Source organism: Juglans regia, chromosome 1, assembly GCF_001411555.2.
Source record: "Juglans regia cultivar Chandler chromosome 1, Walnut 2.0, whole genome shotgun sequence".
NCBI lineage: Eukaryota > Viridiplantae > Streptophyta > Magnoliopsida > Fagales > Juglandaceae > Juglans > Juglans regia.
The window spans coordinates 40604501-40748679 of record NC_049901.1 but is presented as its reverse complement, the minus strand read 5'-3'; the positions used below and the strand labels follow the sequence as shown (position 1 = coordinate 40748679).

At 35.6% G+C, this 144179-nt stretch overlaps 9 protein-coding genes across 15 annotated transcripts; 4 read left to right on the top strand and 5 right to left on the bottom strand.

Moving 5' to 3' along the window:
* Positions 1-2821: 2821 nt before the first annotated feature.
* LOC108995607 lies at positions 2822-3787 on the bottom strand. The gene is made up of 2 exons (XM_018971196.2): positions 3486-3787; positions 2822-3353 (listed from the first exon to the last, which is right to left on the bottom strand). The coding sequence occupies exons 1-2, from the start codon at positions 3661-3663 to the stop codon at positions 3091-3093; spliced, it is 441 nt and encodes a 146-aa protein (XP_018826741.1). The 5' UTR covers positions 3664-3787; the 3' UTR covers positions 2822-3090.
* A 4117-nt stretch (positions 3788-7904) lies between these two features.
* Positions 7905-11606, bottom strand: LOC108995583 (phospholipase D alpha 1-like). Of its 2 annotated transcripts, none has more exons than XM_035688064.1 (3): positions 11415-11606; positions 8756-10649; positions 7905-8487 (listed from the first exon to the last, which is right to left on the bottom strand). In XM_035688064.1, exons 1-3 carry the CDS (start codon positions 11505-11507, stop codon positions 8054-8056), a joined length of 2421 nt encoding a protein of 806 aa, XP_035543957.1. In that variant the 5' UTR covers positions 11508-11606; the 3' UTR covers positions 7905-8053. The 2 variants fall into 2 exon arrangements, with proteins under 2 accessions (XP_035543957.1, XP_035543960.1); XM_035688067.1 differs by having other exon boundaries at positions 8756-10688; positions 11415-11454.
* Positions 11607-12717: 1111 nt separating this feature from the next.
* On the bottom strand, positions 12718-17758 carry LOC108995666 (TBC1 domain family member 13-like). 2 transcript variants are annotated; one of them, XM_018971269.2, is made up of 9 exons: positions 17298-17758; positions 16790-16882; positions 15669-15773; positions 15400-15552; positions 15167-15265; positions 14947-15075; positions 13523-13702; positions 13200-13316; positions 12718-13022 (listed from the first exon to the last, which is right to left on the bottom strand). In XM_018971269.2, exons 1-9 carry the CDS (start codon positions 17616-17618, stop codon positions 12843-12845), a joined length of 1377 nt encoding a protein of 458 aa, XP_018826814.2. In that variant the 5' UTR covers positions 17619-17758; the 3' UTR covers positions 12718-12842. The 2 variants fall into 2 exon arrangements, with proteins under 2 accessions (XP_018826814.2, XP_018826815.1); XM_018971270.2 differs by lacking the exon at positions 15167-15265 and having other exon boundaries at positions 17298-17734.
* A 23957-nt stretch (positions 17759-41715) lies between these two features.
* LOC108995608 (ethylene-responsive transcription factor WIN1-like) lies at positions 41716-42937 on the top strand. Its single transcript, XM_018971197.2, has 2 exons — positions 41716-41949; positions 42122-42937. Exons 1-2 carry the CDS (start codon positions 41870-41872, stop codon positions 42675-42677), a joined length of 636 nt encoding a protein of 211 aa, XP_018826742.1. The 5' UTR covers positions 41716-41869; the 3' UTR covers positions 42678-42937.
* A 15995-nt stretch (positions 42938-58932) lies between these two features.
* Positions 58933-62500, top strand: LOC109006234 (SPX domain-containing protein 2-like). The gene is made up of 3 exons (XM_018985442.2): positions 58933-59356; positions 60292-60418; positions 61841-62500. The coding sequence occupies exons 1-3, from the start codon at positions 59066-59068 to the stop codon at positions 62281-62283; spliced, it is 861 nt and encodes a 286-aa protein (XP_018840987.1). The 5' UTR covers positions 58933-59065; the 3' UTR covers positions 62284-62500.
* A 1709-nt stretch (positions 62501-64209) lies between these two features.
* LOC109006235 (peroxidase 25-like) lies at positions 64210-67692 on the top strand. The gene is made up of 4 exons (XM_018985443.2): positions 64210-64490; positions 64617-64796; positions 66798-66960; positions 67064-67692. Exons 1-4 carry the CDS (start codon positions 64287-64289, stop codon positions 67483-67485), a joined length of 969 nt encoding a protein of 322 aa, XP_018840988.1. The 5' UTR covers positions 64210-64286; the 3' UTR covers positions 67486-67692.
* An 8880-nt stretch (positions 67693-76572) lies between these two features.
* LOC109006240 (heme oxygenase 1, chloroplastic) lies at positions 76573-79921 on the top strand. Its single transcript, XM_018985455.2, has 4 exons — positions 76573-77304; positions 77863-78086; positions 78914-79021; positions 79636-79921. The coding sequence occupies exons 1-4, from the start codon at positions 76878-76880 to the stop codon at positions 79726-79728; spliced, it is 852 nt and encodes a 283-aa protein (XP_018841000.1). The 5' UTR covers positions 76573-76877; the 3' UTR covers positions 79729-79921.
* Positions 79922-80941: 1020 nt separating this feature from the next.
* Positions 80942-87715, bottom strand: LOC109006239. The gene is made up of 2 exons (XM_018985454.2): positions 86911-87715; positions 80942-81777 (listed from the first exon to the last, which is right to left on the bottom strand). The coding sequence occupies exons 1-2, from the start codon at positions 87508-87510 to the stop codon at positions 81415-81417; spliced, it is 963 nt and encodes a 320-aa protein (XP_018840999.2). The 5' UTR covers positions 87511-87715; the 3' UTR covers positions 80942-81414.
* On the bottom strand, positions 81705-143476 carry LOC109006236 (nuclear pore complex protein NUP205). Of its 5 annotated transcripts, none has more exons than XM_018985448.2 (46): positions 143169-143476; positions 142763-142858; positions 142309-142383; positions 142119-142223; positions 141938-142048; positions 138892-139051; positions 127121-127206; positions 125646-125768; positions 125334-125561; positions 123100-123189; positions 121279-121440; positions 116777-116893; positions 116471-116677; positions 115975-116076; positions 115703-115834; positions 115132-115262; positions 114914-115033; positions 113546-113669; positions 112746-112943; positions 108933-109051; positions 108602-108752; positions 102582-102694; positions 102410-102491; positions 101976-102062; positions 101767-101844; positions 98325-98528; positions 97629-97721; positions 97445-97558; positions 97147-97317; positions 96937-96992; positions 96786-96858; positions 96502-96692; positions 96281-96407; positions 96077-96154; positions 95390-95554; positions 94129-94293; positions 93914-94051; positions 93178-93321; positions 92801-92923; positions 92576-92671; positions 92340-92477; positions 92126-92226; positions 90189-90308; positions 89943-90075; positions 89752-89852; positions 81705-81777 (listed from the first exon to the last, which is right to left on the bottom strand). In XM_018985448.2, exons 1-45 carry the CDS (start codon positions 143307-143309, stop codon positions 89769-89771), a joined length of 5652 nt encoding a protein of 1883 aa, XP_018840993.2. In that variant the 5' UTR covers positions 143310-143476; the 3' UTR covers positions 81705-81777; positions 89752-89768. The 5 variants fall into 5 exon arrangements, 4 of the variants coding, with proteins under 4 accessions (XP_018840993.2, XP_018840991.2, XP_018840990.2 ...); XM_018985446.2 differs by lacking the exon at positions 81705-81777 and adding an exon at positions 89188-89460; XM_018985445.2 differs by lacking the exon at positions 81705-81777 and having other exon boundaries at positions 89575-89852.
* Positions 143477-144179: the final 703 nt, after the last annotated feature.

The following is a 144179-nucleotide window of genomic DNA, read 5'->3' as shown; positions in this document are numbered from 1 at the left end:
AATATGAGATATGATGAGTTGAGATGCTTCTTATATCCGAACAAACCCTAATATAAAATAAGGAATATTTTGATAATTTCATATGTTGTTAACATGTGAAATGACTAAAATATCTTATATTTTACATGAAATGAATATTATCAGTTTCATTTGAAATGGAGAAGGCTTTGTCAGTGATTACAATATAGAACGAGAAATAAAAAAGTAAAAATAGAAGATCAATAATGTCAAATTTTCATAGTCTTGGGAGTTATTATAAGGTGGTGTTAGGTCAATGGAGAAGGCGTCTTTATTTATTTTTGTTGGGTGGTTGGAAGAAGAGCTTTGGGTTTGGGATGAGAAAGAGAAGCATCTAAAGCCAAGAGCTATGTTCGCACATGATGCTTCGTATGCATTTACAAAGGCATGGGCATGTGATAAGGTCTATATATCAAAAGGAGTAGAGACTGTTCATAGGTCCACATGACAACTTAAAATTCTCTTCCTCCTTGTGTGGAAGTTGCCGAGAAGAGAAGAGAGAGAGTAAACAAATGCCTCTACAGCACATGGGTGCTTTTATTTTTATTAATATATTATACATACATTTGATTTTTTTTATTTATTATTATTTGAGTGGAGGAGGGGAGATTTCGATCTCTAGACCTTATAGACATTTTTAATATATAAGTTTTTAGATCATTTATTTGACATTTTAAAAAATGTTTAAAACTTCTTACTCTCACATTTGTTTTATCTAATTCCATTTGATAATTCAAATAAAGATGTTTGGAAGTATTCCATATAACTTTTGCAAAGTTGAACTCAATTTATATTTTCATGAAATTAAAAGAAATTCCTCAAATTTATAACAGGTAATTTTAAACCAGACACGGACAATTTCTCTTCGCATCATTATTTTATATTTTTAGACATGATGTCAAAATATCACAAAAATCACATCAAATTAGGACTAAAGATTTTACCCAAGAACATGACCAGAATCAGGCCTGCAACCCGTCCATGTTTTTGGACCAACCTGACTCGACCCGACCCGTATATTGACAGTTTCTAGTCGGGTTTGACTTTTTTATTTTTAATTTTTAATTTGGCAGTTGGTTTGAACTTTGGGTATGTATTGACTCGCCTATAAGTATCGGCATCTTCGAGGCAAACAAGCACACGTATTTACTTTCCACTAGTGTCGAAAAAAAGCTTATACCCAGAATCGAGTACTTTGAAAATATCGGATTTTCGCACAGAAACACGGTATCATTTGGAGATTCCCATAGAATACAATTATTCAAAAGGAAAAAAGAAACAAACTTTATCCTTGTTAAACGGTATCAAGACAAAATGTTCAGATTAAGCGTGTGTAACAAAGCAGGAAGACCCATCAACGTATCATCGTCTTATTCGAAACGTAAGGCAAGGTGATGATATTAGTAATCACAAGCCACTGAATACCATAGCCAATAAGGCCCACCGCCCATGAAAGCAGAGAAAGGAAACGAGGTAAAAAATAAATGAAAAGCAAAGACGAAAATACCAAAACTTGAACATTGGAAGGAGAATAAGAGAAGAGAAGTCGATGTAAACCGAACGAAGCAAACAAAACAATCCATTGATTCTCTCCTAGTAAAACTTGTAGCTTTCGTCACGCATCGTCCGTCGCTCCAAGTAAATCATTTCAGACTCTCGAGTTGTGGATGATAGCGTCGTGACGAAGAGAAGTGGGGAAGTGGGATGTGGGTGGATAGGGTTTCATGTTTTAAGAGGTGGGTTGTACGAGTCGAACTCGATATGTAATTTAAACCGATTTTTTGGTTTGGTTCGGATCGGTGCGGTTCGGGTCGGGTCGGGTCGGGTTTTGCACAACCCTAACCAGAATTATCTAAACTGGTGAAGGTTCCACTCCAACCAAGATCATATATAATTTCTTGATCGACTTATAAACAATTTGGATGGGACACAAGAGAGGGGGATTGGAGGGCCCTTACCCGAGTATGTGCTTGGGGTGCTGGGGCAAGGAGCCCCGCACCCCTAATAGCTTGCCCCCTACTCAGATTACTTACAATTGGTGGCTCCTAAAATATAAAAGCTTTCTTGATGAAAATAGGCATCACAAGATAATTGTCTATGCATGTATGTGTGTCTGTATGTATATTTGGTGGAACCATTTCAAGGAATATCATGAGCATTATGCATATAGACAAAAAAATAAAATAAGGTTTATGGGGTGGACCTAAAATTGTTGTTTTCACATCCCCTCTCATGAATACCCACTGGTCAGGAAAGTGGTCTAAAGGAACCCTCTTTGGGCGGAAATAAAAGGGTGCAACATTCAGTAATTTCCTGATGTTTTCAGGCTACAAAACACGATGCTCCCTCTTTATGGTAACTGTACAAACCCAGTGGTTTTTTTTTTTTTCCTCTCTCTCTCTTCTTTTCTTTGTGTTTGCACCTCCAAACCATCAGTCCCCCTTACCTTATCATGTTTTATGGGCTTAAATAGATGTAATCAAGTATCATAACTTGTGAACACAGGTATCTTCACCCTGCAGTAAATAGAAAAGAACCAAATACTGTGAAATAGAAACTACTGCATGTCAGACCAAGAAAAAATTACAATAAATATTTGCTGTTTTAGCAGTCTCTGCATTTTACATGTCAGACAAAGAAAAAGAAAAGAAAAGAAATTGCATGTGATTTGTTTTGAGTACTTCTGTGAAAGTGAAACAGTCTAGCAGAGAGCTCAAAAAAAAAAAAAAAACAGTCCAGCAGAGAAGAAAACTAGAAAAAGAAGGAGGACTCACTCTCCAACAAAAACAAAAAAAAAACAAAAAAGAAAAAGAAAATACAAAAGAAAAGAAAAAACAAAAGTTCTTTATGCCAACTATGAACAAAACCCAAGAAATTACTCTTTGGAGTTTGGATTATTAACAAAATCCACTTCCAGGTTCCAAGAGGATCCAACCCCTGTACCCAATCAGTTTATTAGAACGGGAACCGCAGGCTTCCTTCCTAACATTTATGACATATCCCCTGAGAGAGAGAGAGAGAGAGAGACTACATTTACAGACAAAAAAACAGGAGTTTTATACAGAAGGTCAATCAATACGAGTAGGCCAATCGCTGAACTCCACGATCCCTGAGAATTCCATTGTAGAGAGCCACCCTATTGGCTGGCATTCCTCTGGTTTCACCTCTGCTGCTCTTTCCTAACTTTGTTGGTGTTGCTGATGAAGAAGAAGAATAAGAAGAACAACTGTTAATTGCATCATGCTGCCTCCTATACTCCTTCCCATCCCCACTTGGATCCACCACATCTTCTGCAAATTGCACTCTCTTCTTCTTCTTCTCTCTCTTCTTTCCCTCTATACAGCCACCAAACACAAAAGAAAAACAAAAAACAAAAAATAAAAAAAAAGAACCCCCATTAGCATAGACAACAAGAATTGAATGTATGCGAGAGAGTCAATGCAGAGAGGACTTTTTTTTTTGTGTACCAGTACTACTGAAGATACAAGGACGTAGAATTGGTGGCGAGGACCGGGGAACTTGATCGACGGGGAATTGGGTTGTTGGGAGAGACTTTTGGAGACGAAGCACGAGGAGGACGGCGGTGCCGGAGACAGCCATGGCCGTGGCCAGGACCACACCTTGTGGGCTTATCATTGAGGACATGGATGCAAGAAACAAGAAGCAAGCAAGCCAGACTCAGAAAAAAAATAATAATAAGTACATATGAATGTGATGATGTAAAAAGCACGGGGGGGACTAGGGAGGGGGTGTTATATCTGTTGTTTACATGGTGGTGGTGAGTAGGGCCAGATGTGAAAATATATTATATTTTGAAATAAATGGGTTTTATTCGTATACAGATTGAAAACCAAGGGTTGGTTAAGGTTTGGGTTTATTTTATTCTGCTTTATTTAATATTGTATAATAAAAATGGAGGAGTAAATTAAATAATAAGTCAAGGTGAATGTGCATGTAGGGAGGCATGTGTGATTGGGCTTTGAAGGAAAGGTGCGTCTGTCAGGTAACGTTTGCTCGTGCAACGCACGGCAGTGTCAAAAGACAAAGTGACATCATGCAGTTGCTTCTTCTGTGTGGACAGAGGCTTAAGAAATTCATTAATCACCACCATTGTCATGCCTTCTAATAATTGCGTTTGTTGTCTCCATTCCATGCTTTCTTGGGGTGTAGCTCTTTCATATGCTGTGTCTCAGCAGCAGTGCTAGGATGAAGAATGCTTTGTTTATCATGTAGGGGAAGTCCTTGACTTGTTCAAGCATAATTTTGAACACAACTCCTTAGTTAGTAGTCTGTAGATGATCTTCATTGGAAGTGATGAAAAGAACTAGCAGGGACGGGACTCATGCATTCTACTGATGGATTTCTTTTTAATGGACTCATGCATTCTACTTTGGAGTTACGTACACTTGTAAGGATGACTTCTGAACCTTCAGTTGTATTGAAAATTCACCTCAATTTATCTCAAATATTTATAAAGATGCCTTCTAATTCTCATACATAATATAATAAATAATATTTTATTTAAGTCATCTAAAACTATCTTAACTCATCTTTGAACCTAAACGGATAAATTAGAATGTATTTATAAATATTGATCATTATAACTGTTTTAAAATAAAAAATAATATCTTGAGTGTATCTTCCCTAACATAAATTAGATGTTAGAGGTGGATTGGCAACTCAAGTTTTAGGAGATAGAAGTCATGAGTTCTAAGTTGTAGATCAGCCTCATCGTAAAGAAGGGATTGTTGCCGGTGTGTACACAATGCCGGCCCTGTCAGCCCTCATGATATCCCTCCTATATCATATGATTTTATGCCTTTCTGTGAATGTAAGAGAGTTGAAATAAAATGATTTTCCACATTCCTTCTTAGGCTTCTTTGTTATTTTTTGGGATTTTTTTTTTTTTGGTGTCTTTTATTTTCATTTTCTTTTCCCTTCTTTGTTTTATGTGTTTGGATTTTCTTGGAGACGCAAAAAAAAAAAAAAAATGATTGATAAGACTGATGCAATTGGATAAGTAAGTGAAAGGCTTGCTGAAAAGTTGGACAGAAGGAAGTATTTGGCATCTTAATTCTTACGATGCTTTACCGACAAAATATTGAATATTTGGATACCGATTTAGTAACAAAAAAATGGGGTACGTTTAAACAATTATCCTAAAAGGAAATTTGAATTGAATCAAAATGGGTATAATGAAGTTGCCGATTGAATAGTGAATTAAGATAAAAGTCGAATAAAATATTATTATAATATTATTTTTTAATATTATTATTATTTTAAGATTTGAAAAAATTAAATTATTTATTATATTTTTTATAAAAATTTAAAAAAATTGTAATGAAGAAACAATTTTTCATTTTTTGTATCCAAACAGGATGGTGTAAATCGAGAGCCCACAAGTTGGGATGGTGTATTTTATATGGTTTTTTATTTAAATATATAATATAATAAATCACTCAAACAACGTGACATTAATTTATATGACTAGAAATGATAAATTCAAGATGAATAAGGTGTGCTTAACTTAATTAGATTGAAAAAAAAAAAAGTCAAGCAATAATATAATATCTCCATTCCATCTTTATAAACAAAATTACATATGGGTTTTCATCATATTTTGGAAGATATGACTCTATTTTTTTTTTTAGATTCTTTTTGGGTTACAATATCATTTTTCTTAATAATAATAATAATAAAAGAAAAGATATATGATTGGACAAGTTAGTAGGAGAAAAAGTACTTTAGGACCAATTATTTAGGGTAATATTCCAAACAAGATTCCATTTTCATCAATGTTTCAATGACCGATCATGCAAGCAAAGTAGTTGTGCAGTATCCTCCCTTTGCTGTGTTGAAACTTTGAAACCCTGTTAAAGCTTTGGTACAGTCCCAACTTTTTCAAGATATTCCAAGTCTTGTATTAAATGCCCACCAAAAGATATATAAATTTTTTTTTTTTTATTATTTGGATTTAGAATGCATTTCATCTCATTATTATAATTTTTTTAAATTTTTATATAAAATATAATAAATAATTTAATTTTTTTAAATTTTTAAATAATAATAATATTAAAAAATAATATTTTATTTAATTCGTCAAACTATCTTATCTTACTCTCCTAACCACCTCTTAAAAAAAGGTTAATCGTTCTGTCACAGGATGCTTAAAAAACTGATAAACTCCTCTCATCCTCTGGTTTTTGTAGCGTGTAGACTTGAAAAGTTTGGAGAATCTGCAAACATTTGGATAAGTGAAACGAGTACATGTTTCATGATTGTTGATAGAAAATAAAATATAAGGAAAATGCTACTGCTTATTTATTATTTTTATTGTATTTAATTTTTATTTTATTTAATAGTTAAAAAAGTTGATTATTAATAAAATTATATATTTTTTTAATTTTTTTTAATAATTCAGTATGTTAAAAAAATACTTAAAAAATGATAAAAAAATACATACACTATAAGTAATAAATAGATAGTAAAATAATAGTAATCCTATCACTACTTAAATTATTAAATAAAAGAAGATGGAAAAGAGAGAAAAAAGAAATTTTTTTTTGAAAATTACATTTTTACTTTTTGAATTATTAAATACAAAAAATACATTCATATTTATAAAAAAAAGTATATTAAAATAAGATAATATAAATATCTTTTTTTTTTTTTTTTGAAGAAATAATATAAATATCTTAAACATTGTAAAAGTAAAATCAAAATAATATCAAATCACTTCATAATTATGAAAGGTGCTCGAAAGTCGAACCTACCCAAAAAAGAAAATAAAAAGGAAAGAAAGGAAAGGAAAACTGTGAGGAATATGGTTTTTGTGTTAAGAGCCCCCGATTGCTAGCATTAGAATATTGGCATGAGAGAGAGGAATCTAGTTGAAAAAGAATCCACGTAATTTAATATCGTCATCTATATGGATAAGGGTTTAGATCAAGTCAAATTTGCCAAAACCAAAGTTTTGGGTACATCAATTAGTTAACAAAAATTTTATCTGTAATCACTTTTACGTATTTTTTAATGTATTTTATTAATGTGATCGACTGTATTATTTTTTTTAATATAAAATAATTATTTTGACTAATTATATAAAATACATAAAAAAATACGTAAAAATAATTATACGTAACAGAATTCGACTTACTATATGATTTTGACAGGTCCCAATGTATTAACAAGGACTTCACTTGGTAGTCTTTTAGTAATTAATGAAAATTAATCACAAAGTAGCGTGATGCGCAAAAATAGCTATAATAATTTAACGAAAGTTAGAATGCGAAAATGGTTCTTGCTTCCAAGTTGAGACATAGTCATAGTTAAATAGTTTTTTTTATTGGCACCAGATGTTCGGGAACAAAATCCAAATTAATATGGAGTGCATAGCTCATCAACAAATAGTTTCTCGTAAGTACGTTCCGAATAATTTCAACAAAGATTGTTTTTTATTTGATTATCCCTAAAATATGTTTGCACCCAATAATTCGAATCTAAAGAGTGGTTTGGTTAAGCTTGCATTTCAAAAAAAAAAAAAAATTTAAAATCTTTCTATAATTATTATGCATTAGAAGCCGAATTACCCAATAAGAATCTCAGTCATAGACCAAGCTAAGAGACTTTCCTACTCAAAATCAACTCAGGCAGAGAGAGCAGAGCAGATCAGAGCATGCAACTCTGGCTGCTTTTTAAAAACAGCTTTGAGTGTTCTAAAGACTATCACTTTCAAGTTGCTTGGTGTGGAATTTAACTCTGGCAATGAGAAGTTGAAGAGTAAAACGATTCTGGTTACATGGGTTGAACAATGTAAATATAATGAGCAAATAATCAAAATCAAGTTGTAGTGATTACCTTAGTAAGTAAATAAAATGGTGGTTGTGTACAAATTATTATATACTTTGTTTTTATCTATAAGTTTCAAGCAACTAGCCTGCCAGCTTATACTTCGTGTATCATCCATGGTACCGTGAACTCTAACATGAAGAAAGAATGAGCTCATTTCTTAAATCAGATCAGAACAAGGTGGTAATTAGGTAGTGAGAATTGGAGGAAGGAACTTAGACATGGATCCAAGAATTTTAGCCCTGGTGTCTGGGAAGAATTCTGTCCCCGGAAGCTCTGTGACCTCCCCGTTTTCGGCAATATTGATGGGATAACTAAGCAAATGGCCAGGCAAGTCATGGTCCAGTGTCTCACTGGAGTAGTAGTCCCAGTACTTCCTGGCAATTTGGTTCACTTTTTGGATACATTCCACACTCTCTGGTTGGAGGAAGAAGTCGTCTAGCATGCCCAAGTGCTCGTACCACAATGCCATTCGGAAGCCGTGGATCTGGCCCCTGGCTGGCTGACTAGTGGCTAGGTGAAATGGTTGATAGGCTCCCATGGCAATCTCTGAATCCCTGGCACCATCCATTGACCTTTGATTGATGTTGGCAGATCCAATGATTATGTATTCATCGTCAACTGCAAAAGCAGACATCGTCCAAACCTAGTTCAAGTCCTCAAGATGTGTTTGAGTTGACATAATTATAATTGAAGCACATTTGATTTTCATAAGACTATTTTCAGTTTACCATATATGTCGTGAGTATCTGGACTTCTACATAAAGGTTTGAGTTGACATTTATATGCACGTAGGTTATGGGAACTAAGGAATTCCAAGATTTTCAAGCAAACAACATAAAAGTAGGCACCTCAACCTATCAAGAAAAACAATGATGAACCAATTTACCTATCATCATCTTGGCATGAACGTATATCATGAACCGCCTGGCTTTCTGAGCTCTGCTGTAGTCTGTATCATTTTCTGGTTTCTCTGAAGGTTCATATTCTCCGCTTTTCATCCTCTCTCGATTGCCAAGGCAAAAGAATGTCAAATAGTCCTTCGGGTTTGCCTCAATTCCCTTGGTTTGAAGGGCCTGAACAATGTCTTTGTACATCATCTCCATTGTCCTCTTTTGCCAATTCAATATTTCCTCCACAGCTGCACTCTCGGGGATACCCTCTGGCCACATTGGAATGACGACATAGACACTAAATCTTTCTCCTGCCTCAATTTTACTAACAATCTTTAGTGACAGCTCTTTTGGAATTAGTTGTACAGCACCAATCTGCTCAACCTTAAGGTCTTGTGAATTCCAGCAAAATGAGCTTCCGAGAAAATACTGGTTTTCAATGTAAATGAAACTCTTTGCTCGTCTAATGGCATTGATGTAAGCATCCTGTATGCTTCTTTCAATTACATTATCCTTCCAAGTGACAAGACCTACCCTGACTGCGTCCTCAGGACTATCAGGGAAGCCAAAGGCAGCTCCTCCATCAATTGATCGGAACAATTGAACATCCCATGTGTCATAGTCTTCAGGATACATAACTGGAGATGGACCAATGAATATTTTATCTAAATCTTTTAATCGAATAAGCAAGCCCTTTATGCCTTGCTTCATCCATCTCTGCTCAAAATTGAATAAAACATCCCAGGCAATTTGTCCTTCTAACCTGCAGTGAATGTCATGCCAAGGCTCCCTAGGTCCACCTTTCTTGATTGAGGCACCAGCAAAGTTGGGCTGATGAAAGTCATCATGGTGGGCTGTATATAGAGTCCTGAAAATGGAATGAAGGGGAGTGTCATATCTCCCATCACAAAGATCAATGCCACCAATGAAGCTCACTATCCTCCTCTTTCCAGAATTTCCAATGGGCATCCCACTATCGACAACCACAATCTTCTGGTGATGAGTGAACATGGTGGAAACCTCCATGTCTTGAACAATGCTTTCGCTGTTGTCAGGATTTCGAGGGCATAAAATACAGTGTACTCCAGTGTTATGGAAATAGCTTTCCGTATCTTCATCATGGGTAGCCATTACTCCATCCTTCTTTAGCAATTTTACAGAAGTTCTGTCATCCCAAACAAGCATCAAGACCCTTACCCCTTCACTTGCCTTGTTTTTAAGAAGCTCCCCAAAGGTCAGCTCTCCTTCAGGCTTTTGTCTCCTCAAGTCCCTCACCAACTTGATCTTAGTATATACAGACCATCCAGCAATGTATATCAAATGCTTTGCTTTGGAAATGGCATCAAAGATATCTTCCCAGCATCGTTGTGGCTCATAGTACTTACCCCCAGCAAGAGGGATTTTCGGGATAAATTTGTCTGGGATGTGAGCATCTTGGTAAAGAGTAACTCTACAACCATGTCTCTGTGGAAAGAATGTGAAAGGGACTCCTGGAAATTTATTCCTTCTAATTCCCCGAGACCAGTTACATTCTCGAGTGACATCAAAAAATTGTAACTTCACGTGGATTTTGGGACCTCCATGGAGAGGTTTATGGTTTTTATTCAAGATCCTAAGCCATCCATTCACTTCTTCACCACTTACTATGTCCCCAACAGGCATATAAGCTTTACCGATTACTCTTGCCCCAATAGGATCATCTTCTTTGATAGAGAACGCAATATGAGAATCCTTGTGAGCACAGTAGATGTGGAAAGATTCGGACCATTGGAGATTAGAGTGTTCATTTTTCAGTAGTCTAGTACGGGCAACTGTAGTATTCTCTACGTCAATTGTTGCATAGATTTTGGATTTACCTTTTCCAAACCCCAGCTCTACGTTTTCCATCAGCTGCATTAAAAGTCATTGACAATTTGAGTCAGCCACAATCTGTTCTTGATGAAAAGAATCAGTGTGAGAAAAACTGAAACATAAACAAACAATACACAGAAAAAGTGATAATTATTCTACTGCACCATCAACTAAAGACATCTCATCAGCAAATATTAGTTTTATTATTTTGATTAAAAGGTATAGTTTCCGAACATTCAAATATGAAATAACCAAACTCTTTGTTTTAATGTATGAAACTTCATGTATGCATATGGTTTCCTGGACATTGGAGGAATGTTTTAGTTATTTAACATTTCTCATCGTTTGGATATACAAAACATCTCATCTCATCTTATCATTATAACTTTTCCAAATTTTCATACAAAAATATAATAAATAATTCAACTTTTTCAAATTCTAAAATAAAAATAATACTAAAAAATTATATTTTAATAATATTTTATTAACTTTCAACAAAATATTTCATCTCATCTCATCTCATATCATCTCAACTGACTATCCAAACCAACTCGAGCTCTTTTCAACAGTATATTTTCTTTCATCGGATGACTTGCTGTCTTGAGCACGGCATTGCATGTGAAGCAGAGAGGAAGCAGAGCTTAGTTTTTTTGTTTTTCCAGATGAATAACCCTTTTCATTTCCTTCTTCTTTAGAACGTAACTCAGGTAGGACAAATACCCAAAAAAGAGAAAGGTCGATACAAATCTACACGACTCGGAAAGAAGATCGTGGGATATAATTTTCAGAATAAAATGACTGTACCTTGCAGAGGCCCATGCAGCAACCTTTGCCAGAAACCCTATCAATCTCATAGACTGTAGCGTGAAGGATCCCATGCAGCAGCAGTTGCGCCATTGGTCGATCTGCTAACTTCCTCACCAGAAAGACCGACCTCAGATTTCAATCTTGAGAATAAAGTTATCAAAAGAAAAACACCACAATGGACCACCGGTAAGGATCCGAAACACCCACAAAATCGAATAGCAAAGAAAGAGGAGATGAAGCAGAAGAGCTGACCAAAAACTTTGACTTGATGAGGAGAAAGTCAGCTCACGTTAGAAAGTTCTTGCGGAAGAAGCAATGTAAATCCGAGAGTTAAGAGTTGAAAGGAAGTTGATTCAAAACAATGTTGTCTACAAGAATTAGTGGTTTAGGTGAACTATGTTTAATTCTGTTAAAAATAAAAAAAAAGCTGATTGTAGAGAGATTATAAAACGAGTCCTTCAAGCCATTAATACAATAACGACCAGTTGGTGGCGTGAAAGACGGTCAGTTTCAGAATAAAACTGCAAGTGGCAATACAGGGAGAACAAAAATAATGGTAATGATAAGGTGGTAAACCCCGGATCTCGGTGCACCCTTTGTCTTTTTCAATAGGTTTGCTCATGATTCTTAAAGACAAACTCATCAGCCTTATTCCTTTAAGGATCCATGCAGAGCCAATATGTTTTCGAAAAAGGTACTTCGATTAGGCATCATCTTGCAGAAGTATGCGGTCCGATTTATATTGGTTCTCCAATGAGCAGTTAAACTTGATTACTTATGTTTGCTGAACTTTTGAGTTGCAAGTTGGTTCATTTGTTGCTGGAGCTGCTGGCATTCAGGGGTCGATTGAATGCTGATTCTGAGTTTAAAGATTTTAGTTTTGTGGAGGTTATCTCTTCAATGGATACTTCATCAAAAGGAAAAATGATGAAATAGTACTATTTATATTTTGTTTGTTTGGCACGACAGGTCAAAATCAAGGGTCCAAAGCCAGAATTTTGTGCCTAATTTTGAGCATTTTTTTTGCTCTTTCACCTCAAAAAGACTTGCGCAATTGGCTAATCAAGATAAAGAGTAGAGCATAAGAATTCGAGCATGAGTCCATGACTGTGGTGCCAAATGAACACCCCCCCGAACCTATCTACTCATTTTGTAAAAGCCACCACTGCTCGACAGCACCCTGACAATGTGCTCTAGCTTGAATAAAGTTGTATACAAGAATATTTCATGTATGTAATCCTGCACAAAGATCTTAGTAATCATGCTTATATGACTTGGAGTTGAATGCCGTTGGCTATCAACGAGATCGATCCTTTGAAAAAGTGATTATGCATTAGAAATAACTCAACTGATAGTGTAGATCCGGTATGTTGTTACAAAATTATGTCAAAGATACATTCTATACAGAAGCACAATTGCAATGATCTATGGAGATAAGCGAAAAGAAGATGTGTCTGGACTGAGATCCTGAGCTACCTGGAGAAGATATTCAATGTTTATATCAGGGTAGTGCTGTAAAAGCTTCAAGTTAGCCACAAAATCACCGCTCAGTAGCCTGCTCTTAACACATAGCAGCATTGCACAACAAACTCGTAGGAGCATGTCCTGCAGTCAATGAAGTTTACCTCCAACAAATTAGCATTCAGATAGATTGGTAAACCATTATGTTCCAGGAAATGGCCAAAGAAACTAGATTAACTATAAAATATTGGAGTAAAGACGTTAAGGCCAGTAACAACTAGGGTGAGTAAGGGAGAGACAGGAAGAGGAAAAGAGATGGACCTGAACACCAAAAGGATTACCCAAAAGAGAATCCCAAATTCTTAAAATGACTTGAAAATTGAATTCTTGAGTGAGTAGCAATGTAATCCACCTGAATGCATAGAATTGTGGCCTCACCTGCTCAAAAAAACAAATAATATAAGCCTGCACATTTTAGTGTAATATAAGCAAGCTGCCCTGAGATAAGTGATTCCTAATTGACTAAGCTGGCCTCCAGAAGAGCTTAAAACCAAAATTATATGTGTTTGGTTAAAATACTGATGAGACATATTAGGATAAAATCCTAAAAAGCATCAATTATAATGCATTTTGATTTATTTTACCTTGGATGTGAACTCAAGATGCCACCACAATTCCTCATCGTTGGCTTTTAATAACTCTGATAAGCGGGAAAGAGTGGAAAGTATACCAACTGCACTATTATCCAATTGTTGACAAAAGTGATCCACTGAGTCGCTTAATAGCCTGACAAAGCAAGAAAAACTATCTGCTTCTACATTTCCCTGTGGGGAATAACAAACATGATGTAGACTGACATCATTAGTCTATCAGTTCAGCAACATGAAAGCAGAAATAGAAACCAACTTATATCAGAATTTTTTATTTAGTTTTGTCTAAGAAAAATCTGTCTCTGATGCATCATGAATTTCATATAAGGTTTGAAGAATAATAAGATTTAAAGAAGTTTGCATGAAAAATCTAATACATATTAGGTGGTGAAAACATCCTGTGTAAGGGTATAGAGTCAGCTGTGAGCATAAAAAATTATTCTGCAAGTAGGGCTGTAATCGAGCCGAGCCGAGCTGAGCCGAGCAGAGCTTTGGCTTGCCGAGCTCGGCTTGACTCAAAATACTCGAGCCCGAGCTCGTCCCACAAACGAGTTCAAGTCGAGCCAAGCTCGACCTCGACCTCGACCTCGAATTGTTTATTTTTTTAATAAGATTTAATAATTAATAAATTAAATAAATAAATAAATAAAAAATCTAATATTGAATTTATACAACTAACAAGTAGAACTTTCATTGAATTATAAAATTTAAAAAAAATTATAAGTAATTAATATCCAACTAGTTGATATTTATTCAAAATAACAATATATTATATGCGTGTATATATTATTAATATATACACTTAATATGATAGCATATATCTATTTCATATATGGTTCCCACATACTAGTATATGAAATTATTAAATTTTATCGACTAATTATTATACAAATTATAAAATATACCTATGAAATATATTCACTATATAGACATAAGTAATTAGATTACATATTATATATTTAGTTATAAAAGTGGTATGCTTATATTATTAGCTAATACATATATATATATGTATATATACATAGGTGTATATATATATTTATCAATATATGAATGAGTTTTAATCGAGTCAAGCTAACGAGTCGACTCGAGCATAAACGAGCGGGCCTTAACAAGCCTTAACTGGGTCGAGTCGAGTTTTGTTGGGTATGTGTCATTTACAAATCGAGCGGGTAACTGCTTTCACGAACGAGCTTTTTTTTTTCACGAGTCGAGTTCGATTTGAGTTTAACAGAGCGGGCTATCAAACAGACTGGTTCATTTACAGCCCAGACTGCAAGTCCATTAGTTTTTTCCAGATATACGCAAGACTGGCAATCCACAACAGTCTGAAGCCATAGTGAACTAGATTTTGAATATATACTAAATCAAATTAATGAGTAGATAAATAAGGATAAGAAACTGCAGAAAGTCCTTACAGCATTTTGCTCATCAGTGTCAGTAGTACACACAAAGTATATCGGTGCCAAGACCTCATTCATGCCTTGCACATAACGAATTGCTGGATTTAGTTTTGCAAACAGGATAAGAATATTTCTCATTGCTTCCTGTGAATGAGAATTCGCCTCTGCATGTCAGTAGGAAATCTCACAAATAAGTAAAAACTAAAGAAAGGCTAGGGATGAGGCAATGAGATACTTTATTTTTCCTACTAAATGATGAGTCCCCTGAGAAGAATTTCATATCTGGGTGTGTGCGTTGCAAATCACGATCAATCTGTTCTACAATCTCTGTATGCTAGAAACAAATGGATCTTTACTGACAAACATCAACTCAATATATGCATCCAGAAAGGGAAAACAAAAAGAGACATCAACTCAATTATGGCAGAAGGCATTCAAAAGAAACCTTAGAATGGAGAAGACATGTACCTGAAAGTATTCATGCCAGACGCTTGCTTTACCAAGGCTTAAAGGATGGTCTTCTGGAGAAATTCCTTGTCGCTGTAGAGGCCCATCCATATCACTGTCAACATGCTGTTCGTCAGAACTAAAGGTTCCATCTTTTCTTTTTGTGAATTCTGACTGTCTAGATTCAAGATTTCCATTAGCCAGAAATCATGCATTTTGATGTAGGTCATTTTTAAGATATTTATCTGAAGCTAAACTAGATGTGAAGTGGTCGGTGAGCAGCATCTTACAGGACTTTGGAGAAGCTCCTCTTTTAGATTAGCATACTTCTTTCGATTTTCAGTCAACTCCTTTTCCCATAGGTCACGAGAAGGAGGTAAGTAGCCTAGGAGCAGCTGGTAGAAACCATATTCAGACTATCAGTATCAATGCTCATACTCAAACAATCACAAGTATCAAAGAATGGTATTCAAGAATCATCTTGACATCTAGACTAGAAGTGAAACTTCTAATTCTCCAATTTTGAAACAATCCACTATTATTTGTTGTCTTATGGCTTTTGTAATATATAGAGACACGTATACATACATATTATGCACACAGGGCAAGACCCATATAGCATTTTTTTCTTGGTGAAAAAAATTAAAGATCTTCTGTTGTTGAAATACTTTGAAAAGCCTATGAGCCAAGGGATAACTCTGTTGGTTGTAAGACGGCACATTTATTCATCTTACCACCTGCTACCATAAATCTTTTATCATTTATAAAGGGGCATTCTTTACAATTGATGTGAGGCTGATGTTGATTTTTAAAGAAGTCCGCTGAGCAAAGGTGAATTACGATGAAGAAAAAAAAGAAGAAAGAAAGATGACAGACATCCTAGTTGGGATACAAAGCTTCGATCGCGATTCCTAACGATCCAATGATTGCAGCTCTAGTATCATGTTCAATCAGAAGTCAGAACTTATATTTTCACAAATGATATTTTCAATGCCTATTAGACGATTACAACCTCATATGACAATGATATGATTGTGCTGTAGTGAAACTAGAAAACAGCAGCACCAATATCCGAGCTTTCATCAGCTATCAGCAAATTTGTATATTAGCATAAATACGCCATCAGCTAAAACTGTTCCTCATCAACTTTGAAAATCTATAGCTAAACATCAGTTGGGTTCACTATATCATCTAAGACACTCGGCAGAGTCTATTTCTTTCTGCACAAAATTTTATACCCAAATATTTTTGGAAACCAAAACTACAAGTCCATTTGATGTCTATGCTTAGCCAATTTAGTCTGTTAAAAGCACAGACAATTATTGCATATAACGAGAACTTTTCTTTTTGTAAATTTCAATTCTTATTGAATAATTTAAACATGGCTAACCAATGCATAGAACTCTCTTACCTTCCAAGCCATTGCGCGCAAACGTCCTCCATCAGGAAGCCCTGTACTAGCAATTCGTTGTAACTTTTCCAAATTTATCTCCGGCCGAGAAAGCTAATTGATTAAAAAGGAAAAAAATCAAAGGTTTTTTTACCAAAAAGAAAAAGCACAAATAAATGTTCCATTTGGGTGCTTTAAAAGATGAAGGGAAAATGGAAAAAAACTTAAAACCTTATCCACATGCACGGGTGTTATCCTCTGTTGAATGGTATTTTCCATCTTATTAGCTAAATCGACATCTTCACAAACACATTTTTTGGTAATTATTTTATTTTCATTCGTCTTCCATAATTTTCCCGGCAACCAAAGGGAGAGAGACCAAACGTATAAACTAGACCTCAACTAAACCAATAAACTACCCAAATTTAGAATGTGAAAGAAACCTACAAATCCCAACCCGTACAAAAGCTCTCTCACTACAATCAAAGTGGTTGTCTTGTATAAAAGATTAAACGCTTAAATCCCACACCTCATATTCAAGATCTGATCTTTTCTCGTCGGCCGCAATGACTCGTGACACCGATGCCGGGCCCGCCCCATCTTTATCGGGCCTTGGCCGGACTTTTACTTCTAATTCTTCTTGAAATTTCTTGTCATCATCGCTCGCTCTATCAGATCCAAAGCCGTTGGGTTGAAAGGTCTCGAGCTCTTCTCCAGGCTCAAATGCTATATCGGAGCCCCCATTATCTTCTTCTTTGTCATCGAAGCCAGCGACCAAGCTGCCAAGCCGGTCAGGGAAGACCCGGCGGGCTTTCTCTGGGAGCGGAAGCTTGAGCTTGCCTTTGAGCATGACAGGCGAGTCGGGACCGATTCAAGGGTGGTGAGCCGGGCGAGTTGAGTTGGTGGGTATGTTTGGTTCCATAGAGAGGTGAAGAGAGAAAGAGGGTGTTTGAGTTCATGACTCGGGAAATGAACTCGGTCACTCTGTATCTGTCTCTCGCGCGGGAAGAATGGTAGTTAAATCGGTTGAATGGTAGGTTGGCCCACTATTTCGTATCAACGGCCCATATTGGTTGGGCCGAAGATATTTGAATTCTACTATGGCCCAATCAGGGCATGATGCTATGTGCAGCCGGATCCTGTGGATCCCCCTTCCTTCAATTGCTTCAAGTTGCCGGGTTAAATCGATGATAGGTGGGTGCGTACGTAGAAGATATGGGCGGTCCAGTACAGTGAGGGGACCCATGCTTGGCAATGATTAATGAATCAGAGGTGGCAAATCTAATGAACTGCACGTAAAGGATTGGTTTGGATATTTAAAATATTTTAATAAAATATTTTATAAATAATATTAAAATGTTTTAAATTAAAATATTTTATTAAATTTTAAAAAATGATACAGAAAAATTAATTGAAAATATTATAAAGTTAAAAAATTGTTTAAATATAACTTTTTAATATTATTTTTGTTTTAAAGTTCGAATAAGTTGTATTGATTTTTGTGTTCTATTTTAAATTTTGTAATAATTAGATGAATTCTTTGAAATTTGAAATTAAAAATTAAAAATTGTTTTGTACTTGAAAGATGTTTAAGAAGAAAATTATGCGAAGTTTTGATAATTTTTCATTTCATCTCATTATCTAAACATACTCTAATTAATTGATATCAGAATAATGATATATATAATATCAATGATCTTGCAGTACTCGATAAAAATAATTTAAACATGAGCATTCTCCGAAAAAGAAAAGAAAAGAAAAAAATATATATATGAGACCTTCAATATTAGTAGACCTTCAAAAGAAAATATGAGGATTCTCTAAAAAATTAAAAACGTTTGGATAGTGAAAGTTTTTGAGAATATTTATGAATAGGAATAAAAAAATATTAATTAATAGTGAAAAGTAATAAAAAGTAATAAAAAGTATATGAAAAGTAATAATAAAATAAAGAATAACAGTGAGATCAATGTTTGGTACTCTCAGCTAATTGATGCTAACCTAGAAGACATTTCCTAGGAAAGTAATCACTACAAGGGTAAACACTTTTCCCAGCGATTAATAATCGCAGGCTATACACACAAAATCGCTGGCACAGACCTAACCCAGCGATTTTTAAATCACTGCAAGTTCACCGGTATTAAAGCCTCACTTTAGATCTACTTCAACGGAACCCAAAACTCACCCCTATATATTTTTATTCCCGGCGAAAAATATTCGCCGCTTATATTGTATTTAATCGCCGCAAATTTAATATAGGATTCAGCTGTTAAATGCTGGGAAAGATTAGTTGCAACGATTAATTTTTGTCGCAAAAAAGAGAATATCGCTGGCAATTATATTTGCCAGCAATGTTTTCAAATCGCTGTAATATAATTAACAATATTGGAATTGCATTTGGCGGCGATTAATATTCGTCGGGCTGCAATAATACTCGCGATTTTATTATCGCTGCAATTGAGTTGTACTTTTTTGCAGCGAACATAAGATCGTTGGGTTAGCTATTTTACAGCGATTTTTTAATCGCCGTTAATTAACGTTTCAATTCGATAAGTTTTTAGCAGCGATCGCAACATCGCCGCTATTGTATTATAGACAGCGATTTTTAGTATCGCCGTAATTTGAGTTTTGTTATGTAAATTTACTTGCGGCGAATTTTAAATCGCTGGGATTGATGTTTTAGTAGCGATTTGTACATCGCTGGTATTGGACAAATAACCTTTTAGTTTTTAGCGGTGATAATTTTCTCGCCGATAAAGACCTTAAATTCGCCGCTAAAACTTAATTCGCTTGTAAAGGTTGAGGACCCAATTTTCTCTCTAGTCCTGATTTTTTGTTGTTCCTAAATGTAACATTCATAATCAATGACTGCTTCATTCATTCAAGTTGAACATCGATATAACATGCAAAATGAAATCCAGAGACAACACATGCAAAATAAAATCCATCAAAAAACATCCAAAATCATATGTATTACAATGGGGTGGTGTATTATATTCTCATATACAAACTGAGCTAAATCTGAAATAATAAATAACCATCACGATCATTTCTCATTTTGTAATCAACTCTACTATCCAATGAAATAACACTACCAAGTTCCACAAAGCCCTAAGCGTCGTCTCTGTAAAGTAATAGGGAAGCCCCCCCACAAAAATGCGGTCAGGCCCCTCAAGCCCATGTACAGATCCCGCAATTAACCCAACAGAGGCCAGGTTCAGTACTGGATTGGGCTGGCTTGGACCAAGTGTTGCAGCACGGGATGGGTTGTAATCACTAGGTCTCCTCACCTTAATAGGGGCACCTTGGAAAAAGTAGAAAGAATGAAAGAGGTCAGTCCCATGTCATGTACTAACCCATCCAACTAAAAGGGCTGGTAGCTTATGAAGACAAATCGAACTCAAGCACCAAAATACCTGGACCAGCAGTGTTTCCTCCAATTGCAGCCATAACATGACCGAAATATGTTGCAACAGACTGCAGTAGAACATTTGAGATAATTATGATCATTGGGTTTTCCCAAAGAGCATGGCTAACAAGAATAAATAGTAAACTAAGCTTACAACTAAGACCAGTTTTTGCACTCCAAAGGGGGCGGCTTTTTGTGTTATTTACTTATGTTTTATGGAAGTAAATTTGTACAAATAAATTAGATGCAACTGGATCTGGCCTGAACTCATGCATACCGGTGATATCATGAGAATAGACAGTTCCCGGTCAAGGTGCCCACATATTCCTCCCTGTAAAAGTTGATTATCCCAGTCTTTCATGTTGAATATTGAAAGTGAAAATCTAAAAAACTAGAAATAATGGTGCAACACAGCAGTTACTGTTTTCAAGGGAAGCAAATGTTATTGGATTGGTTTGCACAAATCAAGACCAAACAATAGAGGTGTTCAGTTAGACACATTGGCTATGAGTTTGAATAAGCAGTGACAAAGTGAAAATTCAACTATCTGACATAACTGTGATTGTATAGCAAGTTAATTTAGATGTCTTCTTCACTGTCCTCCATAATAGTCGCACCTTAGCTTACTATGACCAAATATTAGTAGGTTTTGAACATTTTCTTCTTGATTAGGTTCCTATTTGATCATTAGAGTTCTATACAATGTAGTGTCTTGTTAAAGATATTGTGCCTTGCAGTTCTAGCGGCATTTGCTCTTTATTCATTCTCAACAATGTATGATCAGATCTATATGACCACTCATTTTACACTTCAAGGAAGACTTTGTTGCAAGTCAAGCCTGTGTATCAACCATCAGTAACAAAGGTTTGGTTATGGTTATGGTTATGGTTACATCTTCCAAACATTTTATTGTGTGGGTAAGGGTGAGGAAATGCTTGAATGCTAAATATTTTCTTCATTTCTTTTTTTTTTTCTTTTTTGGCAATCTATGACCGAATGGAATTTGTACAACTGTGATTTTCTCAATGGTCGGATGCCACTTCAAGATGTGATAGTTGAGGGAATGGCAAGATCTGGAATATAAAGAAACAAGGTCAGTGGCCAAAGACATTGCTGGAAGGTGGATCAGAACCAACTATGCATACAAGAAAAAAGGGAAAATGGACAAAAAATATGGTGGAAAAGTGTGGGGAATTCGGAGTTGTGGATACTGGTATGTATCCTATGTATCCTGGATATACCTTCACAACTTTTGCTAAAATATTAAAAACTTTTAGTGGGATAAATATTTTGCTTCTATAAAATTTCTGCCTACACAATAGACATGCCTATTCCATTTAATCTAATCTGTTTGGTGAATATTAAATTGCAGACTGGTTCTGGCTGTTCCAAGGGAGTTTTTTGAAAGGAGAAGATGAAATAATATAATAAAAGAGGAGTCAGTAACATAATGATCTCATGTATTACAACACTATCACGTGGATACAATACTAGTTTACCAAATTAATTCAACAAAACATGCTAAACTATGACCCTCAAAAGCCCAACAGCTTCCAATCCGTTCTTTTCAAATCCTGTAGGAACTAATACTAACTTAACCCATCAGGAACGGTGAAAATGCATGGTATGCCATTCGAGTAAAGACAAGAGGAAGAGAGTCTATGTATGTATCTACATGAAAGTTGGCAGCAAAACCATAAAGATCATAAAAAATCCATCGGAAGCTCCCAATCATCCTGAGTTGCTCTACTATTTTCTTGGAATCTCTGGTAACTATGATTTCTTTTTATACCCTGACTGTCTTCAGATCTAGGAGGTCTTTCAAACGGATATTCTCCAAGGTCATCTATGGAAGTCCCCACGCTTTGGGTGCCCAAGAAACCCTGCTTTTGCACTCCAAGGATTTAGTTCTTGAAAATTAGACACAGAAATTTATAACCATCTACAGGGGAAGTTCCCCATCCACCAAAACACATAATCTGGGTAGGGGAACTTCATGAAAAGCTTTTGGTTATAGAAGATAATATGTGATCCTCTCTTTAAATCATTACTACAATGATTTCAAAAGGAAAAAAGCAGAAAGTATAGGCCGTGCAAAGGCATATTAGGCTGGACAGGTGCACTCCATAAGTTTCCCAAGCAACTCATAGAAACAAGACGCGATTCTCATTGTGGCAAAAGGAAAGTGATATATTCATATTCAGTGATTAGAAGGAAATTAATGTGATAAGATCATGGATGAGGTTGACAATTTTTGTGCTTCAATGAATGTCTTTACATGTGTGTATGCAGTGATTAAAAGGATGCCAATCACTTTGGTGGGATGCAAGATTTTAATCATCTTGTAAGTATCCAATCACAAATAAAGCTTATCAGAGAGCAAGACTGGCAGATTTTTTATGCATGAAAAATTACCTTTATTAGTCTCTGTATGCGTGAGGCTGCAGCTTCATGCACAACAACTCCATCCGTCATAACTTCCAGCACATCCTCAACAAAGAGAGCATAGGTACTAACCTGGAATTACAAGCAAATTGCATTTGCATTTGATTGTGAGTTTTACAGAGAATCTTCAATGGTCAAGACTCAAAACATGAGCTGTTGAGAAGTGAAGAGGCTGAATTTTCAGAAACTATCCTAACATGACTAGTTATATCTTTAATTATCAAAATTATTATTTGAAAATATAAAAGATATGATGAAAAAAGGACATACACAGCGAAGAAGGGCCAGACAAAGATGTCTTTGAATTTGACGACGGAGGTCCAAGGGCAAAGAGCGCAAAATGAATTCTTCATCTACACCTCTCGTGGCAAGCCATTTGTACTAAACAAACCGACGAACTTGTCCATCAATTGAACCTCTGATGAAGTACTTATCATCCACGGGATTAAAATCATATCATTGTCATTGCACCAATCATAGCACTATAACACTGGGACTATGAGAGGGCTAAGAAAAAATATGGGAAGAACAGACTGAGATCATACCAATTTACAAACCAGTTATATGGCAACCCCATATTGCACCAATGTAAAAAATGGTCCCTATTTGGCAAGTGTGTGGTATTTTAAGGGAAATTAATTAGAGACATTAGAAGACTCGCAAGCAACACTGGAGACTTTACTCTTTTGTGTAACTACTATAGATTGTAATGGGTTGAGTTTTCATGATTTTCTCATCTCTTTTCCTGTTCCTAATCAAGAGCTCCTCTTGTATACTACTCATGTGCTTGGGCTATGCCTTTTGGGATTTTAATAGAATCTCTGTTTGGTTATTTATTTAATTCTTGGAAATAAATAACCACAAAATCAAAATATTGAACTAGTACACGTAAAAGATACAAGCAAACAATCAGCAAGAGGCTCACCAAAATATATTATGAGAAAAGATCCTTAGGCATCTGTCACATCCCACTTGCCAACGACTGTAGATATTCTTCTCGACAGAGGACGACAGGAGCAACTATGGCAAACACCAAAAATAGCATTAATATTCATCGGGTTTGGGAAACCAATATGCTAGAAATATATTGAACAATTCAATTGTACAAGTACATTTTAAGGTGCATAACTCCAAATGATACTAACCCCATTTGCAGATCATGAGAGATCCAAGAGATCCCCGGTGTAGACATAGATCCCAGATTTATATAAATATATATATAGTACTATATATATATAGCCCAGTGTCGTATAGACTAAGTACAAAAACCACCCAAAAGCACAACACGTCGACACCCTAACTTCATATCTCCTCGGTGTCACAAAAAACCACCCAAAAAATGAACATATATGATAAGCCCCTTATGGGCCGGGGGAATCGTTACACTGAGTCTGTCGAACTTACTCAGTGAACGACGGAAAAGCTCTAAAGAAAGACTGCATCAGATTGTCATTTTGTATCTGATGCTCCCTCAGCTCCCGCATCTCTATCCTCATTTCATCCAGCTGACTCTTGTAAGCTTCAGCATCCTTCTTATATTGTTCAGCATCCTTCTTATATTATTCAGAATCTTTCTTGTGCTTTTCAACCTCAGACATGTATTGTTGCATTTGAAGTTTGTCACATTGTCTACTTGACTCGGGGATGACCATCTCCCCAAGTCCTCGTGCATATCCAGGTCGATGGCCAAGAACCTCCCTAAAGACAGTCGCTACTGCCTCATCACTACGTTGCTCTGGTCCTAGGCCATCCAACCTACATTGCATCTCCTTCTGCACATTAACAAAACAACGATTATTAACAAATGAACATCCAGTGCTATATTTGAATTTATCACGTATAGAAAGAAACATAGATCCCAACTTCTGTATCTGTACTACTCACATAAGTACTTTCTGTAGCATCTGTGACAAATGCATTCTTCTTCTTCGACCAACGCGTCTCTTTGTAGAAGTCGACCAAATTTCCATTCTCATTGCACTGTCATGTGTGACAAATGAGTATAAGAATATAATATAATATATATATATATATAAGAAAATGTTATTCTGTGGATGAACCATGTGGATTTGAACAACAAAAGCTATGAGTAACCACAATTAGTGATAGTAATGTAATATTGTCACTAAAATCTCCAAGTAAAGTGCATTTTCACTATTCTATTGAAATGAAAAGACTGTTTTCCCTTAGAGATACATTTTGTTCAAGTAATCGAACGAATGATTTACGTCCTGATGTGTGATTAATAGCCTACTTGTTTCGGTTCTCTCGATTTTGAGCTAAAATTTTCTGTCATACACATTATGGAACGATTACTTATGATAGACAAATATATTTGCCACAACAATATTTAGACATATTAAATTGATACATATATGGTTGTATGTGAGAAAGAGCATATGTACCTTGAAGGCATCGCTGCCCCACCTTTCACACAACTTCACCCATACAATAGGGTCCATCAGACTAGTTCCCTAAGCCAAAGCATCTACGTGGCTTCCATATGATTGATAAATTTTGTGCAAGTTGTGGTGGAAGGAGTTGAAGCGCTTACGTAAGGCCTTTGTCACTGTCAATCGGTGGTTTTCGCGATCCCAGTCAAACACAAAGTCACTCTACATAAGGTAGCATACAAATAATTATGTGTCATCTCGTTATTTAGGCGATGATTATACTACATAAACAACTTCCAAACAATCACTAGAAATAAATATATGACTTACCCGAACACGGTCGATGAGCTCCTCTTTAATCGCTTGTGGGACATCCGACCAACGCTTGTAACTCATGTCGCAATATTGTTTAACAATCCACGATACTCGTGTTGTGAACATAGAAGCGTGTTCACAACATGGGGATGTCTCACCATCGTTAACCTTCAACTGCATTTTCCTGTTCTTCCTTAACTTCTCAAAGAAAATGCATTTAGCTGGCCCACGAGTTTGTCTCCTCTGTTCCTGCGTTGCTTCGGTCTCCATTAGGGCATCTGCAGCTGTATTTTAAGGTGCAATAGATTAGTATTTTTAAGTGTAATGTGGAATATTCACACTTAATAACACATACAAACATGATAATACTTTCAAAATTAAAGTATTGGAAAAACATGCCCCAATTTATTCTCTAGGAGGTGATTGTTCCACTATATTTGGCAGGGGTTCTTGAATAGGTTCTAGCGCGTGAGTTGGCACAACGCATGGTTGGGGACTTGGGGGCTGTGTCGAGTCATCCGAGGAGGATTGATTACACTCTTCTGTGCTGTGATATGAAGATAATTTTGCACCACGTGGTCAGATGTGACGACCTGAGTATGGGATATAACGCATTCCACCTCGAAGATTGCAAAGTCTGCCTCCGCCTCTTGAACTGGGTCTCGACTGGTTACCTGCATGAGTACAAGTTAATAACATTATGATAAAATTAATACAACAATTTATACATAATAATCTCAAAGTCACAGACAGGTTCATAAATAAGGTCATTTATCTACCATTTTCAGTTACTTTTAGGTAAACTAACCCTTACACTATGAGCATAGCATAGACAGACGAATAATTGAATTGTCAATATATATACCTTGATGATGCATAGTGCTCCTCATGCAGCCTCCCGGTATTGAACGTCACCTGAAGCAAATAAAATCACATGTTAGACTTCGTTTAATTTAGGAATGGATGTTGTAAAAGCTGAATACTACTCTCAAGATTGTTTGCTACTTGCATAATAAGTAGTTCGAGCTAGGTAAAATGAAATCCTTCATGGTGGTAAGAAATAAATCAAAACATATATTTCACCCAATCTCATATTGAACTGTCTATATACACATACCAATTTCAAACAATCTCATATTGTCAGATGTCTATATACATATGGGAATTTCAAACAAGAAATCTAATATCTCAACCTTAAATGAACGAAGTTCCTGGGTTGTACTTATATGTCGCCAGACTCATCACATGTTGATAGGTCCTCCTCATCTGAATGTTCCCCCTCATTTGTTGATAGGTCCTCTTCATCTGAATATTCCCCCTCACTGGCCGCATTTTCAGAATCAGAAGTGATCATGTCATCATTAATAAAGCCTGTTAAATCTATGCATTGACCAACCGAATCCATAATTTCTCGTGCATCTACATGGCTAGGTAGTATATCAGGCCTATTCAGTTGAGTTGCCACTTGATCTGTATTATCACACTGCACTGGTTCATAATAATATGATGGCTCATTTTCTTGATCGGCATCAGGAGTACTTGATTCCCCATCAATATCTTCAAGAACCCTCGGCAGTGGCAAAATGTTGTATACATTCCTATTTGCATAGTTCTGCACAACACCCCAATTCCCTTTCGCCCTTAAATCTCTTATGTAGAAACATTGATCAGCCTGACTCGCTAACACGAATGGTTCATCCTTATACCAAGTCCTATTCATGTTGACACTAATCATATGGTCATCCACCCGCACCCCTTGTTTTCGATCACCAACGTCAAACCAATCACATTCAAACAGGTACACCGACGCCACTCCATGTAGCGTAACTCTACAATATTATTAATAACACCATAGAAGTCCAAGTTATTTGTAGCCGCATCACTAGTTACCACCACTCAAGAATTTTGTGTACGCCGGCGAAGTTCACGCTGTTTCGTATGAAACCTTTTTCCATTTATTATGCAAGCAACATATGTTGCAACCCAACGATCAGGCCCACAAGCTCACGCATACAGATCAGCGGACACATCAAGTGTATGCGAGGTACGATGTTCCTGGATCTGTATATTTAAAAAAGCAAATTTCATAACGTTTATTTTCGTGATTCCAAATCATATAAAATGAAAGCTATAGCATTTCATCTTAGATAGGGATGGATAAGAACTTACACGTTGCTTAAACCAAGTTGGAAACTCAGTTTGATGCGTGTGATTGATGCAATCTGGGTGTTGCACCTTACATTTCTTGTAGTGTTCCCTGCATTCGGTGCATCGAGGCGAAGTAACATATTGAAGTTAGATGGTATTGGGTTCATAACAACTTGTTGAATGAAAGTTGATTTTTAAGTAGACTCGTTAATGCTTACTCTATATAAGGTCCAATCTCCGCACAATTATTGAGCACATACCAGGTGGTTGCCCTAAATAGTTTATCTTCTAATTGCACGTTAAAAGGTATGCCCAAGGGACGGACTTTCTAGTTGAAAATTTTGAACCCATCTAACGTTTCCTCTTCGTCAGCATCAATGTTGCGGTCTGCTCGACTAAACCTCGTCTCAATATCTTTGAGGTACATGGAGCAGAATGTCAAGCATTCGGTGTGAATGTAGGCATCGGCTATTGAACCTTCTGGGCGGGCTTTATTCTTAACATACTGCTTGAATTTGTCGAGATACCTCTCAAATGGGTACATCCACCTATATTGTACTGGACCCCCAAGTCTGGCCTCACGAGGTAAATGGACAGCAAGGTGGACCATAACATCGAAAAATGAAGGAGGGAATATCATCTCCAGTTTGTATAGAATGGTGACAATATCAGTTTGGAGTTGGGACACGCGATTGACATCAAGTGTTCAAGCGCACAACTCTTTGAAGAAAGTACCAAGTTCAATCAAAGCCAAGCCAATGTCACTTCTTAAATACCCCCCAGCAGCAATGGGGAGTAGTCTTTGAAAGAAAACGTGACAGTTATGACTTTTCAACCCTGAGATTTTGCAATCACGTCGAGAGACGCAGTTCGAGATATTGGAAGCGAACCCATCTGAAAATTTGATATCAGACAACCACTCACAAAATTTATTCCTTTCATCAACGTGTAATGTGTACAGTGCATGTGGCATTGTTACACGATCACCATCACGCCTCAAGTGTAATTCTTTTCTATAGCCTAAAATCTCTAAGTCACGTCTTGAATTGATGTTATCCTTAGTTTTTCTTGGACTGTTCATTAAAGTGAATAAGATGTTCTCGGCAATATTCTTCTCAATATGCATAACATCTAAATTATGCCGAAGTCGAACTGTTGACCAATAAGGTAACACGAAGAATATGCTACACTTTGTCCAGTTCAGCTCTTCAGCAGTGCGTTTTTTCTTCCTATGAGATTTGCCAAACTGAACATCCTCAATCATCTGTAATTGATTTTGAATCTCTTCAGCTCCTACATCCCTTGGTGGCATGCGATGATCTTCTCTACCGTTGAACAACCATTTGCTCCTTCTCCATATGTGATCTGGTGGTAAGAAAAATCGGTGTCTCATGTAATAATGTTTTCGGCCATATTTCAACCAATTAGAGTCTGTGTCTGCATTGCAAGACGGACAAGCCAATTTTTCTTTTCTTGACCAGCCAGATAGATTCTCGTAGGCAGGGAAATCATTGATTGTCCACAATAAGGCAGCATACAACATAAACATCTCCTTAGTTGAGGCATCATATGTAGGTATCCCATCTTCCCAAAATTCAAGCAGTTCATCGATCAACGGCTGCAAGTATACATCGATCTCATTCTCTGGTGACCTTGGGCCAGGAATAATCAGAGATATCATGAAGAATTGGTCTTTCATGCATGACCACGACTACAAGTTATAGGGGACAAGGATCACTGGCCAAATGCTATGAGATTTAGCCAAGTTGTTGAATGGAGTGAAACCATCACTTGCCAGACCGAGCCTAACATTGCGAGGATTCGCAGCGAACCAACCATGATCTTCATCAAATTTCTTCCAGCACTCAGAGTCGGCCGGATGTCTCATACAAGTATCTTCAATCGCCTGTTTCTCTTTGTGCCATCGCATATCACTTGCTATCTTTGCAGACATGAAGAGACGCTGCAATCTCGGTTTCAAAGGAAAGTTACGCAACACTTTTTGAGGTACCGCGCATGGTCCGTGTGTATTTAGTATCCACCTCGAAGCCTTACATACAGGGCATTCATTAAGAGCACATTTTCCTTCCAAAATAAGATGCAGTCGTTGGGGCACGCATGGATTTTGTGATACTTGAAGCCCAAACCGTGCTCCAAAGACCTTGGCTCCTCATATGATTGTGGCAATAGGGCATTAGGAAATGCAGACCTCAACAAATCAAGGAGCATGTCAAATGACTTAATTGATCATCCACCGATTGATTTGATATGTAACAACTTCACAACGAATGACAACTTTGAAATTTCTGTACACCCATCGAAAAGGGCCGTCAGGCATCCTCTAGTAACTAGTCAAAAGATGGTGCTGGTGAATCTACATGTATTGATGGCCTATTTGGCACAGGAGTGCTATCTTGGGGCACATCAACGAAGGTGCCTGCCCGGATGTCATCCAACATATGCTGCATGTCATCTATGTAATCGTCTTCTTGGATAATATCGTCATCAATATCATCATCACTGACGTACAATGTTGTCTCCTCCTCCCCATGAAATATCTACTGGGTGTAATTTGGGTTGATCCCTTTAATAAACAAATGGGTTTCCACCTCAGGTATAGGCAGCCACAGATTGTTAAGGCATGCACGACATGGACACCGAATGTGAGACCTTCCACTTGCATGGTTTCGTGCTTGTGTGAGGAAATATTTAACACCTTCGGCGTATGCAGGTGATACAAGCCTATTAGAGTCATTCATCCAACTTTTGTCCATCTAAACAAAGACATGGTGGAGAATAAAGTTAGGTAAGCAGAGACCTTAAATATATAAGTCGATAAAAAACTCACCATAGGCCAAATGTTGGGATAGGAAAATAAATGTTTAATTTGAAGATGATTTATGAATGTGGCTAGCTAGGCATTTCAGAAGGTTTAAACTCCAAAAAATTTTCAAGGATAATTGGCTGAAAAAACTTTATTTTCGTCATTTGTTTATGACATCATATGATTCCATATGCTCCAAAAAAATTTAAAACCGGAGCGATTCATCATCTGAATTAACATGAGTCAAGTTCGATGAGGACGCTAGGTACGTAGTCCCTAGTTGTCCCCTCTTAAGCCAAAAAATGTGTATTAATATATACATATATATATATATATATATGTATTTATCAATACTGGACCAATAATGTTTGATTGTGATAGTAATAACCGTCGATGGCCAACTACATGTCCACCACCTTCACTCTCATATATATATATATATATATATATATATATATATCCATGTGTGTGTGTGTGTGTGTGTGAGAGAGAGAGAGAGAGATATACACATGATATATATAGACTTACAAATGAACAACATCACCCAAAACAAAAAACCAACTCCAAGAGAAGTTGGTAAGTAGAATACACTTGACTTAGAGTGATTATCTAATAATAAACCATAAAAATATGCAAACTCAGAAGGTCTAGCATATATAATAACACTAAGAAAAAAACATTCATCTATGTTTTGAGAATGAGCAAAATAGAAAAAATACCGATTTGAAGCTATGTATGGGTATTTGTTACCTTCAATCCCCAACTAAAAGACTTTCAGCTCACACAAGGGTGAAATGGCTCAATAACAAGCTTGTTGTCTCAGTCAAGTGTTTTTTAATCAAAAGCATAACATGTCCGTCTTACAATCTGCACCCAACAATCCAAGTAATTTTCAGATTAAATCTCAATACCAAAATATAACACAAACAAAATCAAGAAAAAAAATATATACTAATAAAAGCCAAAAAATGTAGGAGCTAGAACTTTTAATCACAATATTAACTGCATTTACCAACTATATAATTTCAAGTACAAAACACTTTCCTTACATCCTCTTAACTTAGGGAAAATCAACTACAAAACACAACATCAAACCATTTAACTTCTGTCCATACTTAGCACTAAGCCAAACTTGAAAACTCCTCATTTCAAGCATTCTAAATAAAGAGCGCAAAATTGATCCAAATTGCATGTTTGCTGTCCAATAAAGGCCATTGAGTTTTCTACATGAAATATATATGGATGGAAGCGACAGTTGGGTTAACTCATACATAGGTGGACTTTATCTTGGAAAAGGGTGTATTTTCAAGATGTTGGATCAGTTCAGACAAAAGGATACAAAGAGAGAATGCCCATTTTAAGGTTAATTTTGCCGCAACCAGATTTAAAAGCAAACTCGCAATCCGCCCCACGTTTTCACTTACAAAGTGAAACTCCAACAGTTCGAAAAAGTCCATGTCTTATCTACTAGAACATTTTGAAATAACGCCAACAGTAAACAAAATGTTCATTCATAACGTAGCCTATGCTGCAAATGTTCATAACTTCATTATTGGGCTTCCTGAAGGATATGAGACCAAGGTGGGCTATGTTATGAAAATAAGCATAATATATATGATTATTTTTGAAGTTCAAATCATTTTTAAGTACTGATTAAGAATGTATTTATTTGGCGTTTGCTATTGATATGTTTGCAGTACCTAAAATAATTAATAACAATTACAACTTTATATTTTTTGGGCGGGGGAATAAATGGTAAGATATGGTTACTAGTCATGATTTTCTCATCTCATATAGGGACTTTGAATTTGGTCTTATATATTAGATCATATACAAGGGGAAGGTTCAATCAACTGTGCTATCTGATATATACATGATAAAGCTCTGCTTAGTGCTTTTAATCTTCTAGTATAATATATATATATATATATATATATATATAAAGTATTAGGATATATGGTAGTACTCACGTATGCATTATAGTCACAAAAGAACTAGCATAAATAGGACTGCTCCCCCATATATAAGACTATTTCAATCTAGTATATTTTTCATTTGGTGACCGTTCAGTGCAGAAACTCCCAACTGGACAAAACTAGCCTCTACCATACCTCTTAACATTGATTCCTCCTTTGGCTTCTTCATTGCTAGGGCCTGAAATATTTTTCAAAACCTTAGATTTTGCACTCCATATGGAGGTACTACTTACTTTTTTTTTTTTTTTTTGCTTTTTTCCAATGTATATTATGAATTTGAATCCAATTAAGTGTAATGTTGGGTTAGAACATGCTTATAGCATCATACCTGTAGTAGCTTCACCTAGAAAAACAGCTATACAATTATCCCTTTCAAGCAGGAATAGCACAAACAATTTTCAATGATGAAGGAAACAAAAAGTCGAGGGATTTCCAGCACAAGTTTCAGTTTAGTTTATTTATTTAAATTAATTTATTTCTTTTAAGCATTTGAGAATTTTAAATTTGACCTGACATATCTCATCTCATTTCTCCATTCACTGTTTTTGTTAGTATTGATACTGTTCGGAGTTCTCCCTGCAGCCTTCCTCCTGGTCAGAAAGGTATTGTATTTAATCCCCAACTGTAAAACTACCACAGCTGGTTCCAAGAGGAAGGCTAACTCTTTCGCTCATCATTGGAGGGGCAGGATGTGTCATTTTCTCAGAAATATTTGAGAACTTTGGGCACCCCTAAGCATATGATTTTGTTTTCCATGCTTATGCAAACTAAGATCCTTGCATCATACATCCTATTGCTTTGATTATTTGTATTAACTCAACATTATGTAAGTTTTTTTTATTTAAAAAACTACTGTTTAATTTCTCCAAAAGTTCTTTGTGGACAATAACTATATGATGCAAAAGTAGTGTTTGTACTTTGTGTTATCATTATTTATTCGATCAAGTTATCTTATGGAACAAGTTCATCCCTTAGAAAGCTTGTGGTACTCTAAAACTGAAATTTTCAACTGGGAAAACCATCCTATATATACTCTGATAACAGTACTGCCTGTATAATAACTCATTACTTGTAAGGCATGATCAATGGCAGACTTTCCATTTATATCCTAATTAGCTAGTTCTATTAATAATCCTACATAACAGACAATTTATAGAGGAGTACTGCTGCATGTCTTGTCTTGTGGGATTGGACAAGACCTTCAAGCTCTTGGGCATAAGATCGATTTTATTGGCCTAGCATATGGTAGGCGGTAGCTAGATGGATATTCGTAGAAAGACGTTACTAGCTAGACTTTTCATGCATCAAACGGTACAAGAACTAATCCGAGGTTGAAAATGTGATCATTTCCTGTCATGGAACAGCCTTGGATCATGAGTAATGTGAGGATGGATTTTGTGCTGTGTTTGCCAAGAACAAATGCAACGAGAAAATGATCTTTTCGTTGCTATTGCCGACAAGCTATTTTCTGAAATGGCTCACTTTGTTACTTCTAAAGTGACTTGTGATGTTGCGAATGTCGCTCGATCAACTATATTTTTCGAGAGGCTTATATATCATTCTAACAGGCCAGTTACCATTGTCCAGTACTCTTTTGCATCGAGAAACAAGGTTTCAAGGGGGCCATATAAGGTTACAATTGAGAAGTTGGAAGAATCTTTGGCCATATAATTGTAAAAGGAAAAAATGAGAAAATATAAAAGTCATGCATGGACTATATATATATATATATATATATATATATATATATGGGTTGTGTTAATAGGGGATCAATGGGTTGCAAGGGAGATTGGACTGTTGGATTGTCCATATTGAGAAAATCTATCCAAATTCAAGCATGCAGCATATAGATTGAAGCATCCAAGTCATATTCTAATTAATTACATTATTCAATGTCATGTTCAACGTCAACCATTTATCCCATTCAGTACTGGAGATACATGATCTACTTACGATTGGATAACTAGGTTTAATTTACATGTGAGTCGGAAGAATGATTTGATCGGGGGACGCACGAAGCTAGCTGCAAGGTTCGAATGCATGTACGTCTTTTATTTTCTTAGTAGTTTTAGTGTCTTCTGCATGGACATGATGATATTATAAGTTGGGTCGACGTAGTACTTTAGGAGGATGCATGTGCATGATCAATGCATTGTTTTAATAATTAATAGACTTGATTTTAGTGTAAGTTTAATAGCTTTAAACTTCAGTCATATATATATATATATATATATATATATATATATAGTACGCTTTATATATAATCTACTTTGTTCATATATAGTTTTGGAGTTTCTTTATAATCTACGCGCGCTTACTCATCAACTCTAGACTTGAGTTAATTTTCACTTTGTTTTCCCACAAATCGATCCTTGATCAATTAATTTCTTAGTTTTGGGAAGAATTGTAGATTCTCATGTGTTTTATATTGAATTTTTGTAACATGTTTTTTTATGAAGTTTCCTATATATATATATATATAATAGCTATTAATATTCACGCATGAAATACATGAATTTAATATTCACGTAAGCCTATAAATGCTGAGTGTGTAATCTATAAACCGGCATGCATGCACCAGACCTTTGAATAATTTCCTCTAAAAACCTTTAACTCCATACCTCCATGTATATATATAATCTCTATGGATCTTTATATAGTCAAGACAAGTTCAACATACTGATCAATAGTCTATCCTTATCTTTGTTAATGAAAGATCTTTTCCCAGAAAATCGTAGAAGATTTTTACTTTAAATAAGATTTTCATTTAATTATATTTTAGTAAATTTTGACTTTAAACAAGATTTTTATTTCTGGATTGATGTATTATATTTTAGTTGATAAATTTAACTCTTTGCACTATATATTATTTAGTTTTCATTTAATTAGTAATTACAAAATTGGCCGGGTGGTGGCTTTATAGACTAAATATTAGAAGTAATAACACAAATATGTTGGTATAAAAGATTCATATACTTTAGCTTCATTCTTAAAAGTAATAACACAAATAGCCTAGTACAACTTTATTCTTAAAAGTATATGTTTATAGATCATATACAAAGATAAATGTTTGGTTGATCACAAACAGAAATTAGAAATAGTTGTCATACAAACTGAAATACATACCTACTTATATATACACCCCTACTCGCTTTTGTATATAGTTTGTTGTGATAAATTAATTAATTGATCAGCTTTTTATATTGTAAGATAAATTAATCTCTATATGCAGAAAGAACTTGAGTTCCCCAAGGGAAATAATGTTTGCCTCAATATTTAGTACATAAAACTTCAATAGCTTAAGGTATTGACAAGTATTATAGCACTTGAAACCCTAAGGGAAATTTTTGCCTCTGCTCAGCTGTTTAATTGACCGGTACTAGAAAGAACTTGAGTTCCCCCAACTAGCAAGAACATAGATATATGAATATTAACTACAAAAATTGATCATATTCGAAATACCCTATAACTAACTTTAAACTAAAGGGGTTTTTAATTGAAGTTATGATCTTGATTATGTAGTGAGATTGAGGACAGTACTGTGCTAATAGATGCAACTGAATTTTCCCCCAAAAGGGGCCATAAATGCAGAGAGAAAAAGGCTCTGTTTCAGGGTTCAACATCACCAGCGATTACATACAGAAAAGGCAGGTATACAAAAATTAAACCTCAAGGAAGAACATGGGACTAAGATCGACAGTGTAACTAAATTATTGTACAAACATAACAGTATACTAAAACGGAAGAACATGGGAATGAAGCCGAAAAATAAGTATTATGCACAAAGGTTTCTGTCATAAAAAGAGTAGACAAGAAAATATACCTGAAAGGGAATATATTCTCTGAAAATTACACTCGGTCGACAGGAAAATGAAGCCCCAAAAACTTAGCTCCAAGCCGAATATGGAGGCACTATGCGGCGACTTTCTAGGGGCAAGGAACGGCTCGAAAATGAAGCGAAAAACACACAATGAAAGCCGTGTGCAAGCTGGGTTATGAGGAACGTGCATTTGCAGGTGGGTTGTCCATGGAGAAAGAGGAACTAGGGGGGAAGGGTGTGGGAAAATGGGACTCCGAAGGTAAACGATGTAGTTACGGCAATGAAGCCTTCGAGTGGCCTTCCGTCCGTCGCAAACAGCCGTGACCATCGGCAATCAGGAGTGGAGAAATGGGTGTTCAGTTTTGGTCTGGGTTTCGTCTCAGGGGGGATTGCAGAACGAGCGTGGTGGGGGGAAAGTAAATTGGGGGAAAGTAATCAGATTAATTTGGCGCCCACGATTAGTTGCAACGAGATTTTAATCGCTGCGACCATGAAAACCTTTTATAGCGATTAATTATCGCTGCCAATACATAATAAATCGCTACAACACATAAAATAAGTTAAGTCAGGAACCAAATTCGGCATGTGGTGTTTAAAACATGCGGCGATTATAAAATCACTGTGAATAAGTACCATTCACAGTGATTTTCTTTGCGGCGACTATAAAATCTCTGAAAAAGAAAGTTTTTCTTGTAATGAATGCTAACTAGGAAATGATAACAATTAAATTAAAAGTAATTTAATAACTCGGAAATGTTTCTAGGAGTCGTAGACGACAAGCCTATATACGTGTGCATGTGTCATTTAATTAAATGGGATTAAGTAATTAGTGATGTGGACTCGTGACCATCCAATTAATATTTCCAATTGATGCTAACTAATCCTCGTTAATTTAGCAAACAAAACATGAATGAGTACTCATCATCATCATGACCATCCATTAATATTAATATTGCTATTTTATATATATATATATATATATATATATATATATATAAGCATGTGGCCAGACTAATCATGACGTCGATCGTTTGCTTTAAAGATGTGCCTAATTTAATTAATGGAATTCATGCATGTAATTAATGTGGCAGTTTGATATATAGGTTTGCATGGAAGTAGTACTACTACTACTAGTGCATGTTGATTGAGTACAATTAAAGCATATATGGTAATTCTTCTTTTAACTATATATTAATTAAAGAAAACTTTTTAATTAACATAATTACTCGTGCATGCAGGTTTAAGATCAATGATAAAATCAAGAATATTGAAAAATAGCTAGCACTAGTGCTAGATAGATGAAGGAGTTTGAATGTTCAGAAGAAGTACGTACGTACCAATCAAACCAAATTTAAAGCTGTTAATTAAAACTTCTAATGATCTGTCTCTATGGCCAGTCTACATGACAAGCTGGTATTAATGTATGATCCCCATGCAAGCAAGGTATCTTTTCTTTCTGCTGATCAAGTAGTACTTGATACCATGTGCATGCATACGAACTACCATTATTAATATTGACTCTCGAAATAGTACCTGCTACAATATTAAATATTTTTATTATAAAAAAATTATATAAAAACAATCTCATAAATTAATATAATTTAATATAATTTATCATATTATAAAATTATATTTATTATAAAATAGATCTAACAGGTCATATAAAATTACATTAATTTATAAAATTATTTTTATATAATTTTTTTTTATAGATGTACCAGTAATCTTAAATGTGGAAAGAAGTAATTTCTATCCCTTGTCCAGTCCTGTCTACTTTTTATTTTTCAGTTACTGTAGCTAACACAACGCTTAGGAAGGGGAAAAAAAATGATCATGTGAACTGATCAATTATAAAATTAGTCTAAATTAACCATCTTCGCATGCATGAGATCTTAATCAGATCAAAGGTTTTGATACAATCCAATGATCACAAAGATGTGACATTATATACATATATATACAAACTGTGACGATTTGTATTAATTATTAATTGCGTTATATATTCATGTTTTGTTATTTAATTTAGACTATCTAATTAATGGTGGAGATCAGACCCACCACCTACGTACTGATCCTATCCCTTGAGAGAAATAGAGAACTGCCGGCCCAAGCGTCGGATCATGGCCGGTCGTCGACGAAATCATATGAAGAAGTGCATGGTTGGACAAAAATGGTCTGTGACATGCAGCAACGTCACTGCATATATATATATATATATATATGTGCATGGCATATGCATGCCGTACGTACGTATATGTTATCGATCAGTTCCATGAACTTGGGAATTCATAGCTCCACGTACTGATCTGCACAAATACTACTTCTTCATCGCCTCTTTATTGATCATGATCATGATCAGCCTCTTCAGGACCCCATCATTTATTATATATCGTTAGAACAGAGGCTTAAATAATTTTTGTATGGCCGGGTGGGTCACCTTAAATTTGGACCTAATATCTAAGGCAAGTGAAGTTTCACTTTCACATTTAGCCAAGTTATGCATGTGTTGACAACTAAACGCAAGCTAGCAAGCTGATCTCTGCTAGCTTTAATTTCTTAAATCGAATATATATATAATATGCATGCTGCAGGTGATCTTTGTAACTCTTAATTTGTAACGGAAAGTACTGTATATATATTGAATTATAATTATCCTACATTAATATTAATTATGCTGATGATCATCATCACAAGTCATCTAAAATTCTTTGTTTTTTTCCCCCTTCAAGGAAGAAATGGCCGACATTAATGGCCGTGAAGTCATATTTCAGAACTCCTAGTTCTAGTAGTACTATATTGTATAGAGCAATGATCAATTTTTTATATAAAATATCTAATATTATATATATGTGGTTGCAAAAACAAATCTGAAACACATTATATATATATATATATATATATATATATATTAATTAATGCGTCTATATATACATGAGAAAACAAATAAAAGTTTATGTAACTTTATTATATATAATAGTCACACTAGTTGATGTAACTTTATAAGTTAATTATTTAAATAATTAAAAAATCTCTTAAATTTTATATATCATGAGCTAGTTAGTATGAGGAGCGATGACAAAATTCAAGAAAAACAACTCATGCATTGCATGCTCTTAATTTGTTAGCCAGATATTATCAGACGATTCAGACCCCATGCCATGCATGATAATTACATATATACGCGTAGAGCATGTATACGTGAACAGGCAATTACGACAATCAAGCAACCAATACGAAATAACGTTCCAACCACAATATGCATGTGTACGCGGTAGGCCGGCCTTGTGATGATGCATCGATGATGATGATTAGCGGCTTGTAATGGTCTACGTGACCCCAATCGATCGAACTGTTTTTGTTTTTGTTTTTTTTTTTGTTTTTTGTCATATTTTCTCAATCGATTTCCCGTTTCATGATCTGTCTGCATCTTCCCTTGCAAATCTTAAATATAAAACCAAAGTATATAGTTGAAGACTCTTAATTGGCCATTTAATGACATAAAAACGACGTCTAGAATGGGAATCACCACATATCATAAGCATTAAGCGGGACGGCCTGTTATATATATATATATATATCAGAGAGAGAGAGATGGCCTGCATAGTGCATACAGTAGTAGTACCAACTCTTTTTAACTACGTACGTATACGTGACCTAGCTAAGTAATAGCCCCTAGCTTGGACCATGTATTAATAAACCTTTACTTTATCAGAACTGCAGGCCTATTGCTCGTAATAGAAATATAAATAGATCATCACTTTATATCTATATATATATATTCGATCAATATTAATAATAAGGATTGAAACTTCAAATTGTCGTACATTGGAAATTAGTAGATCATGAGATGAGAAAAGATCAGTCAAATAATAATAGGCCGAAAAATTGAGAATAATTGCTGATATATAGTTGGAGCCAAACATATAGATCGACACTGGTCATGATGTTAAGAATTGGGTCTATGCCTTCTGTTACTGCAAGGTGCATGCATGCATGGTCTTGCAGCCTTGTAGATCAGAAAATTTATATATATACATATATATATGCTCCATGTAATTGGATTAATTGATTGGTTTTTGTTTGTGATTAGGGTACAATATCTTATGAAATGAGGAACTTGAATTGATCATGGCTCAAAAAATGGGAATCAGAGCTTGAATTCTTGAGGTTGTAGTCGTACTCAAAATTACAAACCCTGGATATGAGTACTTTGCACCAAAAAATTATACTCAGATTAGTAATGTTAGATACAATTTTAAGGTATGTAAGTGATTTTGCGCAATCTTTTTTTTAAAAAAAAAAAAAATGGGATCAACCATTAAAAAAATAATTTTTTTCCATAAGAGTCCTAAATTCTTTCAATTTTTTTTAAAAAGAGTGCGAAGAGTGAGTTTGCAGACTTTAAAACTGTAAATATCATTTCTCTTATATTAATATTCCATTGGATTGAAAATTAAACTATAGAAAATCCCATACAATAATCTACTACATTGCATTTGTGGAGTAAATTAACGTGCATGCATTTAAATATAATTCGGATAGAATAATGATAGACTTATCACTCTTTTACTACTATTCTACTATTCTTTTTAATTTTTTAAAAAAATTTCTTTTATTTAATGGTTAAAAAATTGACTATTAGTAAAATTGTATATTTTAAAATTTTTTCCTTAATAATTAAAGATATTAAAAAAATTACTTAAAAATAATAATTACGCTAAGAATAATAAAGTGGTGGTAAAATGATTCTATCATTATCCATTATGCTAAAGAACTTACAGTTTTATTATTAATGGTTTTACCACTCTTTTACTATCATTTTATTATTCTTTTTTATTTTTTTATTTCTTTTAATTTTTTTTAACCTAATAGTTATAAAAATGATTATTAATAAAATTGTATATTTAAAAAAAATTAATCATTTAGAATTTTAAAAAAAAATACTTAAAAAAATAAAAATAAAACAAATATATTAAAAATAATAAAAAAAAAGTAAAAAATCGTAAGCCTATCATCAACCATTACGCACACAAAGGTGTATCTCCAAAAACTACAGATTGTATTTTGTGCAGAAGTCGATATGCGTCAAATCGGAAACACAGACTAGACTTGACAAAACTCAGCAGAGTCCAAAGCAAGAGGACTCCAGTACTACTTTCGCATCGATTTCTCAAGAAAATTGTTTTGCCCGTACCATCCTACTTCGTCCGAATTCTGATCACGTCTCTCCATCATTTCCAATATTTAATTTGGCCAAAATGAACGTGAACGATAGCCGACAAGCAAAGAATCAAGAAATAGATAATATCCAATTATTTTTATTTTATTGTATATAAAAATTTAAAAAAATTATAATAATTAAATGATAAGAGTCGGGATAAATTGTAAAAATAAATTAAACTATTTACATTCGATGCATTTTTATGAAAAATTAGAAATTGAGAAGAAAAGTGAGAAGACCCTAGCTAATAGCTATAGGTAGGTGGATAACCTAATAATTAATTTCCATGCAATGGGACAAACTCGCAACGACCCTGAACGTGCAGGGTCATTTATTGGCAAGTCTCTATATAATGGAAGGTTTAGGTGAAAATGTTTAATATTACAGACAATTGAGAGTACGATACTCTGAAAGTTCGCCGACAATATTGTACGTGACGATTTCGCTGAAAGTTTGACAACTCCCATCTTCCTGCCTTCCCCTTTATCCTTCTGTGTTCCTTCTGTACTTTGCTGTTACTGCATCTCTCAATCTCTCTCTGAATAACATCATGGTGCAATCTAAGAAGTTCAGAGGCGTCAGGCAGCGTCACTGGGGCTCCTGGGTATCGGAAATACGCCACCCATTACTGTAAGCTTTCTCCAGTACTTTTACATGATCGATCTACCTTACTCAAAAATATCTGCAGAAACGAAACTTTCTGTGCCTTTCTCTATTCGACCCTCTCGACTTTAGTCGCTTTTTTGTACCAGTCCTCTTTTTTTTTTTTTTTTTTTCTTCCTGTAATTATGTCATGTAACAGGAAGAGAAGGGTGTGGCTAGGCACATTTGAGACAGCCGAAGAGGCAGCCCGAGCGTACGACCAAGCTGCCATTTTGATGAGTGGCCGCAATGCCAAAACCAACTTCCCAACAACTCAAACTTCGACAGGAGACCCAAAGACTAGCGAGGATTCCCCATCTTCATCGCCAAAGGATTTATCAGAAATTCTTCATGCAAAGCTTAGAAAATGCAGCAAGGCACCGTCCCCATCTATGACTTGTTTGAGGCTTGACACTGAGAGCTCCCATATAGGTGTTTGGCAAAAACGTGCTGGGCAACACTCTGATTCGAATTGGATCGTAACCGTTCCGCTTGGAAAGAAGAATATTGGCGATGATGTTCAATCTAGTTCATCGTTACCCAATTTGTCTTCTGAATCTCCGACATTAATGGAAGGGCCGAAACTGCGAGTAGAGATGGATGAAGAGGAGAGAGTTGCACTGCAAATGATAGAGGAGCTTCTTAACAGGAATATTCCCAGCCCTTCATCCTTCGGTATTCAAGAAGAAGAAGAGAAGGGAAGTTTTTACCCCTAGTCTTGTTGCTTGTGGTCATGTTATATTAGTATACATAAATATATATATACATAAATATATATATATATATAGCAGTAAAAGAAGATCAATATTCATGTCAAGGGGTTCATGTAAATAGCTAATTAAATTTCTTTATTATATATCAAACATATATAAGCCATATAATTATATCATGAGTGTGCCAAATTAAAGACCGAAATAAGTAATTAATTGAGGTCTATGCAAACAGAAATCTGATACCAAATTAATGGTACTGATCATGATGTTTTGTTACAATTATTTCCTTGTGATACTGTTTGGTGAATGCAGGTGCTGCTAATTTTGCATTGTAATATGGGATGATCATCTACTAGACTATTGATCAGCATGGGAATTATATATATATTCATCTTGTTTCTTTATTTTTTATTTTTTTATTTTCTTAGTCTCGAGCACGATTGCCCCGGCCTTGGACATGACATATATATGTGTGTTACTTAAGATTAATTTATTGGAAATAATTAATTATCTGCAATGAAGAGTCACTGAATATAAACCACAGAAAACGACAATGTCGACGAGTAGTAGATCAGCGGCTAGCCAGCTCAATGCACATTGAGGGCGCCTAAGTCGAAAAGTCAAAAATGAGATTTTTTAATTGCAATATAATAATTTAATAAATATTAAAATTAAATATAGTATATTTAAAACCGACAATGCATATAATTCTTGAGAGTGAAAACATTTTTAGAAAACTTTCAAAATTAATCAAGAAATTATTTACTCATCGGTTCACCAAATGCATATGATATATACATGCATGTACACGTAAATGCATTTGATTTTTTGTATATTAAATGTTTAGATTTTATATAATATGTATCACTTTAGCATAAATTAGCATGTTATACCAAGTAAACTTTTTTTTATAAAATATAATGCATTCATTAATAACAGACATTATAACTTTGACTTAAAACATACATAACAAACCAACTACAATATTAATAGCTTCCCAGTACATAACTGTGATTGATATGATCTAGTTCATGCTGCAAACCTTTACAGACCACTGTCTGAGAGACAACACAACTCTGTCCAAGTAAACTACTCTCCAATAAGAAGTCAAACCGTATTCATGAGATCAAAGTACTGCCATCTAATTAAAAGAAGTTATGATCTCAAGTCTTGCTTCACTCAATATTGCTCGTCCATCCCACTGAATGACAATTATTTTTAGTATGTCCCTCATTCTTACAAATGTTACAATGTCTTTTCTTTATTGTTTGTGTTTCCTTTGGGTTCTTCGATCTCAAAGACTTTAAGCACTCTTTTGTAGGCACCTGTGGAGGATTCTACACCGTTTATGAAAAGTTCAATATAACTTGACTTCTAAATATTTGATCATCGTTGGTGGGCACCATTTATGAACATTCTACATGATCTTCCATTGCAAACAACTTTTTGTGAAACTTTTTCAAAGCAAGTGTGAAGTAACTATGTTTTTCAGCTAACTGTGATGCAAGTTCAACAATGTCATAAAGTTGTATCATTGACTTTTTTTTCTCATCTTGTCATTGTCGCGCTTGGTTATCAGAACATGGTATGTTGAGAATGGGTCGACTCTTAGCATTAATAGTCTATATGTCTAGAACATAATGTTGTGGTAATATAATTAACTTTGCCTTCTTGCCAAAAACACTCAAGATGTGCCTACAAATAATTCTCATAAACTCTCACATATGTCATGTACATGTAACATGTCCTTCATCACCTAATAATGTCACATAGTAAAGAGGTGTTTATTTACTATGGGCTGTCACTCCATATGTTTTGGCCTCACCACTCATATACAATTTTTTTGCTTGGTACCGTAGACTATTGAACAGCTCATCTTAGAAGATCATGAAAGACTTTCTTATATAAACAATTGTCGCCTCCTCTTCAATTTTAAAAAGTGTCTTCATTATCGCATAAGATCATGAAAGACTTTCTTGGAAATGCATAAGTTCCCTCTAAAAATAAGACTAGAACTAGATTCTCTTCTGTCTCAAACTTTGTGCAACAAATTCGACCCAAATAAAGAAGAGCAAGTCTGGAGTGCAAGCCATCGTCAAGGTGGTTTTTTTTAAACAAAAAAAAAAAGGATGGGTGTGACGTGTGTTTAATATATGGGCATCTTTTTTTTTTTCCTTCAAACAAATCATCAACAATTCATCAATCTCTCGGCCAGACATATGGGCATCTTTAAACTAAAAGCAAAGCTAGACATACTAATGTAATGTGAAGTGAACTCTTTCAAACATTTTGTTAAACACCAGTAGTGTAAAGATTTATAAAAAGTTAATAATCCGGTATTCAGCAAAATTAAATTGCATGATAAAGAGTAGTAATTAAAGTCCTACATGGGTCGTATTAAATGAATTAGGACTAACCACCAAACACTAACAAGTAGTCCTACCTAATGCTCCCATATGCCAAGAGATTGAGGTCTAGAAATTGCAGATAAAAAGACTGGACATGCAAGGATGTTGTGGACATCCTTGTGAGCCATTAATTCCATGCATTGTTTCCTCAAAACCTTTAAAAAATATCTCAATAGTTCATCCATTTCTGGATGAAAAATTGAAACAAAACTCCTTTATTTTGTTTTTCCAAACCAACCCCACCATACATTATAAAGAGGAAATACCTGAGCAACACCAAGGTCACTAGAGTCAGCTATGAACAATTGTTAGTTGGTGACAAACTATGGTGGGGGACGGATGGACCAATGGCGGCGTAGTGGGCAAAATCGGTGTTTGCGAAATGGGCCAAGGAGGAAAACGACGGCCTTAAGGTGGTGAACTAGTGGCGGCGGATGCTAGTGGTGGTGCTTTGCTTGGCGACGCACGCGGACTTAAGATGAAGACTTCAAGTCGTGCGTAGATGAAGTTGGTTTGTTTTGTAGTGTTTTGCAATTCAATCCTGTGTGCATGAGTCTAGCCTCATTATGGTGTAATTTATGATGTGGCGCCCTATAATTGGATGGATGTTATTCTTTGAAAAACAGACGAACCACTTAGAAGTGGCTCTGTTGTTTTAAACATATGCAAGTTACCAAAATTGCAAGAAAAAAAAAATTGACGAATTTATGGCTTTTCATGTCGCTGGAAAAAAACTCTTTTTCTTATAGTAAGTAAATAAGTTTTTAATAGTAAAGCTTATTACTGGCTCCATTTGGATACAGAAACACTCTCAATCCATCTCATATCATCTTATCTTAGCATTACAATTTTTTTAATCTTTCATACAAAATATAATAAATAATTCAACTTTTTAAATCTCAAAAAAATAATAATATTAAAAAATAATATTCTAATAATATTTTATTTAATTCATCTAAAATCATCTTATCTCGTCTCATCTCACTATCCAAACAAGTCCTTAAGATCTACAATTAAAAACCACCTTAATCTAAAAGTTATATCATCTACTGCAATCTCAAACATGCACTTAGTTATCTAATAGCTAATGAAACCATTTTTACAAATGTAACTCCAACAATGTCTTCAACCGGCCGCCGTTGTGCATGTGTGTGTGTGTTTTTTTTTTTTTTTTTTTTGGTGATAGAAAAAAATCTGTATATTGTTATTGACACATCAAACAAAGACTTGTAGTAGAAACTCCTAAACCTATACAGGGTTCAAATTAAGGAAAATACACTTATGATCATCTCTACAGTACAATATCATGACGGCAACCCATCCTACCAAAACCTGCACATTTGGATCAAGAAAGAGCAGGAAGAGCATCCTTGCACATAACTTCGGGAACTCCTGAGAATATAGAAAATTACTTATTTATATTTCTTATAAAAGTGTTTATTTTTTATTAAAATAAATCTATTTTTATCGTGAATATTTTTTTTTCTTATAGTGTTTGTACATCCAACGCATGAAACAAGTATGGTACTATAGGACGACCACATTAATCATGTGAAAAGAAAAGCTTGTGGGATCAAAGGCATTTTTTACTTTCCTAGGCGCATGCACATGCCATAATTTAATTGGAGGGCCACTGAATTAAAAGCCTACCCGACTTGCTTCAATTCAAGCTGAAACAGTTCCCTGACATAAAAGCCTCCGGGAAGGAGGTTGGCTGCATGGCCCCCAAAGATATGGTATATTGAAAGATAATACCGCCAAAAAGAAAAAATCTGCACCGCCCTTCACCCTAAAGCAAAATATCTCCAGTCGCCCAAAAGACTTTTTGTTCCTCAATGAGAATATATATTTTCATACAAGATCTATAGAAGAGAAGCGCTGGGAGCCGTCGGTTTGTTTAAATTAGAAGAGCAGCCCTCCAATGAGATGGTGACACGTAGAAAAAAAATACAACACGAAAATGCAATCTTACCACACAAAATCACCGCAAGTGCTTCCTCATTCCCGTGTTTTCTCTTCCCCATGCATTTCAAACAAGCCAAACTCTTTTACGTTGTTGCCATCGTCGCCGACTCTTTGCACCACCACCTGGTTGATTCTAGAACAATTGAAAATTAAACTAATTTTCCAAACAAGGTTACAATGAAGAAATCTAATATATACTTAAAACAAAAATAGGCCAATGGACCTTCATAAATAATACAATCCTAAGTTCACTGGGTCAGTAAAAAAGGATGGACTTTCAAAACCATTTAACTATGATTCTTAGGGAATAATACCAATGCATTCTTCTTAAATGTAGCTGCAAAATACGCTCATAGTTTCAGCTTACTTAAGCAAAACTATAATTTGTCCAATACATTCAAAATAAACGTGAAAGCGTTCCAAACATAAAAGCTTATCAGTTGTAAAAGCTTCCATTTTATATAAGAACTCATATTTTTTAACTCTGTTTTCATGAAAAGCTAACACAAAAATCTCTCAAACATAAATCGATATTAGTCATGAATTGCCGAATCGACATCGTCACCATCTGGATCGAGATCTGTCACCGTCTGGGTGGAGCTTCGTCCTTGCCAACGAATGGGTCAAGCGCCATCGAGGATGAGTGTGTGGTGGGATTTCATTTGGGTTGGGATCTTCGGGAAGACAAAGGAGTGAGGATTTCGTTTGGGTTGTTGATCAGGTATATGCTAGTACAGAGTAAACATTATTAATCTTCTACGTGTCACCATATTATTGTAGGGCTGCTCTTCTAATATTAACAGCCCAACCGCTCCCTAGCTTCTCTCTATAGAATAATACATATTACTACGAAGCAAAAGTTTTAGATATCGTTTAGATAGTGATTTGAGATGAGATGAGATGAATTGAAATTAAAATTAAAAATAAAATAAAATATTATTATAATATTATTTTTTAATATTATTATTAATTTAAAGATTTGAAAAAATTAAATTATTTATTAAATTTTACATGAGAATTTAAAAAAAATATAATAATGGGATAAAATACTTATGCTATCCAAACTCAAACGAAGCCTTGTCTACAACTAACTTATATAAGGTGGTCATACGCTTGACTTAATAATTAGCTAGTTAATAGCTAGGTAGGCCGGTAGTAAGAGAGAGCAATTATATACACGAGGGAGGTACTTCAAATATTTGGCGTGAAAGTTAGGTTTATTCCATCTCCACACGTTTTGGTACGTACTCATAAACAGAAAATTATGCAGAGAAAGTGACAATAACCAACCTCGAAACCTAATCATGAATACAGGGAAGACGAAAGGCACAAGGCCTACCCGATCCCATATATATATATATATATATGGATGCATGCATGTAGGTCATATAAATTAGGACCCCCCCCCCCAATATACGATCGAGAAATTAAAGTCTCTTGGTTTTTGAGGTTTTTTCTAAGATACAAATTCACACGATCGATTAGGTTTTGAGGTTGGTTACTGTCGTTTTCGTGTGTACGTATATATCCAAGAAGAGAAGAGTCTAGACACTACTGTTCATCCAAGAGCAAACTCATGTACTACGTATATATATCCAGTCATATATATATAATCAGACTTAATTCGAAATATATATAGAAAAACCAATATCTTATATATGGTCCGATAACATGATAATGCTATTACATGATAGTCATCATATATATTTTTTGAATATTGATAAGTGAGTGAAGATACTGAAAGAAAAATAATTATAATTAGATCAGAATGTTGATAGAATGAACAGTCATAACAGTTGGAGTATAAGAGGCCGGTTGTTAGGATCCGGACACATTCGCAACTAAATCACTTTTTAGCAATAAAAATTTTGGTCCAAAAAAACAGATTCCTGTATGTTGTAGTAGTTTAAGAGTTAAACCATTTATATATAACCAAATTAATATTCGACTAGCATATATATAAGACTTTTGTAACAATAGTTAGGACCATATGACAAAGCAAGGTTAACAATACAATATATATGATTTTATATATTCTTTTATATTATGCAATTGTATTTTAAAAATATTGTGTAAATTAAATAGTCATTTAAATAGAATAAGTCTATATATATATTGCAGATTCAAATAGGGGTAATGCTATATACAATAATACAATCTTGGAGTATGCAATTTATGTTATATTCATTTTGAGAAAAATGGATAAGTTTAGGATCTACTTTTCTCAAATGGAGTACGTGGGAACTGCTCACTCTAGGATTGCAAAAGATTTCGCTTACTCCCTTCAAAAAAAGTGAGTAAGTCTAAGGATCCACAAGAAAAAATTATTTTTTTAATAATAATCCTTACTTTTAAAAAAAAAACAAATATATAGAAATTGTACATTCTAATACTATATATAACATTACTCTATGTATATATATATATATATATATATATATATACTAGCGGTAGTGTAACGTCCAATGGACGTTTGCCTAATATTTTTTTTTTTAAACCTAGTGATTAAATAAGTGTTTTTTAATAATGTTGTAAATTTTTTATTTTTTTAAAAAATGTTTATGATGATTAAAAATATACATAAAAAAAGAAAAGAAAAATAAAAAAGTGAAATACATATTCAGGACACATTTTCGGATTACTTTTTCGATAGCTGTAACAGTTCTTTTTAGTTAATTAAGAATATTATCATATTTAAATTATGTTAAAATTTTAATTATTTATATAGTTTTACTTTTTTAAAAATATTTAACAAAATTTTATCATTTATTTAATGATGAAAGATTAGTATTTTATAAATTAAATTTGATAATTTATTTATGATATGATATTTATATGTTAATTATATATTTTAAATTAATTTAAATCAGTATTTAAATTTTCATCATTGGATCTAATTTGGAGAGTTATGATGAAATGTTAGATTTAAATCCCAAAAAGTTTTCTTTTCCCCTCACTTGCAATATATGAATTGTAGAATTCAACCATACTACTCAATGACCCGGGGAGTACTAAAAAAATACAGAGTCTTTTATTTCTATATTGTTCTCATATTTTTTCATCACTAAAGTAAGTCTCTTCTATTTTGGAAATTTCAAAAATATTATAATGGTAGAAAATCATTTTATTTAAATGATTTTAATTAATTAAAAATATTATGAGATTTAAATTATATTAAAAATTCTAATTATTTATATGATTTTACTCTTTTAAAAATATTTAACAAAACTCTATCATTTATTTAATGATAAAATATTAATATTTTATAAATTAAAGTTGAATTTATATTGCAATTATCTATTTTAAATTAGTTTATTTTTAATATTTTAATCTTCATAGTTTATTTTTAATGTTTTAATCTTTACTGTTAGATCAATGAGGATTGAAAATAAATGGTTGAGATTTAAAATCTCAAAACCCTAACTTTTTATTTCATTTTCATTCTTCCCTCTCTCTCCTCCCTCCCTCCAGCCGCACGCCTTTCTCCCTCTCGATGTCTTCTCCTCGGCTCAGCCCAGCGCAACCGGCCGCCGCTACCGCGCCACCACCAAGCCCAGCGACCGGCGACCTTCCCCACGCCGATCTGGTGCCCAACGACCTCTCTCTCTGCCCCCGCAACAGGCCGAAGCTCGTAGGTCTCTCTCTTCCTCTACACGCACGGGTTTCTCCCCGTATGGCCGCCGTTAGCCACCCTTACGGCACCGTACCACCACCAGCAGCCCGCCGAGCTCGTCCCCACAGACCTCTCTCTCTCCCGCCACAACAGGTCGAAGCCCATCACCTTCTCTCTTCCTCTACACGCACGGGTTTCTCCCCGTGTGTTGATTTGTGATTTGTGTGGAAATTTATATGTTGATTTGGTGATTTGTGTGGTGATTTTTTGATTTTGTTGTATTTTTTTGGTGATTTTGTGGTGATTTGGTTTCTCCCCGTGCGTTGATTTGTGATCTGTGTGAAACTTGTGTGTTGATTTGGTGATTTGTGCAGTGATTTTTTGATTTTGTGGTATTTGTGTAGTGATTTGCCGTGAGTTTTTGTGATGATTTTACCGTAAGTTTTTGTGATGATTTTGCTGTGTTGATTTGGTGATTTGTGAGGTGATTTTTTGATTTTGTGCTATTTGTGTGGTGATTTGCTGTGAGTTTTTGTGATGATTTTGCCGTGAGTTTTTGTGGTGATTTTGCCATGGGTTTCTATGAGGATAGAGAGGGAGGCGGAGGCAGAGGCAGAGGCAGAGGCAGAGATGGACGTGATGAGGAAGATAATTACTGTTCATGGTTACTGTTCATGGTCATGGTTACTGTTCATTACTGTAGATGTTATAGATGCTTTTAAGTTATAGGCAGATATATTCTATAAGGAAGCTGCTAGGGCCACCAAAGAAAACCCACAAAGGATTTGTACCGACTGTGTAAAATTTTTTTTTTTTATTTTTAGGATTTTTTTTATGTGTTTTTTTTTTTTAAAAAAAAAAAGCAATATTAAAAATGAAGCAAACCCAAATACTAAAAAGAAAAACCATGATTAGTACAAATGATAAGACTTTCTGGTGTATCTATCATTTTCCAATCTATAAACCTGCTATGCACCAAAGAAAAAAATAATAATATTTGCCCAAAAGTCTGCTGGGGCTATCTGGGCTTGGATGTCTTAAATTAAAAGGACTCCAGTCGTGGGCTTCTGGCACTTACTGGACTTTTCATGTATAGAACATGTTTGCCTGGATAAGACAAAACGTGAATTTTATTTAGGGGTGGCAATTCTTGTTATAGTCATGTTCTTGTCGATTTAAGTCATAAATATTAGATTAAATGAATCAATTTAAACTCAACTCGTTAAGATAAATATCAAATCCTAATCTGAACCCCTTTAAATAACAGGTTGTGACTTGATTAACATAATTTTATAATAAAAATTAAAATCTATATTTATCAGTAGTCACAATATCTAAAAATAATAATAAGACTACCTATTAAAAAAAATATCAATATTTTTTAAATGTTAACTTATAATAAAACTAATATTACAAATCTTACAATAATAAATATGAGTATAGGTCCAGAATTACAATCTCAACAATAAAAATATAAGAATATTGAGAAATATCAATATTATAACTCAATAATAATGAATTTGTAATTTTGAAAAAAAATTTAAACGAGTTATTACGGATTGATTTTGAGTTAAATGGGTTGACCCGTTTATTAATTGTGTCTAAACAAGTTAACTCGTTTTGATCTAAACTCATTTATATCAAACTCAAACTTACTAATTTCATATTATGTTCATATTGAGTTTACAGATCCTATCACATATTACATCTCCTAATTTTTATTGAAGCAAGACCCATAATTAATGTGTTCCCGGAATTCTTGCGACTAGATGGTGTGTTTTTTAAAAGATAATTAGTGCCAACTCTATACACATATTTTATTTAAATAAATTTACAAGTTGATATACTTGATAACATACGTCAAATTTATTTTATAACGAAATAAGTTTTCTAATTTGACATATCAAGCGACGTATAGAGTAGCTTCTAATTTCTTTATAACTGTCTAAATAAATCCTTTATATGGCATTAAATATTTAATAAATAGTATAAAATTCACTTTACATGTCTCTCTTTCTTGCCTCCACAGTTTAATATATATGAGTTTAGGTGTTGTATGGAAAATACAATTCATTTCGATTCATTTCATTTTATTTTATAATTTTTTTCCTAATTATTTAAACATAAATATTTTTTAATTTTTCATCTAATTATTACCTAAATTTTAAATAAAACATAAAAAATAATTTAACTTTTTCAAATCTCAAAATAAAAACAATATTAAAAAATTATATTATAGTAATATTTTAATTTTATGATATTTTTTTTAACTTTTTTTTTCTCATTTTTCAAAATCCAATAAAATTTAAAGTCAAATAATTTCACTACTATTTACAAAATTCTAATTTAATCTCGTTCCTCAAACATCCCCTAAACTCCAAGATTAGTGTGACCTCTCTTCTAAGGAGAAAGTAGGATAATTTTAAAAAAATAAATAAATAAATAAACGAATTAAGTCATATATACTATATATCATCATGGCGGAATATTCTAATGTATATTTTCTATGGAATACTTTAGTTACGTAATGAGATAAATGCGAATATTAAACATGATAGCAGATATTGTTCTCTATTTTATATTATTTTCAAACATCAATTGTGAAAAAAACTAGGAAATAAATACCAAAAATTGCAATTATCAGCATAGATTCGAGGGACCAAAAGAAAAGACCGAACAAGTGCTAATTAGTATAATCTGAAATTTTTATCTTCTTTTTAATTATCATTTTTTTTTCTGGTATATGCTAATTCATTGCTCTTAAAGAACCCAAATGCATGGAGAATAAGACATTCAAAACCCTTATATATTGCTCTATGAGAATAATCCTAACTAGATATAGTTTTAACATATTTAAGTTTTGTACACTTTTTTAGAAAAAGAATATGACTATGTAATCTTAAAAATAATTTCTTTTATATGAATCACTTGGAGCGGTGCTATTCAGGCAACAGAGTAGCACCGCTTTCTATTTTTTTAGTGATATTGTGAATTTATTTTTTAAAATATTATTAAAAGTGTTTAAAAAATATATGTGAAACAAGTAAAAAAAAATATAAAATACACTAACGGGAGCTCCCAACGCTCACTCCTTCATCACCACATATCTATTGAGCAAAAGAATTCTTGTATGGGTGGCTCTACAGCCACCGCTCTCAGTCACGCTGGGAGCCACCAATAGTGTAAAATATTATATTTTTTTTATTTTACTTTTTTATACATGTATTTTTTTAACATTATAAAATATTTATAAAAAATAAAAAATTATAATATCATTAAAAAATACTTACTTAATTACTAAATAGAAAAAAAAAAAATATAACGGGATCGGGAGCGGTGAAAGTAGCTTTACTCTTCTTTTATTTATTTTTTTCTCAACCAACGTGTGTTGTAAAATTTTTCATATCTTATTTAGTTGTCAGTGATTTATTCACCAAATTAAGTCGCAGAGTCATGCCACGTGTACAGCTTACAGCATGGCTAACCATTTGTGATACTCGAGAATGGTATGATCCACAAAAGGAGGAGGATATGGGAATTATATATATGATGATCACTGCATGTTCTTCAAACAATGATCACCCTCCTGAATTTGCTAGATCAGATTTATGGATGTATTATTTGCACTAACTTATAAATTTATTTTTTATATATTTAAATTTTCACATTCTTGTATTAACAACATACCTCTAAAAGACTAAAAGTATATTTTCTTGAGTATCCCCAATCCGTATTAAACCTAAATATTATAAAATATTTTAGATTAAATATTTTCTTACTTAAATTTTCTTATTAGAATTAATGGTTTGATACAATACGTTAAATTATAAATTTATTTTTATTATAAAATAAATCTAATGTATTATATGAAATTATGTCAGTTTACAAATTTATTTTTGTGCGATCTATTTTCAATTGTAGCACTTCTCTTTCGAATTTCATTTAAATGCATCCATTCTTAGATCGGCCGGAATTCATATTCTTAGTCGTCTAGGTATATGTTAAGGGCCCGTTTAGATATTTAGAATATTTCAATATATCTGTAAATAATAGTGAAATGGTTTGAGTTAAGATATTTTATTAGATTTTGGAAAATGATATAGAAAAATTTGAATAAAAATATTATAAAGTTAAAAAATTATTTGAATATAATTTTTATTGTGAAATGTGAAAAAGTAATATTATTTTTTGTGTATTATTTGAGAGTTTGGAGAAATTGTAATAATTAGATAATGATTAGATAAAAAATTTAAAAATTTGAAATTGAAAATATTTTATATTTAAGTGATGTTTTGATAATGAAATATCTGAAAATAGTTGTATTACCAAACAAACACTACAAATCTAGTTAGTCTCCTTAGGAATTATTCTGAAAAATGTTTTTATTTTTATCTTAATTAATGGAATACAATTAACTAACTTACAACCAATGTTACAACCAGCCAATGCAAGCAGGCAACTTCATTATAAATAATTTTTAATTTTACAAAAGTATCATCCATTTAATATAAAGTTGTAAGATAATTGTAAACAGTTATAACTTATAAGTATATCATTTTCCCAACAAAACAAAACAAAACAAAACAAAATAATATAATGAATAAGAGAAGAGACAAGTAACCAAACTGCCATGCTTTTGTCTCATCTTTTTTTTCTTCTCCGCCTGCTTCCAAAATTAGAAAATCCTTCCATTATCAAAACAAATCTCTTAGGACTAATCATATATAGATATCCCGAACCCAAAGTCATGACAGAAATCTCAGACAGATCGATTTTGAATCATAAGTGTAGCTTTCACATTTTCTTTATGATTATGACTTGGATATATATATACATATATATATATATATATATATAGCTTAATAATGATACAGATGATGATAAACCGCCAGCTTTCAAGAGCAGCTACACCATCGAGGGGAGCATAAAGGAACTTTGAAGAGGAATATTCCTAACTCTCTCTCTCTCTCTATATATATAATGAAAAATTCTATTCATCATCTTAACTCTCATCATCTTCTCATCATCTCGTGATGTGGTATTAAATGATAAGTTCACAAGTAAAATATAATAAATAATTTTTAATCACCTAATGTCACATTATAAGATGATGAAAAGATGATGAAAATTAAGATGATGAGTAACATTATTCATATATAATACATATGTGTATGTATGTTTAATCTTCTTAAGTGGTTTTGGAAGTGAGAAAAAGAGAGTTAATTACTTAATTATAAGCTTTATTATATCTAAATCAAATGGGTAAAATATTTCAAACATCAAGATGGATACAAGTATCCTATGAAAATTTAAATTGTTTTCCTATTTTGAATATTAAATTGAAATAAATAAATTGATTGGTTTTGTTATACGCGCTCGGCGCTTATTTAAGCTGTGAGTGCCGCTCATGTTTAAAATAAATAATAAAAAAAGGTCAATCACGTAATTTTAACACTATTCTTATAATAATACATACCGTACAGGAAAGATCATCATCAATCACATATGAATGATATAACTTTTACATATCATTTGATCAAGAAATATATATATATATATATATATAATAAAGTGTAGTATTGCGCATTTTTAAGTTGGCCAATGTACATAATACATCAAACCCATTTTAGACACATAAAAATAAAATTCCTTTTATTACCCTAAATTAAGCAAATCATGTTTTGGTACGTAGATGAGGACAGTTGAAGAATTGGAACAAGAAGAAACGTTTCTTAAAGCTTCACACACCAAAAGCATAGAAAGAATCAAAGAAAGTAAAGAAAAAAATTGAGGAAAATAAAAAAAATTTGGGAAAGAAATAGGAGGGAACTTGAAAGCTCTATTCCGAGGGCAAGCATATCCCAAAGAGAGAATCGGAATCTTCCCCTCTCTCTCTCTCTCTCTCGGAAAGGGCCAAAACAGTCCAAAGTCCACCTGTGGACCTGCCAAGTTACATTGCGTCCTGGCATGAATCAGTTCCAGATGGCAGATAGAGATGTCAAATACCGGATTTACCCTTACCTTGGTCGGGACGAGTGGACATGTATTCAAGATGAGGATAAGGGTGAGAGAGCCAGCTTTGTTTATTTTATTTTAAAAAAAGCATTTTCGGGTTAAGAGATCGATAATGGATATTCCTAAATTCCATGGAATTATGCCATGCTTCGTAAATGAGCAAATCTGCCTGCCCCCCTCTTGGCTCGGCTAAGTCGGCTTCACGGCTCACCCATTAGAGCTCTCTTTCAAGTTCAGCCTGCAACATCTCCGGAGAGATGTAACTCGAAAGACCACCAAATTAAAAGTATTTTTTTTATTTTTTATTTCTTGTATTTTTAGTTTGTTCGACTTTTAAATAAAAGGTCGTTCAAGCGAAATTCAGAAAAAAAATTAGTTCAACACTTTTTAGATATGCCGCTTGAGCAAACATCAAGCATATAATTCGCTCAATATTCATTCAAGTGAATAATTCAAAATTATAAAATTATGATTTATGTTATACAATCATATAAATATGTAATTATAAACAATATGATTGGACGATGTATTTTCATCCAAAGTGTATTTTGTCATCACTCAAGAGAATAAGATTTTCTACAACTCTATAGATTAAGATACATTATCTAACCACATAAAATTTAAAATCATATAATTATTTTTCTTTATTTTTTTGCCATCGTTTTCACAAACATATGCCAGCTCGATCTATCCTCTTTGGTAGTAAACTAAAGCAAAAGAAGCTATTCGAGCACACAACTTGCACTCGATCGTGGTCATGGGTGGGTGGGTCTCTTGAAAACTCTTTCTTGTTTCTTTCTCTCCCTTTTTTTTTTTTCTTCTTTTTTATTTTCAGGGAATATTTGCAATCTCAAACACAGGATTCCTTCAACTCCTCTTTACGTTTGATCTATAGCACATAGGAACCCAATGCTGATCTTTTACGAGGAACAGAAGACATGTCACTCTCTAGATGTAATCCCTGCAAATTCTCAACCAATTTTCTATTAAAACCATAGGGTCAGTTTACTTACAAATTTCACTCATAAGAGTCTAGTCTTGCATTCCAGTCATGTTTATAACGAATTGGGTGCAGCTTGGGTCCTGTTACAAAAATAACTGAATCTTCTTTTAAGCAAACTGACGTCATGCAATGGTATGCTGGTCAAAATGACGTCAGTTTGTTTAATATGAGTAATGATATGTATAGTCGTAGAGTACATAAACGTCGTGCAGTTATTTTGAAAGAGAGTAAAGTCTATTATTAAAAAATTAATTTTCTTTTCATTTAGGTTCCATATTTATTTACTTTTTTTTAAAGTAATTTTATGATGTTTGCACACTTACGACTATAACTATCATTTCTCAATAGGAGATTTCCTATTAGTTTTGTGACAGGACCAAGCTGCACTCAAACGAATAAAAATGCTTCAGATTATATAACAAAAATGTCCCAAAAATTTTAATATAGAATAAATTAAGAATTGTAAAAATTAACTATTGTTTTGGAATTGGATTATGAAGATTTTATTTCTCGATATTTAACTTTAATTCAACGAAATGCCCGAACAACTTTAAATTTTCAAATTGAATGCCTTGATTGATTGATTGCCTTTTTTTTTTTTTACAATATTTTTAGTGCATCAGGTTGACAAGTCCATATGAACATTAAAGGCTTTTTTTCCAAACAAATTCGTCCAATGTTCCGGCCAGTCTCTTTGTTGGACTAATCTAATAATTATATTAAAAATTAAATACGTGTTTCTTATATATTTTATAATTTTATTTTATTTTTAAATTAGTGTGTAACACATCATTTACATCATTTACATCACTTAAATAATAAATTTTAATTTATAAGATTAAAATTTTAAAATTTATCTTTTAAATTTTAATTATACGATACAAGTATTTTATTAAATTTACTGTACATACTGACTATTTAAAACATTTTAGATTTAAAAAATGGAAGTACAAGATATATGGATAACAAAATTAAAAAAAAAGAAGAGCGAGAACAAAGTGGGAAAAACAAAGAAAATACAGAAAATATTTATCTGGTTGCCATTTATAACCCAGCTCATTGGCTCCAGCACACTGACCAATCGTCCGGCTTCACTACTCTGAGCCCTCGGAAAGAAATTATGCCACGTGTCTCTATCGCTTTCTCTTTCTTAAGAAGGAATAAAACCCGAGATATACTCTTACAAAACAAACGGATATTCCAACTATACCCCTCGAATATTCTTCCCTTGTAACGTTATATCACCCTTCTTCCCTTTCCCCATCTCTGCTACTTCGGTCCCTCTAGTCCTCACCATCCCAAGGTTTTTCCCTCTGATCAATTTTCTTTCGCATTCCCATCGTGCAGTTTTGATTTTCTTTGAAGCTAAACGCTCCTACGCCCAGACATGAAATTCGGAAAGAGTCTCAGCATCCAGATCGAGGAGACGTTACCTGAGTGGCGGGATAAGTTCTTGTCCTACAAGGAGCTCAAGAAGAAGCTGAAGCTCCTCGAGCCAAAAGGTGGCGAGAGGCCGACCAAGCGCCCGAGAGTCGAGACCGGCGACCCCACCTCCGGAGACGGGAAGGAGAGCAGGTCCAAGGAAGAGATCGATTTCGAAAGGCTGCTGGAGAACGAGCTCGAGAAATTCAACGCGTTCTTCGTCGAGAAAGAGGAGGAATACATTATCAGATTGAAGGTATTTTATTTATTTATTCTTTCAAATCTTTCTCTCTCACTCAATCTTAGAAAAGTAATGACCTGTTTGCTTGCCAAGAATATATATATATATATAGTAGCGTAAATCTCAATTCTTCTTTTCTTATTGACTAGACAGAGATTAGAAGATCTTTCTTTTGACTCATGTTATTGCCATTAATCACCTGAAACTACAGAGAAACTGCTTGATATAGAGTCCAATTTATCTGTCTAGTTCTTGTTGCCCTGTGGGAAACAATTTTCCCAGGGAAAAAAAACGCTCTGGCCACTACTGTTCAAAATGGTAGCTAAAACGTCGTCGTTTTAGCCTTAGGAAACTCAGCACGTGGACGTCTCTCCTTGTTTACTGTCAGAAGCCGTTAGGCCGTTACTCCTTGTTTGTTTCCGTCGACCGCGTTTTGCTGGTTTTTACTTTTTATGGCACCGAAAGTCTCAAATACTCGGCACCTCAATAGCATAAACTATAAAGGAACCTTGTCCGGTCTCCAGCCGCATATTCCGTTAAATGACGCTCGATTGCCGTCGTTGATTGTAGACAGTGCGCCAGCTGGCTGCTTTTGGTGGTGTCAGACCTTTGCCTTTTTCAAAGAAGTTTAAATTCATAGGCGCCTCAGAATTAATCACCCAATTAAAGTAAAAATATAAATAAATAAGAAAAATGCTAAAGAAAAATTTATAAAAAAATTTATTTCTCTATTATCAATCATAAAATTTAAATTTTAAATTTTAAAAAGAATTAACAAAATAAATAATATGATTTAAGTAATGGATAAAAAAAAAAAAAAAAAAGTAAGAAGAAACATGTAAACGCTCCTCTTTTTTTGTGTAAAAAAATAATGGAAATGAAATAAAATTATATCCGTAGGTATTGGCGTTGACAAAAATTAATTGCTTATTTTTCTGATGGGATTGCAGGAGTTGCAAGATAGGGTGGCAAAGGCAAAGGATTGCAATGAGGAGATGATGAAAATTCGCAAGGAGATAGTGGACTTCCACGGAGAGATGGTTTTGTTGGAGAATTATAGCGCCCTTAACTATACAGGTAATTCTATTCTTCTTTTTTTTAAAATAATTATTTTCTGTGAATATGGACAGCTTACGTTCATATCTTTTGGTCCATTTACGTTTTCTTGGTTTTGACTATCGTTTCGGGAATAATTTATTATGAAATATGCATTTCTTTGGATTATAGTATATGATTTCGGTAGCAGCTAGCGTCGTTGTTTCGCGGCGCCAGTTACGTGTTGTCAACTTGTCATATCACTGATCTAGTTTGAATTTAAAATCCATCTCAACTCATTTTATCATATTTCATAATTATAATTTTTTAAATTTTCATACAAAATATAATAAACAATTTAATTTTTTTCAAATTTCAAAATAATTTTTTCTAATTTCCACACAAAATATAATAACTAATTCAATTTTTATTCAACTATTTACAAACCATCTCAACTCATTTATGAATCCAAACCACTCTACAGTAATTTGGCAAAATATTTTTATACAGTAATATGTTGTCAACATGTTCTTTTAATATTTTAACCTCCAACAACTTCCAAGATGCTATTTAGGAATAAATAAATGTATTAACTTAGTTTGGTTTTGTTAATCAACAACGTGGGTAGACATCAGATTCTAATCTCTTATATTTTATAACTGCATACAATTATTTAATGTTGACTAATGCCTATTCTGTATTGAAAAGTATCATCCAGCGTGCAGCATTTGAATATTAATTTTGTGGTTCTTTAGTAATGGGTGGACATGTGTGATGATGTTAGGCTCCATTAAATTAAGAGAAATTCTATTTGCAATCCTGAGTAGGGGACTGCGTGTGCAATCTCATTGATGAATGAGATAAAATGGAAAAAAAAAATTATTTTAAAAATGATATTATTGTAATTTTTTTTTTTTAAATATAACTGCATAGGTTTGCATGAGCAATCTCTAAAATCTTCATTTGGGGACTGTATGTAACTAATTCTTAAATTAATTGTCTCATTTGGAGCTTGTATATATCATTATTCTTTATGAAGAGTTAGAAACGGTGCTTTCTAGCACAACCCGCATGCTCAATTTCATGGAAATAAAATAAGAATACACAGTCATGAAGTGGATGATCCTTTCAAGTAATTGGTTTGTTTAAAAAAGAAGTCGTTTCTTCAGCTTGATTTTGTCATATCTAAATCATTTTGTTGATTTGTTGTAATTTAAATAGCTTTCTATTTAAGTATTTGGCTTATGAAGTTAATTGAAATGTGACACATGGGTGTGATTAAAAAGTATGAAATTTAAGATGAAAAGCAGCATTATTCTGACTAAAATGTAACAATATACCAAATCTTGAAGATATGTTTACTTTTTTTTTTTCTAATAATAAGCTTGCATATTTATAAATAAGTGGTTTAAGTTACAGAACAAGGAGGGTTCTTGCCATTATCAATTAACATTCTATCCACAGGTTTGGTCAAGATACTAAAGAAGTATGACAAAAGAACTGGTGCTCTCATTCGCTTGCCCTTCATTCAAAAGGTCCTGCAAGAGCCCTTCTTCACCACTGACTTGCTCTACAAGCTTGTGAAGGAGTGTGAGGCAATGCTGGACCGACTCTTCCCCATGACTGAAACCCTGGCTTCAGCCGAGGCAGCCGACGATGGGGATGGGGAAGACGCATATGACCCTACAACTTCTGCCGCTACCAAGAACGACGGTCTGCTCAGTATGCCCAAGGAACTTGCCGAAATCGAGTATATGAAGAGCTTATACATGAAGAGCACTATTTCAGCACTGCGGATTTTGAAGGAAATTCGAAGTAAAAGCTCGACTGTCAGCGTTTTTTCATTGCCACCGCTGCAAATTAGCGGACTTGAGGAAACATGGAATACAATTCCAGTCCTGGAATAAAGTAGCCAAGTAGTTGGATTTGGAGAAAGGGATTATTGGGAAGAGTATATCCTATTTGTTTTTTATATAATTTTTTTTTTTTGGCTTTTTTTTTCCAGGTATCCCTTGTGATGCCTTAGAATACTAACACATGTAAAATGCCAAAATCAACCTGAAATGAATTCAATAGAAATCATATGTTCTGTATGATAGAATCATAGTAAAATATAGCGTTTTCAGATTTGGCTCGACAATATTGGCTTACATTTTCTGAATAAATAAAAGGAGCTTAAAAACAATCACCCCTGTCCAATGAAGCGTTGAGGCAGCTGTGAAACAGATGAAAATGAAACATTTCCTGCTGCGCCAAAATTTGCCAAACCATCAAGCTAGAATGTATAATGAAAACACACACAGCATCTTGCTTCTGTTATTGGTATTGGATTATGTAGCCACTTTATACATTTATTTAGGTTTATGTTAACCATCAAACTCCCATGGAGCAAAAAGTAAATGGATGGTGGATGAATGCTTAGAGACCACAACTAAATCGCATTTTTCATGTACGAAAATTTCAAATGCTTGTCAATTCATGAATCTTTTTGTGCCTTTTCTTTCCACCCATAATGTCAAAAAGTACACCAGAAGAATTCAATCATGGATAAAGCATTATATCAATTCGTCCTAAGCCGCGAGTATGGATGAAAACTATACTCTCACCTGCAGATAAGCTCAACATCGCACCTGCACAAGAAGGTGATTTTCATTTATATGCTGCCATGAGTATGGATTCCCTGTGGTTTGAAAGAAATACACAATGAGAACTGAAGGGAGACCATAATGGTAAACAACAAATCGAGAGAATTTTTATGCAGCGCAAACAGTCTTGATTGAATGTTAAAGTCATATCAAAGCAGTGTCGGATGCCTCCGAAGTTGGATGAACGAAAGATTAACATGGATGCTGCAATACGAGTGTAACATGGTCTGCCAAAACCTCAAATGCAAGTTCTTGGCAGCCTAGACTCGACAATTTCTTTCAAGATTTCTAGCTATTGATGAAGGTAGAGCTGCCTTTGTAGCATTATACGAGGCTCAAATGCTTCACCCCAACAAGGTGGTGTTTGACTGGGCTTCACTAATTATGTTTTGTGTTTGGTCGTTGGGATGAGAACTCATCCCAACCCAATCATTGATAGGATCCGGTACTTTTTTAACTTTTTATAAAAAAATTAAATTCATCTCAACCTATTTCGTACATTCAAATATATATATATATATATATATATATATATATCAGCTTATTTAGATTTAAACACATTTCAATAGAACTCACAATATATTACTATTCATAGATTAACTCAGATCATCTCAGCATCCAAACGCAGCCCTTCGGCATAATAGAGAACTCTAGTTTAATAACATTTCCGTTTTGCAGATTCTAGAGGAAATTAGGAATTGCGACTAGATGGCTAATGTTTTGTAAGGTTTGATGAAGAATACATTACATAGTTCGCCAAACTCATGGAATGGTACCTTCTTTGATAAGTATTGTTCATTAAGTTAGATTCTAATAATTGCATTGAAGTGATCACAAGCTGTCCATGCAAACACAATGCATAAAAGCTAATGTGAACACAAATGTAACAATTCAAAGCGGGACAAAAATAAAAAAAGCAAATAGAAATTGAGAGATCAGAAAACCGCGTGAAGGAATAAAGCTAAAGAATAAAGGGTAGAGAGAGAGAGAGCCCTGCTACTTTACAACTGCTTCATAACAAAATAATCTCCAAGCCTCTAATGAGAAAACAAAACTATGAAATGGAAACCACAATCCTTTACTGCACGCGTCTCCACTAACAAAATTCTATGACACAGACATGCAACAAAGTAGCTTTTGCAATCCCATGCCATATATATATATATATATATATAGATATTAGTAGTTATGCAAAGTTGGAAGTAAGAAGGAGAATCATCAATTAATTCTGAATTGCGATTAGCATAAGTATATCACTTGAGAAAATGGAAGCGAAATTGTTTGTTTTCCTTCTTATTTCAGTTATGATTTTTTCTGTAGCACAAAGCCAATTGAAAACTGGGTTTTACTCCAGTTCCTGCCCAAGAGCAGAGGCCACGGTGAGGTCCACTGTTGAAGCACACTTCAACAAAGATCCCACCAGTGCTGCTGGCTTGCTAAGGGTTCACTTCCATGATTGCTTTGTTCAGGTCTTCTTAATTCCTCTTCTTATGCTTGTTATGCCAATCTTCTTTTCTAAAAACTAAAAGAAATGATTAGGAATTTGACATGTTACGAGAGACAATATTATAGTAAATGACGTTGACATTGCACAGGGATGTGATGGTTCTGTGTTGATTACGGGGTCTTCTACTGAAAGGAATGCACCGCCAAACCTTGGCTTAAGAGGGTTTGAAGTAATCGATGATGCAAAATCACAACTGGAGGCCTTGTGCCCTGGGGTGGTATCGTGCGCCGATATTGTAGCTCTGGCTGCTCGTGATGCTGTGGACTTGGTATGTATATTAGTATTCTCTTCTCTTATCTTACATGCTTTACCATCTCAAATCACCACTTATTCTAAAATTTTAAGTCGGTAGGAAAAATAGATTTAATAATTTATATTTATCTTAACATTCTCCCTCACATCCCCTCATGTGTGGACTAGACTCTCTCTTAATGAGTGGATCTTATATGTAGAACATTTACGCCTTGTTTGCATTCAAAATCCACCCCAACTCATCTCAACACATCTCATCTCATCATTACAATTTTTTCAAATTTACACACAAAATATAATAAACAATTCAACTTTTTTAAATCTCAAAACAACTTTCCTAAATTCCTACACAAAATATAATAAATAATTCAACTTTTATTCTACTATTCACAAACCATCTCAACCCATCTCAACTCATCTCTGAATCCAATTAAATTGGTGAAGTGTAAAATAAGGATTTGAATTCAGAACCTTTACTTTGATACCATGTGAAATCATTACTTTGTTCCAAAAATTTAAACTGATAGGAAGAAGTAGATTTAATCATTTATATTGATCTTAATAGCCAACAAGCACATACACATTAAACTTCAAGGATCTTATTCAAACTTAATGAGAGATATAGATAAGAAAGTAGGTATTATAACATTAAGTGCATGTTTAGGATTGCGGTGGAAAATATAGTTTATAGTTTTAGGGCTTATAGCTTATAACTTTTTAATAGTAATAATAAGTTCTACTATTAAAAAGTTATTTAGGTTGCGTTTGGATGTTGAAGTGAGTTGAGTTGAGATAATAAAATATTGTTAGAATATTATTTATTATTATTATTATTATTTTGAGATTTGAAAAAGTTAAATTGTTTATTATATTTTGTATTGGAATTTGAAAAAATTGTAATGATGAGTTGAGATGAGTTGAGAGTATTTTTGGTTCCAAACGAAGCATTATTCTTTGGTAACCATATGTTTAAAACACTTTTAAATATGTTCTGTTTGTTTGGAAACAAATTAAAAAAGTTCTTTCTGAGATTGAAATGATGATTATTTGAATTTTTAAAGATTATAACCATATCATTGAAAGTTTTAAAGTTGTAATTATCTTAAAGTTGTATAGTATTTTCATCTATTGACATTTTTTAAAAATTCGAATTACGTTCTGCATTATTTAGAAAAACACGTTTGAGGAAAATTATCAAAATGATGTTTTTCCTCAAACGTACTTTTTAACTTATTTGAGATTAAAAATGTTTTAAACACTCAAACAACTTAATTTTTTCATTAAAGAGTTTTTAAGGCTATTTAAACAATTTTTAAAACTCTTACCACAACTCCAAACAAGTTCTAAGTTACCCGTATAGATATAGTTCACTTTTTATCCTTGTATCTCCAACTTAAAAGTTTGAACCCTAAATAGAAACTTGATACAAATACGCACAAGTACCCCCCACCCCCACCCCATCCCCCGACATCCACACTTGTATAGAACATTACATGCCTCGTATGTGTTGTGAAAATGATGCAAGAAAGCAAGTAAAACAAGAAATAAATTATACGACATAAAGATTTATGTGATTTGGTAACATGCCTACATCTACATAACTGTAGAGGATTTTATTTTCTTAAAAGTCGAATACACAATGCGACAATACCATATACAACTATACAACATTACAATCAATATATATGTGTGTGTGTGTGTGTGTGTGTGTGTGTGTGAGGCGAAATCCTAATTAGGGTAATTAGCACGTAAACCCTAATTAGGGGTCAGGTCGGACCGGTTTAGGAACTAAAATCGGGTAAAAAAAATTTCTCGAGAGCGAACCCCACGAGGCTTGTCCATGCTCACTCCGCTTTATGGCCCAAGCCTTATTGAAAATCCACCAAAAACTAAAAAATTTTGGTATAGTCTAGTCATCAAATCGAGCCACCATAAAAATAAATCAGACTCCACAAACCCAATTGTATGTGGCATTTAATTAGCTTTTTTCTTACCAATATTGTCACACGTATATCAGAGTGATGGTCCAAGTTGGTCAGTGCCCACCGGAAGAAGAGATGGCAGGGTTTCTTTGTCTTCTCAAACCTCAGATTTGCCTTCTCCTCTCGACTCGATCTCTGTCCAGAGGCAAAAGTTTTCTGCTAAAGGCCTCGATGATCACGATCTTGTCACATTAGTCGGTACTCTCTTTTTATCCATCTCCCTCTCTTCCTCATTATAAGACCTACAATGATTTAAATGTCACATACATATATATAGATAAAGGGGGTGATTTGTGTGCAGGTGCGCATACAATAGGCCAAACAGATTGTTTGTTCTTCAGATATCGTTTATATAACTTCACTGCCACAGGCAACCCCGACCCCACCATAAACCAAGCATTTCTGTCACAGCTCCAAGCTCTTTGCCCCAAAGATGGCGATGGCTCAAAACGTGTGGCGTTAGACAAAGATAGCCAGACCACGTTCGACGTGAGTTTCTTCAAGAATGTACGTGATGGTAATGGAGTCCTAGAGTCAGATCAGAGGCTGTGGGGAGAGGCTGCAACACGTAGCATTGTGCAAAACTATGCGGGGAGCGTAAGGGGATTACTGGGGTTGAGATTTGATGTGGAGTTTCCAAAAGCTATGATTAAAATGAGTAGCATTGAGGTGAAGATTGGCACGCAAGGGGAGATTAGAAAAGTCTGTTCAAAGATTAATTGATGATGGAACCAGCCCCCCAAAGAACTACTACTTTTGAAAAAAGTGTATTTTCTAATTAAGTCCATGCATGAAAGCTTACATGAAAATAGTTTGATGATGAACTACTAGTACTTCTTGTGATGAGACATGTTTAAAATCGTTCCATACTTGCATCCACGAGAGATTTCAACTATATAACCTATAAGCATTAATATTCTTATTCAGAAACAGTGTTGTGAACAGTAAAATGCAACAAAAGGACAGTTCCACACTCTTTCAGGGATGTAAAAAATATCGAAACATCGGTTAAACCGGCCGTTGATCTTAGGAACCGAAACCGGTCTATAATCAATTCGGTTCCAATTTCTATATTTTGAAAATCGGTTTGAAACGAACTTGACTGATATATATTTTTTATTTTTTATATTACATATAAAATATTTTTATATTATATTATATATATGCTAACTTTCTAATTAATATAACATGAAATTTTAATCGTATAACATAAAATTAATATAACAAGAATTTTAATCTTAGATATGAACATTAATATTAAGTTATTAATATAAGCTTATTTTATATATATATATATATATATATATCCAGAATAAATACATTTTTGGCATAATAAATTATAATATATATATTCTTTTTGGTAAATACATTTTTACATATTTGATCATATATACTCATAAAAAAATCTAGAACTTATATAGACTATAGTAGTATGTGTTAATTATTATAAAATAATATACTTATACTATAATATAAATATCTAATAGTTTAGTATATGTAAATATCATATTATCACTAACATACATAATCAAGTATAAAAATAAGTTAAAACACTACTATAATAACGTGAAATTAGACACTATAGTATAAATTTAGTACATAAATAAATTAAAGACTACTTACTAGTATAGAATCAAGTCTACTATACTAATTAAGTTAATATCACTAATAAGTTATATACTACTTATAATTAGACACTAATGAATTAGTAATTGTTAATAATTAAAAAGATTCTTGGAGTTTATTTGAATATTAACTCAATTTAGAATTTGGACTCTTGGAGTTCGCACATTCGGGCTGGTGCGTTTTTTGTAATTGTGTAATTTACGTGGCTTTCTATGTAATTGTATAATTTAGGCACTGTTTGGATACTAAGAGATGATATGTAAATAATAGTAAGAATAATAATAAAATAGTAGTGAATAATATAAAGTAGTTTAAGAATATCTCAGAGCAGTTGCTTTATCAAACAGACCCGAAGTCACCTTTGCTTGTTACTGTATTTTTATTTTGTAAAATTGTAATTATGTGGTTGTTTTACACTTCATGATAATTTAGAAGTAGTATTTCGAGTACATGCAAAAACTTAGAATCTATTTCTATTCCAAGGTCTGTGTACGTGCTGGATGAAATATTAGCATGCTGAATGTCTTCTCAATCTCTTCTATATTAAGTGCCGAAGAAATATATGTATTGAAATGTGTTTGGGTAGTGGGTCTACTGCCGAAAGAACAACAGTTTATGTACACATGATCCAAACAACAATACATTGTGGGTGAAAATAAAAGGGATGTGTTGCTTGTTGATGAAGATAATATTAGACATGAGTTTTGCTACTCATCATCTCCGTACACTATACATTACACTTATTTTTATTTTTTATTTTATTTTATTTTTGTTTTGTTTTTCTTAAACTAATTGAATTATTCTACTCATCGTCCATATACCATACATTAGGTAAAAGAAAAAATAAAAATAAATATGGTGTGTGGGGATGATGAATAGAATTTTTTATTAATGAAAAATTCTATTAATCATCCCACACACCACACATTACATATTTATTTATTTATTTCTCTTACCAAATGTGTGATATATAGATGATGAGTGAAAAAATTCAATTAGTTTAAGAAGAATAAAATCAAAAAATAAAAAATAAAAATAAAAAAGTGTAATGTGTGAAATGATGAATAGCAAAGCTAAGAAAACCTCTACTCATTAAAGAAAATCTATCCGATTTTTTAAGAGAAACAATCTTTTCAATCATATAGTGCACAAGCGTTGCACAATTCTTTGAAAAAAGTGAGTAAATATGGGACCTACATGAAAAAAATAAACGACAAGGCATGAATAACGTTGTCCAAAAACTTCAAGATTGTGGTTGTTGAGGCGGGGGTTACGAAAATGTGACATTCGGGGAGAAGGAGTGTCGAAATTATATTGACAAAGCACGACAACTCCGCCTCGGGGTTGGAGGAGCTACAACTCTATGTAACTATTTCCTAGATATGCAAAAAAGAAATCTAGATTTTTATTATAATATAAACGTTGACAATGAGATGCAGTTAAATAATGTGTTTTGGGCAGACGTTCGAAGTAGAACTACGTATGAATCATTCGGAGATGTGATTAAGTTTGACATAACATATCTGACTAATGCGTATAGGATGCCTTTTGCACTGTTTGTGGGTGTGAAACACCATAGGCAGTCAATTCTATTCGGATGCAGATTGATACCCAATGAAGACGCAAATACATTCGAGTGGTTGTTTGAGTCATGGTTGAAGTGTATGAATGATCAACCATCAAATGCCTAGGCATCGCTTCTACTTGTGGCATATAATGAAAAAGCTATCTGAGAAGTTTGGATCATATTATTGATATGAGAAGATCAAGAGTACTCTACATATGTGCGTTTATGACTTTTTCAGTGAGCATGAATTCGAGAAACATTGGCTTGATATGCTTGATACTTATGATCTACATGAGAATACATGGTTGGTATCACTATATAGTGATCGACGCTTTTGGGTGCCGGCCTACGTTAGAGACACATTTTGGGCAGGAATGTCAACTATACAACGGAGTGAATGCATGAATGCATTTTTCGACAACTACGTCAACTTTAGAACAATTTTGAAATAATTTGTTAACCAATACGATTCAACCCGTAGGAGAAAGGTAGAGAATTAAGCAATTACTAACTTTAATTCATTTAACACAAAAATTCTTTGCATCATTTGCTATCATCTTGAGAAGAAATTTCAAAAAACATATACAATTGCTAAATTAAAAAAAGTACAATAGAGTAGTCACGCTCCAGATGAATGAATTGTGAGCGGCACATAGCATGAGGCTCCTCAAATCCAGGTACTTTTTTCTTTTCACAATTCCTAGATTTATAATGAATATAAACACGGAAAAAATAATGTACTTTTGCTATAGGATCAACATAGTCAAGTTTGGACATATGCGCCAGATTTTTTTGCTACTCCTTCGATTGCTACAGATTATTTTGGCATTTGACGGACTACACCTCCCTCACAGGTAATTCAAACTACATTATGGTGCACACATTTTTAACACGGTTCATTTAAAATTTTTATGCCACTCACAATACACACCTCATCAAGTATACACTACGGATTATTTTTGTATTGGACAGACTACTCCTCCCTCGTAGGTAATTCAAAATACATTATTTTGGTATTATTTTTTGTTAAGTGTGTTACCACTTTTAACATTTTTTATGCCTCCTTAGGACACAAGTGATCAAGTATACACTACATGGGCTTTTCATATTGGACTGAGTGCTCCTATAATGTAGGTAGTCTCGACGTGAAATATCATATTTAGTTTTTGAAGATTTTTATTTTTTATTTTTTTTATGATAATAGTAATTTTTTGTTCATTTAGGCGCAATGGAGAGGATTGCATCTCTTGGACCAAGATAATGATCCGAGAAATTAATCATACATGATGCAGATTTGGTAATTGGAAGGCGCCATGCTTTTGGAAGATAGCTAATTGATTTTGTATATTTGCTTCATTTTTCTGGTTCATCGATATTTTGTAATGAAACTACAGTTTTCTAGGAGGGACCAATAATATATTTGCTCCATTTTTCTGGTTCTTCCATATTTTGTAATGAAACTACATGTTCGGGTTGATTAATGAAGGGAAGGACCAATGGTCTAACCTCTATCACATCAGTCTGTTGATTTTGTATATTTGCTCTGTTTGTTTGGATGAATTCACATGGTAATAATGGTAGCATGAAAATTCACATTGTAATAATGGTAGCAGTTGGCTTCTAGTTGTTTGGAATATCAACTATTCCCGCTTGACTTCCAACTGTTAATTTGAGCCAAAATTTGTGTTCCAAAATTCATACATTAACACGGATTTCACTTATGCTTTTATGCCAAAATTTGTGTTCCAAGATTCGTGCATTAACATGGATTTCACTAATACTTTTATGCCTAAATTTGTATTCCAAAATTCATGCATCAACTAATATTTCACATTTGAATCCAGTTTCTGATAGATCATTCTACGCTTCCAGCTTTGACAAAGTTCAAAGTATATGTAGAAACTAACACTCACTAATGGATTAGCCAAACAATACTGCATTGGTTCGTTTCTCATTGAAGGTAAATCGGGTCTTGCAGGTACCATTGGCTCCAACAAATTTATACATCATTTACTTTTTACTATTACAAAAAGTAACCAACTAAGCAGAGGCATATATTACATCTATCAAGCAACCAACATATTCTTTTTTCAGAATTTCTCCAAAAGCATGTCTAAACAAAGTATCCATGATATTGGAATTACTAAAACTACACTGACCCTTTCAAACTTTCTGTTGCACGAATCAGTCTTTATTTCTAGTCAATGTCGGGTTGTTTTGATATCCATTGCTAGTTGTATATTTTGAATTTCAGTTTTTAAACAATTGATTCTTTTTTTGCCATATGATGGTATTTTCGGGTCGTACTAACAAAAAAATCTGCAAGAATGCCTAGCCTACAAAATCAGCCAACACATCACATTTTGTTTGACATGTAATGCAAGTAAAAGGATCTCATGTCACAACACCAATTTTATGTTATCTAACTTGATGAGTTGGATAATTTTTATAACTATTTAAGAAAAGTCCAAGTTGCATTTGTATTCATATTTTAAAAGAATTAATCATGGTTTGAAATCATTTATATTTAATTCGGAATATTACAACCCACCACTAAAAGAAATTAAGTATTCCTAATTTTGATTTAGGATATGATTTTCCAAACACAAACCATATTTCTTATTATAAGATCTTGATAAGGGTATGAATAAGCATTATATTGCTTTTGAAAAAAGATGCAACTAAAATAGACTTGATTTCACAAAGTAAAGTAGACAAAGACAATTTAACAAACAAAGATTACCTATCACTTCTTAGCAAATAAGAGTTAAATAACATACTTCAAAGGTTCGGCAAATGAAAAATCGACGCCCCTCATTATCTTCCGTGTGTGCAGTTCGTCGACATACTTTAATACCACAAAAGCATATTAGATATTCATTTTGATAAGAATTTCTTGAGCGTGAGATATTGCTAGTGCTACTATATGCTTCAGACATTGTGTCAATATTAACAGCCTCTATTTCTAGACTACCAAATGATTAATTAGTGGTCTCATATATATGAACAACTACTAAATTTAAGAACCAACCAAATATTAAACATTATTGTATTGATTTAACAGTGGCTCTAATGAAAATCTCTATCCCCAAGTTTCTTCAACTACTAGTTCTAAAATTGCATTTATTGATTTAACAGTGACTTTCGAACTCAGGATTAGTCCAATAAGAACATCAATCCACCCTAAAGAGGGCAAAAAGTCTCCAACATAGAATGCTGACATTAGCACCATTAGCCATCTTGTTAGCTTTCCAAACTTGCTCTTACCATCTCCTCCTTCCAACACAGAGTGCTGAAAAACTAATTGACAAAATAAAAGAGAAAACAACCAATTAACCAAATTATGCAGATTAACCAAGTGCTTTATGTTGATATGAAGATCAATTTATGACAATAAGGAAGTCTTGATTGCTAACAAAGATGAGCCATAGTTTGAGTATTTAAAACTCTTTCTAGTTAAGAGCAACTAAAAGCTAAATTTACAACCAATATTACAAAGCATTTCAATTATTGCAATAAAAATACAAAAAACTTTGTTTTAGAGGGATCATTAGAAGAGGAATACCAAAAAAAATTTTAACAGATTTTTTTTTCTCTTCATTTTTCATGGGATTTAGAACCCTCTAGCTCAACAGTGAAGACTCTTGAGTCTGAGAAACTAAGAAAGGGGAAAGAAAAAATCATAGAAGAAAGGAAAGAGAGAGAAAATAGAATGTCCTTACCTCTGTCGGCGTGACAACGGTGAGTCAACTGAAAGGGCTTCAGTGGTGAGAGGCTTTGATTTCACTTGAGGGGCTTCGATTTCAGGCCTTGGGATGGAGGCGACAGAATGGTAAGGGGTTTCGGTGCTCTTAGGGTTTGGCCTTGGGATGGAGGTGATGGAAGGGTAAGGGGCTTTAGTGGTCTTAGGGTTTGGCCTTGGGATGGATGGAAACTTGAAGGTTGAGGCGACGGAAGGGTAAGGGTTCTACACAACGGAGTGTTTCGTTCTGTTCTCGAAGAAGATGAAATGAAAATGGGGTTTTAATTTTTTTTTTTTAATTTATGAAGGCATTCCATGTGGCATGCCATGTCAAGCAAGATCTCAGGGCAGGATCAAAGAGAGGTGGGCGTAGCTTTTTCTATTTTTTGTTGGATGGTGATAGGCTTGGTACCTCCTACCACACATTTACTATTCCTTTTATTTATTTATTTATTTTAATTTTTTTACTTAATGGTTAAGAAAGTGACTATTAATGAAGTTATATATATTTTTTAAAATTTTTTCTTAATAATTAAAGATGTTAGAAAAATACTTAAAAGAAAATAATAAAAAAATAAAATTTCAAATACACTATAAAGTAGTAAAAGGGTGGTAGAAGAGTAGTAAGCCATTATTATCCTTTTTATTTACTGTTTTACTGTTCGGCTATTAGGGTTGGCAAAATTTTCGATTTTTCGATTTCGGCCAAATTCCAACAAGGCTCCAGTTGGAGTTTGTGAAATTCGAAGTCGGAGTCTGAACTCCGATATTTATTTTTTAAAAACAATGCAACAAAACGACATTGTTCCACTTTAAGGGGAACAACGTCATTTCGCTCAAGTGGGTCCACAATGCGGGGGACGTTTTGGTCAAGTAACTAAAAGACGTTGTTTCGCTTCTAGCGGAATGACATTGTTTCGTGGAAATGCAGGATACCCTTCTCTCTCTCTCTCTCTCTCCCCCCTCTCACTTTCGTACGACAGACCTGCAACTCCCTAATCTCTCTTTGTCACCACACTGTGCTTCACCTCCCCCAGTCTCCCACCATCTGCTATCACCTGTGACTGCCGCAAGTTGCCTTCCGGAGATCATCACAAATTGTATGCTACTTGGTCACTCAATTTTTTTTTTTGTAGAATTTTAGGGTTCCAAAATCATTTAATTGTCACATTATGGTTTGAAATTTGTGAAATTTGTGAAATGTGTTTGATTTGTTATTCATTTCAATGATTTGTTTTTTGCATTTCAATAATTTCAATTTTTAGGCTATTAACTTTAGGAATTGAGGGATTTAGGTTTTGGAAAAATAGAGTGTTTTTGTTCCAGGTTAGATTGTCTGATCGAGTCTTTGCTCGAGTGTGGGTTGAGTGAACATCACACAGATTATTCGCTAGAGCCTTCACTCGAGTGTGGCTCGAGTGAACGTTCATTTTTTTGTATTTTATTTATTTTTAAAATCACAAACACAAATGGACACATATTTTTTTCATTTTCAATGTGTTTCCAATTTGTAGATAATTTTTATAATATGTTAAATGGCAGTTGTTTGTTAATTGTTTCATATTATTTGCTCAAATTATAGATGCTACACCATCTCGCCACGATTCTCTACAAGAGGATGATGCACAATCGTTGGCGTTATCAACAGGTACTTCGAGCCGTAGACCACCATCTAGAGCAGCTACCTCTTGTGCAATTAGTCGAGTCTCAATAGATCTAGAAAACGTTGATATGCTTGATGAGGAGGAGAATTTGATAAATGTTGAGGCCGATCCACTAACACGACCTTGTAAAAAAAAGTCGTGAACATGAGAACATTTCACCAAAGGTCATGGACCAATTGTTATTTTTTTTTCATTTTTCTATTTGAATTTGAATTAAGAATCTCAAAATATGATATTTTTGTATGATCTAAAAAAAAAAAAATTTAATCAACTAATGTAATCATGTAAATTAATTCAAAATAAATTCAATTTAATAAAAATATAACTAACTAAGAATTTCAGATTTTGGGAGAGAACAAAAAATGAAACCTGGCATGGTGTGCGGTGTAAGAGGCTTCTGTATAGAAGTACTATATCTCATCCAATCTTTTTTAGATAAAATATTTATTCATCATTTTCTACACCACATACTAATATATTTTTCTCATCATTTTTTACTTTTTTATTTAAATATACATATGTTGATGTGTAAATATGTGTGTTTAAATAAAATAACAAAAATAATAAATTACATATTAATATATGATGTAAGGATAATAAATAGTATTTCTCTTTCTTAGTTGTAGACCTCATCCGAAAAGACTAAAAAAGTTTACATGTGCACACATGCATGGCAACGGCAATAATGTCTTATATAAAAAGAGTTTTGATTCTCATCATCTTCACATATTATATTATACATTATATTTTATTTTATTATTATTTTTTTAAAATTATTTAAATTATTCTACTCATCATCTATATATCATATATTTAGTAAGAGAAAAAAAATATAATGTGTGATATATAGGGACGATATATTGAATTTTTGATATAAAAAGGACCCAGAATTCCATGCAAATTGATACAAACGGTTTGGACCGAAATTAAAAAAATCAAAAGTTTTAATTTTAACAATGAAGCGATCCGATTCTTACATTTTAAAAATCCGATTGAATTATCTTTCAAAAAAAAAAAAAAATCGGATTGAATTATAAAGTTATACCAAAATCAGACCAAATCGGCACGTTACGCCCACTAACTCTGTCCACGAAATATGAACAACAATAGACGGCGGGGAGAAAGGTACTATTACCGATATAACCCCAGGACCTTTCTCGGACGACACGACACGATACGAAGCGAAAGGAAACTCCTTCCTTCCGGATTCTATCCAGAAAACTCTTTTGTCTGCCCCTAGAAAAAGCAAAGCAAAGCAAACTGCGGTCACACACCCCAGAAGCCATTACAGCATACAGAGTCATTTTTTTCACAGTTTTCAATATTTTCTTGATAATAATTTATTGTTCCATTATACAAAAGTACATATTTTTATTATTGTTTTGTCGCTTAGTCTTCAAGATTACTTGAACCGCCATTCCAAGGCAAATCGAGATTTACGCTATAGGTGTTTCTGATATTCAACAACGTTGCCATTAGTGTTTTTCACTCCAAAGCTTCCGTGCACTCTTCCTCCATGGCTTCTCTTACCCAGATTTCCCAATCCCAGTCGTATTTCACCAAACGCCACATCCAAATACCCCCTTTTCTCGCGAACCCTGATTCCAGTTTCTCCCTCAAGAAGAGTGGCCACCTTCGGTTTCCTCGCAGAACAGCGGAGATGCCTTTGAAGGCTGTGGTTGTGTCCGCGACGACGGCCGAGAAGCCCAGCAAGCGTTACCCGGGCGAGTCCAAGGGATTTGTAGAGGAGATGAGGTTTGTGGCGATGAAGTTGCACACCAAAGACCAGGCCAAAGAGGGCGAGAAGGACGTCAAGGAGCCGGAGGAGCGGCCCGTGGCAAAGTGGGACCCCACCATCGATGGCTATTTGAGGTTCCTTGTTGACAGCAAGTTGGTCTACGACACGCTCGAAGGGATTGTCGAGAAGGCCGCTTTTCCCGCCTGTGAGTTTGTCAGTCTTGTTATGAAGATTCGTTTTTCCCTTTTATTTCCCTCCTGTGACTTTTTTGCCTTTCCTATGAATTTCATTATTTGGGGTATTAACAGAGTTGTGCAAGGATGTGGAGAGTGACGTTGATTAGCATTTCTGCGGTTGAGAGAGGGAGGGAGGGTGGGAGAGTGGAAGAGAGAGAGAACAAGAAGATGATGATGACCAACTGGTTATGAGAGAGGCTTTCACATGAGCTGGATAGATGAATTTTTTTTCTTAAAAAGGTTGATTCCTATGGCTTTGTAGTGAGATAGGTAGCGCGTCAGCTCGTCTGGCATTACTCAAAAAAATATAAATCATGGAAGTTGTTGGTTGGCAAACATGATGTTAAATTTGGAGAACCTAAAAGTCGGTTTTTCATTAGTCGGAATCGCCAACTTCCCTGTGAACTAATGTATTTGTATGGGCCTTTGTTTGTGTGCAGGTTTTTCGTTTTTTCTTTTGTGTGTGTTTTTTTTCTTCACTGATCACACAGCTAAACAATTAAAAATTGCATTCCTTTTGGTTGTAGATGCTGAATTCAGAAACACTGGATTAGAAAGATCTGAAAAACTGGCTAAAGATTTGGAGTGGTTCAAGGAGCAAGGCCATGCCATCCCAGAACCTTCTACTCCTGGTGTGACCTATGCACAATACCTGAAGGAATTATCAGAGAAAGACCCTCAAGCATTTCTCTGCCACTTCTACAATGTATATTTTGCCCATAGTGCTGGTGGTCGCATGATTGGGAAAAAGGTAAATAAATATCAGCTTGGAAAGTTTGTTTGTTATAACATACTGTTACTGTCTGTCCCATGTACTTGTGTGCTTGTCCTTTGATGCGCAATTGTAATTTAGGGATATCACCAAAATTTTCACATATCCTTGCCCCTTAAATAGAGATTCATTTAAAGGAGGTAAAAGTTGACTTTCTATAGAACTAGGAATTTGTTTTATGTTCCTTTATTTTGCAGACTCGTCCCCCTAGTTTGTGTCCAATTGTAAGCATGTAGGGAGACATCTGATGTGCTTTGTTGGATGCGGTACTTTCTTTCTTTCTATTTTTTCCTTCTATCTGATCTTTTGTGTATGATTTGTGTTTTTTTTAGGCTAGCTTATTATAGTTGTCATGAAGTACGTGTATACTTCCTGTGTACTTGGGCTATGTCTATTTGGCTGATTCAACAAAACTTCTTCATGACTTTTTTCCCGGTAGCATTTTCCATTCAAGTTATGTGGGTGCTAACATGTAGGGGGATGCTCTTATCTGATTTTGAAAATGCCCTATCTCCCCCCCGCCCTCTCTCTCTCTCTCTCCTCTTTTTGCATTCTCCTCCCCTCCCCTCCCCTCCCCTGCCCCGTCTAGGTAGGGAGTGCTACTGATTTATTTAAAGAATAATTTGATATGTAGATGAGGTACCATTGTGCCATTGGCTTCTTTATTTATTTATTTTCTCGCTTAGTAAATATGAGAAATAGCATTGGCTCTTTATTTTAGTTTGCAAGGTGACTAATCCACCTTCCTTTCTTTTCTTTTCCTTTTCTGACAAGTATCACGTTCCTTTTTTATTACCCTCATTCAGGTAGCTCAAACGATTCTGAACAAGAAGGAACTGGAATTTTACAAATGGGATGGTGACCTTTCTCAACTGTTGCAGAATGTGAGGGAGAAGTTGAATAAAGTTGCTGAGGTATTTTCTCGCGCACCCTTTGCATTGATTTTTTTTTTTTATCATTTGCTGTTCTGCATAATACTTTTTGATAAGTGATCTGCCACATAGATACTAAGAGACATTGTTTGCCTTTCGGTGATACTTCAATTTTGTTTGGATAAATTACAAGTTGCATCCTTGTGGTAGGGGGGCTAACTCTTTTTTTCCATTTGGAAACATCATACTACATATCCTCATGGTTTGGAATGAAATAAAAATATCATATTTTGTTTCCTAATTGGAGGATTTTCCCTAACATGAACGTGGAGACTGACCACGAAATTTAGCCATTATTTAACCTCCATGATCTGTTTTCAAAAGCCAAGTACAACTGTACAGGGCTGTTTTACTGTCCATGAAGCTACGCTTAATTTCATGACTCAAGCACGCTATGTGCACGTTTGGCATCTATTGAAACTGCTGATCCGAAGATTTTAATATACCCAAAACCTTGGAGGGTTAGTTTGAGTTTCCAAAAAAGACGGAGAGAAGAGAAGGAGATATTGATAATTTATACTATTTTTGTTGACTATTTTTATTTCCTTGTTTAAAATAATAAAAAAAAAAACTTATTCATACTTGGGTTTTCTTAGGGCTGGACCAGAGAGGAGAAGAATCATTGTTTGGAAGAAACCGAGAAATCATTCAAGCACTCTGGAGAAATTCTTCGTTTAATATTGTCGTAATATGTATTCTGCAAGTACTGGCGCAAGCCTTAAAAATTTCTGTGTACATTCAAAATTTGGCATTTTGCATTGCAACATTACCTATGAAAATATGAACCAACTGTTGCTGCAGATAAGCTGGAATTTGTTAAAATATAAATATATGTTCAGACATGTATGAATGTGGGAAAGACACCCCCCTCCTTTTGTAAGATGAGGGCCGTAATGCCAGTATCAATATTCTCTTGAGGCATCCGTGGTGGCGTTGGCCGGGATCAGATCAGCCACGAGGGCTGAGGAAAAGACTAAGTAGCTCTTCAGCTCGGTGCTCTGGTGCTTTAAGAAGCATCATCACAAGTTTGAAGTTTTAAACTCTGCACTTGACTACTTACTAGAATCTGGATGGCCAATGTAGGGATTTTATTACCATTGTTAGCCAGGATGAGACATAATGTGATTAGGTTGAGTTGCTTCTTAGTTCGAAGTCCACATTATTTTCAATTCCATTGGCTGCCGCCCTAAGGAATTTTGTTTTTGGCAATTGCTTGCCTGGTTTGAGACAGTGACTGACCATTTTAGGGAAAGAAACGAAGCAAGGACGATGTGAATCTGGGGTCGATGAGATTGTTGTTGTTGATAGTGGGGAGGGCACGGAGGGAAGATCTTGGTTTATCAATCTTTCTGCAATGTATTGCGTTCGTACCTTCACTTATTTTTTAGAGAAATACATGTCGCATCCTTTTAGGAATTTCTCACCCTAGAACTCCTGACATCTTTTTTGTACCGAAGAGACTGTAATTTGGATGGTTTATTTCCAGTCGTTTGGTTTGTCTGCATAAGCAAAAACTGCAGCAATTTTAAGAGGTATAATAAAACATGCGATTTATAAACCCAGATCGTTGTGCCTGATGGTTGAACTTACAATTGGCACATATTTTTCACTCTTGACTCTATTTCAAAGAACGTGTAGTAATGGTCGAAACTTTTGGTTTTGAAATGTTTGTCATCTGGGCACCTTCTATTATTTGTACAAGTACAATGCACATACTTTCTCCATCTATCTATCGAAAAAGGCATTTTTTTACTGTGTACTTAATTATATAGAAGGACGACATTTTCACTGTGAGAAGTTCCCTTCCCTTCCCTCTATTTTCTTGCTTGATGCGATTCATTTCTCTTTAAAGTGGGTTTGATGCCGAGGCAGGTTGTGAATGGTGATGGAAGCATGAAAACATTCACTATAAACTGTAAGCCAAGTAATTCATCATGGCCACCTGTACCTCAATGCATTCCCCAACATTTCAAGGCATCTATCAAATAAGTAAAGAATTTTATGTTGCATCTATCAATTAACAAAAGGTAATGAATTTTGGATTTTAAAGCATACAAATAAAAGCACAGCCAACAAACCTAAACAAGACCAACTGGCAAGCAAGGGCACAGCAGCTTCTTCAATACCAAAACTCTGCATACATGTATCATCAATTCCTGCATGGATGTTTTCCTCTGAGCAGCAAGGAAGCTGACTCTCAACCACGCAGCTGCGAACCCTGTAACAAAGGTGTCCTATGACAATTTGTCTCACCTTCCACTCTTGAAGATTCGTTGTTGTATGCCTTTCAGTGCCCAAAATCATGTAGGTAAGCCACCAAAAACACTGTAGTGGGGCTACATTTCTCATAGCAATCTTCAATGTAGAAAACTATGTCAATCTGTCTTGGTGCAGTGGGCATCTGTACCATGCTTTGTGCAATGACTATAACCCACAGTTTGGAGGAAATCTCGAATCTCTTTGGCACTGCTATTACTGGCTTGCAACAATCGCTCATCTTCCTCATAGATGAGATATGGTGCTTTCCTTCCCTTTCTCCTTAGTAACTTCGAGGCTCCTTTTAGCACATGATATTCCCAGCCCTGAACATCTATTTTGATCAGAAGCACAGGCTCTGATTCTGGGATTACTTCATTGAGGGGGATGGACCTCACTTGAACTTCTACCTCTTCATTGGATTTGAATGCCATCTTTGCACCTGTTGCTGAAACAGCACTATTGTCCAGCCGACCAACCAACTGCAACATGAGCAAGGAATAACATTAGCAATGCAGGAAAAAAATTAATTAAAGAAAAAGGGAAAGGAACAATCAGGTAGCATGATACAATCCAGTGGGATTGGAAAATCTTTTCCGTATTTACAGTCATTAATTGGATGAGGTATATAATTTTGAAGCAAGATCTTTACTCCCTTTGAGCCATATCATCCACTCCTGAGTTAAATGGCTATAAATTTGGTCATTTAAGTTTATAATAATTTAAAATACTATGTCTAGAAATATTACATAATTTGGAAGTCTAAAGGTCTGTAACACTGTTGCAAATCGTATTAATTTCACCAACGGTGGGCCCCTAATCCCTTCTTATCACGAGTAAGTTCAATCCATTGGGATTGCAGAGGTCTTCATAGAGGCCCAAGGTACTTCAAGTTTGAGAACATGTGGTTGAAGTTGGAGGGATTTCTTGATAGAGTCAGACAATGGTGGTCTTCTTACCACTTTTATGGAAATCACAGCTACATCCTGGTTTGCAAATTGAAGTCCCTGAAGAAAGATTTGAAGGTGTGGAATGAGCAAGTGTTTGGTCATGTGGAAGGCCAAAAAAAAACTCTTTTGGAGAAACTCAAGGGATTGGAGGGAGTGGAAGAGGAGAGGGAACTATTTGAAGCAGAAAGGGCTCGTAAAACCTAAGTGACTGAGGATATTGAGCAGGTTTCTCTTTTGGAAGAAATATCTTGGAGACAAAAATCGCAAGCATTATGGTTGAAGGAAGGGGATAGATGCACCAAGTTTTTCCATCAGGTGACTAACTCACATTGGAGAAACAATACTATAGAGATGTTGATGATTGATAGGGTGGCTTACTCCAACCAAACCGAGATCGCACATCACATTGTCACTTACTATGAGAGTGTGCTTTTGGAACAATTTTCTTGGAGACCGAGACTAGATGAGCTTGCTTTTGATGTTCTTGATTCACAGGAAAAGGAACAACTCGAAAGGCCATTTGACAAGTGCTAAGACACATGGCGGGTGACAAAGCTCCAAGACCGGATGGCTTCTCTATGGCTTGTTTTCAAACATGCTGGAAGTGCTCAAAGAAGACATCATGGGGGTCCGCCATGAATTTCACGAAAATGGAAGGTTTGAAAAAAGTATAAATGAAACTTTTATAGCGCTCATTCCTAAAAAGCCTAAATGCTGAATTTGAGGGTACGCCAAAATGGAACTTTTAATGTAAAAAGTGCATACCACCTGGATATGGGAAGGAGGAAGAGGGTTAAGGGAGCCTTCAAGAAAGTCAGATGGAGATGAGATGTGGAAAGAAACCGTTTAGAGAATGAATGTTCCTGGAGTTGTGAAGACCTTTGTTTGGAAAGCCATCAATGACTGCCTTCCCACAAAGAAAAATCTGTATCCGAGGAAAATTATAGAGAATCCCGTGTCCCATATGTGAAAGAGAGGAAACCGTATGTCACACTCTGTGGAACTGTGTAGCAGCAACAGATGTTTGGACTGAACACTCAGGTCCTATCCAGAAGTGGTCATGTAAAGAAGATGATTTTGTGGCCATTTGGGAGAAGTTAACTAAGAGTCTTCAACAGGAGTCTTCAACAGGATGAGCAAGAAGTTGTTGCTGCTATCATGAGGAGAATATGGCTGAGGAGAAACAACTTTAATTTTTAGCAGACTTTTGCTAGCCTGAGAGAGGTAGTGCATTCAACAAAGGTGAGCCTTGATGAATTTCAACAAAAGCTCAAAGAAGAACAGATATTGATCTTGAATCCAGGAGAGAAGCGAGAAGTAGGTCCAGATGGAAACCACCTGAAGAAAGCACTGTAAAAGCAAATTGGGATGCAGGGGAGTCAGTCAATAGGCAGATAAGCAACCCAAGGGAAGATCATGTCACTTAAGACCAAGCCACGAGCTAGCTCAGTTAGAACGAAATTAGGACTAGATGAACCAGAATCGGATGTGATATACATATTAAATAAAGCACTTTTAGTACACCAATCGGAAAGAGAAGAAGGGATGCGCATGAGTAAAGGGTAGGGCTGTAAATTGGTCCGGTCCAGGGAAAATGATGGATCGAAATTGGTTCCACTGAAGACCAAGCCACGAGCTAGCTTAGTTAGAACGAAATTAGGACTAGATCAACCAGAATCGGATGTGTGATATAAATATTAAATAAAGCACTTTTAGTATACCAATCGGAAAGAGAAGAAGGGATGCGCATGAGTAAAGGGCTAGGGTTGTAAATTGGTCCAGTCTGGTCCAGTCCGGTGATGGACCGAAATTTTTGATCCATCACTTTCCCCGGACCGGACCGAACATCCATAGGACCGGTAGTTATCGGTCGATTCGGTCCGGTCTAATTATTATTTTTTCAAATAAATTAATAAAAAAAATCATTTAAATTACTTTTTTTTTTACAAGTAAAAATATTGTATATATCAAAAAGAGAAACCAAGTACACTGAATGTATACAAGAAAACACCTTGCCCAAAATGACTCAACAAGCCCCTAATGACCCAAAAATCCCATAAAAAAACCAACCCAAAGTACATCAGACCCGACCCCAATCCTTGTTTCCCGTAGAACTAAAACTCTACCCGAACACCAACCCCAACACCTTGATACCTGTCTTCACAATACCCTCCCTTTAGACTTCCCTCTAGTTGAACTACCACCCTTAGCATCGTAGTTGATTGTCAAAAAGAGATGTTGTAACTCCCTGCTTTTCTTGAAGCTTGATTTGGTTTCAAGTGTGCGGCTTGCCTCGATCGTAGTAATTAGTTCGTTAAATTGGTCTTCACATCCTCCATGTGAAATTCCCACAAACTGCTGAATCTCGTTAACTTTAGGCAGAATCCAATCCGCTATTGGAGGAAGAGAGACCAGGGGAACCATAATATCCCCATCAACCTGCACTCCCGACTCTAGACATTCCTCTACACAAGGCACCAATGCCAAACCCATTGGTTCTCCAGTAACTCCATTGGTTCTCTCCAATGGTATCGGGGTCCCCATTGGAGATTCTGGGGTGACAACAAGTCCCTTCACCTTTGGGATGATAGCGGATCCTACATCTCCTTCATACCTCGGCAGTACACATTTTTCCTTCAACTCTAACGAGGGAGCCATAGTTTCTTCCGGGACCAATGGTGTAATACCGGCTATCAATCTATCCTGTGTTACACGAGGCGAATGACATTCCATTACTGATGTTTCTATGCCAATACCCGATGTAGACCCCACTTCAAATAACCCAGATTTCCTTTTGACCAGCCATACTCTCCTGGATCTGGTTATAGGGATAGAGCCGAATCCGATCTTCCGTTTTCCTTTTTCTAAGTTTGAAGGATTCGGGCCTATCATGTTTCTTACCACCCTGTTGCCTCCAGCTGAAAGCCGATCTATTTTCGTAGACATGAAAGTTATCGCTGTCTTCAACTCGACAAGTTGGGTTTCCATCTCCTTTAGAGACTTGTGCATCTCGACAAGCTGGTCTTGAGGTGTGATTGGCAGACCCCCCACACTCTGAACCCCCGAAGCATGTCCCGTCTTTAGAACTGCCGCATAGGATTGCCTCGCCACCGAGGATATACTTGGGTCTTTCTCCAAGTTCTCCCTCCCTACCACACCATCTTGTCCTTCCAAGCCGTCACTCCCTCTCTTACAGAAGGAAAAATGACGCAGCACCTCCCCCATCCTTCTCCAACCACTGCCCCCCTCTTCAGGAATGAAAATAAAATTCCTCCTCCCCCCACCACCATACTCCTCCACCGCCATATAACGTCTGCGAGCATTCGAGCAGCAATGCGCTGTGAAACTACGTCGACCTTCCCGGACAGTGGAGAAAAAATTAAAATTACTAAATTAAAATCAAGTGAATTATTAATGCAGATTATATAACTAACTCACTAAAAAATATTTTATTATAATTATATTTATGATGTTGATAGTTACTACTTACTAACTTAGACTTTACTCTTTAGTATGCATAATTATTAATAATGTCATACATTTTATATATATATTTTTTATCAGTAATAATGTCATACATTTTATATATGGTTAATGAATATCAAATAATTTCATTTTACATAAATTATTCATGATTGCTTGCAACTTAGGTATTTTAAAAAAAATTACCTAATTATTTTAATTAAGTGTAAATAATAGAATATATATGAATGTATGATGTGTATTAACTATTTACATATAATGACATAAATTATCACATAATTTATTATTAATTGATAGCATATATTATTTTACATTTTATATGGTCAATGATAATAAATTAGATAAAAATTACATCATTAACTTATATAATTATTATATAAAAATAATATTTTAAATTATTAAAAATATTTTTAAAAAATATATATAGGGATTTGGTCCGATTCGGTCCTATCCGGTCTGGTCCAAAATTTGTAGACCTCAGGACCGGACCAAATGTCATCAGTCCACATATTTTGGGACCGAGACCGGTCCACAACTCGGTCTGGTTCGGTCGGTTTTGCCGGTCTGGACCGAATTATTTACACCCCTAGTAAAGGGGGAATATCACACCCAGTTATTGCTTGAAATACTGGCTCTGTGGAGGGCGATGGAATTGTGTTCTGAATTAAACTTCATCAGTGTAATCTTCGAAGGTGATGCCCAGGTAATCACACAGGCCATCAACAGCTTAGAAGATGATTGGTCATGGTATGGACATTTGATTATAGATGTTAAAGGGATTCTTAAGGGTAGACTAGGCTGGAAAATTCAACATGCTTATAGAGAATGCAATAAGGTTGTCCATCAGCAGGCAAAACATGCTCTCTATGGTGTGGAGGAGCAAGTTTGGATAGAAGAATGTCCCTCGGAAGTCTGTAAAGCAGTATTACATGACAAACCTCTGTATAGGTTGAAACAATTTTTCTTAATGAAAGTTACAGTTTACATAAAAAAAAAAAAAGAGAGTGAAATTTTCTACAATTTTCCGATCCAAGAATTTTAAACAATCTTGAGAGATATGATGCTGCCCGTGATTATACGAAACCTAATATTTAATGCAGTCGAATCCACGCATAGTATCTATCACTTAATTGTAAAAAGAACTCGAAAATTATAAGAAATCTTAATATGAGAAGAAAATACCTTGAAGAAGGTAATGTTCCCAGTCCGGTCCGACGCTGCGGCCTCGAACACGGTGACCAAATCCTCGACCCGATTCAGATAAATCCCATCACAGAACCTCTGCAAATTCTCAAACACAGGCTCGAAAGCCAAAACCCTAAACCCCATCGCCGCGGCCGCGAAGCTGGCAATGCCCACATTGGCACCCACATCAACAACGAGCCCATTTTCTCTTCCTTCACCCCTGAGTTTCTCCAGGACCTCCTGAATCGAGACAGAAATATCGGGCTTTCGAAAGAGTTTTCCTTTGAGCATTCTGACAATGTTTTTGTGAGGCTTATCCGGCAGGGTTCCCAGGTCTGTGAGCGAGTAAAGGAAGGGGTATCGGAGGCCCTCCACGAGGTTGGCGATCACGGGGTAGGATTGAGGGCACGTTAGGCAATGGAAAGGCGTGATTGGGTAGAATGGCAAACTGAAGGTGGGTTTAGTGTTAAGGTTGGAGCGTTGGGCGGTGACATAGATGAAGAACATGACGAAAATGAGGGCGCCAACGAGGAGTAAGCAGATGGTCCTGGATGGGTGGAACTGCGAGGGTTTGTCCTTTTTCCACGCATTTGCCATGAAAGATAAATTCCAAGGCTTTTCCGAGAAATTTTGAAGCTTTAACGGAAAAGCAAGGCAATCTTTTTCCTCTTGTTTTCGTTTTTTCTAAGGAGGCGTGAGCTGAGAACAGTGGAGCTAACGAGGGAATGTGAAGCAGAATACACGATTTCCCCCAAAAATCGTGGAATTATGAAAGAGAAATAATATCTAAAGTTGTAATTCTTGTCTTTCTTTCTTTCTTTTTTTAAAAGTAAAAAAAAAAAATGTGGGATAAGACGATCTGTGATGAAGTGAGGGAGGAGTGCTTTATTGCTCTTTCCAGTGATCGAAAAAAGACTGGAGTGAAAGCTATACTATTGAGTGGCGAATGGTGAGTCCTGCTTTGGTTTTCCAATCAGGAGGTGACACGACGTTGAATAGTGGATATAATAATGTAATTATGATCGTGAAATGGGGCTAATTTCAGAAACTTGAGATTGCCTCATTATGTAAGGATGGGGACTTTTGACATGCAATAGGTCTTGAATGAATTCAAAAATAGCTTCATATTAAATTATCAAAATATTAGTCTATCGTTCAAATTCAACTTTACACGTAAAAGTAAAGCGGGAGTGGGTGCAATTCTCATAAATGAAATATGAGAAGTTATACTGGCAGTTGGTGAAGCTCTTGCTATGTTAAGGGGTCTGCAATTTTGTATTACTCGAGGCATATCTAAGTTAATTCTCGAGTGATTAATAGTAAATTATAAAATATCTCATAAAAGTAACGTGACTTTACAAAATTTTTCTACGTGGGTGAAAAATACTAGTTCTATTTGGGAGGTTGAGTGGGGTAGTTAGGCTGATTCTTTTAAATCATCTTTCGTATGAATAGCTTCATTACGTGTGTTCCATCTTATGGATGATATCTTTGCTTTTGGACTACTTTCTTCGGCTTGGAGTTACTCAGTGATGATGTAAATGGATACGACTTCAAGATATAGTACTGTGGAAGACAGTACAAAAATTTCGATTTCCATTCTCTTGTATATTTTTGTTAAAGACCTAATTATTGATCTAAAAGTCCTAAGATTGTTAGATACTATTTGATTAAGCCTTTAATACTAAGGATTATAAAATTCTACCATGCTTCCGAATTCGACATCTACGGTAACCCACTCTATCGACACTGTCCGTTGGCAGCCATTTCCCTTTAAGCGGCTTTACTCATCTATTAGTATTCAATGACTTAATACAATGCTCATACATAGTTCCAAGTAATTTTAATCCAACCTATAGGTCGCTCCTTCCTTGACTTGAACTTGTAATATGGTCTTTACTTTAATAATAATTGTTAAAGACCCAACCATTAATCCAAAAGTCCTAGAAATAATAATTTAGTTAAACCTTTTACCCTTAGCATCATAAAATTTCACCAAGCTTCCAAATCCGATATCTACAGCGACCCACTCTATCAACACTGAACCGATGGTAACCATTTCCCTTTAGCGGCTTCACTCAAATATTAGTATTCAATGACTTAACACTATGCCCATGCAAAGTACCAAGGCATTTTAATCTAGCCTATAGGTCGCTCCCTCTATAACTTGAACCTGTGACAGTTTCTTCTCTGATACCAATTGTTAAAGACCCAACCAATAATCCAAAAGTCAAAAAACTGTTGTAAATTAATTTGGTTAAGCCTTTAACCCTAAAGATCAAAACAATTTTTCTTCGTTCTCTTTCCTTCAAAATTAAGTAAAACCTTGGCACCAAGAAATTACAGTACTTAATCCTTTGCGACAGGCATTTTTCAAGGCATGGAATGCAGCATGCATCGCAGAAACCGAAGATCCTGCAGTTATCATGCCAAGAAGACAGGCATTATTGGTTCATACGGTAGTTTTTAGAGGTCCATGCAAACTAAAATAAAATGGTAATTTACTTGACCTTTGTCAGCAACTGCACCCAGCCATAAAACTTAGCCCTGGCAAATTCCAGAGTGATTCCAATTTAACTGGGGCCAGAGTTTATCATTATAAGAAATGTAAAATGCTAAATCAAGACTCAACAAAAGTAAAGGAGCCCTTGCACAGCACAAAATTGTGAAATGCTTTGCTAACATAAAACTGTGAGAATAGGGTAGTTGTTTCCATATACATAAATAAGCTACAACTTGACCAAATAGGAAGAAATTAGATATGCTTGATAGTTGATACATTCAAAATTTACAAGATGATGAGTACATTAACAATGGCTTGCCCATTGAAAATCTTACCCGTGCTTGAGACATTCTCATATAGCCAACTTTTGAATTGTCAATTCTTTAAGTGAAGCCACTAATCTTTGAAACACCTTAAGATTGTAGCCTATTTTGTCCTGAGACAGACAACAGCCAACATGTCAATATCCAATTGCTAAAATCCATGCTGACCAGGTACTAATTTGTTAACAGCATGAGAAACATACCTCACTTAGTGACTCAAGCCGTTCTAAGGTTGGAATTAACTTTCCGCACAACAAAGATGTGTCCTCCCCTGAGTCGGACTTGGCACCATAGGTAATTGTTTTCATAGCTCCACTGGCATCTGATTTGACAGCACTGTCGAGAGAAACGAAGATTAACCAAAGGAAACAAATATTCAATAACAGAATGATATCCAGTAAGCATAACAAAAATAAGACTGGAATCTGGATCATTGCTTTTGGGCATACCTATCCTGGAAATGGATTAGAAGGACATTTAGCCCGTGTTCTGCCAGTGGAAGCAGTAAAGCAATTAGCTGATCTCTATTGCCCACAACCTGACACATTTCCACCATTGCAATATATCTCCTGTGTAATAAGGGAACCATTGAAAATCATAAGAACACATAAGATATTATGACATGGAAAAACACACATTATGGCCAAGCAATCAAGGAAGGCCTAGATGGACCTTCCTTAGCAGCTACATCACGTAGGTTTGTTTTAATCTGGCAAAACATGGGTGATTGCAAATGCTCTAGAAATATATGATACAATTTAGAAAGCATATGTAATTAGCCAACTGATATTACCAGAAGCATATCTAACTTCAATTAGGTATTTATATGTTCCGGTATCAAATTTCAGCACTTGTTGAAGTAATTTCATGTTGAACTGTATCAATTCAATCTAATCATGCACATTGCAACACTTTGTTGAAAGAACAACATGAGAATGCACCACTGTTTCTGATGTGGACGTTATGGAGAGAGTAAAACCACAACTTCAGCAATTTGAGCTGAGTTTGATTCCCCACTAGCTCATTTGTGAGCTGCTGTCTACACATGCAGCACAACCATGGAGCGCTCTAGAACTGCAACACATTGCATGCAAGTACACCAACACACCTCATGCTTAAGGGCATGGGGTGCTGCCTATGTAGCCAGCACATTACCCTGCACTTGAAGCATTCTTGCACTCCAAAACATCATGCGGCACAGTAGCGCAACATGCAACATACAGCCTGCCAGCATCACACAGCATGGGGTACAAAGCATATGGCACACCCATATCACAGCACAAGGGACATCCTTGCATGCATTGTACATGATATGCCGCAAATGCTTCATGTGTGCATCCAACAAGCTAAGCCCGAGGAAGCCCCCAAAGCAACAGGTCATGCGCAAAGCCAACCCTTGTGTAGCGAGCAACAAAATGTGCTGCCTTCCCACAAAACACCAGCTTCACACAAGGGCATACCTCCCCCATGCACCTGAGTTGGGTGGCTGGAAGGGTGCCACCAACCACGTCATCACACCAAGGGCTAACAGAAGACCTTAAGGGTCGTGGCTAATATTGAGATGAAAAAAACCATACACAGAATGTTGACATTATTAGAATGATTCCTGAGCCCTATTTCTATAAAGAAAACTGAGAGATGCTCAAGGCCACACTGGGAGGTGGCTTGCAAGCCATCCCAGAGTGGATCCACCAACCCTTGTAATCCACCTCAAGGGGATTGCCGCAATCCACCCAAAGAGCTGCTCTCGTCCTACCTTGTGGGGTAACTCATAAGCCACCAGAGAGGGTAGATCCAACAATCAACTTGCAGGGTTGCTCCCAAAGGGTGGATCAACCCTCACCCTCAACCCTCCCAGATCTTTGTTTTTTTAATTAGATCTTTGTTTATTGGTTTTTTTAATTATTTTTATTTTAATTTTCTTTTAAATGGCCGACGTGCCAAATTTGGACACGTGTCATGCTGTGATTTGTTGTTATGTGGCATCTTTCTGTTGTTTTGTTTACAGTAGCAGGGTGCAGGGATGATTTTGATAACGGCAACATTTTAAGGGAATAAGATGATATTCTGAATCCATAGGGAGGTGTTTGATAACGAGTCAAAAACCAATGATTGATTGTGTTTAATCCTATAAAAGATTATACAAAATGAGAAACCAAACTATTTTTTCAACGTATTAGACAAAAAGAAAGGGACGAAAAATAGTGATAAGAGAAATGATATTTGCAGTCATAGAGTGCGCAAGCGTTGTGTACTATTGAAAAAAGTGAGTAAATATGAGATCCACATAAAAAATTAATTTTTCAACGGTGGACTCCGCTCTTTCTCAAAAGGAGTGTGTGACACTTACACAATCCATGACTATATTTACTCCAATGATAATTACCTTCTATGAATATCGTCAGAAGATGAAGCGCACTCTTTCTGAGAACACATACTGATAATTTCATCTACCTCTTGCCTTGATAGTTCATTTATGTCTCGAATCTACAATGGCATAAGCATAATATTATCATTGACAGAAATATAGTGATTGAAATCGATACAGAAACCATGCAAAACAAAGATAACATTTATACTAATCTGTGATCCTCTTGCACCTTACTAAGTAGTAAAGATTTTTCCTCTGCTGCTCTTTCTAGAGCAGTTGTCACAGAACTAAGAAGGGCACCAAGTAAATTCAATGTGGGCTGTTGAAGTCCTATAGAAACACTGTAATCTGAGGCTGTATCTGAAACCTGTGAATAAGCGTGTTGGTAAGAGAAGAAATATCTGTTCACCCACAGAGCATAACCTTTAAAAATAAAAATATTAGACTCAATATGTGTACACATACCTGCAGTCTCAGGGATTTCTTGGTGACCATAAAATATAGGTAGGAGCTCAGACTGAAGCATAACTGAAACGATTGTAGTTCTGATTTCCTCTGATTCTAATCATTCCCCATAAAACAAGGGAGAAAAAAGAAAATGAGAAAAAGTAATGAACAGATGGAAAAGTACACAGGATTCCATATAAGCCAATTCCTGATACAATTATGGTTGAAAAGAGACGTGCAAACCTCAAGACATTGTATTGACTGAGGAAAACTAGGATTCTCCGATTCGAGAGAGAATAAAACACGCATCATACCAAAAAGTCCTTGAACAAAACCATATTCATCACTCTCTTCATACGGCCAAACCTATGAAAAATCAAGAATCAGGCTAACTAAAAGAAAACCTGAAAAACTAAAACATGGAGAACTAGCTGATAGAGAAACATAAAAAAGTAATAAATTTTCGTATTGCACTAATAGTATAATACGCCTGAAAGTGCTAATATGCCCCCTCAAATCTCTAAAATGGTGCAATAGAATTTACCTTACTGCAAGGAAGCTACATTAAAGCCAGAGAAAAGTTTTGGACTAGTCCAGAACACACCTTCAAGGACCCTTACCTTGCTAAGTATACCAACAACAAGATTCATCTGCTCCATCGTCAATCCATCGGCAGCAGAAACATCTTCCCTAAGAACTTGGTCAATAATCAGTTGGTGTCCTTTGATAAAATCTATGACGTCACGAACAATTTTATTCTTAACCTGTTAAACACCCAAATTTATGATAGCATTCTCTAAATGCAAAAAATAAATGAAAAAACGAAAAAAGTAAAATGAAACCTTCAATTGTTTACAAATAGAGGAGCAAATCTAATCATTTCAACACAAGTTTGCTCACATTAGCTTGAGGTCACATCAGACTTAATTGAGTTTGAAGTTTACATAATTATAAACTGTTACAAAGGTGGTTGAATTGAAAAAAAAAAAAAAAAAAAACTTAGGAAGAAACGCAAGATAGTACTACAAAAATTACAAGGCTGAGAAGCAACTTATTGTCCTGTAAAAATGATATCCTTAAGTCTGGCCTAAAGAGCACATCAGGGTCAGTTTGAATAAAGGCAGATCTAATTGATTAATTGAGTTCCTTGACGGTTAAACGTTATTAGCACATGAGGTTAAACTGAGATCAAATCAGGATTCTGTCACAAGAGAACGACAATCTGCAGAAATCACTTATGCTGGAGCATGGAATTACAATATGCATCACGAAGACATAAGAATTGGCAGAAAAGTTCCAATGTATGAGGAATTAATTCAACCTGTAAAACTGAAAATTAGAAAAATGAAACCTGACCTCAAAAAAATCAGATGTATCAACCAATGATGTTATAGAAAAAACCAATCTCAACATTGGGGTTATGATCATTCGATGTTTGTCAAAATCCAGAGCCAAATGCCTTTGAAACTTCATGTCAACCCGCCTCAAACTTCCCTGGAAGGCAGTTCGGTTTTGATTTCAGAGAACTAAATTAAGTAACACCAATGAACACAGATAGTAATCAAATTCACCTGAAATTTGATTGCCCTGCAAGAAGCAAGATGCTCTAAAGCACCCATAGAATATAGAACCTGGGCTCCAGATTTCCCATACTTGTGGCTAATCCGTAATAGTAAAGCAAGTTCAGCCTCAAGGGTACATGCTCGCTGCAACGATTCCAATGAATGCCCACCACCCTAGAACAAAAGTTCAGAGCAATGAGTGATATTGATACCTAAATAAAGTGGTTATTACCAAGAACTGAATTTTTGATGACGAAGACCAAAAACCGAACTTAAAAGCAAACCAATATGTAATTCAGACAGTCCATATTTAATGAAAGACAACAGCAGATCCGCACTATAATGTCAGGTAGAAAAGTCATATATGGCATTTATACTGAACATCGTGTGTAGTAGCATGTATTACTACCTCCATGGGTCTATAACCGCTAAATAAATACATTGAAGGTTATTCCACTTTTCTGAGTACGAGGGTTAACCAGGTACCTAAATCTCTTAAATTTTTAGCTGCTGAAAATGTATATTACAAACAAATGATTAAGATCAGATGTTAAAGGATTTATAACTTGAGAACAAAACACAGTAAAACTTCACAAAATGTATCTTGCTACCCCTCAATTCTGTGAAAGTACATTAAAATTCAAAGAAAAGAAAATATAAACATAAATGCTTAGCACATAGGATCTTTGAATTCAGAAAACAGTAAGTTCAGGTAACAGACAACCCATTAAATAAATTTATCAGTTTTTTCAAAGACCCTGGCTATTGCTCAAATGCAAGAAAGACTACAGCAAATTCGTTTCCAGGAATTGGTGAATCTAGTGACATTTTTTCAGGCACCAGATCAAAATCAAGCTATTCCAAACACAAAATTGTACATGTAAAATAATCGCTTCAGAATATACAAACAAGCAACAAATCCCAATACCAGCACTTGCTGGAATCCTATTCACAAGTATACAGCCCAGGTGACTTCCTAAATGCTAACACTGGCTTTTTACCCTAATCCTCCAACAGAAAAAGAAAAGGAAAAAAATATGAAAATATGTATCTTAAATTTATCAAAATCATTGTGTACTTGGTGTTATATATAAAGATGATGGAAATGATTAAGCAATATCTTAAGCTTTGGTGAATTTAATGTTTTGAACAAAATAATTAGCAGAACTTGCATCTCGCATTCTAGGATAATGTCTCTACTGTAGTGCATGATATTGTAAAACATGAATTTATGAACTAATGGTTACACTACAGTGAATAGAATAAACACCTCATAGGAAACATTGCTGATGCTCATGAAGCATGACCTCAAAAATCCCCTGCTTTGAAGTTGGCTTAAGAAATATCTTTCATGATCAATACAAACCAATGCATCCAGAACATAGAGTGCGATTGTCTTTCCAGGTTCACTGCCTTGAGTTGCATCCTTTATTACCTGAGGAATTAAAATGGAAAAAAATATAAAGGAGAAAAGAGCAGAAAATAAAGGTCAATCATAGCTCATCAAAATTGTAATATTGAAATTATACGGTACCGAAAGATATCAAGAAAGCAAGCAGACCAGACAAAATTTTGTGAATACCAAAAGGACCAACTTCTTTTTCATTCCTAAGAAGATGACTCAGGTCTAATACCAAAAAAGAATAATGCAAACGAAAAATGTAAGAGTAATGTCTTATGAACAATTAAGAGATTCAGATTAATACATGGTTCAAAACAAGATATGCACATCTCATCTAAGCCAGAGAACAAATAAAAGGTGTGTGCGCGCACGTGCACGTGCTCACGTTATAAATGTAAGCCCATCACCAATTCTAATCAATAGATCCCCCACTGCTCTCACACAGCCAAAGAGATGCCAATTTAAGTTCTTCCATATATTAAAGTGTCTTTAGAGTTCATGCATTTAGTTTCAACACTGCACACCAAATAATCAGAGCAGTAATAACAGACCTACCAAATCCAAAATAGATTGAGCTTCTTTCCTTAGAATAGAAAAATTAGCTCGAGCCAGGGCAGCCTTTTCTTTGTCCATCTAGACAACAAAGCAAAGAAAAAGAAAGAGGAAAGATTAACAAGATCACTATGAAGAAATATTCCAGAAACAGATGAGAGTGCAAATTATAGAAACTTCTGCAAAAAGATTTTAAGAACTACACACCTTCTGGAGATCCAGATCTTCACCATCTTGCTCATCAAGAAGCAGGTTTTGCAGAACTGTTGTTGGAACATCAGCGTCAAGTACATGCCGACAATACTGAAAATAGCTAAGAAGCAAGGCATATTGGCTGAACATAATAAGATAAATGGTCAGAACCCAATGAAGAAGTGAAAGCAGCATGTAACGTCACTGATTTCTTTACTGAAAGTCTGAAACCATACCGTCTCCTCAGGGCCTCAGAAGATTCATTTCTAAGAATTGCCATGACAAGTTTAAACAATATGGATTGACAAGCGCCATTTGATAATTGTTTCACCATGATCAGGTTGAAACATGTGACACTATCAGAATTTAAACCACCAGGGCATGAAAATCTTTCATCTCGTTGTTTTGCCATGCATGTTAGAGCAACCTATGCAGATTTCAAATCAGATGTGAAGGCAAAAAGCAGCAAGAAAGTGCAAACTGGAGCAATAATATGCTCAAAAGACAAACAGGTAAATACCTGGCATAATATAGATGCCATCTTCAGCGAACAGTCTGGAGAAGAAGAAGCACTTAGAGATGTATCAAGAATCCTGTCAAGAACCAGATGAAAGAATTACAGAGGATCTAAGGGAGAGCAATAAAGTATCAGTAATGATAAAAGCACCAACTGAAATAGAACTTCGGATCGATTTTCAAGTGACGATATTCTCCTGGAAGCAGAGACCTGCACAAGTATTTAGAGGAGACACTTGAAGTATAATTAAAGAAATGAACTTGATCTTATTTAGTGCAGATTTTTGTCATAATAGAATACCTCAAAATCACATTTCAAAGGGCTCTCAATAGGCATGCAACATAATAAAAACAATGAAACAGACCTCAACAATTTGAGACCAGCCAGTTAACATATGAAGTTGGGCAGCTTGTTCTTCGAGATTCTTATTGTATTTCCAACCCCATCTCATCAACTGTTGAATTGTCTCTTTTATATCATTTAGCTCAACTTCACTGTCGAAGTTGCTCAACCGGGGATAAACAGAATTGAATTTCTGATAAAAACAAACTAGAATTAGCACCAAAATTCTCTAAAGTCCCCAGAAGAATGCACAGACCCACCAGGAAAACACTATAAGAGAAAAGAAACTCATTCCCTGGCATTTAGTTAAAGAAACCAACCTGCCAAAGTTTGTCACGGAGTGAAGCAAGGTCAATCAAACGATCTCCACGCTCTGAGTAATAGTAGATACCACCCTTTGCAGAAGTAGCTGGATTCCCAAGCATATCCTCTGCCTAAAAACACTAAACATTAACTCCAGCTTACAAGCAAAATAATGAGCATTGTGAAGCACTATAATCTTACCAGCAAGTCGTATTTTAAATTAGAAACAATCTGAGAAAGCTTCATAGTGGTATCAGGAGACTTAAATTGGATAACTTCAAGCAACTCCAAAACCTGACGTGATGTTGGTCCAACAAAGAAAATCAATTGTCTATCGAAAAGAAAAAAAAAAAAAAAAAGAATACTTATCTCACCAATCACAGTAAAAAAAATGAGAATGTACTGGTAAGAGGAGATAACAACAACAAAGGCAACAGTGATACAGCAGTTTATCAGCACATGTTAATCATTCTCTCAATTCTTTAATGACAAATTTCAGCATATACTTCTTCATCTGGGAGGGTGTTCTCCACTCATTCTGCTTGCACTACCCAAATATTTTGGGAGACGGGGGCAGAAACAAATCAATACAGGAAATGAGAAATCTAACATGGATGCCCCCTCCCCCCACAAAAAAGAGAATGCAATTGGTTAAGAACCATTATCAATATAACTCAAAACTTGAGTACAATGTCAATACAACAACAATAGTCACTGTAGATTTCATTTTTATCCTTGAAAGCCAATAGATAGTGTAAAATGATAAATGCTGTTACAAATATGCTTTAGAAAACTATCAACTAATGCCTCAAAACATAAAACGAATAAGAAGCAAAAACCTCAGTCTATAGTAGTATGTTACAGTAGGACCATAAGTATTCAAGTAGCAGATTGTACCTGACTCTTACTGATGGATCTAGTTCCAGAGTATTCCATGCCATTTTGAAGAGAGGACTGAGATATGATGCCATCGGTACCAATTCCACTAATTTCACCCCCATAAAGATGAGCAAGAATACTTTGGCATGCCTCCTGGTGGTTGGAGCTACTAACATCACCAGCATTTAACTCAATTGCTAAAAGTTTCAGTAACCAAGCTCTCTGGGAAAATGTAAGCAGGAGGTAATGTCAATACAAATGGCCCCAAAAATGAACTGTATAGATAACATATACAAGGTTTGGAGAGTTTAATTTTAATACCTCAAACTAGATTTTTTGAAACAAGTAATGCAATTTTATCATAAGCACTAAGGGTTGCAACCCAGGTATATAGGTGGTATACAAACGGAAACGTCCCAACTAGCAAGAAGAAGAAAAAGAGCAAAACTCTAAGTCTAGAAAACTAGAGAATTGGAAGTCAAGGTGAGCAGCCATCCAAGCATAGAGGTTGCTGAATGGGATAGCTTTCAATTCAATTACCACCCTCTCGCGATCCTCAAAAATAGCAAAGCTTGGACGGTTAGACTATTAAATTGTTAGCTGGATATTAGACAAGTGAAATGCAAGTCATAATAACAAGGATAAGTCCTCTTTAAGGGCCAGCTGTACAAGGGCCAAAGGGTCTGTATGGCCAGATTTCCTAGATTTTGTAAGGGACTCTTGGACTTGTATATATATGTATATATATATATTATCATCAACTGATAATAGACCCATTTATTTTCGTGGTTTTTATTGCTAGTGAATCATTAAGTTTTATTTTTTGTGGAACTTTTTTAGGATGAGATAATGAGTTTTTGCCCCTTAATTATTGGTGTGTTTCAACTTTAGTTCATGACTTAGTGCAACCTTTGAATATGGTTTGGTGTTTATGGTTACACCACTAATTTTTCACTAGTAATTGAAGATTTTATCAAAAAATAAAAATAAAAATGAAGGCATAGCACAAGTACAAAGTATACATATAAGAGGAATAACTAGATAGATAAAGAAAAGAGGCACAAGGAAATCATGAAAACTTGGCCCATTCAAATGAATAGCAGCTAGCCAAAGGAATAAAGTAATGAAGAAAAAAATTTTAAGCTCTCCCATTAAGACCCCGATTGGATGTTGAGCTGAGTTCAGATGAGTTAAGTTCTTTATGAATAGTAGTAAGTTGAGATGGTGGAGTGAGTTTTGTGGGACCCACCTAAGATGAGTTTAGATGTATTTATGGGAAGTTGAAAAAGGTTGTGGGTCCCGCGTGTAAAGAGGTGTTGAGTTGAAAAAGGTTGTGGATCTCACATGTAAAGAGGTTTTGAGTTGAGTGATATTTAATGATTTGAGAGTTAAGTGTTTGGATGTTAGACTCGGCTTAAAATTAGACTGAACTAAGTTGATCTCAGTATCTTCCAAGTTCCAAACGGGCCCTAAAAGTTCATTCCATAAGGCTCTGGCAATCTCACAATATGTATGCATTGTGCTGGGTAGTGGTACCTCTTGATGAGGTTAGGGATTACTTGAATTATGGGTTTTGACCTGCAAGTTAGTTACACTGAAGTTTCCAGCCATCTCAGCATTGTAGTAACAAGTGATACTTCTTATATTAGGTAACACAGGCACCCAAGTTGAGCTCCTCCAACATTAAGATTCTTTGGATTCAAGGGAATTGGAGATGAGATTTTGGTATATCAAACTTTCACATGTAACTCCATGTTGTGATGACAACTTTCACATAAAACCATGTAACTTCATGTTTTCAAAACAAGATGCATGATCTTGAGCCTTAACATCATCTCACATAGGGAAAAACTGAATCAAGAAGAGCTCGGCTGAACTAAGAAGGGTAGCCGGTAGTTGGTAGGGAGCACAAGTCAAAATTGCTATCTTAAAACATTATATTTTAAAATATAGTGCGTTTCCTACATTACATTGAAAAATTTATGAAAAAGTGTGAATTTGAGAAGATATGATGAACTTTTATTGTTAAGTCTTACGGTATGGTCTGGGACTAGTTAGATGCACATTCTGACCTTCAAAGTTGATACATGTTCCAACCCTCGTGGTCAATACAAGTTCTGGCTGACTGATGCACATTTAGGCCCTCATGGCTGATGCAGGTTGTTGAAAGCATATAATGCTATTGTAATTATACTTGGGAGATCCCTAGCATTTTGAAACTCTTCACTGACTTGCCTAGAGCCAACTGCCTCCTGAACCTCTACAGATTTACCAGCTAAGCTAACGATATAACTTGTGGAAAGTTACTAGGAAGAACATGCTTTGAACTTGGAAGTAAAGATTTTTATGATGATTCTAAAGATGGTCTATGTTTGCTCAATGAACAAGTTTTATAATGGAATGGTGTCATTTTTCTTCGGCAAAGACAAGAGTTCACTATGTTTTGGTAAATCTTCTTGTTAGAGCACATTTAGAATCTACATGCATATTTTCCAACTAATTTCACACATCACATCAACCCTTTATGAGCTCTGCATCTCTCCCTTAATTACTTTTTCAGCTGGCAGATTATCTTATGGAGCAGGAGCTTGTTGGTTACTCCATGTTTGGTGTCAGGCTCACACTGCATTGGTTACTCTATGCTTGGGATTCCCATAAATGGTTGTCTAGCCATTTGGAGAACTTTTAATGCAATTTGAACATCACGTAAGTAGAACGCTTGTTTATGTGTTTATTTTTGTTGATGCCAATGTCAAGCTGGGTTTGATATGTCTCATGTGGTGTATTTGGCTTGAAAGGAATGGCCAAACCTTTGAAGACCGGAAACACCCGTTGAAAGAACTTAGATTTTTCTTTTTCCATACCTTATTTCTTTGGGCCTCTGCTCGTGTTTTTTAAGGGGGGCTAGTTTTCATGATTTTCTAGTATTCTTTTCTAGCTCCTAACTTGTAACTAGGTATTCTTTCTATTATACTTCCTACGTATTTGGGCTACGCCTTATTAGTTGATTCAATCCGAAGTAGGGGTCTGAGTTGCGATACTAATACAGCTAGTTTTTCAATCAGAATGAAATATAGCAAACACGGAAATAAATAATTAAGGCTTTAAAAGTTGATGGTATGCTCTTCAAGTCCAGAGTAATTTGTGAAAATAATCAGGTATGAACTAATAGGTTGCAATATAATGGGACACAAAACAACTAGAGGTGTAGGTAAAGTTTTGCCTAAAGCCTAATACATGATTCCCAATGAAAGTTTGAAGTTTCAAGGGTGTGACAACTTCAATTGCTGGACTAAGAGAACAAGTAAATCACAATGAAAATGGCAAATCAAAGTGACCATGCATGGGAAACTGACCCTTGTAGATACTGTCACTAAAAAAACATATAGCAAAACCCTCAGACCAGGTGTTGGCATTGCCATAGAAAAACTGTCAGAATTAAATTCTTGCAAAAAGAGACCTGATGTAGGGAACTGATGCGAAGTGGCTGGTTGCTATTTCGTTTAGGAAGTGGAGCAACACCAATAGTGTCCAAGTGCTGTCATGGTAAAGAGCAATTTTTAGGACGACACATGTAAGAAAACAAATGGAAGTTAAAAAAAGAAACCCATCTAAAGCACAAAGAGCATCATTAAAAAACTTCAAATGTTTAAATAGACTATTATTTACCTTTAAGAAGAACTGATACTTTTTACTACTCAACAGATCCATGGTAGGAGCACATGTAAGTGGGTCCAAGCACAACTCATAAAGAAGCTGAAAAAGGCAATTCAACTTTTTCAATTTTAAAAAGTTTCAAAAATTTTATAAGAATAAAGAGGAAATCTTACTTACACAAGAAATGTGCAAAAATCTCTCCTAAAGAGTTAGAATATTTTTTAAAAGAAGAAACAAAAAAATCAACAACGGAAACCATGTCATGTGTACAAGACCACTCGAACAAGAGTCTCAAAGTTATTATAAATTAAAAAAAAAAAAATTAAAAGTCCATAAAGCAAAGTGAGAAAAATCCAAACAAATGACTACAAAATGAATATAGAAAGAATTTTCTACAAACTAAAACCTGTTTTATACCAGAAACACCAGATCAAGAACCATCTAACCTGAAATCCAAATTCATGAACCAATGCATTCACATCCGGCTTTACAAGGGTATCCAATATTTCAAGAATGACCTTAAAGCAACTGAAAATGGCATAATAAATGCACAATTAATCGCTTAAAGGTCAAGAAAAATTATATGAACATGTTTAGGACAACTCATAACCAGCAAACCTGTAATGAAATTTTGGCTGTAAAACCGTCTGTTCAACAGGGGTGTCAAGATCAAACTTGAGTAGTAGATGTGTAATGTTTGGAGCTGGCCGACTGATATTGTCAATCAGAAGCTGCAAAAATGTAGAGAATATATACATCTAAATTGAAGAAAACTAAAGCTACAGAATTGAGTGGGAATACCCTCATAAAACTTATAGTACTAACCTGCATTATTTTTTTTTTGATCGGTAATCAAAGATATTGTATTCATAGAAATAGGCAAAACCCAGATACACAGGAAGTATACATGAAAAAACGCCTAACTAGAGGTTACAATAGAAAGAAGAAGGTCATGGACACTAAGTCCGTTACCAACTAAAGCCCCCGCCCATAGGAACAATGACTTAAAAAAGATAACTTTAAGTTCATCCATTGTTCTCTCTTGATCATCAAAACATCTAGCATTTCTCTCCCGCCAAATACACCAACACATGTATATTGGTACCAATCTCCAAATTGCCGCTACTTGAGAGTCTCCGTAAAGTCCTCTCCAGCTTGAGAGGAAATCCACAAATCTACTAGGCATAACCCAAGACAATCCGGCTCTTGTAAAAAAATCATCCCATAAAACCTTGGCAACCTCACAGTGTAAAAGTAGATGATCAACTGACTCCCCATGCTTACACATACAACACCAATCTAGGACAATAACTCGTCGTTTCCTCAAATTATCTGTGGTGAGAATCTTGTCCAAAGATGTTGTCCAGACAAAGAAAGATGCTTTTGAAGGAGCTTTCGTCTTTCATATGCTCTTCTACGGGAACATAGACATTTCTGAATTCGTGAGATTTTGATAAAAAGAACTGACAATGAAGATACCTTTTTTAGAATAGTTTCAATGCATCTTGTCTCCAGAGCCCCCTAGAATACTTGCAAAATATAATGCCGCAAAGAACTCCACAATAGACTCCAACTCCCCATCATGGGCTGTCCTAATGAAATCAATATTCCATTGAGGAGTGCCGTTTCAAATGACCAGAAGGTCAGCAATCGATGTCTCCTTTGCTCTAGCAAGCGCAAAGATGGTAGGGAATGTATCTCGTAGACAATGGTTACCACACCATATATCAAGACAGAAACGGACATGCGAACTGTCACCTACAACAAAATGCTCATGTCCTCGAAAGGTCCCCCAAAGGCTCCTTATGTTTTTCCACAAACCCACTCCATAGGAGCTTCGTACCTCATTCGAGCACCATCCTCCCCAAGCTTCCCCAAACTGAGAATCTATAACAGACTTCCACAAGGCCTCCCTTTCATTTTGGTACTTCCATAACCACTTACCCAAAAGAGCTTGATTGAATTTTATCAAGTGGCAAATCTCCAACCCTCCCCCAGAGATTGGGATACAAACAGTTGACCAATTAACCAGGTGGAATTTGAACTCTTCCCCCAATCCACTCCATAAGAAATCCCCTTGTAGCTTCTCGATGCGGTTAGCCACCTTTGTGGGGAGCGGGAATAAAGACAAAAAATAGGTGGGTAGGTTAGAAAGAAGTCAACCTACCGCCTTTCGACAAATATAGCCTCTTCCAAGCAGCCAAACTGCGCTCCATCCTTTCGACTACATCATTTTAAATCTTTTCAGATTTAAAAGAGATCCCCAACGGTAAGCCAAGATACTTCATAGGAAACAAAGATATCTTGCATCCCAAGGTAGTAGCTAAAATCTTCACATTGGGGGCAGCCCCCACTGGCACTATTTCCAATTTTGCAAGGTTAATGCTCAAACCTAACACAACAGCAAAACAAAAGAGTAGCGTCCTCAAGTTTTGGACTTGACCAAGGTGTGCACCACAAAAGATAAGCGTGTCATCGGCAAATAACAAGTGAGAAATGTTGAGAATGCCATTCTTCACCGAAAAACCATGGAGTAACCCACCATCCACCAGGCCCTCAATCATCTTGCTGAGAGCTTCCATGACAAATAGGAAAAGGAGGGAAGAAAGCTGATCTCCCTGTCTCAAGCCACGAGAAGAGTTGAAGAAACCCATTGGTGATCCATTTAACCAAGATAGAGAAACGCGCAGAAGAGATACAAAATTATACCCATTTCTGCCATTTCCCTCCAAAACCACATTTTCCAAGTAAGTAAAGAAGGAACTTCCAGTTAACATGATCATATGCTTTCTCCATGTCTAACTTACAAAGTAGCTCGGGTTCTCTAGACTTCAATCGGCCATCCAAGACTTCATTTGCTATAAGTACTGAGTCAAGAATTTGTCTACCTTTGACAAAAGTATTTTGCGGCTTCGAGATTAGTTTTTCCACCACCGAGCTTAGTCTATTAGCTAATACTCTGGATAGAATCTTGTACATCTCATTCACAAGACTAATGGGGCGATAGTCTCTCACATCCCTGGACCCCACCTTTTTAGGAATAAGCACTAAAAATGTGGCATTGAGACTCTTTTCAAATCTAGCATTAGAATGAAATTCATTAAAGACTTGCATAATATCTTCCCTGACCACCTCCCAACAAACTTGAAAGAAACCCAAAGTAAACCCATCCAGACTGGGAGCCTTATCACTTGCCATACCTCTAATAACATTGCCCACTTCCTCTTCTGTAAATGGCCTTTCTAACCACCCTGCACTTTGCTAATCTAATGTGGAAAAAGACAAACCATCCACTCTCGGTCTCCAATTATGCTCTTCAGATAAGAGTTGTTGATAATATTGTTCAATTTGATTTTTGATAACCATCTGATCCGAAGAAGCTGCCCCATCTACCATCAGTGTATCAATAACATTGTTCCTCTTGTGAGAGTTAGCCATCTAATAGAAGAATTTCGTGCATTTGTCCCCTTCCTTAAACCAGAGTACCCTTGATTTCTGTCTCCATGAAATCTCCTCCATCAAAGTAACCCTTTCAAGATCAGCAACTACCTGTCTCTTGCGAATTTTATCAAGTTCAGAAAGGGTTCTGGCCTCCTCCTCGCCTTCCAGACCCTGTAGTTCCTCCATGGAGAGCATTTCTGCTAAAACACATTGCCAAAAACTTGTTCATTCCACTGCTTCAGGTCCTGTTTCAGCACTTTCAACTTTTTTGCCATAATGAAGTTGGGAGAGCCTTGGAAACTATAGAAAGTCCACCAATGTCTGCCCTGTCTACAAAACCGTCAGTTTTAAGCCACATATGCTCAAATTTAAAATATCTTATACCCCCTTGGATGCCTCCACAATCCAAAATGATGGGGAAGTGATCAGAACATAAGCAGGGTAATCTTCTTTGAACTACATCCGAGAAGTGCGACTTCCGATCGAGGGTTAGCATAAATCTATCGATCATCAACCAAGATGGACAATCACGGTTGTTGGACCAGGTAAACGTGCCTCCTGTTAGTGGAATGTTCATGAGCTCTTATTCTGAAATGAAATCAGAAAAATCTTTCATGGCTGGAGTGATGTGAGGAGCTCCCAACCTTTCGCTTGGAAAGCGAGATATATTAAAGTCCCCCCCAATGCAACTTGGAAGCTCCCACCAACTAATGACTCCCGCCAATGCTTCCCACAAAAATCTTCTCTCTGAATCAATATTTGGGCCGTAAACACCAGCAAAAGCCCATTTGAAGCCATCTTCTAGATTAACAAAAGAGCATGCAACAGAGAAATGACCCACACACTCCTCCACCCTTTCCACCACCCTTGTGTCAAACATAATTAGAACTCCTCCTAAAGCTCCTTTTGATGATAGGTAAGACCACCCAACATGTTGTCCTCTCCATAAGCTGCGAACTACTTGTCTTGTAATAACTTCCAACTTAGTTTCTTGTAAACATATGATGTCCCCTTTCAATTGGCGAAGTAAGTTTCTAACTTGGAGCTGCTTATTAGGATCATGCAGCCCCCCACGTTCCATGATATTATTTTTGGCTTCATGGGACAACCATTTTACCCCTCCCCTTACTATGCTCCCGAGTAGAGCTCTTTTTACCTCCATCCTCTTTCATTGCCCAATCTAGCATTTTGAGTTCTCTTTCCCTTTTTTTTAGTTGAAGCCAAGGATTGATCGGAGTTGGATTGGGCATTCATAGCCTCTACAGTAGTAAGTAGGGCCATAAATTCAGCTTCAAAATCCCCATAAGAAATTCCTATCATATGCTTAATGTCCATCGCTCTCTAGATAACCCAATCAGACACATTGGGATGAAAAGAGTAGAGTGGAGTAAGTTCATCCTCCCCATCCCTATTAGCAGTAAATACAACCAAAGAGCCAGCATTTTCGAGGACACAGGGCTCTTCTACCATCTCCAGTCCTGAAGAAACAACCTAATCCAAAGAAGCAACCAACCCAAAGGGTGACAGCGGCTCAGCTACCATCTCCAACAAAACCGCAGGGGCTCCAATAGCCTGGGTTTCGACCACGGGGTTCAAGGAAGCTTCCTCCCGAGCCGTGACAAGGTCATGGATGCAACCCAAGGGTGCGATTGGGCAGGTCGACCCTCTCTGTGGCGACCTCGAACCTCTGGTGTCCTGAGAACAGCCTGCGGTGTCATATAGACCCAGCCCTGTCGATGTTGTCGACGTCGTGCCCTTTAGTCGCGTGCTGCCAGTGCCGATAGGGTCGACGAGGACCAGCGGCAATTTTTGTGGTGCCGGCAAGGTTGTCGGCAAGGGTATCCGCGGGCTTGGGACGCTCGAGCCTGAGGAGGAGGCTCAGGCCCGAGATGGAGCCTAAGGCCACCAGATGGGCCTCGCGGGCTTCCCGTTTTTCGGCCCAACCTAGGGAGGACTTTCCTGCGCAAGCCCATTCCAGTGGCCTCTTTCCCAGCCTTATCATAAGCCTCATCGAAAGCCTTTCCAGTGGCCTCTTTCCCAACCTCATCATAAGCCTCATCATAAACCTTTCCAGCGGCCTCTTTCCCACTTCCCTGGCCTATTATCACACTTAAGCCCCAGTCAACTTTACTCATAAGAGTAGAGATTTCTTCTGAAATACCTGACAGATGGCCTCTGACCTCCCACAACACTCCTACGTCGCCCAACATAGGACCTACAACAGAGGCTCTCGTATCACCCTTGACAGTGATAAGTCTACTAAAAAGATTTCCTACGCTACCCAGCCTTTCACCCATAGCCTGATACCTGTCAGCCACAGTGTTAGAAACACTCCTTGCTGGCAAACTCAGTGCCGCTGCATACGATGCTTCGTTAGAGGGATGAAGACTTCCTTCCTCCAGGATGGAATCATGCAAACTAGTGATAAGGGTGCTTCTTGAATGGTGGCCCGCAAGTTTACCCAGATTGTAAGCGAAATCCTCCCAACCACTGCCCTTCAAGTCTTCAGGAACCATCACTGATCCCCTCTTCTTCTCAAACCCAAGTTCTGTCAAGTGCAAGAAGCACCCCTGGGCATTTATATGCCTTTGAATGGCCAGAACTCCATTTCCCATCCTCTTTTGCCTAAAGAAAGAAACCCGTCGACGTGAGACTAAGGGCAGGTTTGGAGAGTGGGATGAGACACAAAATTCTCATCTCATCTCATCTGATCATTACACCTTTTTCAAATTCTTATACAAAATATAATAAACAATTCAACTTTTTCAAATCTCAATTCAACTTTTTCAAATCTCAAAACAATAATAATACTAAAATATAATATTTTAAACACTAAAACAAAACACAAAATTCTCATCTCACCCTCCAAACCTGCCCTAACCCTTCCTCCACCATCTGGACCACCCATGTAGCCAAAGCCCTGCTTACTATGATGGACGAGACCAATCTTCTACTACGTTCAGTGATAGGTATGCTACTACCCCCCTCCCACGAGAAAACAAAAGATTTTGCTTCCACCTTGATGTGCCTAATGAACTCCATATTCAAAACAGACTAAACAAGTGCCAGGTTCTTGTGGAATGAGGTTTTTAATCGGACTGGTTTACTTTGGATATTGCCCAAGGAAGTGGTGGGTTTATTGGTAGGGTGGAAGGGTTACAAGAATGCGGCTCGTGTTTGGAAGATGATTCACTAACCTGCATTATAAGAACACCAGGATCATCACTACTATTCTCAATCATCTGACACTCTTCTGATCGTAACTCAAGGCATGATGCATAATCCTCAATCAAACTGCTGGCAGCACTGGATTGTAGCAGCAACTGTACCAACCCAACCATGCGGGAACTGTCACCCAAAACAACCATAATAATAACGCTTTTCGCAAGTATTCAACAAAATAAATATGCATTATTAACATTGCAAACTCATATACAGCTACAATATATTTGAGCCAATAAGCTCTAAGGCTCCACCAAATCACAAAAGATCATATAAAAAGTAAGAAAATGGAAGAAAATGTGATGCCTTAAGAAACTCATGATCTTGATAGAGCACTGCTGAATTTGTGGTTGAAAATCATATCTGACGTACTCCAACAAAGCTACAATTTGAGTATGATCTTGTGCAAGTATAACATCTAAAGGCTGCACGGAATAAGATCAAGTAATTAGAATGGCATCAATCAAGGAGCTTCACTATGTAGTATGAGATAATTTTTTTGACAGGTAAAAAAATATTGGAGTTTCTAACCAAGATTGCATCTATCAATTTCTGCTTAAGCAGTTTTGCTCAGAGGGTCTTGATTCATGCAACTCAGTGGAGTTTGCTATCTCAAAGGAATAAATCAATGCGAGTTAGGATAGCTACCTAACAACAGGGCTCAATTTTTTTAACTCTTGAAGAATTTAGCAATAGTTCATGTATATCTAAAGAAACATAAATCTCATAAAAAATGCATCCCAAAGTCTATCCAACTAGTTATAATAATTGAGCAAAATTTCGAGATAAAACATTATAATCTATTTTTTTTTTTTTATAAGGAAGAATAAATTTTATTGATATAGAGATAGAGAAAAAACATTATAATATCACCGAGTCCAAGTCACATGGGCATGAATATAAGAAATGAGGAATGCTAACACGTTAAGTTCTCTAGTAAGGACATACATACATCACACACATATACTTTCGTGTACGTGTGCATTTTTTAAAAGAAGTAACAAAAAAATCAAAAACAGAAAACCAAATTTGTGAAAATGGTTATGGAGGTATCAATTGGAAGGAGAGTCGCTCTGAAGGGAGGTAATTGACCATAAATATGGTAGCGCTATCAAAGAGTTTTATATTTTGAAATTCGAATTCTGCTGTATCCCAGTAAAATAGGAGATTAGTTGCCATGTAACCCTAGCCGCAACCCAGTAAAATAGGAGATTGGCTGCCTCGCTGCCGTATCTTAAAGAAAACCCTAGTTTTCCTTTGATAAGCACTTGGGAGGGTTGGTGTTCCAGTAAGGTGAGCGGGGCGTGTGGGTTTATGGAGATTCATTAGAAAGGGTTGGGAGACTTTTGCCAGACAATTATGTTTTGCGGTTGGAGAGGGTTCTAAGATCAGATTTTGGCATGACATTTAGTGTGGTGACCATGCTCTCAATAGGGTGGTTCTCATCAGTGGGATGTTCGTTTTCTAGAGCTGGTCATGATTGGGAAATTGAAGATGTTTCTAGATTTTTCAGTCTCTCATATTCTATGAGGCTTGGTAGGAATGAAGGGGATGGGTTCCAACGGAAGCAAAATGTTTATAGTTCAATCTTATTACAAGCTTTCAGTATCACAGAGTCATATTTATTTCCCTAGGAAGTGTATTTGGAGGTGTCAAGTGCCTTCCAAAGTAGCTTGCTTCATTTGGACAACCTCTCTTGACTATGGACAATTTGAGAAATTGTAATGAACTGGTGTTACATGCGTAAGAAGAATGGTGAATTTATGGATCATTTCTTTTGCATTGCAAGGTGGTTTGGGATGAGATTTTAAGTAGAACCAGCATTGCTTGGGTGATGCCTTCGAGGGTGGTGGATCCCTTAGCTAGCTGGAATCGTCTTTTTGTTCTCAGGTGGTTGCAGTTTGAAGGATGATTTCTTTGTGCCTTATGTTTAGTAGTATCTGAATGGAAAGAACGATCGGTGTTTTGATGATAGGGAGTGCACATTGGATGAACTTTGAAATCTTTTTGTGCACACCTTATTGCTTTGGTTTTCTACCATTGTGCTCAATGGAACTAGTGTTCATGATTTTCTTGTTTCTTTTTCAAGTTCCTAAGATGTATTTAGGTGTTTTCTTTTGTATACTCCCTCTGTACATGGGCATCGCCTATTTCATTTGTATTAATGAAGTTTTTTTACTCGTAAAAAAAGAGGTGCTCTACAAATTTCCTACTCTTATGCATAAACACCTATATGCCACAATGATATGACATTTCCTTAGGTTATCCATAGTGAGGATCTTCCCTAAGAAGGCTGTCTAGGAAAAAAAAACCTTAACATCTGCTCTCAGATGTGCTTTGGTCCACCAAAAACTCTTCCAAGGGAAGGAGTTACAATCCTGAGAACTAAGCACCTTACAGAAAGATTGAACTGCAAACTTCAATTTCTGAAAGGGCCCAAAGAGTCCTATATGCACCTCCACAACATAATCTAGCACATTAATAGAGATTGAAAAGGTTGTCATTGGGGAACTCCAATAGATTAATCATTCAAACCTCCAGTGAGCACAGAACTAATATCTTCCATAACCTCAACCGATGCGAACCATGTACCTTATCACAATACCACCCAACTCAAGCACAACCAATTTAGAATCTACTAAGACTTTCTACAATGTCTCTTTCACGTTGGTAATGTCAAAGCCAATTCCCTAGAAGGGTACAAGTGGAAAAAAGCATGTTCACACTCCCATGCCTCCCTCTAAAATCAGAGAGCACATCTTGTTCAAATTTACCCTGTGAAATTTGAACTTTTACCTAATCTATGCCCCATATAAAGTCATACGGTGAAATCAGAACAAAAACTGCATGGAATACGAAAGTGTACTAATTCTTAGTCACCATTCATTGCACACCTTTGTTTGATAGGTAATATAAGATTTTATTAATAAAAGAGAGAAGGCATAGCCCAAGTACACAGGAGGCACACAAAGAACTAGAAATGGATCACACATTTTTATACTGCAACAAACAATTTTGTCAATTTCAAACATTTGGTAAATTGACCAAAAGATAAGAACCCCACCCACACCCCCCCCCCAAAAAAAAATATATATATATATATATAGAGTAATGATAGATACAGTCATGAGTTGTGTAAGCTCGCACACTCATTACAAACACCTAAAAAATAAAAAAACGGATTTTGTTTTGATATTCTTTTTCTTGACTTCACTGACAGAAATAAATAAAAAATAAAAAAGAAAGAGAGAGAAATGATAGATACAGTCATGAGTTTTGCAAGCGCCGCGCACTCATTTGAAAAAAGAGTAGAGTCCACTATTTAAAAATTACTTTTTTCATGTAGATCTCATAATTATTCACTTTTATTAAAAGGAATATGTGGCACTTGCGCACTCCATGACTGTAAATATCATTTTTCATATATATATGACTCTCCTATGCCCCCACTGTGTGGTAAAAATGGGACAGCAGCAACATCAGCTGCTGGATAAGGTGGAGGGAATGGATCTTCCCCTTATATAGTCAACCCATCCCCACCTGGCAAGGCCGGATAGATGGGATCCATTCCCCTCCCCCACACAACACCCTCACCACATGGGGTTGGCGGAGAGAACCCCCCCCTCCCAACCCTCAATTCCACCATGCATGCTTTCTTGTTTTTCTTTCATTTTTCATTTTTCTTTTCCAGACACATGAAAGCATTTGATTAGTTTAATGTATACAATTGTACATGTGGCAGACCTCCCATTAGAAAGTGAACAGAATTTGAACAGAATGGCCAATTCAGAAATAGGCCAAAACCTGACTCCATAATAATCAATATTAACAATTTAGATCCTTATTTGAGAACCTAGAACTTAATGAAGATGCAAAATTTTTATGCATACATTCATGTTTATACGGGAGGATCAAGTGTTAAAACTTCTACACAAAAGGCCATCATGCAAACTCAACTACTAACCTAAAAAAAAAACCTTTCAGCATCGCAGGTGAATGAGTGCAACAAACAAGAGAATATACAGTTTGGCAAGCTTGGCATGCAGGAAGTCCAAGCAGAATGAATCCTAGCCACTAAGAAGAAGCTAATCAAACTTTGCAGCAAATTGAAAATCTTACCTGGTATAAAGGGCGCCAGAAATCAGAAAGAAATAGATCCTTCTCCATGACAAGAATTATAATTTCCAAAGAAAGTTGCACAGCTTTCTCTACAAGTTTCCCATATACTTGACTAGTTCGTTCATTGATGATGGAATTCACTCCTGGCAGAAGAATGCCCATGATGTTCCGAAAAACAGTTTTCCCACTCATGAAGTCCTACACGAAGTGTGTGCCAGAGAACAATTTTAACATACAAACATGTTCATACAAGTAACTCAAAGTAAATCTACAAATTCTTGTATGGGATAAAGTATAAAGAATGAGCCCGGGCATATAAAGCCATCATGATTCAAAGTAAATCTGCGTTGTTAATCTCTCTGTCCCACTTTTTTTTCTGATTTGGAGTAGCATGATTGTTAAATATAAGGTAAAAAATTTATTTGTCTGCCTAAAATGCCATCGTGTTATATTACAAATAGAATGAATTTTCTTGATTTCCTGTTTAGAAAATGGTAATCTTAATACATGAAATTAAAGCCGTGAGAACTTCAACTTTTAGATAGTGGACATGAATTTTATGACAGAAAACATATGAAGTATAAAGCCCACATCTTATCAAAGCTAAGCAAGTAAAGATAGAAAAGTTCAGGCAAAGAAAAAGTTTAATTAAGTAGGAGCAAGTTTTGACTTTACATGCCAACATATAAAAAAAGTTTATAAGAAATTCACAAAAACAGATTATGTTTTCCTTCAAGTGCTGCTTTGAAATTCAACCTATTGTGGCAACAAACGAACAGACAACAATCACAATAACATACTTTTAGCAGCTCCAAAATAGGAAGCTGCATCTGAAGGGGAGATTGTAGTGTCGGTGTTGAAAACTGTAATAGGTCGGCAACAGTGTCAACATCATCATCTTTGACATCGTACATGCTCAGTATCCTGCATGGTAAGTTAGGTTGATAATCAAATATATCTAACTTCTAGTCAACTGCAAGTTCATACACAATGAAGTTCAGAAATTGAACAGAGATGATCAATCAAAATAAGGTTCCACATTGAACACCAAGACAAGCCTTTTAGATACAAATTAAATTATGTCAATCTAGTCTAGGTAACAGCACGCTTAAGCACATAGCACCAAGACTGAAGTGCTTCACTTACCAAAAGCAAAGCGTGTTTACAAAAATGCTTGACACTTTTTGTGTGAGCTTAAAGCGCAGAAAAGCACACTTTCATAATTTTTTGAAAAACAATAAATTAAAAATATTAATTTTTTTTATAAGTAAAAATTATATTCATCAAAATAGTAATAGGCCAAGCCAATGTACACAGGAAGTATACAAAAGAAACACCTAGAAAAAAAAAAATTTAATTAGATCCCACTGCAAATGTGTTGTTAGAAGCCATCACATTTCCATATCACACTTGCTTTTTGCTGATGATACTCTTTTTTTTTTTATTAAAAATATTAGTTTAAGACCCAGAAAATGAAGTAAACAAATAATCTTAGGTATTTAGTTCATATTACAGATCATTTAAGTACCAAGGCACCAAATGTTGTCTTAGGTAATAATATATGCTTTTAACCCAATATAACCCGACTTGGCTTTTTATATGGATTGATATTTGATTGCTTATGTTAGGATAGAAGTCAATATCTACAATTCTTCAGCATTTTGGTCATGACTTCTTGGTATATTTTAAACCATGTACTTTAATTTGATTATGGCTATCAAGTATCATAGATATGTATATTTAGTAAAGCACAAGCGAATTAGAAATATTTAAATTTTATGTAATTAGTTGATTACATGTGGAATAATACTCTAATAAATTTGAGTTAATCGGCTAAGTATATTACCATCTTGCTTTTAAAACATTTCTTATTGTATTTTATATATTTTTCTTGTTGTTATACATCATTTTTAAAAATGTTCGCTTTACTTCAATCAAGCATGAGTTGTGCTTGCAATTTGTGCCTAGGCTCTAGAAGGTATTTGCGCTTAAGTGCGCCTAGCACTTCGACCAACACTGCATCAATCATAAAACAAAAACTGGGATTCAGAATTAACACAAATCTCAAGAAAAGAAAAATTGAAAGAGTGACTATACATAAGATACCTAGAAGTCAAAATCGCATGCAAACAATACAAATTGAAACTGTAGGAGAAAGACAAACCCACATATGAAAATGCCGAAGACAAGCAATTACTAATTCCCATTTCTCACAAGGATCTGCATAGGCTCTTTGAGGAAACGGCCCAAAAACATGATCATATACAAACCTAAAGATGCCAATGAATCTGCCAGAGAGAGAAGAGCCCACCCATCTTAGAGTCAATACGCAGGACAAAGATGTTAGAATATAGAAAAGGAATAAAAAGCAGTCAATTATCAGTACCTACGCCCTCTATCACTTAAATCTCTTTCTTCAGCAATGAGAGTATTTAACAGATTGAGAAAAGATATTGTCGAAGGATATTGTTCTCTCCTTGCTTCTATTTCGTTCAACTCATATTGCATATCATAAACCTGTAATAATAATATGTTACAAGATCATCATATAAACAGAAAAAGTACATTTTTCCTACTAAAATAGTTAACGTCTGCAGTAATTGATGTATATCGAAGATAACGTGCTAAAGCACAACAGAAATAAGATGTTAAAACCCCTTCTATAAAACTTAACTTTACAGGGCCTTCTGCAGATAGGTAGCATGATCATAAAGTTTCAGGCGTCATTATACATTGAACATATATCTTAAATAATGCGAACACCTATGAAATCATTAGTCACCTATTTAAGACTATGATCATAACAGGAAAAAGATGTTTGTCAACAAAGCAAAATTGTCTTTCAAATATAATCTCTCGGTTTTTCAATCCATAAGCTGCTATCTGGTTTTATTCACGTTCAGTCTACCATATCAAGCACGAAAAAAAGTATTAAAAATGACACCATCCAAATCTACCTGTGCTGACATTGGCTGTGCACTATTCCCAATAACTACTGGTAGATCGTACTGCTCTAGATAGCTCCAAATTGTATCTTTCAGAACTGGAGAGATACGAACAAAAGTAGTAATTGCATTCCGCAAAGCTCCCTGCAATAGCATTCATATACCAGGTCAAACGCAGCACAGAAAACTTCACCTGCAGCTTGTAACCTCCAACAGACAAAGAAACTGCAAATGTCATACTAGGATACTTTTGGGCAAAGCAGCATAAAATCACAGATGTCAACCTTCAGATATGGAGGCACATTTTCATAACTAAGCAGCTTGAATAATGGTTCAATATCAGGAAACCAGTTCTTCCTTTCAACGGGGTTCCCATTCTCCACAACCTGTATCACATGAAAAGCCGGTTACTCCTTTATGTTGAAAGAGAGAAATGTATCGCTGAATCAACAGGCAAAATTTGAGTACTATTGAAAGAAAAGAGAACAGGTTTGTGATTATTAGGAGGCAACAACGTGAAGGGGGGCAGAAAAATAATCCCAGAAAAGCTCAGAAATGGAGAAGACATAATTTATTCATGTAGAGCAGAGTGAGAACAAGCATTGAAAAGAAAAAAAAAAAAAACAAAAACAAAACAACCTAGACACATAATAAATAATACAAAAGAAAGCAGATTACCAAGCAACCCAACACCGTAAAACCATCTTACCTAAAGAAACATCCAAATAAATGAAAAAACTAAAAACACAGATAAAATTGTGAAATGGAACAGGCATGAACCTTTTGAAGAACATTCAAGTATGCAACTAGTGCTTTTGCATCTCCCTCCAAAAACTCTGGAAGCATGGCACCAGCAGTTTGAACAGACTGTTTAAACTTCTCATCATAGATTGATAAGCAATCAAACAAAGTGCTCCACCCAACCGAGCGGAATGCTTTCCCCTGAAGTAACTCAAAAACCTTTGAAGCTCCTTCTTGACTACAAGCCTAAAGTAACATAGAACATAAGTGAGTAAACATAGCATAATTGAGTTAACGAATCGTTCATGTATAAAATGTTCACAATACAAAAACATGTTCACATACCAAAGTGCTCAGCATATTCAAGAAAGCAACCAGAGTTTGAAAATTTGTGTGATCTTCTCCAGCGAAATTTACAAATGTCCACAGAACATCATTCCCAGACAACAGCTCGGGTTCCTTCTGATAGCATTATGCATTTAGAAATATTTTATTAACACCAGCAAAAGAATCAATGCAACAGAAAGATTCATGGTAAAAAAGAAGGGCAGGCACTCAGTGGTTTCCTCAGTAGATTCAACAGAAGATGCAACAGAAAGATGCATGGTAAAACAGAAAGATGCAGTTTCCTCAGTGGATTTTCAGCGGGGGAGACAAGTATATCTCACCTATTATTTGCCAACGACACTCTACTATTTTGTGGGGCCAGAAATGATCATGTTCAAGTTTTGAGGGCTCTTCTTCTTTGCTTTGAAGCAACTTCAGGATTGAAGGTGACTTGACCAAATTAGAAGTAGTTCTAGTGGGAGATGTTGCTAATATGGAAAGCTTGGCTTCCATCTTGGGATGTAAGATATCTCATTTGCCGATGAAATATCTTGGCCTCCCCTTGGGTGCACTATTCAAATTGAAATCAGTTTGGAATGATGTATTAGAGAAAATGGAGCAGAAACTGGCTAGCTAGAAGAGGATGTACCAATCCAAAAGTGGTAGGGTTACTTTAATTAGAAGTAAACTATCCAACCTGCCGATACTTCCTATCACTATTCCCGCTTCCTACCAAGGAGGCCCAACACATGGAGAAAACTTCAGCAAGATTTCTTATGGGTAGAATGAATGATGAGTTTAAGTTTCACTTGGTAAAATGGGACAGAGTATGCTCCCCCATATCAGAAGGAGGACTAGGTATCAGGAATTTACAGGTTTTTAACAAGGTTTTGTTGCGCAAATGGTTGCGGAGATACCATCAAGAATGGGAGACCTTTTGGAAAAATATTATAGACTCAAAGTACGGTGAAGCATGGGGAGGTTGGTGATCAATTGAGGTAAGCAGGCCATATGCGGTGGGGCTTTGGAAGCACAAAAGAAGAGGATGGGATGCCTACGTTAGAAACACCCGATTTGAGGTGGGTGATGGACTCAAAATTAAATTTTGGCATGACATATGGTGTAGTGACAAGCCACTCAAGGAAGCTTATCCAGAAACCTATGGCACAACAAGAATGAAAGGAGCCTCGATTGCAGACTTGTTGGTTACATCAAATTGTGCTCCTCAATGGAATGTCACTTTTTTTAGAAATGCATATGATTGGGAAGTCGACACAATATCGGAGTTTCATCGTCTCATATATTTCACTCGCATGAGAGAAGTTGATGACAAGATTTTCTAGCGTCACTCCAAGAAAGGGAAGTTGTAACACCCTGCTATCCATGGTTACGAATAAAGTCATTTTTAGAAAATTCCAGGGAATCGGTGTGCTATTACTGAACTTGACTTTAAAATATTTTCTTATAATTGCACCAGATACAAAGATTCTATAAAATTGTTCTTTATCAAAAATATTGGGATCATAAGAGGGAGTGCGCGGAAGCATTTATTAAAAATTTCTCAAAGTTCGTGTCATAAAAACTATAACTTAAAATCTCTGTATATGATCTAGGCCAGTGTCATGCCTCCTTAGACTTAGTCTCGTCCAATAACTCTACCTTCATAAATATTCCGACTTGGGGTAGTTTAAAAACATAAAAAAAAACTAAAATGAATCGATGACTCAATAAAAAACTCATCATAACGTAAACATACTTAAACATAAGATTTTCATAAAATATTTCATGCTAAAAATTAAAATCATGACTGTTCATAAATATGTTGATGACATGCGTGGCTTGAAAATAATTCTGGTATATTGACTGATCTGAATTATCTAACTTGTTTGACTGGCCAACACGCTTAACCATGTTTGCAAGGTTGTGCACCGGTCCCACATCCTGTGGCCACAAGGGGAACCCATGATCTGATCTGATAAAATACTATGGTAGACCACGCTTGAGTCCATGGCTTGCACATCCACCGTAACTACATTGGTATTATGCATCTGAATGGCCATCTGATTTATCTGATCTTCATCTTACACTTTATTTTAAGAAAGTTTACGTGTCTTATGCAATGTGAGATGCATAATACATACATAACTATAATATGAGGAATGAAACACGATCATGAGTTATGATGAATGACTTGCTTGCAGATATCATAACATGTGTGGTACAAAAATATTAGTTTCCAAAAGAATTGGCTTTAATAATAATAATAATATAACTAGCTAACGTATATTAATCCTAATTTATGATCAAGTTACTTACCTTGTAGCACTATTCCAATATTTTCGGGATGCGACTAATTTCCTTTCATGGTCTTGGCGCTGGCTAGAGAGAGAAATAGATTAACCAAGAGCTTGAGAGAAGGAGAGACAAAATGTGAGGGATGTTGTGAGAGGAATGAGCCAGTTGGCTATTGGCATGGTGAATGTGGGACGCACTGCTGGACTGGTTATCTTGGGTTCGGCCACTGCACTTACCGAAGGTTTATGGTTTTTCAAATAACACAAGGGAAGATATTTATAGAGAGATTAAGGAGAGAGAGCCAACGAGTTCGAGTTGGACTTGGTGGCGATCATTCAAAAAGAGAGTTTGAATTTAAAAACATGATCTAATAGTTCATTCAATGTAGGATTGACAGTGACTGAGACTGCGTATGGGACTTCAATCAATTATGATTTTAAATTGAAATAAATTTCTAATAGTCAATCTTTAAATTCTAAAAGGAGTCTAACTCGTTCAATAAATAATAAATGAGATTTAACCTAATTATTGAGCCTAATTAAAACTCCTAATCAACCTCAATAATTTATCGCTTATAGGCTTATCCAATATGGCCCATTAAATATAATTTAGGCCTAATAAAAATTATCAACATTCCAACCTTAGAATTATTGGGCCGAGTCATTACAGAAGTTCACTGTCGACTCTTTTCTATCAAGCCATGCACACAAACAACCAACTCACTCCCATGGAAGAACATTTGGAAGACAAGGGCACCACTAAAAGCACTCTTCTTTGTATGGACAGCTTCTTTGGGGAAGATACTCACTCAAAAACTTAAGGAGCGTTGAATCATTATCATGGAGTAGTGTTGTATGTGCAAAAAGAGTGGGGAATTAGTTGGTCATTTATTGCTTCATTGTGAGATTGACACGACATTATGGAACAACTTCTTCACTCAAGTGGGACTAACTTGGGTGATGCTGAGAAGGGTGATCAATCTCTTAGCTTCTTGGAGAAGCCTTCAAGGTAACTCTCATATTGCAACAATATGAAAGATGGCCCCAATATGCTTATGGTAGTGCATTTGGAGGAAAATGAATGACAGAAGCTTCAAAGATCCAGAACGATCATGGAAGAGCTTAGGAAATTGTTTTTCAATATTTTACTTCATTGGTTGGTTGTAATTGATTTCAATGGAATGAATTCCCATGAATTTCTTGTATCACTGAACTAGCACACTCAGGTGATGCTCTAGTATATGTGTCCCGTATACCTGAGCTTTTGCCTATTCTTATGATCAATAAAAAAAAAATTACCGATCAAAAAAAAAAAAAAAAGAAGGGCAGGCACTGATATCTTTTTTTTTTTTTTTGATAAGTAAGGGCACGCACTGATATCTAAAGCACAACCAAAAAGCGATAGAGGAAACTTGTCATAGAATTGATGTTTCGGATCTAGTTAACAAAATAAGACCGCATAATAGACCAAGCACAAGAAATTGTTCTGGTTTGAAGATTTAGCTAAGGTGGGGGAGGGACAAAAACCCTAAAAAGAACTACTCCAACCCAGTTAGTTTGTCCTCCATAACTCCCACAAAAAAATCCCAACTTTTTAAGGGGATTGTTAGTCTATTAGATGTTGTAATCAAGCATATCCTCTAAGTGTATGCTAGTGTGATGCAGTGTTTCTGCATTTGTATTATATACAACTAATCAGTGGGATGTAGAGGCAAACTTTTTTTCTGTTGTTTTTGCTGACTTCTAGTTCTTAACTGGGTAAAGCAGTTCATGCTTTTACATGCAGTATAAAGCCACTTCTTTCCCAAATAAACTATCCTGTTCATTTATTTTTTCTACAAGTGAATGAACTTTCCTTTTTATTTCTAGATGTACTATTGCTGCTTTTTTAGTTATGAAAAAAAAAACATGAAATAGTGAAGTCATAAAACAGCCCCCACTCTTTTAGAAAGCGGACACAAATTTTGGGACATCCAAAAAATGAGTAGATGAATAAAAAAATTGGACAGAGGAGGTACATTATTCAACCATGTACACACCTGTATCAATAAGCTATGTTATTGATTTGCTTTACCTAAACACAAGAAAGAATGCTGCAATTTTAATTTTCAGCTAACATATATATCATTTTTAGGAGGATATAGATCCATTTAACATTTTGATATGTTCTTTTTGAAACGATAAACAAGATTTATTTCAGAAGAAAGTGATTTAGTTCAAACTAACCTGATAGATTTCACTCACAAACTCTAAGAGAGAGACAAATGATAAAGACCCAGATTCAACAGCTTCTTGAGAATTCACGTTACGATCATGCAAAAAATCATTTGAGCCAGCCATACGGTAATGACTAAGCATGCTCATAGATTTCTCCTTTGATTCTTTCACCTGTGAAGAAGTGCACACAACCGTAAGTACAAGGACAACTAGGGTGTTGAACACACAAGTAAGCGAGAGTCATGCAGCACGGGCTTAACTGAAACCAGGAAAATTAGGTCCTGTTTTGGGTTAGTTCAATTGAGAGACTATCTAAATCTTGTCAAATCTGCCTCCAGTAAACCAGAACCAGTAATGGAAAAGTAATCTCAGAAAGACCCATTGACTACGTAGATCATGTGAACAGTGAGAAGGTTTAAGGGGAAAAAAAAAAGAAAAAACCACTCCATTAGGGTACACTTGAAGGATACTCAAGACAAAGCCCAGACCTTAAAAAATTCGCAAGCCTTATAACGAAACATTAAGGCCTCGTTTGGTTACACAGATGAGATGAGATGAAAGTTGAATAAAATATTGTTACAATATAATTTTTTAATATATTTTTGTTTTGGGATTTGAAAAAGTTGTTTATTGTATTTTGTTTGGAAGTTTGGGAAAGTTCTAATGATGAGATGAGATGAGATGAGTTGAGATGGTTTATGAAAACAAACCAACCCTAAATCTCTAATACAAAAGCCCATAAATCTGGCCGACTCAAGATTTGCTATATTCATAAAATAAAAAAACTCTCGTTTGCTTAAATTAAAAAGTGTGAACTATATACTAAAATCAAAAGGCCAGAATCATATATCTGAAAATAAGAATGATCAAGCATCTTCTTCCTCCTTGTTACTCCTGAAGCACTGGCTCCACTCCACTGTAAACCTCAATAGCTACTTCCAAGTCCCCTTATTTAAAATACAAAGACTCTTTATCTGAAAAGGTGGAAACACCTCCTACCAAACTGTTAAACGATCTCTAGTGTCATCAGAAACTGAGCTACGATTTTTCAAGTCCATCAGCCACTCAAACAAGTGGGAAAAAGTGGGCAAAAAGGTAGGAGCAGATAACTATCATATGACATTCAAAAGGAACTCACTGTAACCCCCACCCCTCAAAATAAGAAAGATCCATGCCCAAAAGCTCTCTTGAAAGAATTAGTCATAATATTAGCACACCAAAGTCCTCACCACCTGAACATCAATCTTTTGCCAATAATTCAGTTCCACCTCAAGTTTGATGAAAAAATTTCTAACTATAGAAAAAAGATATCAACCAACACTAAAGACATTTGCAACAAGCAGAAATTTGGCATTTACAAACCGATAAAAAAAAAAAAAGACATTTGGCATTTACAAGCCAAATATACAACAGGTTCATTCTTCCAAGAAACAAATAAATAGAACCCAAAGCAAGCTGCAGCAGTTACAGGTTGGGAATATAACAAAACTCAAAGCCCTACTTAACTACATCTTAAAATAACAAGTAACAGCACAACCAAATGAATTAATGCAATCATGCAATTAAGGTTTCATAGTTGACATTGTTATTATCCACAAGCCAGTGCAATTAGTAGAGGATGGACGAACTAAGTTGTAACCTCTACAACATTAAGATGACCAAGAGATATGCAAGGTAAATAAGCCACTGAAATCGTCATTTGGTAAAGTATGGACATTTTAATCGGTCAGTTATCACTCCAATGCCATGTATTTGTTTTTTATAGGTACACTCCAACGACATGTATTTAAGGGGGAAAGGGAAAAAAGGTGCAGGTGCAACTTGAGTGACCTTATCTCTGGCAAGTGGCTGAGACAAGAAGCAGGTAATCAACTTATGGAGATAACCGTTGTACACATAGATCATATCCTCATCATCATTCTGCATAAATTACAAAGAAAGAAATGGAGCAGGCTTAAAGATATGCCACTGAGAAACAAATCAGAAAGGTAAGATGATTATAATTTTAGCTCAATGACATATAATATATGAAATAAACATCAACTTTCTTGAAAGGGGAGGGAGAAAAGAGTTTGTGAAGAGATGCAGTGCTTAAAAACAAGCAGTTACCAAAATACCCATAGAAAAACAGTCACCAAAAAAAAGATAAGAACACAGGAAACCAAATCAAACAGCAACGCCCAAAGAATCCAGAATAGAACCAATGCATGGAACTCAATGGTCAAAGTATAAAACTACCTGATACATGCTAAAAGTGCTTGCACATCACGTGAGACTCCACTATATTTCAAAGAGCATTTCAAGCTAAAACCATATGAACCAAAGGGAGACAGACCAACAAATTGTCAAGAGTCGTCACTACATTGCATAATATGATAGGCTCTTCTTGAATATATCAGATATGATTCACATTAATTGAACTACTGATGCAGAGAGATTCTTTCATTGGAAAAAGAACGCCAGGTGAAGTCATCATAAATAAAATTGCAGAAGGCAGTGGCTCTCATAATTGCAGTGCCCATGGTGCCATAATTCTTGAGCCCGTCATATTAGTGGACAACAACCTCATAGATGTACTCACCATCGACAGAATAATTGTTCTATGGGTTACTGTTAGGAAGACACAAAAAGCCATCAGGATCTATTAATTCTGCCTTCTATCAGTATGATATTCCTGAATCAGTAAAGTGAAAAAGATAACCCAAATAGATCTGCAGTAACTTTTATTGTTCGGTTGCAATAGAATTGCATGTTGATATAGTTATTAAGTAAACATTATATTTGAAATTCCATCTCTATAATTATTAAATGAAAACAATATTTGAAAACTCATCTCAATAAAGTAAAATTTATAAATTAGAGAAAAAAATTTAAGAAAAGGGCATAACAGTAAAGTTGTCATAAAATATTCATTTTCCTTCTAAATAAGGTTATCTACATTCCATTCCCTTCTTTCAAAACGTCTAAACAATAAATATTCCATTTTTTCGATCGGAAGAAACATTCCATTCATTTCGGTTGATTCATCATACTCAATCCATTCTTGTCCATTACATTCCTCAAGAAACTCCCAAACGAAGCCTTAGGCATTAGGTTCTCAGGTCTCCTCTTAATTTATTATCTGTTACAAAGATGACTCAAGCTCGTGTTCTATAATCTTATCTACTTGTATATCGTTAAGGATCTAAAGACGAGGAAGAAGACTGAAGCAGTGCATGAAGTTGGTGACCTCTATTACCTTGACTCCTTGCCCCCAAGCCCTTCGGCCATCATTTTCTCCCTTTCATTAGCATTGTTGACATGATCATCCTTTGATTTCTATTTTTAATCATCCAGTTATAAGTCTCAATCATGTGTCATTTTTCATCAGGAAAAGTGTCATCTTTCCTCTCAATTTGAAATCCTAGCGCCACCAGTAACAAAAAAAAAAACTTTATAGGTTAAAGAATAGTAGAAGCTATTCCCCGCTTTTGAGTGAGACACTGAAAGCATAACAATGGAGCTGAAATATTCCCATTAATCTCCGAAGAAAAATAAGTGACAGATCAAATGGCAAAGTGGAATGCCTCACTGATGATACAGCTCGGGTGGGAGAGGTGAACTCAAAAGGAGAACCCTTGAGAGAACTGTATGTTTTTGGATGCAATAAGAAGAAATTAGTTTAAAACAAACATGTATTGTAATTCAAGAATTTTTTATTTCAACAATTGTAGAATTAAGGAAATTATATCTGTGCATCTCATGATAGTAAATCAGTGTCATGGACCAAGCATGCGTAGCTCAAGAAAGCACACAAACAAAAATGAACAGAGAGCAGAAATTGTGGTAGATGCAATCTCAAGATATGAGCAAAAAGTAAAGAACCAGAGTACAAAAATTGCAAATTCTCCTCAAAATACTCGCTGAAAGTTGAGTGGAATAAATAAAAGTAACAATTTAAAGTTGAGAAAGTTAAATTAATCTATATGCATTAGTTGGGGTTTTAAGGCTCTTTTGAGTACAGTAGTAAGAAAATGCTTAATTTTTAAAATATTGGCAAGCAAAAGGTTGCATAACAAATAAACCTGGAAAGCTGCAGTTCGAAGAACTTTGCCCAGCAAAGATTGGAAAACATTGTTTGAGAAAATGACTTCCAAGCACGAATGTAGGTAACCTAAATCATTTGATGAAGCATTTGAAACAGCCTCCCTTGCAGCAATTACATCAAGGATTAACATCAAATGTACAGCCCAGGCAAGTCTTATGCCATCAACAAAGCCCTCAATATTTGGATCATTTCCAACAGATATCACCTAAGCATGCAAGATAGCCATATTCATTGCAAGAAAGTTCACAAAATATGAATCAAAAGAAACCACCAATCTTACTAATCTTACAATTTCATGAAATTCCCGCCTAAAAGATGCATCACGGGAGAGAACAGATGCTTTATCAGGTGCTGCACTCAGGGCATCTGATATCAAAGCAATGACAAGAGAAAAAAGAAGACTAAACGTAATCTGCATGGACAGAAATTAGCATTAGGTAACAAAACAACAAAATCATTTAACACCATAATCAAAATTTAAGTACATAATGTGTGTTGCCCCTCGCCGGGGGGGGTTGTGTTGGGGTTGTTCACCTCTAGTTGGAGTGAATTGGAGAGGATCAGATTCATAACAATTATTGCTCAAGAAAAATCACGTCATAAAACACATGCCATATCATTAAAGAAACAGTTGTTCAATGGAGCACAAACAACAAACCCTCCTCCAACGTGTAGCATCCAAGCAGATAGAGCTTCTTGCCATTTTGGCCTCTTCTTTCTAAATGGCATCCCACTTCCATCCCAGACAACAGTGCCCAATTAAAAAACAAATACTACCACCATTACAAAAACCCTCCATCATTAACAGGATCTTCACACTTTCCTACTAGAGGACAATGATTGTTTTCATATCATATTATTTTTTTCTTGTAAGTAGTAAAACCTAATTAAAAAGCAAAAAAAGGTGCATCCAAAATACATAGTATGTATACAAAAGAACCGTCTAGGAGGCAAAAAAAAAATACAAAAAAATTTGAAAGTCAACCCCATTAAGTTTATAAAAGCTGTCCAAGGAAGAGTGTATTAACAAGGAATGGTTTGAGCGCTTCTAGTGACTATTCACAGTCCTCAAAATTTCTATCATTCATTTCCCTCCAAATCACATGAGCCAACTAGGAACAACCTCCACGCTGTTGCAACTTGTGGCCTGCAACCTATTACCCTCCAAGAGCAAAAATGGTCCACTATTATTCTAGACATGATTCACGCCAAACCAAACCGACTAAGAAAGTCACTCCACAAAGCACTAGTAATCTTGCAATAAGTAAAAGAAGGAACAGATTCCATAGTATCATGCTGAAGTCCCAAGATGAGATAGGTTTTTTTTCAAATCCCCATAGTATATCGTTATAAAAATTACGGAACAGAATTGTAATGTATTTGCCCAAAAAAATATTTATAGGTTTTTTGTAACAAAAAATGGAGAGAGAGGACAAATGAATTTATATGTTTAGAAGCTTTTCTTTAGAACTAAAAAACCGAATAGAGTATCAAGTTGAGCCTTTCTTTCCATTTATGTGTTCAAACGCTCAGTCAATTTGACAGTTTGATTGTATTGAATGATGTAACAGGTTTTGTGCAGAAGATTTTTCTCAAATGATTCTAACCACGACTACAAGTAGATCCTCCAATTCAACCCCGGCTGTACAAGATCCTTATCCTTGTAATCTGTTTCTCAATGTATAAAACAAATGTCTGGAACTTTTCAAGGTTTACCCTAAAAACAAACAAGAAGATTCAAATTGTCAGAATATAAAGGAATACCTGATGTTTCAAGGTCATGTTACTCTGACTAAGCTCAGCAGCACAATCTTTTAAAGTGGAAAATATATCTTTTATATCCTTTGGACCTGCAAACCCAACATGATACACAACCTTGAAGTAAATTTTTTAAGAGAATACACAAATAGTCCAGTATGTCACATTCCATTACCCAAAATTGATTTTAATTGAATACAAAAACAAAATAAATATTTGAATGGATCTAAAACGTGAAACTATTCTAGAAAATAACTAACAAAAAAATCATAAAGCCAGTGGCACTAAATTGTTGTATTTATCCTTAAATACGGCAATGTGAATGTTGATGCATACAAAAGATTCTAAAGTACAAATCTACTTGAAGATGTTTATAGACCAGTTTGAGCACATCAAAGAATAATTTCAACCAAACTCCCCCCTCCCCCCCTTCCCTCCCATATAAAGAAACTACCCAGCTTGAGCTCGACTCCTTTCAAAACACAATCTGATGGCACCACCCTGTACCCCCGTTATTTCAAAGGCTCCCGGTTTATGGGTTTTCTCTTGTAAACTGTACCCTATTAGAAAACAAGTCCCAATTTCACTAGTAAAGCTATTCCTAGCCTCCCAAATATACACTTCCTCCCTTAGTCACCACATCAGAGGATTTGCGCTCATCGATAGCAACTTTTTGATCGACAAATAAAATTTTATTGAGCATAAAACAAATAAAGGCCCAAGTATACGGGACATATACAAGAGCGTTGGCTATGAATGTTAGTATAGCAATACAAAGAAATCATGAAAAGGCATGTCATTAAAACCAATTACAATTGACCAATGAAGTAAATTATTGAAAAATAAACTTCTAAGTTCATCCATTGATCGCTCTCGATCTTCAAAACCTCTTGCATTCTTCTCCCTCCAAATACACCACCATAGACAAATTTGGGACAATCTTTCACACTGTTACAAGTTACAATCTGAGGGTTGCCCCAGAAGCCTTGCCAAGAAGCTAGGAGGTCAATTACCCTTTTCAGCATCACCCAACATCCAAGCAAAGAAGTCATTTCACAAGATCATAGCAATCACACAATGAAGTAATAGATGATCTACGGACTCTCCGTTCTTTTTGCGCACAACACCAATCCATGACTATGATGTGGTGTTTCCATAGATTGTCTATTGTGAGGATCTTCCCTAATGAAGCCGTCCATACAAAAGAATTGGCCTTCAAATGTGCTTTTGTCTTCCAAATTCTCTTCCATAAGAATGGATTTGTATTATGGGTGATCATGGCTTGATAGTAGGAGCGGACTGTGAACTTACCTTTCTTAGAAGGGCACCAAAAGATTTTGTCTTCAGCTCCCCCCTTTATATGGGTAGAGTACACTAGATCATAGAACTACGAGAAAGCATTAACTTCTCAATCTTGTGCATCTCTGAAGAATGTAACGTTCCATCGGGGAGTACCGTTACATAGGATTAAGAGCTCCACAATTGAAGTTTCTTTCATTCTTGTTATGCCATAAAATTCTGGATAAGCTTCCTTGAGTGTCCTATCGCTACACCATACATCCTGCCAAATTTTGATTTTAGACCCATCACCCCCCTCAAAACGGATATTTCTTGAATATGTGTCTCATCCCCCATGCGATAAGCCACCTTGGTGGAAAACGGAAATTGTGATAGAAAGTAGATTGGCAATTTGGAAATTGTACTTTTGATTAAAGCGACCATACCACCTCTAGATAGATACATCCTTTTCCAATTAACAAATTTTCGTTCCATTTTTTCTATTACATCATCCCCAAATAGATTTCAATTTCAACAGGGCACCTAAAGGAAGACCCAAATATTTCATCAGCAACTGGGATATCTTGCATTCCAAAATGTTAGTCATGCTCTCCACTTACAGAACATTCCCCACTGAGACTACTTCTGATTTAGCCAAGTTCACCTTCAACCCCAAAGCAACTTCAAAGCATAAAAGGAGTACCCTCAAAGCTCAAATTTGATCGTGACTGGTGCCACAAAAGATTAAGCTATCATTGACAAATAATAGATGATATATGTGAAGTGAGCCAGTAGTTGCCACCCCCACTAAGGGCTCGTTTGGACATTTTGAGTATCTCATAATTCTGTGAATAATAATGAAATGGTTTAAGTTAAGATGTTTATTAAGTTTTGGGAAATGAGAGAGAAAATGTTGGATAAAAATATTATAGAAGTCAAAAAAACTGTTTGAATATAATTTTTTAATATTATTTTTGTTACGAAGTTTGTAAATTTTGTATTGATTTTTGTGTTTTACTTTGGAGTTTGCAAAAGTTATATTGATTTTTGTGTTTGGATAATGATTAAGTAATGATTACATAAAACTTAAAGATTTGAAATTGAAAAGTGTTTTGTGTTTGAGTGATATTTGGGAATGAAATTACAAGAAGTTTTGAGAATTTCATATCTCATCTTTGTATCCAAACATCCCCTAAGAATCCGGATAAGAACCAACCCTCCACGACACCTAAATTAGGGTTATAACTAGGGGTGGCAATATGTGATATGACCCGTTAACCCAACACAAACACGACACGAAATTAGCGGGTTTAAGTTTGATGTTAACGGGTCTGAGTCAAAACGAGTTGACCCCTTACGACACGATTCATTACCAGGTCAACCTGCTTGACCCGTTAGTGACCCGTTTAGACTCGTTAATTTTTTTACTCAAAATTACAATTATATCCTCTTTATCTTTAACATAAAAACAAAAATACCCTAACCATATTTCGTATTTCCTAACTCTCTCACAATTCTCAGTTGAGTCAATTCTCACAATTCACGACCACCTCCCACACTTCCTCTAGATTGTAATTTTGGTGTTTTTATTGTTTGGATTGTAATTTTAGACTTATGTAATTACTTCTACATTTTTGGAAGATATTGTGATTTTAAATTTTATGTGAAATTATGTTAATTAGGCCAAATGGATTATTTGGGTCAATTCAACACATTTACATAAACAAGTTGTCACGTGTCAAAACGGGTCGGGTCGATATATTTTTAATTAATTCATAACAAGTCAAAACGGGGTCATACAGTTTCAACCTGTTATTTTAATGGGTCGTGTTAGGGTTTGAAAATCTAACCCTTTAAGTTTAACGGGTCGTGGTCGGGTTAACCCATATCGTATAATATACACGACTTGACACGACACGAACACGACTTATTAACACGATTTATATGGAACCGAACCGATATACACTTGTTTTTTAAAATTTAAGAACCGATACGGACTAATTCATCACCGAAACTAAAACTTTCAATTTTTCCAATTTTGGTCCGATCCTGTTTTTCCAGTTTACCGTTTACACGTGTGGCACTACATAAGTTGAGACTTGAGAGCCGGTTTCTCTAATGCTTGTTCTACATAAGTTTATTGTTTACTCATGGCACTAAATAAAATTTCAAGTTATAAGATTAAGTTTATGTTATATTAAAATTTTATAAGACTAATATATAATATAAAAAATTATATAAAAATATTTTTTATATAATAAAAAATTAATATATATACATATACCGGTTCAGTTTCGATTATTAAGAATTAGTACCAAACCAGACCGGTTACGAACCGGACCGAACTCCTACCTAAAGTCATTTTACTAAAAGCTTCCATTACAAAAAAAAAGTAGCGGAGATAGAGGGTCACCTTGTCTCAAGCCTCGTGTGCTTTTAAAAAATCCATTTGTAGTGCCATCCACCAAGACAGAAAAACAAACATTAGAAATACTTTGTTTGATTGAACCAAAGTCACATCTCTCGAGCATGTAGAGAAAAAATCTTCAATTAACTAGGTCATAAGCCTTCTCCATATCAAGTTTACACAAGAGCCCCAGCACTCCCAACTTGAGTCTACTATCAAAGCATTCATTGGCAATAAGCACCGAATCAAGAATTTGCCTACCTTGTACAATAGCATTTAAAGGCTTTGATACTAACTTCTCGACCATTATGCTCAATCGATTCGCCAAAACTATCAAAAGGATCTTGTAAATTCCGCTTACAAAGCTAATAAGGCAATAATCTTTTACCTCCACAGCACCAGGTTTTTTTGGAATGAGGGCAATAAATGTTGCATTGAGACTCTTTTCAAACATGTCATTTTCATGAACAAGAGCTTTACAACCAAACCTTCATCACTACCAAAGATGAAAGACCAACCAACCTCAAAGAAGCCTTGGTCATATACTACCATTCTATCTTTAAATCACCCCTCTTTGTGCTAGAAGAAAGATTCTTAGGAATATAGGGGGGAAGCAATACCTAAAGAAAGAGGCTCATGGCTTGAAAAACACAGAGGATAACTTGTGCTCCAACCGATGCTAGGCGTCTAAGTGACGAAGGAATCTCAGCACTAGCACTACCATCATGAATTTCTTGAATCACTAGATTATCATGCATAGGTGATGCTCTCGTCTATGTCTTGTGTACTTGGCCTATTGCCTATCCTTATTAAATAAATTTTGTTTACAGATCAAAAGAGAATTTTGGTAGTTGATGAAACTTGATGGTCAACAAGGATAGGCAATAGCCCAAGTAACACAGAATATAGACAAGAGCATCACATATGCATGATAATCAAGTGATATAAGAAATAAAAGAGCACCAACCACCAAAATAAAAGCTACAAAACTCAAACTTGGCTCTAGTGGATGAAGAGGAAACCCTAAACCACAAAAATACCCATTTAAGATTAGATTTCTAAGATATACAAGAAGACTATTATGGGATGAGTTGGTCGGGCTATGTAGCATCTGGGATATGCCTTGGTGTAATGGTGGTGATTTTAAAGTCACTCATTTCCCGAGTGAAAGATCGGGTGGTTCCAACTACAATTTAGCAATGGTAGACTTTTCAAAATTCATTTCTGATTAAGAACTATTAGATATTTCTCTTGCAAGTGGTTCCTTCACTTGGTCGAGTAACCATGAACATTTTTCTTGGTCAAGGGTCAATAGATTCCTAGTCTCCTCAAATTTGGAAACCTATTATCCGAATCTCATTCAAAAGAACCTTTCCCGACTATGTTCAAACCACTTTCCAATCCTTCTTGATTGTGGAGGAATACACAGAGGTCCAAAGTACTTCAAATTCGAGAACATGTGGCTGAAATAAGAGGGCTTTATTGAAAGAGCTAAACAATGGTAGACTTCTTATCAATTCCAAGGAACTCCAAGTTATATTTTGGCATGTAAATTGAAGGTACTGAAAACAAGACTTGAAGAGCTTGAATCAACAGGTGTTTGGTAATGTGGAAGGCAGAAGAAGCTACTCTTGGAGGAACTTAGGGTTTGGAGAACATATTAGAGGTAAGGGGAATGTAAGAAGTGGAAAGAGCTTGCAAAACCCAAGTGTCTATAGAACTTGAGAGGGTTTTTCTCTTGGAAGAGATATCTTGGAGACAAAAGTCAAGAGTCCTATGGTTGAAGGAAGGGGATAAATGTACAAAGTTCTTTCATTGGGTGTCCAACTCACACAGGAGGAACAATGCCATTGATACGTTGTTGGCAGTTGGGGGGACTATCTCTAACCAAACTGAGGCCACAAATCACATTATCAACTACTATGAGAATTTGCTTTTGAAATAATTTTCTTAGCGACCGAGATTAGACGGACTTACCTTTGATACTATCGACCCACAAGTAAAAGGACAGCTTTAGCGGCCTTTCAAAGAAATGGAGGTTCGAAAAAAGCCTCAATGCAACCTTCATTGCTCTTATTCCAAAATCACTAGGTGTGGTTGAGATAAGATTATTGCCCCATTAGCTTGGTGAGTGGGATGTATAAAATCATCTCAAAAGTCTTGGTGAACAGGTTAAGTATGATGGTGGAGAAACGGGGCTTCTCTACAAACTAGATATGGAAAAGGCCTATGATCGAGTCAATTGGAGCTTCTTACTCTATATGCTCAAGAGATGTGATTTCGGGGTGAAATGGTGCTCATGGATCAAACATTGCATCTCTACTACACGCTTCTCTATCTTGATTAATGGCACACCCAGCAGTTTCTTTCGAAGCTCATAGGGATTGAGAAAGGAGGATCCCTTATCTCCATTACTAATTGTTTTCGTAACTGAAGCATTTAGCAAAATGATTGTCAGCGTTGTGGAGGGTGGTTTTATATCTGGCTTCTCAATGGGTGAGGCAAATACTGGCTCTCACAATATCTCTCAACTATTTGCCGACGATACCATATTATTTTGTGAGGCCAACCATGATCATATCCGTGCATTGAGGGCTCTCCTTCTATGCTACAAAGTCGTTTCTAGCAAAATGATCGTCGGCATTGTGGAGGGTGGTTCTATATCTGGCTTCTCAATGGGTGAGGCAAATACTGGCTCTCGCAATATCTCTCAACTCTTATTTGTTGACGATACCATATTATTTTGTGAGGCCAGCCATGATCATATCCGTGCATTGAGGGCTCCCCTATGCTACGAAGTCTTTTCTAGATTGAATGTGAACTTGGGCAAATCAGAGGTAGTTCCGGTGGGACAAGTGCATAATGTGGATAGTATGCCTTCTATATTGAGATGTAAGATATCTCATTTACCCATGAAATATCTTGGCCTCCTGTTGGGTGCTCGTTACAAATCGTTGTCCATTTGGGATTATGTCCTAGAAAAGATGGAGCAGAAACTTGCTAGTTGGAAGCGAATGTGCTTATCCAAAGGGGGCAGAGTCACACTCATCAAAAGTACCCTCTCCAACCTACTGACTTATTTCCTCTCTTTATTTCCGCTTCCATCAAAGGTGGCTTACCGTATGGAGAAAATACAGCTGAATTTCCTATAGGGGGGGGGGGATGAATGATGTGTTCAAATTTCATATAGTAAAATGGGCCACCGTTTGTTTCCCAATTCCAAAGGAGGTTTGGTTATCCAAAAATTTGTAGTTTTTTAATAAGGCATTATTGGGCAAATGGCTATGGAGATATCCCATAGAACATGGAGCTTTGTGGAGAACATTTTTTTACTCAAAAGCATGGCAAAGCATGGGGAGGTTGGTGCTTGAACGAGGTGTGTGGACCATCTGAGACAGGGCTCTCTAGAAAATATCAGACTAGGTTGGACTAAGTTTTCTAGTTTTAGCCTTTTTGAGGTGGGTGACGTGTCACGAATCAAATTTTGTCATGACACTTGTTGCAGTAACAGGGCACTTAAAGAAGCCTATCCAGTTTTGGGTAGAGTGAATGAAGGAAGCCTCAATATCGAACCTCCCTGGCCAATTTAACAGCACTCCCCAATGGAATGTCACATTTCTTAGAGTTGTCCATGATTGGGAAGTTGAAGCAATCTCTGAAATTTACACTAATCTATTATGTTCCTATGAGGGGTGAAGAAAAGCTCTTTTCGCACCCCTCGGCGAAAGGGAAGTTCATAGTACACTCTTTTTACCATTCCATCTCTAAGCATAATGCAAATCCATTCTAGTGGAAGAGTATTTTGGAAGAAAAATGCCCCCTTGAAGGTATCCTTTTTTGTATAGACAGCTTCTTTGGGGAAGATTCTTACTATCAACAACCTAAGAGATCGCCGAGTCATAGTCTTGGATTGGTCTTGTTTGTATAAAAAGAGTGGAGAATCCATCGATCGTATCCTAATACCTTGTGAGATTTCCACGACTTTGTGGAATGATTGTTTTGCTAGGGTGGGTTTAGCTTGGGTGATGCCTAGAGGGTGATCAACCTCTTAGCTTCATGGAGAGGTCTCCAAGGCACTTCTCAGATTCCCGCAATTTGAAAGATGGTTCCAATCTATCTATGGTGGTGTCTTTGGAGGGAAAGGAACGAGCAAAGCTTCAAAGATCATAAGCAGTCACTGGATGCACTTAAAACTTTCTTTTTTAACACTTTGATCCAATGGTAAATTGTAATTGATTTTAATGGCATGACCATTCACTGTGTCAATAAATTCCCTTGGAAGTGCATCCGGGCAGTAAGGAATATCTTTATTGTTGTTCCCTTGGAAGTGCCTAGTAAGGTTGCATTTTTCTGTTGGTTGGTGTCCCTGGAAAAATTTTGACCTTGGGATAATTTGAGAAAGGGTGGATTATTTTTTGTGGATTGATGCTTCATGTGTAAGAAAGATGGTGAAACCCCAAGGGTCTGGCCCAAGTGGCGAAGGCCTTTGTCTTGGGGTATCACTCCCTTCAAGGTCCAAGGTTCAACACCTCATATGTGCAGAGTCACACCTCCTGGTAAAAAACTAGCGATTTAACCAGTTCCGTGTAGGAAAATTTCCGAGAGTCCGGTGCATGGGACCGGGGTTTACTCTGCAAGGGTGGGTTCGAAGGGCCCTTGCTTTGGAGAGGTTCCCCAACATCAAAAAAAAAGGAAGATGGTGAATCTATTGACCATTTATTTCTTCATTGTAAGATGGCTAAGACTTTGTGGGACAAGATTTTTGCTAGGACAGGGGTATTGCTTGGGTGATGCCTAAGCAAGTCACAGATCTTTTAACAAGTTGGCAAGGTTTTAAGGGGAGTCGTCGCATTGTTGCCATATGGAAGATGATCCCTTTATGTTCAATGTGGTGCTTATGGTTGGAAAGGAATAAGCGATGTTTTAAAGATAGAGAACGCTCGATAGGAGAACTTGTAGAGTTTTTCCTTCGTACTTTGTGTATTTGGGCAAATGCTCTTGTATTGAATGGAGAAAATCTTCATGATTTGCTTTTAGCCTATTCTAGTTCTTAGTTTATATTTAGGTGTTTTCTCTTGTATACTTCTTGTGTACTTGGGCTACGCCTATTTACTTGTCAATAAAATTTTCTTATTACTTATAAAAAAAATGGTATGACCATTCATGAATTTCTTGTATCACTAGAACATCACTCCTAGGCGTTGCTCTCGTATATGACCCGTGTACTTGAGCTTTTGCCTATCCCTACGATCAATAAAATCTGATAAAAAAAAAATTAGATTTCTGAACGGAAACAAATCTTTCTAGCAATGTTTTCAAACATCAAGGCCATTCCCTCTGCATAAACCCGGTTAAGTATGCCTTTCAAATGACTCACTTTACTGCCCAGTTTGGTTCATTGGGGATTTTAATGGCTATCAAGTTGGGTACGTCACCTGCCCAAGAGAACTGGACTTTGTATTATAAATAACCCTCTCAAGAGATTTTTGTCTTGACTCGAAAAACAACTCTAAGCCCATATCCACCTTTTCTAGCAATTAAGAGAGCTCACCATTAATATTACCAAATGGCTTCTCATCATAAAGATATTACCATGCATCTTCCTCTTTGCATGCCATTCGACACTCCATCCATACTAGCCAACTCTTCCAACAAATCTTTTTGATCAATAACTCTTCCAACAAAATTATCAGATGTTCAGGAAACCGTTTTTACAACTGGAGTAATGGCATTCTCTACATTATTTCCATGCTCTCCCTCACCATTGGAATTTCAAAATCATTTCCACCAATTTTGCCCCAAATACCATTATGTAATTCACAATTCACTTGAGGTTTCCCCCACCCAATTAAACACTGCCAGATACGACCACTAGCCAGCCTTATCAACCGGTTTATTCCTTCTTGCCTCCAATGAATAACCACAATACCCAACAAATGGAGAGAAATTTGGAAAGGCTCGGCTATGTTTCCCTTACCAATGAAAAACTAGAAAGAAACAGCCACCTTATGCAGTACTCTTGCAAACCCATTTCAACTCTTCCCTCATCTACCCTCCAAACTATGCTATATCCCATATGACCTACCCCTCCGTACACCTAAGGGCCAAATAACGACCATGAAAACTAGAACACCAATGAGCAATGAGAGATTATTTCTGGCACAAGAAGATTTTACAATTACAACAACTCATCAGGAGGAGGAGGCTTTGAGCAGGGTTGTGGTTGATTCCAAGTATGGAAGTGCTAGGGGAATGGTGGTCTAATAAAGATAGGAGTGTTCATGGAGTGGTGTTGTGGAAAAATATTCTAAAAGGTTGGGAGGGCTTTTCCGTGTGTTTCGGTTCAAAGGTAGGAATGGGTTCTAGAGTTTGCTTCTGGCATGATGTTTGGTGTGATACAAGAGCCCTTAAGAGTGTTTTTTTTTTTTTTTTTTTTTATAAGTAGAGCCCTGAAGAGGGTTTCCCCTCTCTTTGCCAGTTAGCAAGTGATAAGGAAGCTATGGTGGCAAATTTGATGGATTGTTCCAATGGCTCGGTTCAGTGGAACATTTGCTTTCTTAGAGCAGCTCAGGATTGGGAACTTTGTATCATTACCAATGTTTCCAGCTTCTTTTATGCTACAAATTGTGGTATGATTGCAAGGGACAAGATCTAGACTCAGATTGGGAGTAGGAGATTCATGGTTCAATCCTCTTGCAAGATGCTTTCGGTTCATCATAGTATCCCTTTCCCTTGGAAGAGCATTTGGAGATGTAAGGTTCCTCCCAATGTGGCTTCTTTGGTTAATTCCTCACCATTGACAATTTGAGGAAGTGTGGCCTTGGCATTAGGGACCAGAGCTACTTACCTATCAAAAAATTATGGACTAGAGCTACTTGTGTAAGAATAATGGGGAATCTGTGGATCATTTGTTATTACATTGTGCAGTGGCTAGGTTCTTGTGGGATGATATCTTTAACTGGATTGTGTGCAATGGGTTATGCCTAGGAGGGTGCGATAATTTTTAGTATTGGAGAGGTCTTCAGGGTAATTATCAAAATAATATCTATGATTCCTCGTTGTATTATGTGGTCTTTGGATGGAGATAAATGGTCAATGCTTTGAAGATCGGGAGCCTTCCTTGGATGAGCTTAAGAGAATCCTTTTCAACACACTCTTTTCTTGGGCTTCTGCCATTGATTATAATGGGGTAAGTTTTCATTATTTGCTTGTATGCATTACTAGTTCCTAGTTGTTGTTAAGTGTATTTCTTTGTATATTTCATGTGTACTTGGGTTGTGCCTACTTTACTTTCGATAAAATTTTCTTACCTATCCAAAAAAACTTATTAGCTTGAAGCAAAGCTTCCATGGTGACCAACAACCAACCAAGACCAAATCTTCCTATAGAATCTGTTCGGCTAACCCATCTTGGCTGGGGAAAAAAAGGACTTGGTTTCAAATAGTAACTGACTTGAATACCCAATAGACGATAATGCAAAACCATTTGATCCTAAATTATCAGGCCACTCAGATTACCGACAGCAGGAAGCAAGGAGAAAGAGAGACATTTCATTCCCATAAATGGTACAAACATAATTATAGCAAAAGATTACTCCAATGATCTAAAGATATTTATATCTTAAAGCCGTGACTGTTACCCACAAGAAGGTGCAAGAATTAAACTTTTTCCAAGTAATTTGGTGTTTATCTAATGAGAGACAGCGCCAAATCATGAGACTCCTAGAATATGGAGAGCTAGGCTGCCATAATTGCACTCCCTAAAGAATACATTATAAATGATAAGATGCCAATCACAAGTTATAGGGAAACAAACATCTCAAGTATAAAAAAACTTCAACTAGACACTTAAAAAAAAAAAATAAATAAACTGCAATTTGAGAGACCGACCCCCCCCCTTTTTCTCTGTTGCCCCAACATACATGACGAGAGTTGCATAAATCTGCTATTATAGAAGCCAGAAGTCTTCTATTTCTTTTCAAAGTGTACAAACTATAAGGTTAATCAACTCTGAACTGTGAAGATCACTTGTAAATTTCTAACATCTAAACAGTGGCAGAGAGTATTCAACTTGAAAATGCTTCAGAACTTACTTGTCCGCACAACCAGAACAGAAAGGACAAGGCAATGTCCAAGTATGAGCCTTTCCCTACAAACTACAGCTTGTCGCTCAACAAGAGCACCTCTAGAATCAAGAACATAATGCTCACACTGGGGCCCACCCAAACCAGCTGGTTCTTCCCGATTGAGCTCCTATAACCAAATAGAAAAATTATGCTTTGTGTAATAACGAAAAAGGCTTCAAAACTCTAGTAACATGTAAGTCCAAATGCAGAACGATACTTCTTATTGTCCATATTTTGAACAGGGTCCAACAGAAGCAGAGAGTAGATTCCTTTCCAAAGATTTGAATGTGTTGTTAACACAATGGAAAGTCTAAGGATAAGAGTTGAGCAAAGTTAGACCCAAATAAATCTAGAAGCCACCCAGGAAAAAAAAAAATCCTAGAATAGTTTATTTCAAATGATAATAAAGATTTTCAACGATAAAATCTCCTCCACGTATGATATATATACATATACATATATATAAAATTTTAATATTAACTCTACTACATCTTCCAATACAGAGGTTAAATACATTCCCACAACTTCCAAAAACATTACAATGCATAACTACACATGAATGTAAATAGTTAGTTTAGATTTATTCTCAAGTTCAATCCCAAGTTCTATAAATTCTTCATCTCTTCCGCTAACCCAACAGCTACCACCCCAATCTATGTGATCTCAGGCTGATCGGGACATCTTTTGAACTTTAAATGGTGCAGTCCATCCAACATGTAAAAATGTTGTTCAGCTTGATTTTTTTTTAGAAGTAAGAAATTTATTAAAAAACCATGTAATTAGGCATAGCCCAAGTACACAAGAAGTATACAAGAGAAAACACCTAATTACAAACTAAAGCTGAAGAACAGCACGAAAGTCATTGGAACTAAATCCATCCATTACAATAACCGAAGCCCAAAGCAACAAAGTATGAAAAAAAAAAGCCCTAATCCCATCCACCAAGCGTTCTCTATTATCAAAACAGCATCCATTCCTCTCATCCCAAATACACCACATAAGACACAGAGGAATCATCTTCCAAACAGCCGCTATTTGACGATTTCCTTGAATCCCTCTCCAACAGGCCAAAAGATTCCCTACACTCTTAGACATCACCCAAGAAATGCCAAACTTGACAAAGACCTCATCCCACAAAGCCCTCAACACATCACAAGAAATGTTCAGCTCATATTTTTGTTCCATTCAACTTGCTTTATTTCCTAACATTTTTTTCTTAATTTAGAGAAAGTATTTGTCCTACATTATTATCAAAAAGAGAAATACTAAGGGCTAGTTTGGTTACACAAAACCAAACTATCTCATCTCATATAATCATTACAACTTTTCCAAACTTCACACAAAATATAATAAATAATTCAACTCTTTCAAATCTCAAAACAAAAATTATATTAAAAAATTATATTATAATAATATTTTATTCAACTTTCAACAAAACATCTCATCTCATCTCATATCATATCATCTTAACCGCGTAACCAAATGAGACCTCAGTATAACTCAATAATGCTTACCAAAATCATATAATTGAAATCAAATGACTAATAAGATATTTATTTTTTTCAAAAAAAATTCTGCAAGTAATTCATTTCTGATACATCATTGTCTTTTAATTATCAAAAAAGTATATTCGACTAAATTTGAAAAATTCTCACATTAATGAAAACAACCTTAATTTAGTATGTGTGTGTTAGCAGTTACTTAAAACAAAATCATTGTGAGCAGCTAAGCCCAAGCTTTCTTAACAGCTTAACACTTTCTAACAAGAACGAGTGAAATGATCTGCATTATGTCAATGTGGAGAACTCATACATCAAAAAAGTATGAGATTGCATTAAGTCCGAGCGGCAATTGCAATGGCTTCTTTACTTCTTCATAAAACAAGATTTTTCAGACGGATTAGATTCTTCAGAGTTGGTTAAGTGGGGTTGAGACTCCACACACACAAAAAAAAAACTAAAATATTACATTTCCTAATACAAAACTAAGCATTAAAGAATGAATTGAAGAGGGCCTGATATTTAACATTCAAATCGAACTATCCAACCAACACAAACAAGAGTTACATAGGAGTTAGCTATTCAATACAATATCAAGATATAAGTTTTAGAACTTCAGGCTGGTTGGATGCAGAGAACATTATGTTAACCTATGACACCCCAGTCTCACACAGGGAATTAACCTACATAAACTAGGGGGTTATAAGGGTAGTCAGGGGTGCTAAGTCCCACATTGGCTACTTACCAGGTCTGACTAGGTTTTATAAGTAAATCTTGGAAAGCTTCAAATTGATTAATCTTTTTGGGTTTATAATTCAGATGTGGCTAACACTTTTCCTGGGTCATTATCTATGAAATTAGAGCCACCTAATAAGACCAGCAATGTGGTATTGGAATAGTGTATGACATGACCCTACATCAAAAATAAGAGTGAGAGTGCAACACTATAGTCACATTTGGGAATATAAATAATACAAGTACAATGGATAGGTTATAAAGATATTCATGGATACTAAGTTCCATTTAATTAATTGGTTTAATAATTAGAAATAGCCGCATCTAATTTTTTTAATAAGTAGAATGAAATTTTATTAAACCAAGTAATTAAAAATAGCCCAAGTACACAAGCAGTTGAGAGTCAAACTCAAGACTGTGCGAGTAGCCATACTACACATTTATGAAAACTTATAACAGTAAGTAGTCCATCTCATAAAAATCCACAATTAGTTGTCAATCAGAAAGAATCACATCTGATAAAAAGTCTAGAAAATTTGGAAAACAAGCCAGCTTAAGAATTACAAGAATTTTGCTCCGGTCACTACATCTGCTTTCAGTTCACAGAACTTTTTTTTTGATAAGTGCTTTCAGTTCACAGAACTAATAAACTTTTTCCATAGTAACAATAAAAAAACGTGACTATAGGACAATATTACTATGAGAAAAAGCTAATTGAAAGGAATCACAACATATTTGCCTAGGCTCGAAGTGAAATAAAACAATGTTAAGGTTCAAACCTTTATAAGAGAAACCAAGCGTTGTCTAAGCCCAGCATTAATAAGATCTTCTAGATATTTCTGAATATCTGATACGATATCAGCTTCAAGACCCTGATCCAGCACAACGGCCTGCAGCAACAGTACAAGAATTCATTGGAAAGGACAAGGAGAATAGGATGGACAAGGGGAATGAAGATACCCTAAACAACGTGTAGAGGGCTGTTATTAGATCTCTTCTTTCAGTATACCAAAGTCCTGCTGCAAGGCGTAAAATCTCCAATGGCTCCCGTCCCATTAAACTCCACTGGTTATAACACAAGATAGAATAAATAAAATAAAATAAAAGATCATTTCCCAGAAATGATAAATTATTGGTAGCCCAAATTCACCTCTTGATTTGCCATAACAAGCAAACGGACGCAATCTATTTCATTGAGATGAAGGTCATCACTCAATTTCAAAGCCTGAAATCCAGCATAATACCAAACATGAACATAGAAATTATCGGAAAAAGATTGAACTGCAGTCAATATTGTAGGACAACCGCTGCTACTATAGGATACCAAGGTTCATAACCAGTACCATGCGCAAGTTAGTAAAACAACAAATCAAGAAGCTTCGATTAAAGGAGCAAGCAGGGAATAAACAAACAATGAAACCTCAAGCATATCAACATAAAAAATACAAAAAATCACAAATAGATTAAAAAATCACTAATTGATCAGGAAAAAACTATCTCGCTTAATATTCAAAGAGGAAAGTTGCGGTGCAAAAAAAAAGATTGATTTCCGTTCCGTCCATTTTTGTGTCAACCGAATGGAAATGAGACGGATACGAACTTACAATCTGGACGTCCTGATCATCCAGTGATATTGGCGGTGAATCCGGAAGCCTGACTTCCCTTGACTGGACTTGTGCTCGGTCTGAAGACTTTGGAGGCTACAATACCAACAAGTAACCATATCAATAATGAACCACAAGAACAAACACCAGTAATTAGAGAAGGTACAGCTACAATCCCCACACACAATGCGATCGGTCGCCAACAAACTCACGGTTACAGAGTATAAATCAATTAATCCGAAAATGGCCAATTCAAACCCTAACTGCTTCTACTACTCTTTTAGCTGACATTTCGTCAGAATCGGAGCTGATCAACGTTAAGTGAATAGAAATAAAAAGGCTTTGCATTCCCTTTACCTATCAAAAATAAATAAATAAAAAGGCTTTGAGAAAAACGAAGAGATACCGGGTAGGAGAGGAGGGAACGGAGTGAGGAGAGAGAGTTGCGAATGGCGTGCATGAGCTGGATCCTCTGAGCGGGCGTCGTAGGCGAAGGGCTGAGGAGGGCCGACTCGATAGTGGATAGGAGCTGCTTCGGCGAGCCCATGGCAGCGTGGTAGGAGAACCGTACCAAGATCGAAACCCTGGAGGGAAGAAAGAGAGAGGGATGAACTGAGTTCGAGATTGTTATTCTATTCAGAAAGGAGAAATTTTGGGGGCCCGATAGGGCGGGAAATGGGCAGAGAGAGGGAGTAAAGTGTAAACCCTTCCTAAGCCCTAACTGGGAAAGATTGATGAAAAAATCTTTTGTTTTCCGAGTTTATATATACGAGAACTCACAAACCATTACGACATGTCTTTTTACGAAGTTAAACTGATACGACATGTCTCCCAATTCCACGAACAAGGCTACTTTCAGTTTACCATTTGATAAAAAATAAAAAAATAAAAAGTTATATCATATCCTCTTTTTCAGTTTCTGTCTTTAAATTTTTTATCTAATTATTTTTTAATTATTATCTAAACAAAAAATTCAATACAATTTTTATAAATTTAAAAAAAAAATACAAAAATTAATATAACTTTTACAAAATTAAAAAAAAAAAATATTAAAAATTTTATATTTAAATTTTTAATATTTTTATTTAAATTTTTCCTTTTCATTTTTCAAAATTCATTTAAATATTTTAATTCAAATTATTTTATTATTATTTTTATAATTTTAAGATATTAAAATATAAATTATTTTACTATTATTCTCGTATAAGATGAAAGTATCCAAACGAGGCAAGTGTGGAAAACCATTTTGCCTGGTTGAGTTTTCCTTTCATAGAAATTTTATGAGTTGTTGTGGTCTTGTGGATAGGTGTCTTGTGACAAGAGGTGACCTTGCAATGAGATGACAAAGGAACAAAAAATAGTGTGGCGTATTACTATGTCACTGATGTAGTGCAGCATAAATGTGGTCATGTAGGGG

Bases quoted from the DNA above. Each gene is read 5' to 3' on its own strand.
- LOC108995607 (XM_018971196.2), bottom strand. From the start codon at position 3,663: ATGTCCTCAATGATAAGCCCACAAGGTGTGGTCCTGGCCACGGCCATG. The intron at 3,354-3,485 runs GTACACAAAAAA...GTGGCTGTATAG, and splicing joins TTGTATCTTCAGTAGTACTG to AGGGAAAGAAGAGAGAGAAG.
- LOC108995583 (XM_035688064.1), bottom strand. From the start codon at position 11,507: ATGGCGCAACTGCTGCTGCATGGGATCCTTCACGCTACAGTCTATGAG. The intron at 10,650-11,414 runs GTACAGTCATTT...CTTTTAATGCAG, and splicing joins GCTGCATGGGCCTCTGCAAG to CTGATGGAAAACGTAGAGCT. The intron at 8,488-8,755 runs GTAAATTGGTTC...CTGCTTTTGCAG, and splicing joins TCATGCCAAGATGATGATAG to TTGACGATGAATACATAATC.
- LOC108995666 (XM_018971269.2), bottom strand. From the start codon at position 17,618: ATGCTCAAAGGCAAGCTCAAGCTTCCGCTCCCAGAGAAAGCCCGCCGG. The intron at 15,553-15,668 runs GTAAGATGCTGC...GAATCTAGACAG, and splicing joins AGGAGCTTCTCCAAAGTCCT to TCAGAATTCACAAAAAGAAA. The intron at 13,317-13,522 runs GTAAAATAAATC...TTTTTTGAGCAG, and splicing joins ATCTTGAGTTCACATCCAAG to GTGAGGCCACAATTCTATGC.
- LOC108995608 (XM_018971197.2), top strand. From the start codon at position 41,870: ATGGTGCAATCTAAGAAGTTCAGAGGCGTCAGGCAGCGTCACTGGGGC. The intron at 41,950-42,121 runs GTAAGCTTTCTC...GTCATGTAACAG, and splicing joins GAAATACGCCACCCATTACT to GAAGAGAAGGGTGTGGCTAG.
- LOC109006234 (XM_018985442.2), top strand. From the start codon at position 59,066: ATGAAATTCGGAAAGAGTCTCAGCATCCAGATCGAGGAGACGTTACCT. The intron at 59,357-60,291 runs GTATTTTATTTA...ATGGGATTGCAG, and splicing joins AATACATTATCAGATTGAAG to GAGTTGCAAGATAGGGTGGC. The intron at 60,419-61,840 runs GTAATTCTATTC...TTCTATCCACAG, and splicing joins TAGCGCCCTTAACTATACAG to GTTTGGTCAAGATACTAAAG.
- LOC109006235 (XM_018985443.2), top strand. From the start codon at position 64,287: ATGGAAGCGAAATTGTTTGTTTTCCTTCTTATTTCAGTTATGATTTTT. The intron at 64,491-64,616 runs GTCTTCTTAATT...GACATTGCACAG, and splicing joins TCCATGATTGCTTTGTTCAG to GGATGTGATGGTTCTGTGTT. The intron at 64,797-66,797 runs GTATGTATATTA...CACGTATATCAG, and splicing joins CTCGTGATGCTGTGGACTTG to AGTGATGGTCCAAGTTGGTC.
- LOC109006240 (XM_018985455.2), top strand. From the start codon at position 76,878: ATGGCTTCTCTTACCCAGATTTCCCAATCCCAGTCGTATTTCACCAAA. The intron at 78,087-78,913 runs GTAAATAAATAT...ACCCTCATTCAG, and splicing joins GTCGCATGATTGGGAAAAAG to GTAGCTCAAACGATTCTGAA. The intron at 79,022-79,635 runs GTATTTTCTCGC...GGGTTTTCTTAG, and splicing joins AGTTGAATAAAGTTGCTGAG to GGCTGGACCAGAGAGGAGAA.
- LOC109006239 (XM_018985454.2), bottom strand. From the start codon at position 87,510: ATGGCAAATGCGTGGAAAAAGGACAAACCCTCGCAGTTCCACCCATCC. The intron at 81,778-86,910 runs GTATTTTCTTCT...CTCATGTTGCAG, and splicing joins GGAACATTACCTTCTTCAAG to TTGGTTGGTCGGCTGGACAA.
- LOC109006236 (XM_018985448.2), bottom strand. From the start codon at position 143,309: ATGGGCTCGCCGAAGCAGCTCCTATCCACTATCGAGTCGGCCCTCCTC. The intron at 109,052-112,745 runs GTAAGATTTTCA...TATTCCGTGCAG, and splicing joins TCTGGCGCCCTTTATACCAG to CCTTTAGATGTTATACTTGC. The intron at 96,408-96,501 runs GTATGGTTTCAG...TATTATGTTCAG, and splicing joins TCTGAGGCCCTGAGGAGACG to CCAATATGCCTTGCTTCTTA.